This window comes from Panthera uncia, chromosome B4 (assembly GCF_023721935.1).
Source record: "Panthera uncia isolate 11264 chromosome B4, Puncia_PCG_1.0, whole genome shotgun sequence".
In the NCBI taxonomy this organism is placed as follows: domain Eukaryota; kingdom Metazoa; phylum Chordata; class Mammalia; order Carnivora; family Felidae; genus Panthera; species Panthera uncia.
In genome coordinates this window covers 76700278-76840825 of record NC_064809.1, presented here as the reverse complement: position 1 = coordinate 76840825, position 140548 = coordinate 76700278, and the positions used below count along the sequence as shown (strand labels likewise).

The 140548-nt window shown below is 49.4% G+C and overlaps 5 protein-coding genes and 1 pseudogene across 5 annotated transcripts; all 6 read left to right on the top strand.

Moving 5' to 3' along the window:
• The first annotated feature begins 5766 nt into the window (after window positions 1–5766).
• On the top strand, window positions 5767–21198 carry LOC125919094 (keratin, type II cytoskeletal 3-like; annotated as a pseudogene).
• A 9223-nt stretch (window positions 21199–30421) lies between these two features.
• KRT77 (keratin 77) lies at window positions 30422–41739 on the top strand. The gene is made up of 9 exons (XM_049625543.1): window positions 30422–30982; window positions 34889–35103; window positions 36214–36274; window positions 36799–36894; window positions 37848–38012; window positions 39698–39823; window positions 39939–40159; window positions 40582–40616; window positions 41101–41739. Exons 1-9 carry the CDS (start codon window positions 30422–30424, stop codon window positions 41385–41387), a joined length of 1767 nt encoding a protein of 588 aa, XP_049481500.1. The 3' UTR covers window positions 41388–41739.
• Window positions 41740–50675: 8936 nt separating this feature from the next.
• Window positions 50676–56137, top strand: KRT1 (keratin 1). Its single transcript, XM_049625541.1, has 9 exons — window positions 50676–51284; window positions 52214–52428; window positions 52742–52802; window positions 53208–53303; window positions 53467–53631; window positions 53764–53889; window positions 54457–54677; window positions 55193–55227; window positions 55319–56137. The coding sequence occupies exons 1-9, from the start codon at window positions 50676–50678 to the stop codon at window positions 55657–55659; spliced, it is 1869 nt and encodes a 622-aa protein (XP_049481498.1). The 3' UTR covers window positions 55660–56137.
• A 20101-nt stretch (window positions 56138–76238) lies between these two features.
• On the top strand, window positions 76239–83527 carry KRT2 (keratin 2). Its single transcript, XM_049625542.1, has 9 exons — window positions 76239–77164; window positions 78156–78370; window positions 78717–78777; window positions 79018–79113; window positions 79785–79949; window positions 80250–80375; window positions 81186–81406; window positions 82604–82638; window positions 82733–83527. The coding sequence occupies exons 1-9, from the start codon at window positions 76553–76555 to the stop codon at window positions 83041–83043; spliced, it is 1842 nt and encodes a 613-aa protein (XP_049481499.1). The 5' UTR covers window positions 76239–76552; the 3' UTR covers window positions 83044–83527.
• Window positions 83528–103037: 19510 nt separating this feature from the next.
• Window positions 103038–113559, top strand: LOC125919089 (keratin, type II cytoskeletal 73). Its single transcript, XM_049625540.1, has 9 exons — window positions 103038–103484; window positions 104980–105194; window positions 105990–106050; window positions 106922–107017; window positions 107739–107903; window positions 110380–110505; window positions 110905–111125; window positions 112359–112393; window positions 113169–113559. The coding sequence occupies exons 1-9, from the start codon at window positions 103038–103040 to the stop codon at window positions 113423–113425; spliced, it is 1623 nt and encodes a 540-aa protein (XP_049481497.1). The 3' UTR covers window positions 113426–113559.
• A 6994-nt stretch (window positions 113560–120553) lies between these two features.
• KRT72 (keratin 72) lies at window positions 120554–132388 on the top strand. Its single transcript, XM_049625539.1, has 9 exons — window positions 120554–121012; window positions 122660–122874; window positions 125794–125854; window positions 126204–126299; window positions 126986–127150; window positions 127715–127840; window positions 130212–130432; window positions 131062–131096; window positions 131807–132388. Exons 1-9 carry the CDS (start codon window positions 120554–120556, stop codon window positions 131995–131997), a joined length of 1569 nt encoding a protein of 522 aa, XP_049481496.1. The 3' UTR covers window positions 131998–132388.
• The last annotated feature ends 8160 nt before the right edge of the window (window positions 132389–140548 follow it).

Below are 140548 nucleotides of genomic sequence, written 5' to 3'. Positions count from 1 at the left end.
CTCAGGTCTCTGTTTCCTTTTCTTCATTAAATTATAATATGTGATGGTGTATTTGACTCTATGAGTTTTTCAGAATAATAGGGACCCATGATGTTTGCCGAGTCAGAGAGCAACATACTCAAAATGTGGCCTGCAGGACGTTACATTAGCAGCTATGTATGGAGTGAGAGAAGAAGAGAGGAGGAGGGTGCTGAGGGTGTCTTTGGAGTTAAGCCAACTGGGTCAGACTTTGCTCAGTTGCCATGCTGTGCTTCACTCTTTTTGGATCTATCCCAGGGCAGGACACGCCTTGGGGCTGGCACACTTCTCATACTGGCATCAGTAATCCTTGCCAAGAATTCCAAATGCCTCAGTGACAGCCAACTGAATAACTGCAGTGCCCAGCCTGGGTCACCTCCAGGGGCAGCCTTTCTTTATCTCCTCCCTTGGGGGCTTTAGGCTACAGTGGTAGGAGAATGTGGTCAAACGTTGCCCTTGTGTCCTCATTCCTTATGATTCAATGACAGTTGCCCCTCTTCCCAGTAAGACTCTGTAGCTCTCTGTCTCCCTTTTCCTCCCACATCTTGAGATCTCAAGGCTCTGGAAAATCAATAAATGAAAAAAGGTTTTATTAAGTAATTTTCACCTCCTCAGACATTGTTCGGAGAATTTCACACATAAATAATTTAATCTTCACAATGATCTTATGAGGTAAGTATGATTATCCTCACTTTATAGATGAGAAAAAGGAGCACAGAGACATAAAGATCACACTATGCCAAAGGATGCAGTTAGCAGGTGGTACAGCCTGGGTTTGAACATGAGTAGTTGGACCCTAGAGTCCATGCTTGTAACTTGCATGGTGTACTAATGTCACATGTGTGGTTTTGTTTGTTTCATGATAGATTTGTGGGGTGGAATGTCTTTGGTCTTTGAAGGCAAAGCTGACTATTGACAGCCCTGCTCTGTCTTTCGTTCTGAGATCTGGTCCAGATACCTGGGGGATTCAATCCCTCCAAACCTGACTTCTCAGTCCCACCTTTAGTTCTGACTATTTACATGTGCTCACAGATTTTCCACTTAAGATCAAGTAATGTTAATATTTGTTTCAAAGTTCAACTTTAAAATAGACCCAGGCTTTGTCTGTTTTGTTTTGTTTCTTTTAAAACCAAGAACAACAAACAAGTGTCAGAGTCCTTATAGATAATAAAACTTACCTAATTTAGCATGTTTGCTTTTTTGTCTCAGCTGCTGGGCAGTATTTGTCATTGGATGATTAGCATACTTGCTTCCTTTTTAAAAACATGGATTATTACTTTTATTACTGTTATTATTTTTTGGATTATTATGTTTAATTTAACTCCCTTATTGGGATGAGAGGGAAATGAAAATAAAGAAAATTGAGAAAATAGTCTTCTTCTCTTGATCAGAGCTAGGCTCATGATGAGCAAATTGGAAACTGGACACTCACAGAGGAAGAGAGTAATTTAAAATATTAGCTGTTAGTATTCGCTAATGTGATAATAAAAATAATATCTACCTCTCAGGGATGTTTCAAAAAATACATGAAATAATATACATGAAAGTATTTTATAAAGTGAAAATATTCATACAGATATTATACTACTTGTATACAAATTTTGATTAACAACTAGATTATAGGCTCTTTACTTTTTTTTTAAAAGTTTTTAAAAATGTTTTATTTATTTATTTTTTTTTTTAAATTTTTTTTTTCAACGTTTTTTATTTATTTTTGGGACAGAGAGAGACAGAGCATGAACGGGGGAGGGGCAGAGAGAGAGGGAGACACAGAATCGGAAACAGGCTCCAAGCTCCGAGCCATCAGCCCAGAGCCCGACGCGGGGCTCGAACTCACGGACCGCGAGATCGTGACCTGGCTGAAGTCGGATGCTTAACCGACTGCGTCACCCAGGCGCCCCAAAAATGTTTTATTTATTTTTAAGACAGAGAGAGACAGAGCATGAGCAGGGGAGGGGCAGAGAGAGAGGGAGACACAGATTCTGAAGCAGGCTTCAGGCTCTGAGCTGTCAGCACAGAGCCCAACGTGGGGCTTGAACCCACAAACTGTGAGATCATGACCTGAGCCGAAGTTGGACGCTTAACCACCTGAGCCACCCAGGCACCCCTAGATTATAAGCTCTTTAAAGAGAGGGACTATGCCGTATATTGTTTGTATCTTATATAATATCAGACAGAAAATTTGTACTTGTTGACTGATGTATTGATTAAATTGTACAATGCATGACAGAGGTCAGCTCCTAGAACAAGATAGGTACTCAATATATGGGAGATATTACCACTATTATTTTGAGGGTTACCACTGTTAATTAATTTCTGAGGAGTCAGACTTTCAAGGCTAGAAATGACTTCAGAGGCCCTGAAAAGGAATCCCCATTTGGACACTGAAGTCTTCTCTAAAACACCATTCTATAGTCAGCAGCTTCCTGTGGAAAGTAACTCCTTTCTTTTATAAAGGACACTAAACTGAGTTTTACCTTGTAAATTCTACTCATTGGTCCAAGTTTTTTCCCCTCTGTGGCTATAGGGAAAATCCTAAGTCCTCTTGTGCACAACAGTCTACAAATGTTCGAGGATGTTTTTCCCCTTTATTGGATTCCTTCTCCTTGTGGAATCATTCCATTTCCAACTCTGCTTTGGGTGCCCTTACCATTCTGGGTGCTCTGTCATAGACATAACATCCTCTGGATGTCTGGAACCCAACCCAAACTTCCAAGAGTGGCCTGACTAGCCCAAGGAAAAGAGTGGGCATGGAGCTTCTCACTATGTATCCTCCAACTTTGCAGGTGGCAGTTTGGCAGTTCCTGCCACTGACTCATCCTGAGCTGGAATAGAGGAGAAAGGTGTTATATTTAATTTTAAGGGAAGTAGCTTTTTAAAAACTTTTTTATTATAGAAAATTTCAAATAAATATAAAAATAGACAGAAGAGTAAATGAATGCTTCTTTCTGTACCCATCAACGATCAACTCAACAATCAACTCATTATTCTGTTTCATTTCTATTCTCCCCACTCCTTTTACCCCTCCAGATTATGTTGAAACAAATCCCAGACATCATACTATTTTATTCATACATAGTCCTTAAGTTTCTCTAAAAGATAAGGACTTTTAAAATAATATAACCATATTAAAATTATCACTCTTAACAGGATAAACATTAATTCTTTGATAAAAAATTCAGTCCAGTTTATCAACTATATTCAAATAAAAAAAATCCAGTCTGAGTTCACATTTCCTATAATGTCTTGTGAATGTTTGCATTAAAAGCACTTGTTTAATCAGGATCTAAAAAATGTTCATGCATTGCAATTGGGTCATATCCCTCTTTTTTATTCCTAGTAATTTATTTCTTGAAGAAACCTGGTCATTTGTCTTGTAGATTTAGTGTCCTGCTAATTTAGTGTTCCCCCACCTCCACCCCTCTGCCGTGATATTGTTCAACATGTTCCTTTTTCCTTTGTCTGTATTTTTAATTATCATATGTTAAAATGGACTTTTTTGGGGTGAACTAGTCTATAAATTTTAACAGTTATGCAGTATAGATTCGTGAAGCCACTGCCACAGTTAGGGTCCAGAATAGTTTCATCACCCCCCCAAAACTCCTGAATGTTATTTTTTATAGTGACACACTCCCTCCACCTTTAACCATGGGCAACCACTGACTTGTTCTGTCACTATAGTTTAGTCTCTCAGAGAATCTCATATAAACAAGTCACACAGTAGGTAACCTTTTGAGACTGACTTATTTCCCTCAGCATAACACCTTTGAGATGCCTCCAATTTGTTGTGTGTATCAATAGTTTGCTTCTTTTTATTGCCAAGAGTATTCCATAGAATTGAAGTACTGTGGGTTGTTTATATCCTTACTTCTTTTTTTTCTTTTAAGTTTTTTTTTTTTTAATTATTTTTGAGAGCAAAAGAGAGAGCATGTGAGCTGGGGAGGGGCAGAGAGAGAGGGAGGAAGAGTGGCTCCTACAACATGTCAGGAGATCACACATGGAGGCCACGGTCAAGGAAGCATTTCCCAGGGGATGCCCATGACATTTCTATCACAGGGATGTCAGATAAGGAACTGGGGTCATTCCTGGATCGTACTGTACTCTCATTACAGTACATCATTGGCAAAGGAAGAGGGTTGGGTTCAGATATCGACCAGGGTGGGCTAGGGGCAGACGGTGGTCTTGGGGACTGGGAGCAACAGGTAGGAAGACGTATTGTAGACTGACCAGGGAAGGTCTGGCTCAGGTCTCCTCCACAGGAGTATGTGGGAGCGGGAGGTACTGAACTCCCTGCAGAATTGAAATGGAGGTTGGACATTTGGTTGGTTATTAAAGGGAAGCAAGACCTGGGAGGTTGGAGGACTTTGAGGGTGTCTGCATTGCATTTGAAGCACAAATCTTACCATGTTATTTCCCCATTAAGTCCTACAGTGCTCCCTATTGCCTGAGGACGCAATCTGACATCTTCGTATGACCTATCAGGCCTTCTTGAAGGGGCTCAGCCTGTTTCTCCAACGCGGTCCCAGAACACCACACCCTTTTCTGTATTACCTTTACCAGTGAGCAAAAATGCTTCCATTTTCTTAAACACTCTGAACTATTCCAAGCCTTGGGTCCTTTGCAAATGCTTCCCTTTTGGTGGGCATACTCTCTGAGACCCCATCTTCCTTCAGCTCTGACATCTGCTCTTGAGGAGAGATTTCCATGTCTGCCCCTCAGCTACCAGCAGAGTTACTCACCCCCTCATCGTGTCACCAGCAGGCCCTGAACACACCTGTCTTTCTCAGTACCTTTGTATTGACGTGTCTGCCTTCCTTGCTGTCCCGTGAACTGGCACACTGAGCAGGCAGAGCAGGCAACAGCCATTGTTTGCAGCACCTGGCAGTTCTGGGCCCAGAGCAGATACTGGATGAGTGCATAGTGAATGAGGGTGGGGGATCGAGCATCCTGTCAAGGGGCACTGTCCAGGTCAGAGAATGGGAGTCAGCTGGCCATGGATGTGCTACCGGTGCTATACTTCCTCCAGGTCTTTCTCCATCAGCCTCATGAGCAACCCAGTTGGCATCTTTCTGGGACCCTGTTTCCCTACACCTGTAGTATCCTCTGGCTTACTGGGCAAGTGGCCCCTGTTGAAAATGAGATAAAGCTAGTCTGTCATAATGTGTCTTTAGTAAAGCCCTGTTGGCCCTTCAGGTCTCATGGAGGGCATGTGTGTGTGTGTGCGTGTGTGTGTGTGTGTGTGGTGTGTGTGTGTGTGAATTGCTCCAAATTTATCCTGAGATCAGGTCCTGAGGCTCATGGCCCTGCTGTGGCTTTAGGGTCTCTGTGTCTTTCCATGTGCTGTGTGCACCTCCATTCCCTTTGTCAGCTGGGGAGTTCTCAGTGGAGGAGCCTTCTGTGTCTTCTTCCCCCACCATCCCCCGCTATCCAATCCTGGTGATTGGAGAGGATCTGAGACGGACTCCCTTATTGGATCACGATACAACATAATCTTGTCCTTAGGAAACGCAATGCCATTACTGAGTAGTAGTCTGCACTGCAAAGTCAATGCCAAATCCTGGTAGCCGGTGCAGACTTAGAAGGCAGCAGATAATTGGTTATGCTAAATTCCCTACAACAAAAAAATTGTGCCACTTCTCAAGCATTCTTACCGCATTTCCACCAGAGCTGTAGCACATCTTTGTGAGGCTTTACCACAAAGGACTTCTAGCTGAGGCCCAAGCAGCGGAGTGGAGTGGGGGACAGAGATTCAGCCCACTGTCTATGACAAAATTCTGCACTCCTAGGACTACATCATTTTTGGAGGGGGCACCTTTATCTAACCTGCTGTAATAGCCTTTGTCATGATACAGGATGCCTTTGGCAGCCAGAGCCTATACAGCCTTGGGAGAAGCAAGAAAGTCTTGCTTAGTGTGCCACCCAGGCTGGGGGCTCAGCGTGGGGATGCTGGGGATGTTTGGGCGTCTTTGGAGGGAGACTGTGTAAGGCTGGAGGAAGGGGCAATGGAGATATGGTGGTTTTGGAGGCATTCCTGGTGGATCTGGGGGCCGTGAGGGTTCAGGGGGCTTTCCCCTCAGCATCCAGGAGGTGACCATCAACCAGAGCCTCCTTCAGTCCCTGAACATGGGAATCGACCCTCTAGATCAGAAGGGTGAAGACCAAGAGAAGCAGCAAATCAAGATGTTCAATGACAAGTTTGCTTCCTTCATCGACAAGATGAGGGCCTGTGGTGGGGAGGGGGCTTGGGAACATAAGGCCTGGGTTGGGGCAGTGGGTCTGCTCATGAGCTGGAGGCCAGGCAGGCCATGACCTCTCCTCCTTGATTGACCGCAGGTACAGTTCCTGGAGACCAAGTGGTGCCTCCTGCAGGAGCAGCTGGCCACCTCCAGGGCCAGTGCCCATGACCTGCAGCCCTTCTTTGAGTCCTACACCAGCTGCCTGCAGGCCCACGTGGACAGGTTGCAAAGTGAGGAATAGGGAAGAAGCTTAATGCGTCTCACTGGTAGACCAGCAGTGTAGACTGTGTTTATGAGCACAGACTCTAGATCCACACTGCCCAGGTTTAACCTTGACTATGTGACTTTCTAGCTGCTCAGTCATAGGTCATTTACCTAACTATCCTGTGCCTCAGTTTCCTAATTTGTAAAATAGGGATGATAATTGTATCTACTCAGAGGTTTGTCCTGAGAGTGAATTCATTGAACATATACTGAACATTTCAAAAGTGTCTGGCAAATAGTGATACAATGTTATTATCTTTTTAAAGTTTATTTATTTTGAGAGAGACCGAGAGAGTGGGAGTGGGGGAGGGGCAGATAGAGAGAAGGAGAGAGAGAGAGAGAGAGAGAGAGAGAGAGAGAATCCCAAGCTGGCTTCACGAAGTCAGCGCAGAGCCCGATGCGGGGATGGAATTCATGAAACCGTGAGATGACAACCTAAGCCGAAATCAAGAGTCTGATGTTTACAATGACTGAGCCAGGTGCCCCACATTGTTGTTATTATTAATTCATATTCATTAAGTGTCCAGAAACCAGATTCTTAATAATTATTATTTTATTATTATTACAATTATAGTAACTAAAATGTAAATAATAATAAAGCAAATAGAGTGCCTAGTCTGTGCCTGGCCCTCTGCTAGGCATTGGGGCTCCTGTGACCAAGGAGTTGATTCATGGTCCTTATTCCCAGAGCCCTCTGTCTGGGGACCAGAGCAGCAGAGCTGGGCCTCAGCATGACTGGGCACAGGGATTAGATTAAGAGAGGGGCTGCAGAGACAGAAGCCCGGGGTTGCTCTCTGGGAGTTCCTAGCCCTGTGGTAGACTGCAGGGATATTAACTGCAGTGCTGACTGAGGAACAGAGAGATACTCCCGAGCCATGGGGGGTCCCCAAGCCTCAGAGCGGGAGCGGAGTGGGGGAGCGGAGGAATATGGGAGAAAAGAGGATTGGACCTGAGTAGCAGAGCTGCAGAATGGGAAAGGAGGCCGTGTGCCATCTAGGTCTGTTTGGGCTTGGAGAAGTACTGCCCTTACCCCATTCTATGGTCCATTACCAACATCCTGAACATTTATGCCAGAGCCGGGATGAGCTGAGAGGATACAGGACTCTGTGGGTCCCTATGACCAGGCTGGCTTTCTGTTTGGCTCACCCATGGAATCCCAGGGCTGGAACCTGGAAGCTGGAACATGGGGTGAGCTGGGCCAGCCAGGGAACCTTCCTAGCATGCCTCTGACACAGCTGTGCCCAGCCCAGGCTTCTCTCCTCTTGCAGGTATGGTGGCCAGATGGACAAGTGCACAGCAGCAGAGTGGCTTTGTGCTTCTCAGGAAGGCACATGAAGGTGGGGCTGGGCAAGAAAGAGGAAAGCAGGGAGCTGGGGCCGAAGCCACGTGGGATGGCACTCCTCAGGGGGCAAGCCCAGTTCCCGTTGTGCCCGTTGGACCTCCCAGGACTTTCTCGGAGCTGGAATGGCACACTCTACTTCCCTCGTCTTTCGATCTGTGTCAGAGAGGCGAGGTGAGGGGGTGAGGGCGATGGGAGAGAGCGACCCTCCCCCGCCGTGGAAAGGGCCATGCATGAACCCTTTGCGTCCACCATCACTACTACCTGAACTCTTTGAAAGGCATAAATCCTGCCCTCTTTTGTATCCCCGCCGGAGATTGAGCTATTCCCAGATTATAAGGACTTGATGGTAGACAAACCACATCAGCCCTTTGGAGCATAATGCCACCTTTTAGCTACAGTGAGGGATTGGCATCACGCACAAGAACTGTCTTTAATTCTGGGTCCCATTTTCAAGTCACTCTTATCCTAAGTGGTTTAGTGACCAGAGTAGACATGGTTTCTATTTCCCTTCATAAAAACTGTAATTATTGACAAGTGTGTATTTTGTTTTGTTTATTTTTTTACAATTTGAATATGGTTTATTTATTTATTTTTAATATGAAATGTATTGTCAAATTTGTTTCCATACCACACCCAGTGCTCATCCCAACAAGTGCCTTCCTTAGTGCCCATCACCCACTTTCCCCTCCCTCCCACTCCCCATCAACCCTCAGTTTATTCTCAGTTTTTAAGAGTCTCTTATGGTTTGGCTCCCTCCCTCTCTAACTTTTTTTTCCCCTTCCCCTCCCCCATGGTCTTCTGTTAAGTTTCTCAGGATCCACATAAGAGTGAAGACATATGGTATCTGTCTTTCTCTGTATGACTTCTTTCACTTAGCATAACACTCTCCAGTTCCATCCACGTTGCTACAAAAGGCCATATTTCATTCTTTCTCATTGCCGCATAATATTCCATTGTGTATATAAACCACAATTTCTTTATCTATTCATCAGTTGATGGACATTTAGGCTCTTTCCATAATTTGGCTCTTTTAAAAATTTTTTTAAAATGGTTTTATTTTTGAGGAAGCACCCAAGCAGGGGAGGGACAGGGGGAAAGGGACAGAGGATCCAGAATGGGCTCTGTGCTGAGAGCAGAGTGTTTGATGTGGGGCTTGAACTCACGAACTGTGAGATCATGACCTGAGCTGAAGTCAGACGCTCAATTGAGCCACCCAGATGCCGAGAGAAAGAGAGAGAGAGAAAGAGAGAGAGAGAGAGAGAGAGAGAGAGAGAGAGACTCTTAAGCAGCCTCCATGCTCAGCACAGAACCCAACACTGGGCTTGATCTCAAGACCCTGGGATCATGACCAGGGCTGAAATCAAGTCAGATGCTCAACTGACTGAGCCACCCAAGGCGCCCTTCTTGTCCCCTTTTTAAAATCAATTTCACTGAGGTATAATTTGCATACAATAACAATGCAGTCATTTTCAGAGTACATTTCAGTGAGTTTTGATTCACAGAGAGGTGTATCCCTGTGTAAATACAACCACAATCAAAATATAGGACATCTTCCAAAATTTTCTCCCACACCACTTTGCTGTCAATCATCCTCCAGCCCTCAGGCCCAGGCTGGGGCTTGCTTTCTGTCACTACAGGTTACTTTGCCTTTTCTAGAATTTCATGTAAATGAAATCATACAGAATATATTCTTTCTGTGTCTAGCTTCTTTCTCTCATCATGATGTTTTGGAGACCCATCAGATACATGTTTGCCCTAGGCTGTGGTTCACCTTTTCTTGCCCTTTCTCAGTGATGTGTTTCGAAGCTCCCTGCTGGCTCTCCAGCGCTCTGGTGGTGCTTCTCAGTCATCAGCATTTGCACCTGCCTCTAAAGACTGGCTGCTTGGCCCAGCCTCTTGGTCTAGATAAAAGTCTATACCTGGTCTGAAGACAGGACGGGTGACTCTCTCTTATGGCTCCCCCAGCCCTTCACAAAGATGTGGAAGTTTTCCTCCTATAATAAGGTTGCTTATGTTTTAGGGATTAGTACATCAGAGTTAAAGCAAACTGGAACTTAAAAAAAATACAGGTGCCTGGGCCACATTACCTAAGATTCTGATTCAGGAGATCAAGAGTGAGGCCTGAGGATCTGGATTCTTAAAAGCTGCCCAGTGGTCCTGATGTGCAGTCAGCCCCAAGGCCACTGCCCACAGAGTGAAGCCTTGATTCTGTAGCATAGCACAAAGACACCATCATAATCAGTTTCAACCTTCCATATCACCTGTCCCCCCCTTCCATGTCCTCTATTCTGCAAGAATGTGGGGTCTCTCACTAACCCTCCCCACTCACCTGTATCTGAAACGTTTTCCTCTCTATTGGGGATGCTTTTCTCTTTTTGTCCATCCACCAGGCCCATTCCTACTCATCCCTCAATACCCCACTCAAAATTGCCTCTTCTATGATGCCTTCCATAGCCTTTCTTCCTCTTATGCCTATAGTACCGCTGTCCAAAACACTGATCCCGATGTGATATAAGGAGTTGTTTACATGACTGGCTCCTCCTTCAATACAACTGTGAGTTTCTCCAGACCTTGGACCTTGTCTTGTGCAGAATCATGTTCCTATTGGGTAGCCTGGTGCCTGGTGTAAGTAGGTGCTTGACGAACGACCGCTGAGAGAATGAATGAACGTTTGGAAAGATAATGGTATGGATGGTGGTCCTTGTACCCCTTGCTGGGAATGGAGTCCTGGGGAAAACAAGGATTGGCTACCCCTGCCTGGGCTCTCTGAGCATTGTGCCTGACCCTCACTCCCAGCTCTGGTTTCCATGCCTCTTGGGAGAAAGCAGAGTCAGAGGGTAGGTAGAAGCAGAGTCAGACAGCATTTACCTTCTGACTGTTATCAGTCTTCAAACCTTGTTTGTGCTTAATGCTTTGGTCGTTTTCATTTGGGGTTGCAGGTCGTTTGAGAGCATTTTGTCTGTGAGTCACGGGAGGGTGTGTGTCTCTGTGTGGCATGCTTGCCCATTTGTCTGTCAGTCCTGATAAGTGAAAGGATTTTAAAAAGTTGAAGACACTCCACAAATGTCAGATGCTATTAAGTGTTGGCACGTATGCTTACGAGGCTGTGGCTTGGCACTTTTTGGAAACAAGAATGGCTCAAGTTGTACAAGGCTGGCTGGCTGGGTGCTGAGGGTATAGAGACCGCCCCAAGTATGGTCCTGCCCTCCACGGGCTTTCCCACTGGTTGAGGGGAGGAAAGACATTCTCGTCTGACTTACTTTGGGGCAATGGTGTCCCAGGAGCTGTAAGACAGGACACCACTGGGGCTGGGGTGCTTGCTGGTTTCTAAATTATGGGTCAGTTTGGGTGTAAAGAAAAGGGGAGGAGGGCTTGAAGCCAGAGGATTTTTCATGATCCCTGGTACAGAGGAGGAGCCAGTCAGAAGAGGTCAAGGTAGTACCCAGCACAGAAAGGTGTTCAGGAAGGGGTGGCTGGGGAGCAGATGAGGGGGAGGGTAGAGGAGCCTCACACTAGGGTCTCATTTAGAGGCGGGGCTACTAACTGTGAACCGCTTAGTGTCAGGGTGGTTCATGGCCCTGGCCTGCGGCCCATTGGCTTGCAAAACTGGGACTCTGATACTCACTGGAAAAAGGTAAGATGATATAGCACCCATCAACTACCCCCACTGCTGGGGAACTACTGCCAAGTGCCCTTGCTGGGGGCTTAGACAAGAGTAGGGTCCTGCTTGTACCTTGGCTCCTGGTTCTGCACTCTGTTTTCATCTGCCATTTCCCAAACTTGATCAAATCCGAGTCAGTTGCTCAGAGTCAGGGCCTGTTCCATGAGCTGAGCTCTGGGTAGGAACAGACACAGAGCACTGTGTGGGGTCCCCACAGGAGGCCTTTGCCGGAGGCCCAAGTCTTGCCTGGCTGCTCCACAAACACGGGCTCCAGATTGGGACAGAACGGGATCGGAGGCTATTGGCACTTACTGTCCGTGGGCCCTCAGACAGGCAATTTAACTTCTGAGCCCCAGTTTTCCTCATCTGTGAAATGGAACTACTACGTGCCCTTCCCTACAGGGTTGCTGGGAGGGAGGGTAGAAGGGAAGAGGTCTGTGAATGTCAATCACTGAGCCCGCCCCCTGGCCAGCACGCCATGGCTTGCCTACCTGCCGCTATTATAGTCCCTCACAGACACAGACACAGAAACAGACACAGCGTGTCTGCTGTTTGGTTTATACAACACTGTATAGCACTTACCTCATGTCCCAACTCCCAGCCGCTTCATAGGCGGAGCAGGAGTTTATCAGCTCTATTCTGATTGGCTAAATGGTAGCCCAGAGGGATCCGGAGCCTGGAAGCAGGGCTTCCTGTTTCTGTCCAGGGTGCTTTCCATGGCACTGCTCTGATGGCCTCCTGGGGTGGCAGCGTCTGGGCACTTTGAGGAGGCTGCCCATCTGTCAAGGACCCTGTCCTTTAGGACAGCAGCTGCTGGCCTAAGACCTTTCCTGGGTTCTAGATGCAGCGAGGCTGGTCCCTCCCCAGTATGACTTGGCTCAGAGCTCACCTGGTGTTGAACAGTTCCCTATAGAGCAGGGTTCTCTCCAGTTGCTGACAACAGGATGACAGTTTGTCCTGGACACCAAAACACAGTCCCTCACCTCCCCCACACCCGATCCAAGGCCTCCTGACTCAGTGCCCCCATCCTGACGCAGCCCCACACTCTTCTTTCTCCTCAACTCCTTCCTAGCTCCACTCAACCACCGCTGTCCCCAACCCACATTATCTGCCATCTGCTGTGCTATGTGTTGCCAAGCTGGTCCTTAACCCTGAGCGCCTGAATCTGAGCGCCCTGTTTCCCAGAGAAGCCAGGGCTCCCTGCAGCAGGAGCGATTTCTCCTCTGCCTTCCTAACTCCCCCCAGTGACAGCCCGGCTTCCTCAGAGCAGAGGGGGCCTTGGTCATGGTACCCTTGTGAGAGGCCTAGCCATGGCCATGGAGAGGAGGGGCTACAGGGCCCCGAGTCTCTCAAGGAGCCCCTATGCCCTCCCCTCTGGGAAGGCCCAGCTGTGCTGGTAATAACACGCTCTGCTCCCCTTTCTAAGAGGCATCCGAGGAGAACAGCTGGGTTTATAGTCTGTAGGTGTGGGGGATTAGCAGTGGGCTTTGCCAGGAAGAAGGGATTTGGGATGGGCCCTCATTAGAGCCTCAAACTTCCACCCCAATTTCTTTGGAATTTGTTCTTTATGTTTAAAATGCAACCTGATTTCTCAGCATATTCAAACCGGGCCAGGTTGCTGGCAACCATCAAGGGGTGGAAGCCACTGAATTGTTCCAAAGTGTTTTTCCCTTGATAGCAAGGATTGGAGAAAATGGTAGGCAGGGGGTGGGAAGACAGTGTGGCACATTTCCTCATTTGCTCCCAGGTCTCTTTCAAGGAAGGCAGGGGCCACACTGGAAATGCACTGTTCGGATTTGGGAGTCAAGACCAGCCTCACATGTCTGCGAAAACAGGGTGACTTTATATAAATATTGTTATAATGTCTCCTCCCCACAACTCCCAGCCACAAACCCACCCTCCTTCCACTTTCCCCAGACTGACTCTGTCCTCAGCATCACAGACGTCAGCAGGCCGAGGTGGTGGATGCAATGTGGCGCTAGGACACTGGTGCCCTTTCTCTCATTTCCATACCTCCTTTGAACCCCTGACTTCAGTAGGTCCAATGTGAGCCCCTCTCCCCTCCCCCTGCCCACTCAAGTCTGAAGCCCTGTATGTGCAGAAAAGGAAGCTGAGTACAAGGAGACTCAGGAGGTGGCTGTGTCCAGACAGCACCTGGGCTGTGAACTCTCAGTCTGTGCCCCGATTCAGACTCAATTGCTGTGTCTTGCTTTTTCAGATTAGCGAGAAGCTTTGGGCAAGAATCAGGGCCTTGAGGGCATGGGTCAGGTATGTAGGGGGTGAGGGGGCAAGGAGGGCAGTCCCCGTCTGCGACATAAAGGGCTTCACGGGGAAGAGAGCCCGGGGCAGGGCACTGTGATGAGAGAGCAGGTGTGTGCGTGTGTGTGGTTTTGCGAGTCTATCTGCATGTATATGTTAGTGGGAATGCACGCTCTATGCAGGCTCTTTCCCCCCAGAGGACCTACGGTTTCGCTGCCAGCAGCAGAGGCACCAAGACTGGTCTCTGCTGCTGAAGGGAAGTAGGAGACAAGTGTTACAAAAACGACCTACATTCACACTGCACCCAGGTGACAGAGAACTTTTCTCATACATGATCCTCTCAACAACCTGAGGAAGAGGCATCCTTCGTCTTTCTTTTTCTTTCTTTCTTTCTTTCTTTCTTTCTTTCTTTCTTTCTTCTTTCTTTCTTAACTTTAATGGAAATAACAAAAGGGAAATTGGTAGGTTCAATGGGGCTTCTGTAAAATTTGTGGGTTTTAGGCAGTGCGTCCTGGAAAAGGAATTCAAGATGAGAGACAAGGATGTCGCTGGCTGGTGGGAAATACAGATGACAGTGTCCCAACAACTTGGAACACTGAGTCTGAAGGTATCTGAAACTTTGTTTCTAATATGGAAACAAGAACAATGTAAAGAATTTGAGGACAAAAATCTACTCCTCCAGGATGATGTGTTGGATGTAACTAGCCCTGTAGCATATACATCATGATGATAAATAAAAAGATACTTCGGGGGCGCCTGGGTGGCTCAGTCCATCAGGTGTCCGACTTCAGCTCAGGTCATGATTTCGTGGGTCTGGGAGTCAAGCCCCATGTGGGGCTCTGTGCTGACAGCTCAGAGCCTGGAACCTGCTTCGGATTCTGCGTCTCCCTCTCTCTCTGCCCCTCCCCTGCTCTCTCTCTCTTTCTCTCTCTCTCTCTCAAAAATAAATATTAAATTTTTTTTTTAAAAAGATACTTCAGAAAACTCACGGTGGAAAAGAGCCTTCACTGGCATATGATCTGGCTCAAGTTAAGTAGTCACTGCCCAGCTGCAGAACGGTGGTGATTTTTATAGTTCTCATTCTTCTTAAATTTTCCTGGGGAGGAAACCCAACCTTCCCAGATGGGGAAGGTGGTGTCTCTCATGTGAGCCAGGGGGAGGAGGCCTTGGGAATCCTAATGTGAGCCTGGAAGAGGAAAGTCTGGTGGTCTCTTGGGTCTGGACGAGGTGGTCTACACCTGCTTCCTGGCCGGATTGGCCCTCCTCCAGCTTTCCCTTCCCAACGGGCCCCTCTCCGTGCCTGCTCCCCTCCCTCTCATGAGCCTTGAGGGTCTTGAACCTCTCATGGTCTTGAGGGTCTTGACTGTCCAGCATAAGCCCTGGCAACAAGCTTGGTGCTCTGCAAATGTTTGTTGAATGGCCAATTGATATTTATTCTACATGTGTGTACAGTTGGCCTAGAACTTTTAACCAGTGGTTCAATTTAAATGCAGCTGAGCCCTACATTTAACCAGGTTTGTCAGACGAGGCTGACTCTAGGTGTGTCTGGACCCTGTTCCTGGGACACGGGCTGCCTGAAAGCCAGTTCCCTATGGCTTTTGCCACTTCCCACATTAGTGCAGTGTGCCTGGCCGGTCTTGCAAACCTCTTCCTGGGGACTCTATCTACTCTTGGATGTTGGGATCTCCTGCTATTTGTTGACTACTAAATGACTGAGGAACGAATGACTGAGGAATGAATGAATGATATAGCGGGAAGATCATCAAGCCTAAGTATCAGGAAACATCACTTGTGTTTTGTTACTGACTTGCTGTGTGCCCTTGGTCATCTCTGGGCTTCGGCTTCCTTACCTGTGCAATAGGGCTCTAACTCCCCTGCATTACCCCAATGCTGCTGTCCACACGGGTTTAGGACTAAACTGTTGCAGAGTTACAGAATGCAGCCCTGCAGGAGAGAGGAGGAGACCCCTGGGACTTTGGGGAAGCCATGGGCCGCCATGATTGGAGCTGGCCCTAGACAGCTCCCTGGGGCTCTTCCCATTGGGCTGCAGGTGTGGTTCCTGGAGCAGCAGAACAAGGTCCTCGAGACCAAGTGGACCCTCCTTCAGGAGCAGGGCTCCAGTTCTAATAGCAATGACAACAACCTTGAGCCTTTTTTTGAGAACTACATCAGTAGCCTCAAGGCCTTCCTGGATGGGCTGCACACGGAGAAGGACAAGCTGGAGGGTGAGCTGAGGAGCAGGGAGGAGACGGTGGAAGACTTCAAGAAGAGGTGTGCACTGCCCCGTCCCTGGGTGAGGCGGGTGAGCTGGCAGGTGGCAGGGGTGGGTGGCAGGAGGCCTGGGCTCTGGCTTCGCTCTGTTCCAGCTGGCTGCCAGCTTGTAGAATTTACCCCATCCTCTCTGACTCTCAGTAGCCCAGTCTTTAAAGGAGTGGCTTATGGCTTGCTTGAGGCAGAAGTCCTTCTGAGAATTTAGTGAAAGGGTATACACACAGAATTCTGGGGAGTTCCAAGACACCCCGAAGCTAACAGACTCAGCTAATGTCCTCTGTCCTCCCTGGGCTAGACCGTCTTCAGGTTCTCCTCCGAATCGGAATTTTATTTCCCCTGTCAATAAGCTTCTCAGCAAATAGCAACTTGCTATGCCTTGGCCAAGCCTCATTCTGCCACTTAGGAGCTCTGTGATCAGTCTCCTCACTGTAAAATGGAAAGAGTGGGAGCATTTACCCTATTGGTTGTAACGAGGATTCAATGAGTTAATACAAGCAGAATTCACTGGCACATTCTTAGCGACCCATTCTTGGGTTTTACTGATTTGTTAAGTGTCTACTGGGAGCCCATGGGCCTACTATACTCACTATACACTAGTTGGTACCACCCACCTCCCTCCCAAAAGCACCTGGCAGCTCAGCCATCTCCCTTTGGTCTTAGAAATGGTTTTCAAAAATCCAAAATTTTCCAGGAAGCCTTAGGAGATGAATCAAAATAGGACTCCAAAATAGGAACAGACTTCTACTCCAGTGTCCAGTAATGACCACCGCCATTATTAAGTGGTACCTGGCACATAGCAGAGAGTCTGTTGAACGAATTCTTCCTTGACTTCAGAAGGGCTGTGCATTGCAATGACACCTGTCTTGAGTGAAACTGGCAGAAGTCCTGAGTCCATGTTACTTATGAGAAGGGCTCTGGGGCCATGGGGACGTCCCAGAGAAGGCAGATCAGACAGGGGCTCTTTTCTCACAGGTATGAAGAGGAGATCAACAAGCGCACGGCTGCAGAGAATGACTTCGTGGTCTTGAAGAAGGTGAAGGGTCCCTCCTTACTCCCACCTCCCACTAAGCAGAGTGGCTGGAAGATTGAGGGGAAGCATGAGTTTAGTCCTGCTAAGCTGAGGGTCTCCTTTAGGCTATGTGGGTGAGGGCCGGGGCCCGGGAGGGAGGCTGCTGAGCAGGGTGGGCAGGCAGGGGCAGGTTATAAAGGGCCTGCCAGACTTTGGCGATACCTCTCCCTGATGGGCATGTGGGGCTTATGAATCTCATTAGGTCTTGAGTTTTGATGAGAAAATGGACAAAGGGAGGCAACAGGGTTTTGTGTTTTCAGGAGTACATCCCCGTAATCCATCTAAAGAGAAACTTTGAGGGTTGCACAGTCACAAACCCTCCTCTGCCCTGGGCCCATTGTGGTGGCCCCAGCCCTGCTCTCCTTCCCGACCCCCCCCCCCCAGCCCCTTAGCTCCTTTCCTCCTCTCTGTCGGGTATGCACCAGCCCAGCCTGTCAGACAGTGGTTTAGTCCTGTGAGGACACGCCTGCCTCATTTCCCCTGAGAGGGAGCTCCTGGGCGGGGGGGCGGGGGGGCGGGGGGGGGAGAGTCTCCAGTGGCCCCTTCCTCATGGCCCAGGACTGGGCCAGCCCACAGGCTGGAGGGAACAGTGTTTGAACTGTCCCCCAGGATGTCGATGTTACCTACATGACCAAAGTGGAACTGGAGGCCAAGGTGGAGACTGTGACAGATGAGATCAACTTCCTGAAGGCCCTCTATGATGCTGTGAGTGTGCTTTTCACGTGCAAGCCTCTGCCCCACCTACCTCCCCTTCCTGGAGAGGAAGGCACTCAGAGCTCACCATTAGGCTCTTGAGTCCCGTCTGTGCTTCTGACAAAAGTGATATCTTCCCACCTGGCCCTCAGTCACTCCCGACCCCTCCAGAGCTGGTGGCTCCCCATCTTCTGAGGGGCCCTGGTGTGGATCTGCTCAGGAATGGGCATGTCTGCCTGGCTCCGCAGGAGCTGTCCCAGATGCAGGCAGACACCAGTGACACGTCTGTGGTCCTGTCCATGGACAACAACCGCTGCCTGGACCTGGACAACATCACTGCTGAGGTCCGTGCACAGTATGAGGCGATCGCCCAGAGGAGTAAGGCAGAGGCCGAGGTGCTCTACCAGACCAAGGTGGGTGACACCAGCATGTAACTCTGGAGGATCTTGCTCTCCCATCAAGCTACATGAGCAGGCCATTCAGGAGGGCAGACCTTGCCTCTGAGTCATTCTTTTCTCTATCGCCAGCATAGCAGTCCCCTCACTGCCTCACTGGTCTGATCTCACCCACATACATCTCCCTTCCTAACCGGAAAGCTCTGACTTTGCTCAAACTTGGTGCTTCTCAACAGGAGGGGAAGGCACGATTTTCTCCCAGATGTTTGACAGTGTCTGTAGAGACTTTTGGTTGTCACACCTGGGGTGGCGGTGGGGGTGCTACTGGAGTCTAGCGGGTAGAGGTCAGGGATCCTGCTACACATCCTATAATGCATGACCCTGCCTCCCAACAAGAAATTATGCTGCCCAAAATGTCAGTATGCCCAGGTCAGAAAATCCTTAATTCCTCTGGCTGCATTCCCTTTATTGCTGGAGACACTTCCATCACTCCTCCACCAATCAGGACCTTGTCATTGTGTGCTCTGATTCAATCACACTGAGGGGTTGAAGCCAGCATCTGGAAAGAAGTGGGGAGACACAGAGGGGGGTGGAGCAAAGGGGCTACAGGCACAAGGAGTTCTGTCCCCCTCCTTCTGTTCCAAATCTGAATGGGGCATCAGCTGGCCCATGTACGGCTGACTCTTCTGTCTTTTCTGCCCAAGGAGGGACAGTCTGCTGGTTAAGATGATGGTTCTAGCATCTGCAATGTTGGCATTTAAATTCTGGCACTGTCACTTGATAGCTGGATGAGTTTAGTCATGGGACTTAAGCAGTCTGTGCTCAGTTTTCCCATTCATAACATGGAGGTAACCATGCCTTTCTCAGATGGTTGTTGTGAAGTATGACATCAAGCACAGGGCCTGGTGCAAACTGTCTGCTCCACAAACAGCAGCCGTTGTGCTAGAAGACAGGTCCCTTGATGCAGGGGTGAGAGCACTCAGTTCCACCAACTGGGTGACTCTGCACTAGTCACATGTCTGTGTTTTGGTTTTCTTGTGTGTGATGTGAAGGGTTGGGTTAGGGGATCTGTAAGGCACCTGCTGGCTTTCTGAAAGGGTAACTCTCTCCTGGACACAGTTGGGGGAGCTGCAGACCATGACCGGCAGGCATGGAGATGACCTGAAGAACACCAAGAGCGAGATCTCTGAGCTCAACAGAATGATCCAGAAGCTGCGGGCTGAGATCAAGAGCACCAAGAAGCAGGTGGGAAGAGGAGGAAGAGCATGTGTCTGAGACTATGGGCTTATGCTTGCCCCATAAATCTCAGGGCTCAGCACTTACCGCAGTGAAACCATGTCCTGGACTCATGCATGCCAAGATTGACCAGGTGCAGTTCTGGGCTGGGTGCTGAGCAAATCTTGTCATGTGGATCCAGGTCCTGTACCCCTGGAGTCTGGTTGCTGATGTGCGTCAGAAATACTGAATACAGGCAAGGTTAGGGAGGTCGGGGAAAGAAGCTGATTGGGTGAAGAATGAATTGGGAGAGTAGCTCAGGAAAGTTTCTCTGATAATCCAGGAAGACTTCTTGGAGGCGGGAGGTCTTTGGAAGATGTTCAGTCTCTTACCATGAAAGGCGAGAAAGGCAGAGTCTGACTCCTTGTGAGCCGGGCTAGGTCCTTGAGGCCAGGTGTCACTAACTCCACTCCTTGATGTGCTAGGACCTAGACGAAGGCCCAGGTTTTAACCTCTGTGGGTGGTAGTTTCCTCATTTGCCCAGTGTGAGGTGACCCACATGCAGACACCAAGCATACAGTGCAGGCTCTCAGTGTATGTCACTTGAATCTAAATCGAACTCCTGCCCCCACCCTCCAAGAATGCCAACCTGCAGACAGCCATCGCTGATGCAGAGCAGGGCGGGGAGCTGGCCCTCAGGGACGCCAATGCCAAGCTCCAAGACCTCAAGGCTGCCCTGCAATAGGCCAAGGAGGACCTGGCCAGGCTGCTCTGGGAGTACCAGGAGCTGATGAATGTCAAGCTGGCCATGGACATTGAGATTGCCACCTACCGGACCCTCCTGGAGGGCGAGGAGTGCAGGTTAGTGGGAATCCCTCTGGTTCCCAAAGAGGCAATGACACCCGGTGGCTTTCCTGCCTGAGCCAGCTGCCAGGTATCGGGTACCATCAGTGTGTGCATGTGCGCACTGCTGGAGGTGGTGATGCGCCCTTGGCGGACCCAGCCTGCTCCTCTTCAGGGCTGCAAGATGCTGCCAGACCTCCAGAGAGCTGTGTTTTCTGTACAATAGTGACACCACCAGAACCTTACCTTGGGTAGACTTCCCACCCTTCTTGTCTCATGTCTTAGCTGTAAAACACATGTCTGCAAAGAGGAGTCATAGGCATAAATATTATTTCTAGGCCATTTCTTTATCATTGGCTTAATTGTAGGTCTGAAGAGTCAGTTCCTGTAGCCTGACCCTTGGGTACAGGACCTTGGCCCATATGGATTCAAATAATATTTACTGAATAAAGAGAGGATGGGTAGGCCAGGGGATGTTCCTCTACTGTTACTCTGGGATGTTAGTAGGAAGGGCAATAATTAAAGTCCAACCTTACCCATCCGGAGTCCATCCTATTTCTTATTGCCAACGTCAGTTGCTGTGGACCTAAGCAGGTGCATCTAGCAGAGGGAGTTGCCACACAGGTTGCTAACACTGACCTCTGCTTTTCCCACAGGATGTCTGGCGAGTGCCAGAGTTCTGTTAGCATTGGTGAGTTACCCAGTGCTTTCTCTGGGAAGGGGCTGGACAGCTGAGATTAAGGTTTGTCAAATCGTGGGCCAGCGTTGGTGTGAGATCATCTCACCTGCAGGCTGGGAAGAGCTCTTGGGTGGTGGCCAGGGTAACCCAGGGGCTCTGAGTCCCTACTTCCCCTGCCAGCCACCTGCCCTCATCACCTTGTGTGGAGTTTCAGTGGGTGGGACACCGGGGAAGGGTGGAGGGCAGAGGGGGTGGCCCCAGGGCTGTAGGATGCCCCATAGGCTCCCTGACCTCAAATGCTCTTTGCAGAGATGGTACACAGCAGCGGAGGTGACAGCGGCTGTGCCCAGGGAGGGGCCGCCCTAGAAGGCGGAGCTGGGGCCCACAGGGGCTTGGCTCTGGAGGGGGCTCGGTGGTACGTGGGGGCTTCTCTAGTTCGGGGGGCTCATGTGCCATCAGTGGGGGTGGCAGCAACAGCTCCTGCCAGGTCTTGCAAAGCTCCTCCCAGAGTTGGCGGTCCCACCACAAATTCTGAAGGGGGCGTCCCAGGTGTCTCAAGACCCCAGCCCCCTTCGTCTGCCCGCACACCCCAGTTCTGCGTGCTGTTCCACACCCCCGTGGGACCCTTTACCAATTCACCTTCTGACCTCCGACCTGGAGTCCCACCCTCCCAGACGACTGCATCTTAGCCCAAAATTTGCTGCCAAGGATGATTGGGTTGAAAAACCATCTATCGCCCCAAAGCCAGGCTGAGGGGCATGGCCCAGGAGCCAGGTTTTTCATCATCTCTGCCTCTCAGGTGCCCCCCTTCCAGCCCCACATCCCACTGGCTTGCGGGAAAGCCCCAGGCAGCTGATGCACACACCTATCTGTGCCTTGATTTCCCATGAGTGGTACTTGTCCATTTTTGGCTCCAAGAAAAGACCTCTCTGTCCTGTAGCTTCAATAAACTGAATTGTGGTTTGCACCTGGTGGTGGAATTTTCATTCTGGCTTCCATGGTCCCTGTTTTTTTTTGTTTTTTTTTTTTAATGTTTATTTTTGAGAGAGAGACACACACAGAGTACAAGCAGAAGAGGGGCAGGGAGAGAGGGAGACACTGAGTCCTTAGCAGGCTCCAGGCTCTGAGCTGTCAGCACAGAGGTGGACTCGGGCTAGAACCCATGAACCATGAGATCATGACCTGAGTCGAAGTGGGGGGTCTAACCAACCGAGCCACCCACGCACCCCCCATGGTCCCTGATTCTAGTCTGCACACTCACCCATGGGTCATGGCAGACCCTTTCACACGGAGGCTTCCTCCTGAGCCTGGAGGGAGACAGGAAGCTCTAGTTTCCAGGCAGCAGAGGCCTTTTCAGCCATCAGACACTATGGATGACATGGATCCACGTCCTTAACTGATAAGATTTTCAACCCATAAAAATTTCATTACATTTGAAAAAAGTTATAAGTTAGATTTGCTTGCTTTTCAGTAATTCCAAGTATGTCTGAAATTGTCCACAAATTACAGCTAGTTGTAATTGAATGAGTTGTCGGTAGACAAATATTTTCAAAAGGCAATTATAAAAATTCAAATGTTTCATAGCAAAAGCGAATGTGTTTGATATGATGTGGGGTGAAGCCTTCGGATCTGAAGAGTTATGAGAACTGACAAGAACTTAGAATGGCCTCATGACAGGTCACTGCCCTTCCCCACCTCAGACATCGCACTCGATCAAGGCAGATCCAGGGGTACTTGGGTGGAACACAGGTTCAGTGCAGGGCCAGGGAGGACCCTCACAAACCGGGGACATAGAGGTGGGAGAAGCAAAAACAAAAGATGGACAAAGGTATGAGTCCATGCATGAATACCTTCTTTGTAAATCATGGTCCTCATTAGCATAAAGGACTGCCAAAGGATGTCAGATAAACAGAAAGAGAAGACACACCTTAGAGTGATCACAGAAACTCTTAGCTAAGTAAACACCCACCTGCCAGAGAGCCAAATGCTCACCGGGCTAGAAAAACACAACACACAACTGCAGCTTTGACAAAGAATGTTCTCACTCTAGAGTGAAAAGTTTACCCGGAATAGCCAGAATAGTCTGGAGAGAGGGAAGTCTAGGGACTGTCCTGTTGCAGCCGGTCCCCACAGGGGCTGCAGCCTCACTTCTCAAAAGCAAACCCACTGTTGGCCATACCTGGTGCCCCTCCATCCACCCCCCTCCGCTCCATCCCATCCCTGGTGGTGAATGCCTCGTGGTGGAGAGAGGTGCCTTTAGCTTAATGGCTTGTTTCAAACTTACCAGGAAGTTGCCATATTCTTTAAAGAGGATGATTAAAGAAAAAACTTTCTGAGTCTTTCATATGGTTTACAAAATATCACAGGGCCATGTTTTCTGGCTCACAATGACATTCTGATTTGTTAAGGGAAGCAGGACGGAAAAAACAGTTTGGTTAATAGAAATCTGCACACATTGTGCAGCAATACGATCTTTGTTAAAACCGATGCTGTCTTGTGATTCGCCTGGCACTCTGCTAGCAGCTTTTTTTTTTTTTTTAATGTGTATTTATTTTTGAGAGAGAGAAAGACAGCAAGCAAGGGAGGGGCAGAAAGAGAGGGAGACACAGAATCCGCAGCAGCTCCAGACTCTGAGGTGTCAGCACAGAGCCCGATGCAGGGCTCAAACTCACAGACTGCAAAATCATGACCTGAGCTGAAGTCGGACACTTAACCGACTGAGCCACCCAGGCGCCCCTCTGCTAGCGGCTTTTTATGAACGAGGTCATTTAATCTTCACAGAGGTGGGCAGTGTTATGGCCTCTACTTTACAGATGAGGCAACTGAGGCACAGAGAGATTAAGTGGTGGAGCCAGGATTCAAACTCCAGCAGCTGTTCCGAACCTGCCTCATAAAGCAGAACGTGATCCAGCACAGGCTTTGGCAGCAGGCTTCCCTGGTGTGGTGGGGGCCACTTGCAAGCTGCCAAACCATGGGCAAGCTGCTTGGGGCCCCCCCACCTCTCCCCCGCCCCCCACCCCCCCGCCTGCTCCGTGCTTAATCTCATCAACAAAATGAGGTTGCTCACGTTGAACGATATCGTCTGTTTAACCCCTGGCACATTGTGAGAGCCCAGTAAATGATCATTACTGTCAATGGACGACCTTTCAGGAACCCACCTATTCTTTAAAAGAAGGAATGGTAAGACATTGTTAATTCTTTACGTTTGTGTCTCTCCCACTATGGGCAAGGGGAGACATGATCTGGGAGGTTCCCACAGGTCTCCCATTCCCTGCCCCCACCCCCCGTGGATTTGTGATTCTGGTCCCCAGCGCACCACTTACTAGCCCTGTAACCTTGAGTCGATCCCATTTTTCTGTTTGGCCTGGCGTAGGGAAGTACCCTCTCCAGACAACCCCAGTCCCCTGCCAAGGCCTCGAGGTCTCTCTTGGAATTCAATCCCTGTCTAACCCATAGCCTTATTTTCCTTCGGGCCCACACCTGTCCCACTGCTCCCTTTGCCTTAGAGACCAGAGAGAGGTGCCAGCTTTATAAATGGCTGTATAAATAGTCATGGCTTCCAGCATGTTGGATGGAAGGGTTTGATATGTCTGGAACAATATTATCTCTGGACCTTGGCCATGAGAATGTGCAGGGCTGCTCTGAGACCTTGTGAGGGCTTGTGGCCCCAGAGCACCTGTTGGGTTTTACGAGAAAGAGAGACACTGCCTGATCCTTAGTTTCCAGGTAGGCCCTAGGATTCTAGTCAAAAGGATATCGGAGGTGGGGGTCCTGGTTGGTTTGGGGCCTGAGGAGAAGCTTGAAGGCTTCACTCTTGCTGCAAACACCCACCACAACACAGAAATTAGGAGAGAGATTTCCCAGGGGTGTGCCTCTGTGTGGGGCACCACTTTCTCACCTCTGCAGGCAGGGCCTGTTAGAGATTGGAGGTGGGGGTCCCCCATATCCATTTCCCCTGGGTTGCAGGAACAGAGAGGCTGTGGGAATTCTTCATAGGCTCTGGTTCTTTCTTGGTTGGGAGGGAGGGTACCCAAGCTCTTGCATCACCAATTTTCCCAGTGACCTTGACCAAGGCCTTCCTTTCTTTGTAGCTATTTCTTTCTTGTAAAATATGAAGGCTCTGGGCTGGTGGAGAATAGTGGTCTGAGGGAATGGGAAGCCCAGGCCAGGAGCTTCGATTCAGTCCCAGGACCCTGCTCTCCCTGACCTCTGTCACATCATTGCCTTCCCCTGCTGCCCAGGGGTCCAGAAACTCCTGTCTGAAGGAGATTAAAGGCCTCCATACCTACATCAGGGCCATAGCTGTCCCCTCCTTCCTGAGCAGAGGTGACTGAAATTCTCCCTCCCTCCCTTTCTCTGTCCCCACACCCCTGCCACACTTCTGCGCTGCCCGGCGATATCCACCTCCAGACCTGGGAGGTGCAGGCTGAGATGGGGAGCAGATTTGTGGGGGCTACCCCTGCCTGTCACTCTGGCAACTCCTCTCGAACCCTGCCTCCCACTGCTGCCCGAGACTGTGATCTGGTGGCTGATAAGTGCCCTGGGCCTCACCCTCTTGGCAGCCCTGGGTTTCAGCACCTGGGAGACAAGCAGGGCAAGCTGGAGCCCTCAACGGACTTGCTCCTTCCCTTTAAGGAGAGTGCTGCTGGCAGGTGGGCAGAGCGGGGAGGGGAGGAAGAGGGCACGTCTATCTCCAGAGACCCCACATCTTCTGCGGTACATGTGGGCTCTGGAGTGGGAGTGCTTGGGTTCAGATCTCCACACCACCGTTGTCATCTGTGTATTCTTGAGCAAGTTACTGAGCTCTCTACGTCTCCTTTTCCCCACCTGTAAAATGAGAGTAATTATAAGAATGGCTTCCTTATACGGGTGCCTGGGAGGCTCAGTTGGTTAGGTATCTGGTTCTTGACCTCAGCTCACGTCATGATCTCATGGGTCATGGGATCGAGCCCTGCATCGGGCTCTGTGCTGACAGCAAGGAGCCTTCTTGGGGCTCTTTCTCTCCCTCGCTCCCTGCCCCTCCCCCACTCGCTCTCTTTCCACCTCTCAAAATAAATTTAAAAAGATAGTTTAAAAGAATGGCTTCCTTATAACGGTGCTTCTAGATTGAGACTCTCCATGTTTTAGACCTAGCACCATGCACAGCCCACAGAAAGCACTTGGTAAGAGGTTACCATGATTATGTATTCTTTTGTCCTTGAGCTGAATAGAATCTCAAGATTCAAGATTTCATTGGTTCTGCTGCTTCCTCCATGCCAGTGGTTTCAGAACTTTTCTGCCCATTAAAGCCTTCTGGGACCTTTAAAAAGTTCCAGAGCCCAGATCACAACACACCAGATCAGTGAAATCGCAGTCTGGGGGTGGGGGAGTGCGGGGAGGCCCAGGCACCAGTGGTTGTTGAAGCTTTCCAGAGGATCCCAACATACAGCAAACTTAGAAACCACTGCTTTTGTTGACCAACCAACTGGTCGAGGGGTTTCCTATAGGGGTAGCAGTTTGTTACAGAAACCTCACCCAGCATCTAATACTGACCCGAGGACAAGTATCTTTTTGAGGTCAGGTAAAACTCTCTCATGCTTCACTTTATGCCGAGTTTCTCTTATCTTGAGAGGGAGCAGAGAATAGCTGTCACCCTATACCAAAGGCTCAGGTCTTTCCCCAAGGCCTTCATGGGAGTGACAGCAGCCCACCAGGGGCCATCCAGCTGACCAGAGACAGACTGGGGTGTTGGCATTGGATGCTGGTAGCTGGTCACAGCCAGAGACAAAAAAGCTTTCTAAATTCTGTCTGGGACTTCCTCTTTTATTTTACCATAACTTAATCATTCTCCCTATCCAGCCTGAGGGTAGATATAAACCTGGGTGAGCTTCCTGTTTATTTAGCTGGTACACACGTGGAAGAGTTAACTACATGGCATTCTTCATGACGGGGCTCGAAAATGAGTGTCGCCAGAGAGCACTGTAGCAGGTGAGAGAGGTGAGCTCACATGCTCTGGGGTCTTCAGGGGAGGCTGTGTGAGGGATCCCCCCGCCCCCCACCTTGTATGACTCTTTGGAATTTCCAGTATGCTTTTCCATGTTTGATCTCAGCTACTCATTATAATCACCTTGTGAATCTGGTATTATTATCTTTGTTTTATGGGCCAGGAAAGAGAGGCTCAAGTGCTTGTCCAAGCCCCAGGGCCAGGAAGGGCGGAGCCAGGATTCAAAGCTGAACCCAAGGATCTTTTCCCACACCACGGCTGCTTCCTGTCTGGGATCTACCTCTGTTTTCATATGCTCTCTGTTTTCTCTGCCTCTTCTCTCTGCCTCTACCTGACGCAGAATCCTTGCCTTCAGGTACCTCTCCCACACTGACCCATCCCAACCCCTAGCTCCACTTCCTGTCCTTCCGCTGGCTCTGCTGGTTTTCTCCCCACATCTCCCGTGCCTGGGGCTGAGCCTTGGATTCCCTTCCCTACCAACAGCTCCTCGAGGTGGGGGGGTTAGGGCCAGGACTAAGGCTGTGCAGACCTAGTTCTGAGATGCCAGAACTAGGGTGGCAACTGTCCTGACTTACCTGGGACTATCCTGGTTTATGCACTGAAAGCCCAGGCAAAGCGGGGCAGTTGGTCATCTTACCAGGATCTGACAGTAACTATATGCTTCTTTAGTGCATGCTTTTTTCTTTAAAAAAAATATTTTTTAATCTATTTATTTTGAGAGAGAGACAGAGTGTGAACAGGGGAGGAGCAGAGAGAGAGGGAGACACAGACTCAGAAGCAGGCTCCAGGCCCTGAGCTGTCAGCACAAAGCCCGACACAGGGCTCGAACTCACGCACTGCTAGATCATGACCTGAGCCAAAGTCAGACGCTCAACCGACTGAGCTACCCAGGCATCCCGATGCTTTTTTCAATGCCTTAGAGCATTGGAGAAGTTTCCTTGAGAAATAGCTACTGATTCCTTTAAGCATCTGAGGCTCTGGAGTAAGGGACTCGCCTAAGATCACAGGTTAGTAGAAGTAGGGCTGGGAGCTGAAACCAGTTTTTGTGACTGTAAATTTCAGGTTCACTCTCTCGTCTATCCCACAGTATCTCCTGGAGACGGTCCACTAAACAGTTATTAAGTAGAGAAGGTGTGGAGGCCTGAAGCTGCTCATAGCCCCTCCCAGCCTAGGATGCTTTCTCACCGCTGCTCCCAGACACCTCTCTTGTTCTTTCCCACCACCCACCTTTCCCACCTCTGTAGCTGTTGGCAGCTGTCATCTCAGCTCCTGCTTAAAAATTAAAAAAAATTATTTATTTTTGAGAAAGAGAGACAGAGTGCAAGTGGGGGAGAGGCAGAGAGAGAGGGAGACACAGAATCCGAAGTAGGCTCCAGGCTCCGAGCTGTCAACACAGAGCCCGACTCGAGGCTTGAACTCATGAACCTCAAGATCATGACCTGAGCCGAAGTCGCACGCTTAACAGACTGAGCCACCCAGGCGCCCCTCAGCCCCATCTTTTGCAAAAATGTTTACTTTTTGCTTAAATACGGAAGAAAAGGACATTTGAAATAGGAGGGAAAAAAATCCTCCCACAATCCTTAATAAATTGATTCCCTTTTTTTTTTGCTTTTTAAGTCCACCTTCTGTGCATTTTTAATTTCTGTAAGTTCATAGCAGACAGGCTTGTGTATTAGCTTTCTTCACTTAACATCATATCATAAGCTTTCCCAACAATCTGCAACACCATGTCCATGATGATAAGTTACCAGTTAGCCGTTTTTCTGGGTCTGGACACTGAAGGTTATTTCCCCCACATTTATTATTATTATTATTATTATTATTACTAAAGCCACCATCTGTGTCCAGAGGGCAAGTACACATTTTTGGCGGCTGATGCTAATGCTTGTTGTATGAGCTGTACTCCGTGTCGGCTGGTAGTGCTTTACAGAATGTGGGGCCATACACCAGTGCTGGGCCACGGGCACTTTGTTACTGCTTTGAGAAGAGATAAATACAGAATTTGAGAATAACCACTTAGGAACGTACATTCCCCCCCCCCCACTTTTAACAATAGAACAATTTTATGTCTATTGATTCCAAAAATAAAAATTGGGGCTTGTGGCGTGCCTGGGTGGTTTAGTCAGTTGAGCATCCGACTCTTGATTTCAGCTCAGGTCATCATGGTCTTGTCGTTGTGGGACCAAGCCCCTTGATGGGCTCTGGGCGGGGTGAGGAGCCTGCTTGGGATTCTCTCTCTCCCTCTCCTTCTGCCCCTTCCCCCTGCTTGCACACACACACACACACACACACACACACACTCTCTCTCTCTCTCTCTCTTTCTCTCTCTCAAAAAAGAAAAATTGGGCTTGTATTTTGTATATCTTTAAAAAAATCTCCTTTTAAAAAAATGTTTGTGTATTTTGAGTGGGGGAGGGGAGGGAAAGAGAGAAGGAGAGACGGAATCCCAAGCAGGTTCCTCACTGTCAGCACAGAGCCTGACATGGGGCTCCATCTCACGAACCGTGAAATGACCTGAGCTGAAATCAAGAGTCAGATGCTTAACCGACTGAGCCATCCAGGAGCTCCAAAAAAAATCTCTTTTGAGGGGAAATTTATTTTTATTTTATTTTACCAAAGCATTGGTCTGCAATACGTTGGAAATAAAAAAAAGAGAGATTTTGGGATGGTTTGCCTTTTGGTCTAGAAGAGCAGGTTAGGTTCTGGTAGGTGCTGACAGCATCTGCAACCACATATACCTTGAGCACTATAGGAGGAGTGCTCTGTTTTGTGGCGGAGGAGACTGAGACCCATAGAGCAGCACACGACACACCCAGCAAGATGTGAACAGCCTTGGGCAGAGTGCCCCGGCTTTCACTTACACTCAATGACCACAGTACCATGTTTTCATGTGATTAAAATTTGGGGTGTGCACGGTGGTGATAACAGTGGGGAGCAGAAGCAGGGTGAAGGGAGGTCAGAACAACTCTTTCATCCCAACCAGGGTAATGCTATGGGAGCAGGTGTCTCCACCCTTGTCCCCGCTGTGGTTGCAAGGCAGCTAGACAACCCCTTGCTTTGTCCCAGATCTCCTGGTCACACCCTAAGACAAACAGCTCAATGGTGGGAGTTTCTTAGGAAGATATCCATTACTGATTTGGGGGGAAAGTGTATAGGAGTTTCCAGCAACTCGATCCTGAGAGATTATTTTGCACTCTGATCTCAAAATGGCAAGAGATGAGTGATAAATGATCAATTCAGGGAAGTTTATCTACAGTGCAATTTCTGCAACTCATAGGTGTGAGGTTTTAAACAGATGTTGTTGGCAGGCAAACTAAACACAAATATTCCCCTCCCAGGACTCGCAAGGTGCCCAGCCCAGCCAATGCACGTATATATAGGGACTGAGCCAGATGGCTTGTCAAAGGAGGTCATAGCTCCTTCCCTCCCGGGTCTCTGCCTCCTTCCAGCTGGGCCTTCTCTTCTGGCTGCTTCTCTTGATGCTCTAGTAACCATGAGCCGCCAATTTAGCTCTCGGTCAGCATTTAGCTCCAGGAGCAGGCGGTTTTACAACATTAGCTCTTCTGCGGGCTCTGGTGGTGGAAGACGGGCTGTGGGGTCTGTGTGTCAGGCCCGAGGCAGGTGTGGTGGTGGCGGGTATGGGGGCCATGCCAGGGGGTTTGGTTCTAGGAGCCTCTACAATCTGGGAGGCAGCAAAAGCATCTCCATTAGCCTCATGGGGAGAAGTGCCAGTGGTTTCTGCCAGGGTGGGGGAGTGGGAGGGGGACTTGGAGGGGGCAGAAGCTTTGGGGGCGGTGGCTTCGGAGGTGGTGGCTTTGGGGGTGGTGGCTTTGGAGGTGGTGGCTATGGAGGAGGTGCTTTTGGGGGTAGCAATTTTGGGCTTGGGGGCTTTGGTCCTTCCTGTCCCCCAGGGGGCATCCAAGAGGTGACTATTAACCAGAGCCTCCTGCAGCCACTTCACTTGGAGGTGGACCCTGAAATTCAGAAAGTCAAGACCCGGGAGCGGGAACAGATTATGGCCCTCAACAACAAGTTTGCCTCCTTCATCGACAAGGTGAGTACCTCAGGGGCAGGCGGGTCTCTGGTCCCTGATCAAGTAACTGAGAGGGCCTTGTGCCCTGTTGCCTCTTACCACCTTGTGCTGTCTCAGTTCGGTGGTGACAATCACTTCCAGAAGTATATGTGCTGAGACCTTAAGAAAGGAAAGCATTTACCTCACTAGGCCTCAGCTTGACTTATTGAAGCAATTTATTTTTATTTTTTCCTTTTGATGGGAAAGCAGGTAAGAAGTGTGAAAATACCCACAGATAAAATACATGGTGTAGTAACTTCAATGTTGTTCATCATTATTCACTTTCCATCCACCTGCTCATCCGTCCATGCATCCATCCATCCATCCACCCACTCACCGATTCATCCATTCATCCCACAAACATTTACTAAACCTCTACTATATGTCAGATACAGTGCCAGGTGCTACAGGGTGACTAGAACATGGGTCCTGTCCTCAAGGAGCCATTCACAGCCTAGGTGAATGCCCTGGGGAGGGGGTATCACTGGGGATTAAAGTGATAGCATACTAAGTAGGATTCTGTCAGAGTTCCTTGTTTTAGCTCATCTAAGGCCAAGAATGAGCCAGATGGAGCCATTGAAGTTCCTCTCCCTAGTTCCCTAGTTAAACCTCAGAGTAGAGCTAGTCCAGACCCAAAGCAGCAAGCAGAAGCTGGTAGAAGGTCTATGGTGAAGATCTCCCTCCAGCATTTCCTTGTGTCCACAGGTGGAGGCACAGCAGCCACTGGAGGCTCCCTCAGAACGTTCTTTGCTCCTGGGGATGTAGTGGGAAGAACCCTAGGGCACAAAGGCCCCTGGATGCTCAGTGACTTTCCCTTAGTCCCAGAGGAATTCAGTGTTGAGGCCAGAGACTGACCTGTGGTCTGAATGTAGAGTAATCATGGCCAAAGTCTACCATTGTGCTGTATGCCCAGCCTCTGATATCTGGGCAAATGCTGGGGACAGGATGGAGTGTGTGAGCTGGGGGAACTAGGGTAAGAGAGGTGAGGCCCAAAGATGGCCACACAGGAGTTCAACAGAGCAAAGTGCTTCTGGCTACTTCTGATCACCTTGGATGGGAAATTTGACTGCATATCACCACACCTCAGGCATGGGCAGGGACTGGGAGGGCTTGGCTGGAGCAAGGAAGCAACAGGTGAAGGAGACACCACTGGAGATCAAGACCAGGACAAAGGAGGAGCAGGGAGAGAGAGGGCTGGAGGTCAATGAAATGGCCATGGGCTATTGGCAACTGATACCCTAGGACTCATTTGATTGTGGTTCCTGCCACTAAGATGACATTTGTTTCATTTTATGGCATGGGGCTGTGGGCAGAGGCCAAGTTGCAGGAGACCATGGCAACCTGTCCTTCCTTACGGGGATGGCTTGTCATGACCATGAGGAAAGAGCCCTCATCCAGGAGGGCTCTGGCTTGGCTGAAAGGAGAAGGATTCTATTGCAGTGGATTCTGACTCTAGTTTCTGATCTGGTCTTTTTTGCTCTCACCCTTAATCCTATTTGGCCCATTCTCAGAACCACAGGAGAGCCATCTTTTAAAAACATCACATCATGGGTCACCTGGGTGGCTCAGTGGGCTAAGCATCTGACTTCAGCTCAGGTCATGGTCTCATAGTTCATGGGTATGAGCCCCACATCAGGCTGTCTGTTGACAGCATGGAGCCCACTTCAGATCCTCTGTCTCCCTCTGTCTCTGCCCCTCCCCTGCTCGCACTCTGTCTCTCTCTTTCTCAAAGAACAACAAACATTTAAAAAAACCCATCACATCACTTCTCTGTTTGAATCCTCCACTGGATGTTGTCTCATTTGGAATAAAAGCCAAGCTCCTATAAGGCCCTATGTGGCCTGGCCCTCCAACCCACAGCTGCTGCTAACCCCTGGCTTGCATTTGTGAGAATTAGGCAACATTGCCACCACTGGGTGGAACAGGAGTCAAGCTGCAAGTGTTAGTGAACAGAATGAGGGCTGGAGCTTTGCTCCCCAGGGTACACACTCATTGTCTGCAGTGACCCTACGCTCCTTCCCTGCCTCCTTTCCTGTTTCTCTCTTGCTTTCCAGCACACGATTTCATTTTTGCATCCTCCAGCACTGCAAGACTGCCTCAGGGCCTTTGCTCTCACCATTCCTTCTGCTTTGAACTCCTGCTTCCTGAAAGTGGTCTGGCCTCCTCCCTCATCTCTGTCAGGTCTTTTCTCAGATGCCACTATTTTAGCGAGGTTTCCCTGATCCCCCCCCCACCCCCTTTTTTAATGTTAATTTATTTATTTTGAGAGAGAGGGAGAGAGAGAGAACACCAGTGTGAGTGGGGGAGGGGCAGAGAGAGAGAGAGAGAGAGAGAGGGAGAGAGAGAATCTCAAGCAGAGCTGCATTCAGTGTGGGGCTTGATCTCATGACTATGAGATCATGACCTGAACTGAAATCAAGAGTCGGACACCCAACCAACCTAGCCACCTGGGGCCCCTGATCTCCCTTTCTGAAGTAGCCCCTTCATACTAGCATCCTTATCCAACATCCCTGTGTTACTTTTCTCCACTGCGCCTCAGGCCATTTGACACACTATATAGTTCACATGACTCTGAGTATAGACTCTCCACCCTGGCATAGAGGATTCAAGCTCAGATGAACAAAGCCAGGATGGTATTCCCATGGGAAGAGATGGACCTCACTCCTTTCCTTCCCGAGGTCCCCTTTCCTTGTCATTGATTCTACAACAGACTTTATCTCCATTTCCACTCTGGGAGGGCCCAAGCCTGACACCTGAATGGCTGACTTGTATTTCAACCTGTATTTTTTTGAGTAATTATCATGTGCCAGGGACTCTTCTGGGTGTTGGAGATTCAATTATAAACAAAACAGACAAAGTCCCTGCCTTCCAGGAGTTTCCATTCTATTCAGAGAGACAGCTGTCCACACTCAGAAGTAATTCCAAATTCCTTAGCATTTCATTAGTCCATGACACTTATGAGCTGTCTTCCCTGTGTTGGGTACTGTGTATTCATGGGTCTGATTGCCTTGTGTCCACAGGATAATAAGGCGGACATGGGCCTGACTTCCTGAGGCTCCCCCCAGCAGGGGAGGGATGTGCTCAGACAGTACCAGGTGATGACAAATCACGATGGATGCTAAGGGGAAGGAAGGGTGGGCTATGAAGGCGAGACCCCAGGGAGATGCTACCTTCATTGAGTTCAGAAGGGTACATGGGAGTTAGCCAGGCAAAGAGTTGGGGAGAGCTGGGCTGCAGAGGCAGCGAGAGGTCCCTGTGGCTGGAGTGTCACGAACAGGAGGGAGAGGGCCATGACAGGCCAAGGAGTTATGCTTTTTCCAGCAAGTTCAGCTTAGCATGATGCTAAGTTTCATCTGTGCTGATGGGACACAGGCCAGGAGGGTTTGTGTGGCAGGGGGGGGGGGGGGGTACTGGGAAAAAATCACAACAGCTCTCAGTGATTTTTCAAATGATTAAATCCCATTAAAACTGCCTGGTACTCCCTGCAGCCCGTGCAGGTTGGGTGGCACGGTTTCTTTTGCTGGTGTGCTCCCGAGGTACCGTGTGCGTGGGGGGAGAGGATGCTACAGCTCTGTTTGATGGGCAGATTCCTCATGGGCCCATGAGACTGTTTCCTTTCAGTCCCCACAGTACTGAGCACAGGGCTGAGACCCCGTGTCCAACTGATTTCTCCGCCTCTCGGCAGAGCCGCTGTGGAGCAAACTAGGCCAGGCGGCTGGCATTTCCCACGGGGGTGTTTCCAGCTGAGACAACTTGTGTGAGCTCCTTGCCTTTCTCTAGAGGGGCCATCTTGATTCTCCGAGCCCTGGATACGCTGTGCGGTTGCCCATCTTCCTACCCGTGGGGGTGCTTCTACCTGGTGTGAACTTGGACGTCTCTTGCTCTTAGGTGCGATTCCTGGAGCAGCAGAATCAGGTGCTACAAACCAAATGGGAGCTGCTGCAACAGGTGAACACCTCTACTCGGACCAATAACCTGGAGCCCGTCTTGGAGAGCTACATCGGCGAGCTACAGAGGCAGGTGGATTTTCTCAATGCGGAGCAGATGCGCCAGAACACAGAAATCAGGAGTATGCAGGACATCGTGGAGGACTACAAGAGCAAGTGAGACCCCAGGCAGGCCGAGGGGGTCAGGGAGAAGCATGGCAAGGAACTGGTTCAGGGGCAAGACGTTCTTAACACTGGTGTTCATGTGCGAGGGGTGGACTGGGGTCCTCAGGTACAGAGGGCACCATTTTGCTTATGGCAGCTCTGGTAGGATGGTCCTGCCAGGCAGCTCTCAATTGTGTTGGGTGAGGAGGGGCAGACTCTCCTCGTGGTGCTGGACCCAGAGGAGCCAAGTTCCAGTGGGTTTGGCCTTTCTGAGCTGCTTACAAGCCTGTCTTTCTAAGCCTTTAGTTTTCGCCTTTGTAAAGTAGGGATGGTAAGCCCTCTTCCTGTTGGGTTGCTGTGACAGGTGCGTCTGGGCTCTCCGACTCTGGTGTGTGGCAGGCTGGCTGAGGAGGCTGGAATGCGGCGGGGTGTTTGCATTTCTAGTGTGCTCCCACGTGATGCTGGTGCTGGTGGACTGGGGACCACACTTTGAGAACCACTTGTGTAGATGACATTATGCTTAACAAATTCTTAGACTGCGTCTGCACATATAAGCACTAGCTATTATTCATCGCAACAGTGGGGACGGTCTGATTCCAGATCAGCAGCTTCTGTGTCATGCAGACAGCACAGTGTCCTCGCCCTCCCCATGCTCGGGGTGCGGGGTGCTACTCTTGACATCATCCTGAGATGCCGATCAGAGAGTCAAGAGTGTGTGACTCAAAAAGGGAAAGATAAAACTCAGCCTCAAGGTGTGTGTGGGGGTGCAAAATTGTAGGTGATAGTTTTTCTCTTTAAAATAATTTAGTAAACATATTTATGTTCTCAACTGCAAAAAAAATGAGTGAGTGTGACAAATTTACAAAAGAGAAACGGAACTTCTGGGAGTGTTCTGCGTGGCTCTGCAGTTTCCACGTTGGGTTGTTGCTCCTTTCGTTGACCTGGAAGGCCAGGAGCTGGCTCTGGCTGCTTGTCAGTGAGAGTGGCAGGCCCCGGAGGGGCTAGCCCAAGTCCAGGACAGTAAAAGTTTGGGAAATTCCAAGCCTCCTGCGGTGAGGAGAAATCTCAAGGAGTCAAGGTCAGCCTCTGCAGCCTGTCTATGGTTCTTACCTCCCCCCACAGATATGAGGAAGAAATCAACCGGAGGACCAGCACTGAGAATGACTTTGTCGTCTTGAAGAAGGTGAGGGATGGGAGTGGTCCAAGTAGGGGTTGTGGGCCCCGGGGGCTGAGCAGAGTGAAGAAATCTTGTGGGATGCTGTGTGACCAAGGGGTGGACAGGGTGACCACTGCAGACAGCTCGTTGAGGGTGTGGCCTGAATGCCAAGCCTTTGCACTAAAGCCTTAAGTCTGCAAAGTGATGTTGGTAGGAATCTTGAGGCCTCTTTGAGTGTTTATCTGTCCACAGTCCTGAAAGTGAGGTTCAATCAACTGACCCCTTTTGAGTGCCAGTTACGTGCAGCCTTGGGACCTGAGGAGGGCCTGGGGTGCTGTGTGTGACTGACTAGGATGAGGGCCTTGGTGGCACATTTCCTTCTGGTCAGGAAAGCCAGGGTTTTTGCAGATCCCTCACTGGAGCGAGGTGTGGAAATTTGCAGGCAAGGAAATAAACCCAGAGACGCTTTGCTACTTGTCCGGGTCACCCAGTGAGCTGGTGGCAGGCAACACCTGGGCAATAAAGTCAGACTATCTTTGCTTGCTGTTCAGGACGTGGATGCTGCTTACATGGGCAAGGTGGACCTACAGTCCAAGGCGGATGCTCTGTTTGGGGAGGTCAATTTCCTGAAATATTTATTTGAGATGGTGAGTTCAGTCCTCACGAGAAAGCCTTTTCTTTCCTCACATCTCACAAGGGGTGTGGGCTGTTAGAGGGGAAGGCCTGAAATCCAACATGACCCACTTAGGGATTCCTCTCCCCTGTCACCTCAACTCTGTGCAATGGGAGTTAGCCTCCCAAGCCCCAGCGCTTAGATTCCTGGGTGGGGGTGCTGGACGTGGGAGGCAGGGAGAGTCCCGAGAGAGAAATGGAGCAGCCCTTGATTCTACCCGGAAATGAGGTTAATACCTGGGACGTACAGGGGCAAAGTCGGCCAGAAAGCATCAGTGCTGGGTAGCCAACAGGGCTACTGGGAATTCTGTAGGAGAGGACAGTGTGGATCCTAAAAGGAACAAAGACGACACCTGCAGGGGTGAGGGATAATATGCTCCTGCCACCTCTGGCCCAGTGGTGGCTCATGTCTAAGTTGTGGGCGCCTGCCCTGTCTTGGGTCTCTCCATTCGGCAGATGAGAGAGCTGAGGGGCCAAGAGACTCAATCTCTAGCTCAGTGACTCAGCTGTTCGCTGGTAGAGCCCAGGCTCTCAAGTGAGTGAGCGGGTTACACAAGTGGAGTCCTTTCTACTGCCTCTGAGAGCTCATGTAGTTTTTAGGGAGCAAGTCTGCCCGTCAGAGGGCCCAATCCAAGTTGGCAGCCAAGCCAAGTTAGGTGGGAGAGAGGGCACAGGAGAGGGAGGATGGGCAGGCGGTGCCTACAGGGGCTCTGAGTTTAGGCTCCTTTCTTTTCCCCAGGGCTAGGTCTGGGGACCATTACCTTTAGTTAAGTCACCTCTCAGTGCACAACCATTCACAGAGCTTCCCCAAGACTCCCATCTGGCCCAGGCTTCTGGCTTCCCCAGAGAGGCTTGAGGGGACAGTAGAGGGAAACTGAGGCCCTGGGAGGAGAGTGAAAAGAGTCAGCCTGTGGTCCATGCCTCGCAGGAGCTGTCCCAGATGCAGACACACATCAGTGACACCAATGTCATCTTGTCTATGGACAATAACCGCTCCCTGGATCTGGACAGCATCATTGACGCAGTGCGGGCCCAGTATGAGTTGATCGCACAGAAGAGCAAGGACGAGGCCGAGGCGCTGTACCAGACCAAGGTGAGCATGCTGCTCCCCTCCCCCCAGACTTGGAACTCAAACCAAACATATCCCCCTGAACTTGTATCGTCTTTCTCTTCGGAGGTAATAGATGCATATGTATATGTATCTATATACATTTTATACACATATATACAATTTCATTTACTCCTTACAACAACCCTGTGAGGTAAGGATTTGATTATCCCTAGTTTGAAGATGATAGAGTCTGAGATCTCCTACTTTCCCTTGGGTCTGATGGGTGGTAAGTGGCGAAGGCAGAGTGTAAATGTAGGTGTCCTGTCTACAAACCCATGCCCTAAAGCACTGTAATGTTTTTATTCTTATTTTTTCATAATGATATCTTCAAAAAGATTTTCTTTAACATTTACTTATTTTTGAGAGAGAGAGAGAGAGAGAGAGCGTGCACAAGTGGGGGAGGGGCAGAGAGAGAGGGAGACACAGAATCCAAAGCAGGCTCCAGGCTCAGGGCTGTCAACACAGAGCCTGACGAGGGGCTTGAACTCACAAACCATAAGATCGTGACTTGAGCTGAAGTTGGACGCTTAACCGACTGAGCCACCCAGGTGCCTCTTTTTTTTTTTTTTTTTGAGAGTAAAGGAGAGAGAATCTTAAGCAGGCTCCCAGGCTCAGCACAGAGCCCGATGCAGGACTCAATCTCATGATCATGAGCCAAAATCAAGAGTTGGACGCTTAACCAACTGAGCCACTCAGGTGCCCCCATAATGACATCTTCTAACCTATAGTTTTGCACTTTTCTCTTTCACTTATTATTTATGAATTCCGTTCTGTGTCATTAAATATTCTACATCATTTTTAATAGCAGCGTGGTATTCCATGGTAAGAATATGCCCTCATCAAATAAACATCTTTGTGGCCACGTCTTTGGGCACATCTTTGATCACTTCTTTAATACAGACCTTTTTGGAGGATGAAGATTGTAGTTAAGGGTCAAAGGCTACTCGCTACATTTTAAACTCCTGGCACTTGAGATCTGCCTTCTTGACTCCAATCCTGGTGGGCCTGTGACCCACTGTCCTGCAGACAAGTAGTTCTGAGTGGCACGCATGTCAGCACCAGACTGGGGAGGGAGATGGTCAACAGTGACAGCATCGGAATTCAGAGAGTCCCCTGTGCCTACCCTCCCCCTTGCTTCCTCCAGAGCCCTGACTGTGGGTTCCTACTGATGGGGCCACGGAGACACAGAAATGAGATAGGGAGGAGAATGGGAATAAACAAGGAACATGCTGAGGGCCTCTGAGGAAATGGGGTCCTGGCTGCTAGGGAAATCATCCTGGAAAAGGGTAGGAGGAATATGATGTGTTGGCAAAAGTGAAGGGGTCCCAGTGTGGGGAAAGGCCAATGGTAAGTCTTAGGTGAGGGAAAAGGGGGTGAAAAAGTGTATCCGGGAGCAGATTTATCTGTGCGGGATGTGAGTCTGGCCCAGAGACTGGTGAGAAGGAGGGCGGCTTGAACAAGATTGTGTGTGTGTGTGTGTGTGTGTGTGTGTGAGACGTCACAGCTCAGATGAGGGAGCTATAGCACAGGAGTGGGTGTATGGGGGTATCACCCCTCTGGTGGCAGGCGGGGGTGGGGGCGTACTCTGGGAACTGTCCTGGGGAGAGTAGTTTGGGGCAGGGTCTGAGGGCCTCCTGGCTGACTATGACGCTGCCCCTGACCCTCAGTACCAGGAGCTCCAGATCTCCGCGGGCAGGCACGGAGACGAGCTGAAGAGCAGCAAGATGGAGATTGCTGAGCTGAACCGAACCATCCAGCGGCTGCAAGCAGAGATCAGCAACATCAAGAAGCAGGTGAGAAGGAGGCTCAGGGCGGGCTGAGCGGACGTGCCTGCTGCCTCCTACAAGGCCCTGGCAGAAGGGGCTCCTGAAACTTCAACCCCTGCCCTGGTGACCGTCTCCTGAGCAGATCGACCAGATGCACGCGGCCATTTCGGATGCCGAGGAGAGAGGAGAGCAGGCCCTTCAGGATGCGCAGCAGAAGCTCCAAGGCATGGAGGCCGCCCTGCAGCAGGCCAAGGAGGAGCTGGCCCGGCTGCTACGGGACTACCAGGCGCTGCTGGGGGCCAAGCTGTCCCTGGACGTGGAGATCGCCACCTACCGGAAGCTGCTGGAGGGCGAGGAGAGCAGGTGGGCCATGCTTCTGGGGACAAGTGCGGGCTGCACCCCTGGAGCAGTGGGAGGACGACCCCAGCTTCTCTGGGAAGACCGGAACCCCGGGCCGAGCAGAAACATTCAAGTCAGAAGCAGAGGATGTGTGAGTCGGCAGGGTCATTGCCATCATTCCCCTGCCTCCAAGCAGAATGCCCCTCTACCCCAATCTAAACCATTGCAGCCAATGCGAAATGCCTCCAAGAAACTGCTTAACCCCCCCCCCCCCCACTCTAGCCCCATACTCCCCGACCGCCTGGGCCTGCGCGCCCACCTTTCCCCAAAGCCCGGGGACACCTGTCACTTCGCGCGGGTGTCTCTGCTCCTGATGTCTGCGGGCTGTGACCCGCCTTCCGTCGGGCTTCGGGGGTCTGGCTGATGTTTGTGCTTTGGTTTTGCAGGATGTCAGGGGAGCTGCAAAGCCACGTCAGCATCTGTGAGTAGCAGAGCCCAGGCCCCGGCGGGCGGGGTGGAGCCGGGTCGGGGGAGGGCCCCGGAGGGCTGAGCTGCAGGCACTGGTGAGGTTTCAGCCTTGTGGTTTCGGGTTCTGCGCCGCGGGAGTGAGCAGACAAGCTGCAGGGCCTGGGGAACTTCGCTGAAATAAGCGGTTATGGTTCTAGCCCTTATTCATTTCAATTTTTATGATACAATCATCCGTAGCCGCTGGGAACCCTTTAAGGTATAGCGATGATGAAAATGGGTCCGGACATCACTCTGTCTTGGGAGGGATACTTGAAAAAACGGGAAGCCTTTCATCCGATGTATCGATGTACCGTTTTGCAAGTCAGATGCTGCCAGCAATTACGGATGTCCCAGGGCGGTGCGGGCGGTGCAGGCTGGTGCCCGCAGGTAACCCCCTCCCCCACCCCCAGCCCCAGTCCTTCTGACCCCTGTTCCTTTGGGCTGCCCTCTCCCCACAGCGGTGCAGAGCAGCCAGACTACCGTCAGCGGCGGAGGCGGCGGCGGTGGCCGAGGCTCTGGAGCTTACGGCGGTGGCTACAGTGGCGGCAGCTCCCTCAGAGGCAGCGGCTACAGCGGCGGCTCCCGAGGGGGCGGTGGAGGTGGTTATTCGGGCGGCAGCAGCGGGAGCTATGGAGGAAGCAGCAGGGGCAGCAGCAAGTACGGAGGCAGAGGCGGCGGGGGCTCCTCCCGCGTGCAGATCATCCAAACCTCCACCAACACCTCCCACAAGCGAATCCTGGAGTAGAGGGAAGGCTCACACGCCCCGCAGCGGCAGGGCTCTCTCCTATCCCCTCCCCCCACGCCCTTCCTGAACCCCTCTCACCTTTTTCTTATGAGTCGCAGAAGTTTTGCCAATACATTCGTTCCACTCTAGCTGGGGAAGCAGGTGGATAGTGGATCACCCCCAATAGCAGATCTATCTTCGGAGGGTGCTGGCTGGCAGGCGGCAGAGTCACAGCCAGGCACACTCAACTCAGACTCCACTCAGCTGGCCCTGCTCCTTCCCCTGGGGACACCCAAGGGCCCCAGTTTAGAGATGGAGGAAAAAGAGCCTTGAAGTGTATCTACGAAGTGGATAATAGAGAGTTAATGTCAAGGACCCCAGGTACTTCACTTCCAGGCTCCCTTTCCTGCACCTGGGCTGCTCTGTGAGCAATAATCCATCCCTTAGGGGACCCACAGAATGAGGCCTCTGGGCGAGTAGCTTGGCAAGGGGAACCTCTGTGTCTGGGGCCCGTTACTGCCTGTTGGTCTGTTAGCCTCATACTTTCATTTTCTCCATCCCTGGAGAGTGTGGGTTTGCAGTCCTCATCAGATGCCTGCAAGTGATGTCTGATCTTGATTCTGAATCTCTGTCTTAAGAAGCATTATCTTCTAGGTGAACAGCCCAAGGTGGGAGTATTTCAGAGGGCATTCGTCCTTGTCCCCGGGAAGGACTAATGATCCCTAAATGGAGGAGTCGATGGACAACAACCCAGCTCTGTCCTGTCTTGCCCTTCTGAAAGCTCCATTCTTTGGGAGCCTGGCCCTTCCTCAACTCTGCTCCATAATGGCCCTCCTGAGAATTGTCTAGGAGGCTGTGTCCAGGCCCTGGAGAGTTTGAGAGTCAGACATGGGTCTTGGGAGGGTTCAGTCTGAACCAGTTTGGAAGCTGCCTGTTATTTATAAGGAAGCTTAGTGCCCTCTCCCAGGTCTCAAAGTCCCTTCTGCCTCCTGTTCTCTGTGACTGAGCACTTTGTGAGAATCTGATGCTTGAAATGTGCTGGAGGAGACAGGAAGGGAAAACTATCAGCCACCTAGTGGGCCTTGAGAGGGGGAAGGTGGCTTTACTTCTGGAGTCACCTGCACTTGTTTGTTGAGTGTCCTAATACAACCTCCAAGTCCATGATTCTCTTGGGGCATCTGATGGGCTCAGCGTGGGTCCCTTGGGGAGTGCTCTGACTTTATCATTTCCTGGTTGAAGCTTGTACCTTGAAGGACTTGACATTTTTGGTGTTTCTACAATAAAATTTTTTGTGATCTCAAACTGCTGTTTGGTCAGAGATGAGTTATTTCCTTTCAAATTTCTGTAGGCCTCTGAAATTATTCGTATTTGGGAAGTAAGGTTTATTATTTTTATTCTTTTTTATTGCATGAGTCATACATGACCTAAAAAAACCTTGCGGACATAATCTTATTAGTCCTGAAAGCAGCCAATCATTCCAAAGTCAGTCACACATTTGTTCAGCAAGCATTTATGTAGCTCCTACTGTGTGTGGGCAGTGGTCTAGGCATGGGGAATGCAATGTTGAATGAACACATTTCTGAATCTTAAGGCACTCACAACCCAAATGATAGATTATAGGGGAGGGGAACGTCCAGAGGGAGGAGAATTCAAAGTAGGAGTCCCTGTGGACCTTGTAGCTTGGGGGTGGAAACAAGGCCTATCTTGTGGACACAGGCAGACCCTCCATTGTAGGCACAGTGGTGCCTACAGCAGGTGACAATGCTGGGGAAGGGAAGCGTAGCCCCAAAGCTTGGCCCTCCTAGAGGGCTGGCAAGAGGAACAGGACTGGGGAACAGAATGGAAGTAGATGTGGACTGGAACTCAGACAAGCAAGTAGCCTGCTGGAGATGCAAAGATAAGAGAGAGTGGAGTGAATGTGTGAGTGAGGGGGACAGGAGAAATGAGCTGGGGAGACAAGAGACTGAGCCCATTAACCCTGTAAGGGTCCTGGCAGGGTGTCTTTAGGCGATGCCCCTGGGGGCACACAGATGCAGATATTCAAGAATACAACAAGGTTAGCCATCATCTTATCCTACGTGATATTTCTGAGTCTGTGTAAAGGAGTCACCTAAAAGATGTGACCTACTTTCTCACTCCCTAAGGGAATACAGATGGTAATTGGATATGGGATTCATTCACATATGACTGCAGCCCATATTGATAAGACAGCCTGTTCCCATGCACACGCCTACCTTCTCTCTGAGAAGTTTCTGTCTCACCTTGGCCACTGGGATTGGACTGGGGTGGGGCTGGGAAAGGAAAGGTGGGTAGACGGGCTGCCCAAAGGCAAAGAGAGAGGGTGCACACAGAAACCGTGTCATTCTTGAAGTAAAAAACCGGAGTATGGGACAAGGATGGGAAGACAGAAAATGGCAGTGGGTATAAACATGATTTAGAGTGTTCAGCTGACAGTGACAGCATGTGAGCCAACAGCGGTTGGTGGCCACTGGGGACAGGCATGGGGACCAGGAAGATAGTAGGGTACTGAGTCTGCTTTGGCTCTTCTGTAGCAGACCACTCTGAGGACATTACTAAGTAGGAGTCCGTGCAGAGGACAGTGGCCAGGATGTAGGTGGGGGGCAATCAGAAACCTGACCGTGAGACATCCTGGAAGTGTTTGGATTGGGGGGGGGGGGGATGTGACAGCTAAATGCATAGGTCTGAAGTGCTTCCTTGGCAAAGAAAGGTTGACCCCAGCTGATACCCAGATGGGCAGATGGGAGCCACAGCAGATTCAGGTCAGTATAAGTAGCAGCTTTTGATTGATCCTGAGATGGGAGACACATGAGGCATTGGCACATTTCGAGCAGAGGTTGGTGAACCCCCTGGCAGGAGGTAAAGGGAGGGAGTGTAGGGTGTGTGGGAATATGTGTAGGGCAGTGATTCATCTCTTTGCTGTCTTAAGAGTTCACAGGATGGAGCCTGAGAAAAAAGGAATTTTACTCTCTATTTTATATTTGGAAAAACTAGGGTCAGATGCCAAGGAAGGGTCAAAGTCATGGAGAGGCCGAGGGTCTGAGGGCCAAGGATTGTAAAATGAACCTGAGTTTTCTGACGCCATCAGACCTATTCCAGGGTGTGGATTTGATTATCCCTGGGATCGTGCATATGCATAAGATGTTCTTAGGGAATCCAAGTTGGCTCTGGAGAAAAAAACCACAAGGGCAAGGCCGATCAGAAGTCATCTTACCCATCCTTCCCCTTATGGGCAGGAATCGCGATTGTCCCAGAAAACACCGCCCTGCTTTTTCTCTTCAGAAGCCTTGACCTTCTCAATCATGGAGAACTGGGGAACAGAAGGAGGGAAGCCTGTGCCTAAATCCTAGAATATTGGAACAGAGATTTTGCAGGGCAGGGGCATGAGAAAGGTAGGGAAAGGAGAGTGGAGTTAGCCGAGGAGGATCTCAGACTCCAAGGAGAGGCCTGGATATGATATTCGCGCCTCTGGAAGAGGCTTCCTGGTATAAACAATACTCCTGTTCGAGACAATGAAATCCCATCAGAAGCAAATAAATGCCTGTCACTTTAATTCACCCCAGTGACAACAAAGAGTAATTCTATGACCCTCTACCGTGTACAAAATGCTGCCACATGTGGTATACATGCATACACGTGATTCTCACTGGCCCCGGGGGAGGGTCTGGGGAGAACACCTGTGGTCCTTCCAGCGACCAGGAAGCATTCCACCCCTGCTTGTGGTCAGTGCTATTGCCACAGGGCTGATATTCACAGGGAGAGTCAAACAGGCCCATCCATCAAGCAACAGAGGGGCGGGCGGGAGGTAGCACAGAGGAGGGCTGGAGGCAACTCCCTGGGAGAATTTGCCAGCTGCTCCTCCCTCTGAGAGGCTGGGGCAGGGCAGGGCACTCTGGGAATCTAAATTTAATTCCGGCAGCTTCTCATCTACATCAATTTTCATCTAGGAACACGGTGACAGCAGGAGCAACCTTTGGCTCAGTAAAATCCTAACCGTGTCTGATCTTGGACAAGGTGTACGTTTCTGGGCTAGGAAAGTCCTCGATGTAAGGGAGTCTGTCGAGAAGTTTTCTTCACCGTCAATTACTGGACCTTTGGCCCAGGGTGCTTCTTCAACTTCTGAGCCATGTGCTCCGATAGTCCCTCTTTAAGCTCGTAACTCCCATTCTTGGGTTGGACTTGCTGCCCTGGTTTTATCAGCTTTCTGATCAGTCCAGGAAACAGTGTGTCTTTGGGTTGATCAACACTCTGTTGAAGGCTGAGCTGGGAACTCGGCATGTGGGGAGGTGCTTGAGCATGGGAGGATTGGTTCTGAACATCCCAGTGCTGGGCCTGAAGGGCTTGTGGGGACACCTGTCCCAGTGTGCTAAGCCTTGGGAACTGTCCCCACCCTGCAGAGCAGGTATTCTGCAATGACAGTAGTCCCCAGTCTAGTCTAGCCCCTTCAGCTGCAGGTGCACTCAGCACTCCCTCCTGTATGTGATGGGGCCCTAGCTTCCCTGTTCTAGATTTATGGACTGCACCCACCTCCCCCTCAAGGCTTTTGCCCACAAGATGACCTCATCGCAGGAACTTAGGCTGCCTTTCCAGGTCTTTTCAGTTTCCAATCAAACAGGGGCCTGTTCTTGATCAAGCTTCTCTTGATTGTTATATAATCTTCTAGGTCCTTCCATAGGCAAGGGTGAGACAGAATCCCTCCTGCCCCCTCTAGATAGCATCAACTCCATTTCAGTTTCCCTTTAAGCTAGATGCGGTCCCTGTTTTAGACAAGGAAACTCAGGCTCAGAGAGGGTAAGTGACCTTCCCAGAGTCACACGGCTAGATATCTGCAGTCACGAGCGGGCCTCTGGATGACTCCATGGCTCAGACAACCTCCACCTCCCCTGTCCTCCACACTCATCTTTGGCTTCCTCCTTCCTGGCCTCTACTCTGCTCCAGCACTGCCAGCAAGCTGCTGGGGGCCTCCTTCCCTGCTATTTTCTGACAGACTGTCCCAGTGGGGCACCTCTCCCTCCTGCATAAAAAGCCTTGGCCCCTCCCCTGCTGGCTGCGGACTTTCCACATCTCACCCGCCTCCCCATTGTGGGTGATTCTCTTTTATGCCCCCCAGGCTTCAGCTTTCCCCACTCTCCTTGAATTACCTTCTCTTATGTCCCTGGTGGAGTCTCACAGGCTTGGGTGGCTTGTCTCTGCACGTCTCTCTCCAGCTGTTTTGCTCAGTCCCATCCCGCAAAAAGTTCTCAAAACCTCACCACGCCTGCCCGTGCCCACGGCCTGCCTGTGACAGCTTCACCTCAGTGATCAGTTCCAGTGTGTGTGTGGGGGGGTCATCGGGACTGGAGGTGTTCTGGCGCTCTGCTATCCAGCATTGATGGGGGTACCCCTCAGGTGCAGGGGACTGTGTGAGAGGCTGTGGAAAGTAGGGGTACTAGGAGAGCACCCAAAGACACAGAGGACTTAGTTTTGCTTTCAAAGGGCTTACAGAGCAATTGAGGGACTGGAAAACACACACACACACACACACACACACACACACTCACACACATGTGAATATGCACTTGAATCTGGCAGCAACTGAGGTTGCTCGAGGCCTGAGGGACCAAATCCAGATTCAGGTCCAAATGCGCAGGGATTGAGATCTTGGGTGCCCCAGAGCTTGATGAGGAGTAGAAGTTTGAAGTGAGTCACCAAGGCAACTAGAAGGCCTGTCAGGGAGAGAAGAGTATGAGTGGGCTGGGAAGATGGAAAGGAATACAGGAAAAGGGAAGGGGGTTGAATAGTTAGGGCAAAGCATGAGAGCAGAAAGGTCAAGGTGTCAGGCTTGATGAGTGGGTGGCAAAAAAGCTGTAGGCGACAGGGGCAGTGCCTTGACAAGAGGAGGCCTTTGGGGTGAAGGCAGGCACATTCTTGCAGTTTGAGAGGCTTGGCTTGCCAGTTACCAGCTGGAGGCACATCTTTTAACAGAAATAGACCTCACCACCGTGTGGACTTCGGGAGATGTTTGGATGAGAGATGGCTCCTGGCACGTAGTCGGTGCCTGGGGATGTTAGCGCCTCTCTCTTTCATGATGCCTTTACAAATGCAGGACATGCGAGGAAGCCAGGAAGAAGGGTGTGTGGCTCATGCCTGTGTCCCCCACCCCGCATCCTCACCACAGTCCTGGGGCCCTCACAGGGAAGTATGAGTTCGGATGGCTGGCCCCACTGGGATCCCTCAAAAGTGAGCAGGGGGCACAGAATAGGAGTTTGATTCAGAAACTGGAAGATTCTTGGACACATTTTTTTTTTTTTTTTGACTTCTCTGCGTCTGTCTTCTCACTGGTTCGGTCGGCAGGTTAGACGGTGCGGTCTTTGAGTCCCTGCAGATGGGAATATTCTGTGATTCTCTGCACGCTCATGTACTGGAACCAGTTCCACTTGCCTGTCCTTGATCCACCTCTCCAGTTTACAAAATACTTGAACTGAAACCATATGTGTATTTCAGATGTGTGTTTTCCTAGCTGGAAGGTCTAAGCAAGTCACCTAATCTCCCTGGGCCTCAGTTTTCCATTTTGTAAAACGGGTTGAACAGTTTGATTCCTTAGTTCTCAGGGGTCCTGCGTGGGGAGTGTCGTGTAGGCTCTCGGTCAGGCCAAGTGTGTACATGTCAGCCGAAGGTGATTTTTATGCTTCCTTGTTTCTTCTTTTCCGGGTGACCCTCCCTCCTCATGGTAGCAGCTATAGTAAGTTTTGCAGCTCTGTAAATGGTCCACCAACTGTCCGACTGTCCACCTCTTTGCTTTTTCTGTCAGTTTCTCAGTTTGGGGATAGAAGCCTGCGTCCCTGAGAGAGCTGTTGTTGGCTGGCAGAGGTGAGATAATAAACACACATGTACACACACATGTGTGCGTACCCATATGCACACCCCTCCAAACTGCTAGAAGGAATCAATTGTGCAGAGCAACAGGTCTCACAAGGGAGTATGCTGAACTAAAAGCATTTGATTGCCTGTCAGAAGATGATTAGGCAACAGTCATTACCATGCCAAGACTGTCCCAGGTCCCATTATTCGTTGCTAGGAACAAGATCTGAATTACTCATCCCCCAAGAGATGGCTGGCTTAGCAGCCCAAAGATGTTAGTGTTAGGACAGGGTCCTGGACAACTGTGTTACGAAGGCGAGGGGGTGAGAGGGGGATCAGTGGAGGGGTGAGGGGTACTTCTGGAGGAGGGCGTGTACAAAAACCCTGGGAGAAGAGGAGGGGCGGGGCTCAGCGGTGAGGCCTGAACCAGGGAGGGCTGACCAGGGCTATGATGCTTCAGGAGCACAGGGCGACAGGGTGGGATGATCGTCACTGGCCGCCCTTCTCTCGTGTGCCTTGTATCCCCCAGTGGAGACCCCCACACATAAGCGAGCTGCTCAGAGCCAGCTGTTAGCATTGGTTTCCCACGGACTCTTCAGTTCTGCGTTCATGTACAGGTGTGGGGAGCAGGCCCGGCTTCTAAGAAGTCTCAGCAGGAAAGTCTATGTGGGGTTCAGGTCTTTCTGGATCTCAGTGCCACTTCTGTCCATTAATATCTATCAAGTGGTACTCTCCAGAAGGGCCCCTGGTGCTTCCCGGCCAGTCGCCATGCAATTTAGACACTATTACGCCCGATGGAAGCAAAATCTGCCCCCTGAACTCCGTGCCTGCCATCTCCCCTTCTCAGAGTGAGTTGAAGAAACCTTTTCCAGGCAACTGCGCATGTCTGGGACCAAGGATTCAAAGGGATACAATTCAAAGCTTCCTGCCTTTGGACCTCTCTGCGGCACCTGGCTGCTTACGTCGTCTGGCTTTACACACCGTGGGCAGCACACCCCACATTCAGTGCTGTGCTCTCATGCAGGTCGCTGGTTAGGACCTCACACGTTATAACTCAGCATCCTCTGTTCAAATCCCAGCCATGCCACTCACCATCCCTGTAAACTCGAGCTTTGTTGCCTCAGTTTTCTTGTTTTAAAAAGGGGTAGCCTAACAGCCTCTATCTCAGATTTGTGAAAACGAAGTAGGTTACTACATATAAAATATGTAGAACAGCGTCTGGTACATGTCAGGTTTCGATACATCTTAGCTATTATTATTATTATTGTTGCTATTACCACCAGTATTGTCCAGAAACCGTTTTATCTTCTCGGGTCAGGCTTTTCAGACTTGCATCCTGTCTTCCCTGCCAAATCTATATTCATCTGTCCATACCATCTGCTGTGAGGCTCGAAGCCCCTGTGAAGCCTCATGTTCACCCTTTTGCTTTGCAAAATGTACAAAGTAGGTTGGACCTCTTACCCCCCTGCTCTGTAGGCCTTTCCCGCTGGCATTTGCATACCCTAGAAAGCTGAGTTAGCCCCATTTCTATTGTATTCACTGATCCTATGTAAGTCCCAATTCAGCTCAAGAGCTGAATAAAAAAATACTTCAAGGTGATATCACATTACCCACACTTATGTGGACCACAGACCTCTTTGTCCAGAGAGTGTAGTCATGCCCTCCATTTCCACCAGTTTTCTTTTGCTGGTGTCTCTGTCTCCTGTCTTGGCCTGTCTTTGAGGAAAAGGAACAACTGGTAAACTTAGAAGAACCTGTCTTTCCCTCTGGTCCTTCCAGAACACCTACCCATCCATCCTGTTCTCTGCCAGTGTCTCTTCCTTTAATATTAACACACACGTTTGTAAAGCTTCCATTTAATGAAAACACGTTCTTTTACTTTTTCACTTATTAAAGCTTTTGTTCTGTGCCAGGAGATACCACTTGCTGAGCCCTGGGCTCTAGAGAGCAAGCTCAGAAGCAGGCCAGAGAATTCTTCCTCCGATTCAAGAGTGGGGCATTGCACCTGCCGGGCCTGAGGGGACAGTGTGCTTAGCAGCTTATATGGGCAAGGCGAGAATGGGAACATACATATCTTTGTGACAGGAGGTGATGAAATCCTCCCAAGAAACACCAGGAGGCAGATGCAGGGTCCTATTTTCCCAAAGTCACAAGCACTTGAAGAGAGATTTGGTCTGATAAAATGATTGCCACACAGGCGATCTTGCACTCACAGCAATTTTGAGAGCCATCCTGGGAGCTAGGTGTGTATTGTTTATAGCATTGTTGAGGCTCGTAAAAATCTTGTATGGCTGCAGGCAAGCCAAACCCTTGCATGGCTCTGCATCCCGCTGACTTGAGGACCAAGCCCAAATGTGCTCTCTGTATAAAAGGGACAGTCTCTGTGCTTGGGGTAGAGGAGTGTGGGCTCCTTTCCTCTCCTGACTTGGCTCCAACTCTCTCCTAGTCAACATGAGTCGACAGTTTAGCTCTAGGTCTGGGTTCCGGAGTGGAGGGGGCTTTAGCTCTGGCTCTGCTGGAGTGGTCAGCTTCCGGCGCAGGATGACTAGCAGCTCCGTCCGCCATGGTGGGGGAGGTGGTGGGAGATTTTCAGGGGGAAGATGTGGCGGTGGCGGTGGGGGTGCTGGTGGCGGTGGTTTTGGAAGTCGAAGCCTTGTTAACCTTGGTGGCAGTAAAAGCATCTCCATAAGCGTGGCCGGAGGAGGACGTGGTGGTTTTGGTGGTGGTGGCTTTGGGGGTGGTTTTGGCAGTGGAGGTGGTTTCGGTGGAGGTGGTTTTGGTGGCAGTGGTTTCGGTGGAGGTGGTTTTGGTGGCAGTGGTTTCGGTGGAGGTGGTTTCGGTGGAGGTGGTTTTGGTGGAGGTGGTTTCGGTGGAGGTGGTTTTGGTGGAGGGAGTTTTGGGCCTGTCTGCCCCCCCGGTGGCATCCAGGAAGTCACCATCAACCAGAGTCTTCTGCAGCCCCTCAATGTGGAGATTGACCCTGAGATTCAAAAAGTAAAGTCTCGAGAAAGGGAGCAAATCAAGACACTCAACAACCAATTTGCCTCCTTCATTGACAAGGTGAGTTTATCTGCTCAGTGCACTGGGAGAGTTGCTCTTGGTCCATTTGAGATTGGCCTTCTGCCTCAAGTGGCTGTTTGGGTATTTTGTGGACTTGTCTCCTAGGAGATAGGTTATAAGTATTTTTGTGGATGGTTCAAATGACTGTACTCTCTCTTGGACCAAGAGGTCGGTGGTCTACATAGATGTGAGTCAATGTGACACCACCTTGAAATGGTTTTTTATTCAGTCCTTGATCTAAGTTGAGACTTACATATGGTGGACAAAGACAATAGAAATGGGGCTAACTCAGCTTTCCAGGGTGCAAATGAGAATTCTGGAAAGGTCTTCCTAACCTTAAAAAGGGAGTTGAGGGTGAACAGAGTGCACTGTGATGTTGTAGCAGAGAGGATGTAATAAGCCAGTCTCAAACATCTTTTGCTGTCAGAAGGGGAGCTTTGCCTTCTGAAAAATTTACAATGGTACCAGATCAGGGTAGAGGTTTTTTTTTTTTAATTCTTATATTCCAAGTATCCGCTCTGGAAAAACATGTAAACCATGTCTAATTACTGCTTAATCATCAATAATGTCAACTCAAAGTTTCCACAAGAGATTTCAAATTCAAGTTTGGGTTTCTCCACCATCCTTTGGAACATGTGTGTGCTCAGGGACTGCATACCAATGTTTATGGTAATCTACCTTAAAAAAATTGGAAGGTGGACCTTTTAAGTATAATGTATCTATTTCAAAGTGTAGTTGCAGTAATTTTGCATGGGCTTTGCTGTTTGGTATTTGGTCTCCCTCATGGCCAGGAAAACAGAAAGAACAAGTTTTATTTTTCTTTTTTTTTTTTCCAAATGAGGCACAGGTCTTATTGTGTGGTAGTCCATGGCACCCAGGGGCCAGGGGACTCCCTTTCTGCACCAGTGGGTCATGGGGTGTGTTCTTAGGTGAGGTTCCTGGAGCAACAGAACCAGGTGCTGCAAACAAAATGGGAGCTGCTGCAGCAGGTTGATACCTCCACGCGGACCCACAGCTTAGAGCCCTACTTTGAGTCCTACATCAGCAGTCTTAGAAATAGAGTGGACCAGCTGAAGAATGACCAGTCTCGGATGGATTCGGAATTGAAGAATATGCAAGACCTGGTGGAAGACTACCGAAACAAGTAAGGAACACTGGCCAGGAAATTCATGACTTTCGTTCTAAGATATTTCCAGAAAGTGGCAAGCTACATACATGAACAGTACGTGCTAATATCTTTTCTTAGGTTAGAGGCCAATTAATTTGGCATTTCCAGAATTCATTTTCTCAGAAGCTGGAAATAGTTTAGCAGTTTTATTGCTCAGAAGAAAGGGATGGCCACACCGTCCTAGGCTACTAGTAAGAGGCCATGATGGGCGATGCCAATTTCAATCCAGGAAGCTGAACTTAGGGTGTCACCTGTGCCAAACATCTGAATACCTCTGATTTCCTTGCAGGTATGAGGATGAGATCAACAAGCGGACAAATGCAGAAAATGAATTTGTGACCATCAAGAAGGTGAGCAAAACTGTAGGACCTCACATCTGAAATAAATAGTAGAAGAAGGTCTCCAATTATTAAGCAGAGGGAAGGCATGATGTGGACAGCCAGGTGATAGGCCTGATGAATAGCCTCTCGGCCACATTATCATGGACCTGGGCTTACCCAGGCACACTTTGCTTCTCCAGCTCTCTCACACTTCATGTAGGAGGGTGGGGGAGGGCAAGTTCTCAGCCACTCAGGCAAGCTCTTCTGTGATTGTGATTCTGAGGGGTGGTGCAGTCTAGGGATTGTGATCCGCCTGGGTAGAAAGGTGTGGAGGAGATTCCAAACACTGGTCCTACTTGGAGAAGCCCCTGACAGCCAGTGAGAGGGACTTGCCCTGGAAAGAACATGATTTCATGATGTCCATTGTTCCTCTAGGATGTGGATGCTGCTTATATGACCAAGGTGGACCTTCAGGCCAAAGTTGACAACTTGCAGCAGGAGATTGATTTCTACAGAGCACTCTATGAAGCAGTAAGTCCTGCTTTCAACATTTACCCAGATGGAGAACTTGGAGCCTGAGCCCATCACTAACCAGGAGAACAAAGATACACCTTCCATCTCCTGACTCCTCCCTCTGTCTAAACTGTTTTCTGTGTTAACACTGTAAGAGCCATTGAACTATTATATCTTGCAGGAGTTGGCCCAGATGCAGACTCATATCAGCGAAACCAATGTCATCCTGTCCATGGACAACAACAGGAACCTGGACCTGGACAGCATCATCTCTGAGGTCAAGGCTCAGTATGAGGAGATTGCCCAGAAGAGCAAGGCCGAGGCTGAGGCGCTCTACCAGACCAAGGTGAATAAACTGAATGTCTAGCCAGTTGTCCTGAAATGTCTTGTCTTCCTGTCCTGTGTTTTCTCTTATGTGTGTATGCGTGAACCACGGTATGCTCTGCCACATCTAATTGACTTGTTCCACCATCTTTAGTATGAAGAGCTCCAGATCACTGCTGGCAAACACGGGGACAGCCTGAAAAGTACAAAGATGGAGATTTCTGAACTGAATCGGATGGTCCAGAGACTGAGATCTGAGATCGATAGTGTCAAGAAGCAGGTACATGCTCCTTCCTTCTACTTACTGTTCAGCTATATGGAATTGGTGTGGGGTGAGGGTCTCGGGTAACTGGAGGGCACGTTCCTGGTTTTGAATCTTGCAATCCACTCCAAGGTTATATTACTGTCCCTAGTTCCTCTGGTGATTATTCTGGTTTCCACAATGCAGCTACCATGCTGGGTTCTCTTTAGGGAAACTTGTGACAACGACCTAGTAGAGAAATGGATGTGATGGTCGTGAGTGACCTAGCCCCTGATGCACAGACGTGGTGAGTGAGAGGAAAGGCAGTCAGGAGGTTTCAGTGTAGAGAATGTCAGGTCTGTAAGGGGCGGAGAAGCCTCAGCTCAGGGCCAAGAGAGGCTCCTGCATCCCCTTTAAGGGCTTTCAAGGAAGTCAACACGGTGACGTGCTATCCGGAAGCAGTGATGGGTTATCCAGAGCTTGCTGTCATTCTCTTGGACCCAGAGTACCAGCCTCATGGAGATGGACAGTTGGATGTGAGATAAGAAGGCCAGGGTGGGATTAGGTGACAGCAGAGTGTGTAATGTGTGAGCTTTTCTTTCTCAGATCTCTGCGCTGCAGCAATCCATCAGCGATGCCGAGCAGCGTGGTGAGAACGCCCTCAAAGATGCCCAGAACAAGCTGGCTGAGCTGGAGGATGCCCTGCAACAGGCCAAGGAGGACATGGCCCGGCTGCTGCGTGACTACCAGGAACTGCTGAATGTCAAGCTGGCCCTGGATATGGAGATCGCCACCTACAGAACCCTTCTGGAAGGAGAGGAAAGCAGGTGAGGACAGAACCCTGGGTGGCTTGGCCACTTCTTTTGGTGCTTCCTCCCTGGTAGGCTGATTGCTGTTGGACACGCAGCCATGTGACTGCAGCTGGTCCTGGGTATGGGGAAGGGGGAACGCTACAGGGTGCAGGAGGAAAGGCTTGGCTTTGCTTTGGGACCCAGGGTGCCCAACTTCTTTCAGAAGGTTGTGGTATCTCTATGAAGTGCTTTGAGATGGCACAGTTTATTCTCCATCTGGGCTGGCTCAGGTGTCATCTGGCCTAGAAGTCAATGGCACTGTTAACGTTAACCTGCGTTCACGGCAAGACTCTTGTCTACTTTATACGGACATGTCTCCCTGTTTGTGTTTATGCTGGGAAAATGGCAGAGGTTTGGGAGGCCAAGGGGACTGGATCAGGTTTCAGATCAGGTGGATAGGAGGAGCCCCAAATGGGGAGAATCTTGAAGATGGCTGAGAGGGTTTGTGCGGCCGGAGGGTCCTGAGGGATGTTCTTTTCTTTCTCCTACAGGATGTCTGGAGAGTGTTCCCCGAATGTGAGCGTGTGTAAGTACAAGCTGCTTTCTTAGGGGCGCGTGCAGGTTTTGCCCGGTTGGAAAAGGAGTTGGGGTGGTGATAACCGCGTGTCCCTTTGCAGCGGTGAACACCAGCCACACCACCATCAGTGGAGGTGGTGGCCGAGGAGGCGGGGGTTTCGGCTCCGGCGGCGGAGGCGGCGGCTATGGCTCCGGAGGTGGCAGTTACGGCTCTGGAGGTGGCGGCTATGGATCTGGAGGTGGCGGCGGCTTCGGTTCCGGTAGCAGCAGTGGAGGCCACCGAGGCGGCTCTGGAGGGGGCGGCCGGGGTTCCGGCGGGAGCTCTGGAGGCAGTTTCAGTTCGTCTGGAGGCCGGGGATCCAGCTCTGGGGGTACTAAGACCTCTGGTGGCAGTTCCAGCGTGAAGTTTGTTTCCTCCAGCTATTCCAGAGTGATCAGATAAAGAGGTGTCCTCTGTCCTGTTAGTGCTCCCTCTCCATCACTACCAAACACGCTTGGCAAGACCAAGGTCTGTTGCCCCCAGCCTTACTGGAGAAAAGAGCTATCATGAGTTACACTGATTCACCCTAGTTCCCAGGCTCTTTCCTTTCTTCTCTGCTTCCCAAAGAAGTTTTTAGACCAGTGGCAATCTCAGTCCCCCTGGCTATGACCCTGCTGTGTGCTTTGCCTGAGAAACAGTTCAGCAATCACCACTGCACACATTACATTTCAAAGCACCTCCTTAAGTCGGCCAGAGGAGGGCTGGTTAGAACCACGGCTTCTTTGCTGTGCATGGAGCACACGCTCTGGACACTTCCTTAGTATCCTATTTCTTGGAGCAAGCTCTGTGCTGCTTTGGTTTTGTATATAAGGTGTGAGCAAGTTGATTGTCTTTTGTGGAGAGGCCTTAAACTCCCCGCTTCCCTGTATTGCTGCAATAAACCGCATTTGAAATTCTCTCTGAGTCTCAATCTCCTTTGTTCATGGCACTGTCTGTCCTGGATGGGTGCTTTGTGGGAGGGAAAGAAGACCTTAGAGCCACATGGTCTATGGGGGACTTGGGACACATGCAAATGATGGGCAAGATGCAGAGGCCTGTCAGGCACCATTTAACTTTAAGCATTTGACATTTAAACACAATGCGCTCTTTCCCAGAGTGTACATATGTTGTGGAGAAATGGAAGCTTCTGTTCATTTGAGAAGTCTTTCATGGAAAGGGCAGGGAGCAAGCAGTTTGGGAAAGAGGAGTCTGGCATAGAGAAGAGAGGAAAGTATTGCGTGGAAAAGTAATTGTTCATGTGGAACAGTGATGAGGGCGGTGTGGGTAACACAGGGTCAGCAGCTACTATAGCCAGAATGCAGACTTTGGCTAGGTAGCTCAAGAACCAAGAGTGGTGATGGAGAGCCAGATATCCATTTTTCCTCTGTCAGGCCACTGAATCTAAGAGCTCTTTAATCTAAGTTCATTCGTGCACATATAGCTTGTACTCGTAAAGTTGTACAATGGGATAGAATAGTGATCAGAAGCATGGGCATTTGGACTCAGATATGCTTGGAGCTAGATATTACCACCACCATTTACTAGCTCTGTGATAATGTGCAAGTTACAGGTCTCTCTGTACCTCAGTTTTATTATCTCTAAAAAGGAGATAACAATGCCTTCCTTGTGGGAATCATGTAAGGATTGAATGAGATAATGAATGAACATGGTTTAGCACATGGTAAGAACTTGGTGGATGCCATTTTTGATAATAATGCTGCTGTTGTTGATGATCTGGCTATTATAGCATTGCTTGTTGGTCTCTAGATAGCTCAGTAGATGCTTACTCTAAAGACCAATGAACATCAGATTCCCAGGGGTTCTATGACCATGAAAAAGTCAGCCAACTTTCCTGAAGTTCAATTTTCTTAGCTTTCAATTAGGAAAAGTCGTCCTAGCTCCAGTCTCAAGCAGAACTGAGGGGAATAGAGGATAAAAGTCAACAAGAGTCCTATGTAAATACAACTTGATGAGCTCTATCTCTCCTCCCTAATCACTCCTTCACTACAGGTGCTTCCTGTCTGGACTGATGTGAAAGAGAAGCCTTATGGTGGATAAAAATAAGGGCGTTTAAGGGGCAGGCTAAGGAAAATAACCACAGCCTACTGCATGTGTGGATCCTTGGACAAATCACTTGGCCATTCGGAGCTTCAGTTGTCTTATAGGTGAAATGGGGATGAGAATATTTGCTTGGGGACATCAAGAGGATAAAATAAATAGTGTGAAATGCTTTGTGAACTGTGGATATGTTATCCAGAGGTAGTTAAATGAAATTAGAAGGGAGTGACTCAGAAGTAGAAGAAGATAGCAGGCAGTCAAAGCCACCAAGGAGGGAAGTACCTTGGCATGGTCATGGTGGCCCAGTGACAGCTCTGTAGTGACATAGAATTGATTTTGTTAATGTATCCAATTTGAATCTGCTCCTAAGGACTAATATTTGTGAACCAAACACGTAAGTCATGGATGCATGAGCCATAACGTCCATGTATTTGCTTGTTACATTTTCAGAGACTGAAATACCAGAGCCTCCCCATCCTGTTACCAAGATACCTGGGAAATTGAGTTAATCATAATAAGTGGCTTGGTGCTTGTTGATTTAGAGAAATAGGAGTTGAGTGGCTTTGAGATGGTTTACTTTCCTCCAAAGGAAAGAAGACTTCTGGGGCCACCAGATGCAGCACCTGGGAGACCACTGAGTGAATGAACCAGTGAGAGTGTTCTAGTACTCTGGCACACATTTTCTAATTCCTTTATTACATTACAACTTTCTTTAGTTACATTTTACATTGGTAACACCCTTGTTCATCTTGTTTGGACTTGAGTTTTCTTGGCAAGGTCAGACATGAAACAGAGACCCTACAACTTACGGTGAAACTTATCAAAACTTGTAAGATCACCGGACTAAATGAAACCCATGTGTAGGTCAGTATGTAATGGGGAAATAAATTGTATAGTATGAAGTGCCAACGTTCATTAGTACTAGAGAGACAGCAGAGGAAAAATATGGATTCCATTCGGTTCAACAAACAGTTCCTGCACACGTAGTATGTGTCAGGGACAAGGCCAAACACTGGGGAGGCTCTGATGAGTGAGACACGGTTCTTGCTGTCATAGAGCTTAGAGACTTGGGTGATGGGATGTATGCAAATGTGCCATTACAATGCACACAGCCCATGTGCATTGTAATATAAAAGGTATAGAAAGGGTACATATGGGAGTGGTGCATGGCAGGGTTTTAGAGGACAAACAGGAGTTTGTCAGGCAGACAAGACAGACAAAGACATTTAAGGCAGAGAAGGACACTCCAGAGAGAAGAGATAATATGGGTTAAGTGTGGAAGAATGAAATTACATGAAGTATTTGATCATCTGAAGGAACTTGAAGTTGGTGACGAGAAAGGAAGGTGACAAGTTCATCAGATTCACTCAGAAAGGACCGTCCTTGTAGGCATTCAAAGGAATCTGGACTCTAGTTTGTAAGTCAGAAGTTCTCAGGTGGAGTTTTGGACCTATTGACTTATTACAGCCTACTATGTACAGGGACAATGGGAGACAAAGGGGTTGTTTTACTGCTGGCGGAATAAGAATTGAGCATGAGCCACAGTTTGTCTTGTACTTGAACATCCTGTAAGAAATCTGCTCTGCTTGTGAGAGGCCTGCTCATGGAAATGCCATTTTTCCCCCCAGGTATTTGGAGGCTGACACTGCTATGATAGGTGAGAAGGAGCCAGTGAAGGGATTTAATAGGAGACTGGCATGGTCAGATGGGTATTTTAAAGGAATAACTCAGGCCAGATTGGAGGGGACCATACTGGAATAGGAAGACTTGATAGGGAATGATGGCAAAGGTGCAGACAAAAATTCTTACACCTTAAGTTCAGGTCCTTAGAGGTGGGTGGGTGGCCAGAAATAAGGGTGAAGATCTGAATTCCACAGGTAGTTGGGATTCAAATCATCAGGACTTGGTGATGGATTGGTATGTGGGTTGGGGATGGGTGACGCAAAGGGAAGAGTTGAGGATGGCTCCATGGTTCTGGCTTGGGTAATAACAGATAATGTAGCAAGAGGGCTAGTGTGGAGAAATGATGACTTAGGTCTTTTGAGGAGCCTCTACTCTCTCCATGTAATTACTGGGGCTGGAGGTATAAACTGAACTTCATCAAAATTTGAAAGAGTAATCTATGAGAGAACTCAGGAAGAAGGGATAGAGGGAGAATTGTTGAGAACACACAGTAGGAAAGAAAGTAAAAAATATACAGGAGGGGCGCCTGGGTGGCTCAGTCAGTTAAGCGTCTGACTTCGGCTCAGGTCATGATCTCACAGTTGGTGAGTTCAAGCCCCGCATCGGGCTCTGTGCTGACAGCTCAGAGCCTGGAGCCTGCTTCGGATTCTGTGTCTCCCTCTGTCTTTGCTCCTCCCCCGCTCATGCTCTGTCTCTCTCTCTCTACTTTAAAAATAAATTAAAAAAACATTAATATATATATATGTATACATACACACATATATATACATACATATATGTGTGTGTATGTATACATATATTATATATATATGTATGTATGTATATATATATACAGGAGAAGCTTGCTCAAAAGGAGAAAATGTAAAGTCCACGAGAGCAGACATAATTCTTCAGGAGCTGTCTAACCAAGACAGCGAGGTCTCCCAGATCTAGTGATGCCCTCTCAAAATCTTAGACTCCCACATTTCATCCTTGGGTAGGCCCAGTGCTAATTTGATGCTTGGTGCTTATGCAATTAATAATACTCAGAAAGATGGAAATCTATAAGAACAACCATATGATAAAAATTCTCCCATCCCCCACCACTGAGTTCCTTTTCTCTGTGGTAACCATAGTTGCTTAGGCATCTTTCCAAAGGTATGTATGCACACGCAAGCAAAAATATGCATATATATTCATTCTTCTTTCTCAGAGGTCCTGCCACCCCGGCCTCCCTTCAAACACCCAGTAGACTTGATTGTCTCCATTGGGATTTGAACTGCATGTTCTTCAGCATATAAGCCTTCTGGAGGCTGGCTGTGACTTCTGCCTATATACCACAGCATATGAGCCAATTTCAGCATTTTGCCCTTATGTTAAGTTGCCTGCATGCAACTACTCTCCCTGGGTCTAGATTCATATGTCTCACCCCTAGTGTCTCAGCTGGAGGGACAGAATTCTTTCCTTCACTCTTGGGGCTCCCTTTAGGCAATTTTCCTTCCTAGTATGGTCACAGTGTTGTAGAAGTCATTTCAGTGGCCAGTCTTCCTTCCATAACTGGCCAGTTTCTTTCCATAACTGTGTGGCTTGAACATAGCCAAGTCCCTAATAGAGTTCTGAGATTCATCTAACTCTGAAGAAGAATGGCCTTCCCACCGTCTCCCATCCCCACACACTAAGTGCCTCTTCTCCTACAATTCCAGTCCTCAGACAACCATCTAGTGCCCCTGGGGAAACAGCAGAACCCAGTAATTCTGCCTGCAACCTCTCAGGTCCTCACTGAGCTTAGCTCAAGTCTGCCATCTTTACTCCCTTCCCTGGGGAGGGTCTTCACTAGCCTCAGGGGCTGTGCACACGCCTTTGGGAAAGAAAATTCAAAAGATGATCTTGAGCTAGAGCCTATGGCTTTGTATGGAATTTTGGGAACCATAACCTCCCAGACAGTCTTCATTGGAATGGGGACCTTCTGTTGGTCCCTTGGAGGGACTATGAGGAAGTCTCATAACTACTCTGTTCTATCAAAAATGTGTGTGGAAACTTTGACAGGTGCTTTATGGACACTGATAAAAGTTTATTTTGAAAAAGAATATTCTTTCTTTAGGTCAGTTGTTGTAAAGATATCAGTCTCCCCCTTTGTTTTATAACAAAAATTAAAATAATACCCTTTTGCCATAGGCAAAAGGAAAGCATAGATGGTAAACCTTGCAATCACATATAATGAAAACAAATCAACACAGTGACTTGACTGCAATACAAAGGAAACACAAAAAGGAAAAAAGAACTGGTAGCAATATCATCTGTATTTCACTTTGTAACTTCTCAGGCAGGACTGTATTAGAAAACACAAAGATGCATCAGATGTTTGCACTGACAGGTGGAATTGCCAAGTGTTGAACCAGCTACAAATGCAGGTCAAATGCAGGTCTGCTGTACTGGTAATCTAAAGACTATGAGCAGCTTTGCCATATGACCAACACAGTTTTCCTAAAAGGTGAAAATTCCTGTAAGCTTTCTAATGAAAAGAAAATATAGTCTTCTCTTTACACAGCTGTTGCATTCCTCAACTACTCAGTTGTTGAGAACAGAAAACTGAGGAAAACCACTTGGCATGTGTGTGTGATATGGAGTTGGGTTCTGGGCTGAGCCACATAAATGGTGGGGCATTCAAAAGTTGTTCAAGAGGTCTAGCATAATCTGGATTGTGCTCAGGAAATGTCAGTGACAGCCCCCCAAACCACAGTGACAAGCAAAAAATGACTCCACAGATTTCCAAAGGATTTCTAGGGCAGTACTCTTGCTTTAGGATACTTTTTGGCTGGAATATTTTTAGAGCATCCAGGAGAGAATAGGAGGCATGGATATTCAAGTGAACTGTGTGTGTGTGTGTGTGTGTGTGTGTAAGAGTGCATGCATGGGTGCACATGTTGCAGGAGAGGAGTTGTGGAAAATCTCTATCTCCATCTCAGAGATGGACCCCCTGAATTGTGTAACTGTTTCCATTAGTTTCTGTTTAATTTGCAATTAAAGAAACGTACTCCCTTAAAAAAAAGGAGAGAAAGGGGAGAACCAAGAACAGACCCACTAGACTATTCTTCCTAAGGACCAGACAAAGAAAATCAGTAGAGTGTACTGGAGCCGGATGGGAGCGTGATGTCATGGAAATCAAGTCCCTCTTGGAGCACATTTCAAAAAACAGCCAGGAATAGAAGTTAAGAGTGAGCAGAAGATTCCTGGAGGAGCTGCAAGTTGAGAAGAGCCTAGAAATATGGTCAGGATTTGGTCAGGTGAAAGGGGTGAAGCGGGCACTACCAGCCCCTTCTCTTGTGAAGAGGATGCAGCTAATAGGCTGGTGATGGTGGGAGGTCAGAGAAGTGTCTACAAAGTTGCCTCCTGGAGCCACAATGTGCTGGCGTCTTGTGTCAGATGAAAGACAGGGTAAAGATGCCCACAAGACATTTGGGTGGCTCCACCAATTTTTGGTGTTTGTTGGAAGGATGGATACCCAAGCTGCCCTGGGATGCTCTGTGTCACTGTGTTGCCCCTCCCATATCTGCTGGAGGGAATGTGGCACTCCCTGTCATCCATTATCAGAAAAATAGAACAGTCTTAGTCAACTTATGACCTTCCCAGGTGCACCTTGGGTTATTCCCACCCCTCCCTCATGCCCACGCCCAGTTTCCAATCTGTCAATAGGTTCTGTTCTAAGCAGTACAGAGTGTCCTCTGCTGGTACAAAGGCTCCTTTACACATGACGGTGGGACCTGTATTGGTCACCTCAAGGCAATTGTTCCCGGGGACAGTGAGGGTGAAGCTCATGTAATTTGAGTATTATCAGAAAGTTCTTGAGAATGATAAAAAGACTTTTTTTGTTTTTTTGGTTCTGTTCTGTTAGTTGTAAAGACATAAGGAAGCAGCTAAATCCTTCTTGGTACAGAGAGTCTCTGGAAGTGGGAAAAGTTCTCCCTCCCTGCGTGTTGAGCTCAATCCTGAACATTTGGAAAGTCTGAATGACCCCCTGAAAACCTAGTGTGAACTTGAGGGCAAGAACTGGGGCAAAATTAGGACTTAAGAAGGGATCAAGGATGACCAAGGGTGGGCATGATGGTCACTTCCACTGAAGATGGACCGCATCATTGTTGTAAGGAAGAGGGTGAGGCCTGTTCTTGCTTGGCAGTGACAGGGGTCTCTCTGAAGATCTTTCACCCCCATCCAGTTGTCTGATGAAATGTAAAGTTAATCTCCACCAGACGCATATGAGTAGACTGGCCTTTCCTGAGGCTGTGGTACTGCAGGAGAGAGTCAACTGTGAATGGACGCACTTCCATCCTTGAGACCTCCTACCTCCTTCTCCCATAATCTTCCCAAATCTCCCATATTCTTCTTCCTCTCTTTTCCTTCCCCAAGTCTCAGAATCAACTTCCAGATATTTTGACTCATTATTTTAAAAAGTATAAAAGTGTCATCTTGGTTTGAACTGATCAGATAGGTGAGGTGGAGAACATTTTTGTTTGTTCAGTTGAGAAAATGCCGAAATTCGATCCTTGTGTGTCGGTGGTTCATGATGGGTGTACATGAGGCAAGGACTGAGGTGAAACCATCTTTCCCCTCCTCTAGCTACATATAAGTCCTTAATTAATTTCAGTTATTTGGAAGATGAGAAGGGGTGTGGGGAGGGGCAGGCCTCTGGCTTAGGTTTCTGGATCCAGCAACCTACACATTTCTACTCTCCTCATTCCTACTCTATATGCAACAGGGTAGTTGACTAGTCCCTTTTATGACCAGCCTTAAGTTTCACCTGTTGTGAGCACAGTTGATTCCCTTTTGTCCTATGACTGGTGGAGGTGGAAGAACATTCTGGGCAAGTGGAAAACAGAATGTGTTACCTCTGTGCCCCTGAAGAAAGCTTGAGATGTTCCTGCAGTTGAAACCATTCTTAATCAACCTTCTTTACAGGTTGACATTTGAATGTCTTCACTCACACTGTGCTCACTGCTAGGGTGAGCTTGGGATGGAAGAAACTCCCCTAGGCTCCAGGGGATGCTCCCCAGTTTTGGCTGCCTTCTCCTCAATAATCTTCTCTCTTGGTTTGACAATGCATAAACAAGGTTTCCATGGTGAAGACATCAACCTTTGAGGTAAGGCAGTATGGTAGGAGTCTCATGCCACCTCACTGGTACTTGTGACCTGCTACATGTCACCATGGAGAGGTGTGTACCTGGCAGGACCAGGGCAAGAAATGCAGTCCATCCCATTGCAGGACAATCACCAATCTGTGGTGATTGAAGGTCTGATGGAGAGAGCATTGGATGATACTGCCCATGGACCCAACCTATTAGCCTCTGCCCTGGCCATCCACAGAGGTGTGATAGGAAGGAGCAATCAGTCTGGTGCCTTAACAGCCTGGGGGAAGTGTTGCAATGAAAGATGTAACAGCCTGGAAAGGACACAACTCCTGTTTACTTCCTGTGTTCCATAATTGTGGTAATTGAGCGTTGATTGTGGTATTTATTAAGCCCTTGCAGTTGGTTTACCTTTTCTGGCTTGAAATTCCATGCTGTCAGGAGGCAGAGCTGCTGGGCTGGGCTCGTTCCTCCTCTGTCACGCGACCTTGACGAGCCACGGAACTCTGTGTCTTCTTACAAATAGCAGTTGGGGTGGTCTCTAACATGTTTCTGAGTTGCCAATCCAGATATTAGAATGCAGGGGAGAGAATTTCAGAGAGGCAGAGCACCCCTCTCAAATATGCGTGGGGAGCAGACACTAGGCAGAAGAAGGTGGAGTGAGCAGAAGTGGGGCTCACAGAGGGAGGTCTGCCACATTACTCACCTGGTGATCTCAGGCAATTCTCCTACTACCTTATAGGCTCATGTGCTCATGTGTGAAATGGGCATAATAATACCTGCCCGACCTCCTTCAGAAGGAGGCTGTGAAAATGAAATGCCCTCTATGAGGGTGATCTGAAGTGTTACACAAAAGGCACATCATTACCACTGTCCTTCCTGGAGAACGTGCTTGAAGGCGGAGTGGGGCCAGTGCGTAGCCACATAGCTGGGGGTTCCTGGGAAAGGCTCCTCCCTTGGGGAACAAGGCGCAGTCCTGTCCCTCATTCCTCCCCATGGCTTCATTCTTGTGGGTCTTGGAGCATTCAAGAGTCTTCCTTTTAAAAAGTGTGTTATGCTAAGTGAAATAAGCCAGTCAGAGAAAGACCGATACCATATGATTCACACATGTGTAATTTAAGAAACAGAACAGATGAACATAGGAAAAGGGAAAGAAAAAGAAAATAAGATAAAAACAGACAGGGAGGCAAACCAGAGTAGAATCAATGATAGACAATAAACTGAGGGTCGATGGAGGGATGTGCATGGGGAATGGGCTAGGTGGGTGATGGGTATTAAGGAGGGCACTTGTTGGGATGAGCATGGGGTGTCATATATAAATGATGACTCAGCGAATTCTACTCTTGAACCGAATACTACACTATATGTTAACTAACTAGGATTTAAGTAAAATCTTGGAAAGAAAAAGAATGAAATATTCAGGGGGGAAGTTTCATATCCTAGCACCGTTACCTCTAGCTCTGAGAGGCTGGTTCATAACTGAGCAGGGCTGAGCTGACTGCTGCGGGGACCCTACTGGGCAAGGGACAGGAGCTCCAGGGAGCAGGGGGACAGGGAGGTGGGCTTGAGAGCCTCAGGCAGGGGTGCGATGTCGGGTGACAACATGCAGCCTAGGAGGTGATGTTGTTTCTATGTTATTACCACCATGTTGACATTTCCAGACATTGTCTGCAACTTCTGCAGACAATGGAAAAATAGAAACATTTGCTTTCTTCTGGAAATCGTGCCAAGTGCTACGCATATTGTTGCATTTATTTTATTTCAATTATTTCATTTATTTTTGTATCAACTCTCTGAAGTAAATACAGTCATTATGCTTCCTTTACAGATGAGGGACTAGAGGCCATGAAAAGGTAGGTAACACTTTTAAAGTCATGAAACTAGCGGATGGTGGGGCTGGGATTCAACCCAGGCTTGTGACACAAATCCATGTCCTTAACCAGCATGCCACGTGGCCTTTGTGTATTCCAAGGCACAGTGTGAGGGCCATTTATTGTCATAGCTTTTCTCCCACTAAACACAGAATCCCTCAGAATCTTTTCTGTTGGGAGACTGTGGTCACTTTTTCCACTGAGATACTGGAAAAGAGGGCAAGGAGAAGACCAAGGGGGACAGGAAGAGTCCCCAAAGGCCCAGTTCTGGAAGCCTGTGTTTCTGCCACCCAGTGAGAGCAGGGCAGCTCAGCCATGGACCGGGTCTCAGAAGCTCCCTCTCGTACTGCTTCCCCACCAGGAGCCTCACAAAGGTTGATGAGGAGCTGTGCCCTCCCAGTCCTTTGAAGGGGGCCTGGTCTGCCCGAGGAATGGGGGAGGCTGCTTGAGACCCGGGTTCTACTGCTAAAGCCCAGTGAGTTCACCTCCTCTGGCCACTCCCAGCCTCCTCCGTAGCATAGCCGAAATCCCTCCCCTTCGCTGCCTGGGATTGCTCATTGTCCGGCTCCCAAGAGAAGCTGGTGGAGACTGCGCCCCCCTCGCAGGTGGTTGTCTGAGTTTAGGGCAAAGGGAAAGCTTGCTTTTCCACGACCATCAAAGCAGCCCAGATTGCTGGACTACGATATCCTCCAGGTTGCTGCCCGGAAAGCAGTTGCCCTTAGGAGAGCCAGGACACCAGGCCCACACCAAGGTCCGTGGGGGGACAGGGGTTGTAGGAACATTCTGCAAGGGCAAGGGTTAGGAAGGAGCAGGGTAATCCTGGGGGTCAAGCTAAACCCAATCTCCCAGCTGCTGCTCTCGGGAAGAAGGGAAGTGGAAAATACCGGAGAGGGGGTGGTTGGTGAGTAAGAGATAAACCCCAAGGGTGTGGGAGCTATTAAATACTGTGTAGACAGACAGCCTGGCACTTCTTTCAACAGCACTGAGATTAGCAGCGGGACGGGCTCCTCACTCCCTGCTCTCTTGAGGCTCCGCTCTACTCCTCTCAGGGGGGGATTTACCCACTGAGTCACATCCACCCCAGCGGCTGCCCCTGCCGGCCCTCCAGCACCCCAGGACACTCTGTAGCTCCCTGCCTCCCTACAAGTGCTAAGATCCAGTCCCCCAGGGTGGTTGACGACCCCTGTACAGGGCAGGCGGCAACTTCCCCAGATGCGAGCTTGATTTACTCCTCATTCCCTGCCGTCCCTGGAGCAGTGCACAGGGAGTGCTGCTGTGTGACATCTCTGTGCCCAAAGAGAGCAGCTGGAGGGCGTCTGAAACTTGTTCTCAGCGACACCCCTGGTCCTTCCCTGCTGTCTCCTGCAATAACATACCACAGGGGCTGTGAGCTGAATTCACACTCTGGGAAGGGAGGAGAAGGACGCTGAGACTTGTCCTGTCCTTTCTAGCTTGTGACATACCCATTTTCTGGGACACGGGAGGAGGGATGAGACCAGGCCTCTTTCTCACACTCTGTCTGATAATCTATCATGCTCCCTCTCCCCGCAACACCCCTCAGCCCACATCCACACTCCCTCCTCCTCGTTCCTGTCCACCATCTCCACCATCTTGAATGTGAACAGAAACCCTGACCATCTTGACCTGGCAAAGGCCTCTTCCCTGGACCCCCGTGTGCAGCTGGGAAGCAGTGGCCCAACAGAGACGAGCCAGTCGGCACACTTGAGGCAACATCGTGTGCCAAAGCCAGTTCTGGGAGTCAAGGCCCGGGGCAGGCAACAGGAGACACAAAGGCGGGAGATCAATTCAGGACAGCGGTGTGTCAACATATTTGGGTCACGGGCCCCCGGGGGAGACTCTGGGAGAGCTTTACTCCATCTCTTCAGTGAAACTGCACAGCCCCATACGAAGATTTTGTAAGAACACGGTTTTGCAAGAACTGCCCAGAGCCCAGCTATGGTCTCTTTATGGACAGCTCCACAGACTCATGTTTCAGAACCTGGCTCGGGAGTTGTGGGCTGAGACGGGCAACATGGCTTGACCACTTGAGGAAGGGGTGCTACTTATTGCACAGATGTGAGGGTGCACAGGTGCTGAGGGGGAGCAGGCACCCCTGGGGTCAATCAGAAAAAGCTTTCTAGCAGAGGGGGATTCGGAGCAGGGTCTCCTTGGGGGAGGGGAATGTGTGGAGAGGAGCCGGGTGGGTGGCCCTTCCAGACTCTTGGCCCCTTGGTGTCTGGAAAGACTCTGGGAATCCTTGTGGTGAGCAGACAACATGTGTCCTGGGCGCCGGTTCTGTGTCACTATAGCAAACCCTTCCATGCCTCGGTTTCCTCATCTCATACCATACCCTTGGGGAACAGGATGAGGAACAGGAAACACACACACAGGAAAGGACAGACAAGGGAAATATTTAAGGTCCTGCCCAGGAGGCCAAACAAGGTAGACACCTTACTCCTGTGCCCTCCATGGGTCAGTGCCTCCAGCCGCTGTGTCCCCTGCGGAAGCCCTGCTTGGTGACTGCTGCCCTCCTTTCTGCCATCTCTGGGTAGGGTGGCTTGTGCCTGGCTAGCATCCGCATGGCACAGGACAACAGAAAGTGTCACGGGTTTGCTTAGACAACCCTACCACAGCATCCCCATCATAAAATCCTATCATTCCCATCTCTCCTTACCAGAGAAGTGGTATTTCTGCTTAATAGTGAACGGCGTGGAGCTAAGCCTACCGAGAGAAGCATGGACATCATCCTGGTCTTCTGGGGACTTCCACTCTATGGACAGGGAGCCAACTCCATGGATATAGTAAAGGGTCTCCAGAGGACTGGCCTTGAGCAGAGGGCATGGCTGCCTGGGATCCTCCCTGAAAGATGCCCGGGAAACTCTCAGCATATGACCCTCTGGTGTCTACGGGCTGAAATGCTGACTTGGAGAACTGGTGGGGAGGGCGGAGCCCATACAGACTCTCCATCTTCACCTCCTCCTGCAAGGAATTTCACTGAGAAGCCCCATGACATTTCCGTCTCTGGATCTTGCTCTGTGTGGGAGAGATACAGCACAAAAACATGCAAACCCAAGCCAATCCGGGTTTAGACAAATGCCAGAAACAGCAAAGTTATTTCCACCCTAGGGAGGGGAGAGAGTCTGGAGACTTCACATCCCAGGGGCTCCAAATCCTGGCCAGATAGGCGTTACTTAAAATGTTTCTGACTGGCTAATGTGGAGCCCCAGAAGCAAGAGGCAAAGTTCTCTGTTGCTCCCAGTGGTGCTAGTGAACTGTGAGGCCCAAGAGTGGAGATGAATGGAGAAGCAGCAGACCTGGGTTTTAGCTGCTGTGGTCAGCGTCTGGAGAAATGCTATTTCAAAGAGACAATTATTGGGGCTCCTGGGTGGCTCAAGGTGTTGAGCGTCCGACTCTTGATTTCGGCGCAGGTCATGATCCCAGGGTTTGTGAGTTTGAGCCCCGCCATGGGCTCCCCACTGACAGTGCGGAGCCTGCTTGGGATTCTCTCTCTCTCCCTCTCTCTCTCTGCCCCTCCCCTGCTCGTTCTCTCTTTTTCTCAAAAATAAATAAACCTAAAAGATAACAAAGTTCTAGGAGACAACTATTTATTATCAACTCTATTTCTAGGCATCTTTGAAAAACAGAGATACAAGCTTTGGAGGAGCTTATGGCTGGGTACCCAAGATGTAATGAAATCGTGCCTCTCAGATCCTAGCTGCCCAAGCCTGCAGGGGCATCTCAGTTCCTGCCCACTGGCCAAGCTCTCCCTCAGCTGAAACCACACTTGTCTGACCTTCTCCTTCCTCTACGGTTTCCCTCTGTCTGCCTTGCTGCTGCCATTTCCCCCCCTTCCCTCCTGACATTTCTTTATTTTCAGGGAGAAAATAAACAAAATCGGGGTCTGGGTCTGCACGTTTTGCTCTCCAGGTTCTTCCAGGGTCTGCTTCCTCTCCCAGGGCATTACTTCTTCATGTCCGCTCAAAGCACAAGCTGACTTCTGAACTGAAGTGATTCTTCTGGGACTGGTTTTCAATGCCTCCATTTTGCAGATGAGAAAACCAAGGCTCAGAAAGGTGGAGGGCTGCCCCTAGGTTCTAGAGTCAGTCGGTCACAGGGCTGCAAAGAGGATGTAGATCCTCTGACTCCACTTCCAATATTCTTCCCATTTCTGTTGGTTTCCAAGCATCTTAGTCCACAGGAAAGGTAAGCCTGACAAGAGGGGTGACAAGCCAAGGTCACACAGTTACTTACTGGCAGGGGGACTCGACCTTTACAACTAACCATGCTTTTCTCAGTTTATCACAAAGCTTCCTTTATAAAAGTACTGCTAAATAGAAACAAATACACTGACTTTGGATATCTGACACGCTATGGAGAGTGCCTCTAGCTCATAAAATTATAATTCATATCATGAATGTAATGCATCCAGAATGATGGCACTAGTCCTATTAAACATTCACTGTTTAATTAGCAGTGATTTCATTTGCTTTTTTTTTTAAAGTTTAAAAGTTTTTTTTTTTTTTTAGGCTTCACACCTAGTGCAGAGTCTAATGAGGACCCCGAACTCAAGACCCTGAGACTGAGTCAGAAGCTCAACTGACTGAACCACCCAGGCACCCCAAGGTTTAAAAGGTTTTTAAAGAAGAGTTTGAGGGACACCTGGGTGGCTCAGTCGGTTAAGCGTCTGACTTTGGCTCAGGTCATGATCTCCTGGTTCATGGGTTTGAGTCCCGTAGCTCAGAGTCTGGAGCCTGCTTTGCATTCTGTGTCTCCCTCTCTCTCTGTCCCTACCCAACTTGCACATGTGCGCGTGCGCTCTCTCTCTCTCTCTCTCTCAGAAATAAATAAAACATTAAAAAAAATAAAGAAGAGTTTGAAAGGCCCATGATTTTTGACGTGGGAAAAAAAAAAGCTGGCCTGAAAATTTTGAACAATTATCCTTTTTTCTTAATAAAAATTCCTGTGGCTAGCATGTTATCCAGAATCAAGCCCTTTGGCTATTCCTCCCAACTGAGGCATCCCTGAGCCACAGGTCTGAAGGCATCTTAAAGAGCTTTGTTGCTACAACAAGGAGTGGGAATCTCTTGAAATGAGAGGAGATTTGTTTGGTCTTCTACGATTCCATTTGTTTTCATGCTTTTCTCTCTCTCCTTAAAAAAATTTTTTTAAACCCTTATTCGTTTTTTTGAGAGACAGAGAGCGTGAATGGGGGAGGGGCAGAGAGAGAGAGGGAGACACAGAATCCAAAGCAGGCTCCAAGCTCTGAACTGATAGCACAGAGCCCGATGTGGGGCGCGAACCCACGGACTGTGAGATCGTGACCTGAGCTGAAGTCAGATGCTTAACCAACTGAGCCACCAAGGCACTCCTGTCTCTCTCCTTTTTTTGGGGGGCATGTTTCTTCACCTGCCTCCTCTTACCATTATCCCCAGGCAGCCCAACACAGGAAGCCTTGAAAGAAATAAAAGAGGTCACATGGGGGGCAGATTTAAATGATGGGGAAGGGTGGGGGGGGGTGCTGAGGGTGGAAGGAAAGGTGTGGGCTGAAAACTTGGCACAGAGGCACTGCTGAAGAAATGGCAAGTGCCCGGGTAGAGGCACTGAGGGTGACTGATAGCTGTGAATGATAGCAGTGTAATACAGAATTAGCCAGAAGACACCCCAAGAGTGAGGGGTAGGGGAAGAAAGAGGCAGCATTAAATCTGGGGAAGCCTGGAGGCATCTTTGATCTGTGAGGAAGGCTTGAGTGGTATAATTATGACACCCCCATTTTTCTGAAATCACTACCAAGATGGGATGAATATCTGTGATGGCTGTCTTGTCTTTCTATGTTGGGGTGGCTTTATGGTCAATGGGCAAGGGTTAGAATATTGGTGCCAGTATGAGAGGAAAACTTGGTCTGGGAAACAGACTGGAATGAGGAAGGGATGAGGCTGGGAAGGGCAAGAACTTTCCACAAAGACCCATTTTCAGCTCTCTCTGTGTGAGTGAAGGCGTGTTGCAGGTGAGAACATGGAGGCAGAAATGTCGGAGTGATATCGTTAACTAGACCACATGGAAACACTCAGGTCCCTGCCCCAGTGGGTTGTAGGAGCCATGACAGACCGAGTTCATTCAGCTGTGGACCGACCCCATGGAGAACAGAGCAGGGATGTGTAGCTTCCCACTGCCGCAGATCTACTGGAATTAGAAAATTCCCAGGGTGCCTGGGTGGCTCAGTCGGCTGAGCGTCCAACTTTGGCTCAGGTTATGATCTCACGGTTCATGACTTTGAGTCCCGCATCCGGCTCTGTGCTGACAGCTCAGAGCCTGGAGCCTGCTTCTGTGTCTCCCTCTCTCTCTGCCCCTCCTCTGCTTGCGCACTCTCTCTAAAAAATAAATAAACATTAAAAAAATTTAAAAAAAGAAAAGAAAATTCCCACTTAGGAAATTAGAACTCCATGTGACATCTGTGGCTGCAGCAGTGAGAAAGGAAGTGACTTGTTGAGTGTCTGCTGTGTGTCAGGCACGGTGTTGGAGGCTTCATTGCTTGATTGCTGGATTGCTTCGTTGGTTCAACCAACATGTGTCGAGGCCCTGCTGTGTCCTGGGCAGTGTTCCTGCCCTTGTCCCTCTTCTGTTTCTGGGGTCTGTGCTGTTTCTGAGCGGTGGGCACACCCCGATCTCCTGATACGCCGGTTACATAGTATGTTCCAGAGACTCCACATTCCAAATGGAGTCCACACAGCAGAGTGTTGTGAATGCCTGGATGGTCACCAGCCCTGCTTCTCAATTACAACCAGTTTGGCCAGGACACCTTAAAATCAATAGCTGTAGGGTTCTCAGTGAAAAAAAAAAAAAAAAAAAGGAGTCAAAAAACAAAAAACAAGACACATCAGGTAAGAAAGGTGGGCTCCTGGGCTGCAATGGACGACCCTGGGACTAGAGACTGAGTGAGGAGTGTTAAGATAATCATTGACAATGAAGTGCCCCAGGGGAGATACTGAGCAGGTGGCTCCTGTTGGGAGCCTGGAAGTCTCCTGTCCCACCTTCCCTTGGCCCCGGGAGCCACCAGAGAGCTCTCTGGAGCAGCGTCTAGGCACTCTGATGGAGTGTGCCTGGCTTAGCAGCCAGTAAGGGGACCAGGATGAGGCATCCGCTCCTCTTAGAGGTCTCGGCTGCAGGCTGGCCTGTAGATGGCTTGTTTCCGGCCTGTGGGGTTCCTGAACTTTTCGATGTTATTGGTCTCTGTACGGCTGTTAGCCCCTAGAGCACCCTGAACTCAGCAGCAGGGGCTGGAAGAGGAGGGTTTGATGTTTGTTTGTTTTGTTTTTGTTTTTGAAATCCAAACACTTGGTTTCAGCAGCTTGGTTCAGGGATGCTTTGAGTCCTTGGAAGGGGAGACTAACCTGTCTGGCCTCTGGAGGGAAGCCCCTCCCTGATGGAGTCAGAAACCTGAGACAAGGTCCAGGTGGGATCTTTAGGGAACAGGTGCATGGGAGGCAGTGAAGGCTCAAACACTGCGAGCATCACATTCCCATGTCAGGGAAGACTGGCAGTTCCATATCCCAAACCCTAAAATGATTTTTGGGTCCTAGGCTTGTTCTCTGAGTGAGGGGTTGGGGGTATGGGGTAAAGATGAATGTGAGCCTGGCTCTGCCCTGCAGGAGTCCAGGGACATGGCTCATTACAACACAAGAGGACCGCAATAGGCTGTGAGGGAGGTACACAGGCTGCCAAGGGAGTATGGGGCTGGGGGATTCATTTCTACCAGGAGAATCTGACGTCAGCATCCATATGTATGTCTCGCTGGCTGAACAGTTCACATAACACTGGGGTTTGCTTTTCTTCTCCACTGGCCAGCCTAGAGGCTTTTGAAACCTGATGAGGAAAAGCATTTAGGGGTCTGGGCTTGCCAGCAGCTTGTTGAAAGAAGGATTTTGTCCTATAGGATCCCTGTTCTGTTATCAGAGACTCATGACACCAACAGGTTAATATCCTTATGGGACAGTGGGGATCCAGGGTAAATGTTCCCATTTTATTTTTTTAATGTTTATTTATTTATTTATTTATTTAGAGAGAGAAAGCACTCATGTGTGTACAAGCAGGGGAAGGGGAGAGAGAGAGAGAGAAAGAGAGAGAGAGAGAGAGAGAGAGAGAGAGAGAGAATCCCAAGCAGGTATGACTCACTGACAGTGTGGAGCCCATCACGGAGTTCAAACTCATGAACCATGAGATCATGACCTGAGCCAAAATCAGGAGTCAGATGCTTAACTGACAAGCCACCTAAGTGCCCCAATGTTCCCGTTTTATAGGTGAAGAAATTGAAGACCACAGTGGAGGTCAGCAGCAAAATCACAGCCAGAACTAGTCTGAAGTCCCATTTCATTCCCTTAAAAAATGCAGAACATGTTGTCTGGATGAGCATGTTGAGGTAAAGTTTAAAAATATGGAAATAAAATGTTACATAATATTTAAGCACATGGAGATTATGTAAAAGGTAAAGATATGGAAATAAAATGTTATATAACATCTAAGTTGCATTAATTCTACCCTCCCCATCTCAAGAAAAGAGGATGACTCTCCTTCTTCGACTTGCCTTTCAGAAACTGGCAAAATGAGTCTAGAAAGGGAAGGGGCCCAGTGGAGAGAATCGGAAGGGAGATTCGGTGTGAAAGCAGAACCAAAGAGAGGTGAATCATGCAGATTGTGTGCCCGGCACCAGCCTGGGGCATAGCAGATGCTCCATAAATGTTCATCCCTTTCCTTCACAGACGGACCAAGCTGCTCCTGAAGCTGGCGTGGCCTGGGCACGGTCATGGTGGAGTAATGGCCAACTAGGGCGTTGCTCAGATACCCATAGATAATGACACATTTGACTTTGGATTGGGGCTCTCTCCAAAGCTTTTAGCTTTATGATTTATTTGCATGATTATGATTATATAAACCAGATTGGGGGGAAAAAATCAAGGAGACACATGGGTTTGCTTCCTTCAGCGTTCTTTTACTGCACATCAAGTATCATGAAGAGCTGGTTCCCTGTTCCTCACTGTCATTTCCCACTGTGGCCGTGTAGTGAAGACACAGAATTAGAGATTTGGGTGGAGGGGATGTGAGAAAGGAAATAACATTTCTGGAGTTTCTGCTATTAACTAGGAACTGTGTTTAGCACATGTGTATGTGACCTGTTCTGTTTTTACAACGGACAAATAGTTCTCTTTATAAATGAGGAAACTGAGGCTTGAGGATTATGAATCATCCAGCGTTACTTAACTAAAATACAATGAAACTGAGACTTAAACTCAAAACTTATGTTGGGACCTGGGAAATCCTAGTTCTGTGACTCATGGGGCTTATGTGGAATGCATCGTCTTAGCACAAGATAAGAGGAGATACCTTTGCTTCATACAAAACAATAGTGAATACCTAACCTTTGTGTCCTGTCATAATCTTCAAAACACTTGGGGTGAATTCTCCATTTTCTAGCTAAGAGTACAGAGCCTCAACATTTAATTCAAAGTCACAGAGCCAGGAAATCACAAACTGGGACTCAAACCCAGATGGACGTTCGATTCCAGTACTCACAGTACCCGGCCACACACGCCAAGGAAGGACTATGATTGAGTTTTGGAGTGGATGCTCTGTGCATTTGGTGGCTCGATGGGTTTTCTGATATTCATCCGTCCCTGGTGCTCATTGTGGAGTTGGACTTCCTGACTGGTTAGCAGAATCACCTGACGATATGTGATCACTGACTGGTTAAATCAAAATACACTTGGACCTTGGAGTTATGTAAGGCTTTTGATTGCAACCTTTTGTTGGGTGCCCAGAGTCAGACCCAGGAAAAGAGACACTTTCCATAAGCCCCTCAACTTCTGGGTTTTCATGTCTAAAGATGACAGAGTTGATGCCCATGAAGACTTCTGGTTACAGGAAAGAAAATTGTCCTCTCCTCAATGGCTGGCTATTGTGCATTCCTGGTATGGCATGGGAAAGAGTCAAAACAACAACTCTTTTGACACACCCTTGGCTGACTTCTTTCTATGAGAGTATGTATACTTCTTCGTGTTACATTTGTACTCTACAAAAGCACTGGTTGAAACTCTTCCTGGAGCAGAGGGAAAAGCGAGGACTCGAAGGCTGCTATTGAGGGGCCCCTTCAGTCTCTAAATCTGTCACCTCTTTCATCAGCCTCACTGGGTGGCAAGCCTGCACAGGCCCAGTGGCAGTTGCCCTCCCTTGGGTTGGTCCAGAGCAGGGAACAGCATTCTGCAGAAGGTCTCTTTTCAGATTGAGAAACCCACATCCTGATCTCCTCTTTTGATGATTTCACAAAAATCGAATTGCATGACAGATGCCCAGATAAACAGGAGAAGTTTGCAGTCGAAGCAAGTTTTGGGATGGAGCTGATTAGTAGATTTTTAATGGCTATTAGCTTGATAATCAGTAACCAGGCGTAGCTTCCAGGCAGACCAAACCCGTGCATCAGTCTGCCCACGCCCATGCACATCAATACCTCATTGGCAGGTATAAAAGGGGGCCCTGACAGTCTCCCAGTAGCAGAGCGGAGTCTCTAGCCTTAACTCGTCTGGGAACCTTCACTTTCCCTCACTGGGCTAAGGCATCATGAGTTGTCAGATCTCGTGCAAATCTCGAAGAGGAGGAGGAGGTGGAGGAAGATTCCGGGGCTTCAGCAGTGGCTCAGCCGTGGTCTCCGGTGGGAGCCGGAGATCGGCCACTAGCTTCTCCTGCTTGAGCCGCCATGGCGGTGGCGGAGGGGGCTTCGGTGGAGGCGGCTTTGGCAGTCGGAGCCTTGTTGGTCTTGGAGGCACCAAGAGCATCTCCATTAGTGTGGCTGGAGGAGGTGGAAGCTTCGGCTCCGGTGGTGGATTTGGTGGCAGAGGAGGTGGCTTTGGAGGCGGCAGCGGCTTTGGAGGTGGCAGTGGCTTTGGTGGAGGCAGCAGCTTTGGAGGCGGCGGCTTTGGAGGCGGCGGTTTCGGTGGAGGCGGCTTCGGCGGCGGCCGCTTTGGAGGTGGCGGTGGCTTTGGAGGTTTTGGGGGTCCTGGTGGCATGGGGCCTGGAGGATTCCCTGGTGGAGGCATCCACGAAGTCTCTGTCAACCAGAGCCTCCTGCAGCCTCTCAACGTGAAAGTTGACCCAGAGATCCAGAATGTGAAGTCTCGGGAGCGGGAGCAGATCAAAACTCTCAACAACAAATTTGCCTCTTTCATTGACAAGGTGAGTCATGAGAAGCTGGCTCTCTCTTGATGCTCAGGATGCCCTACTTCCACTTCTACCTGACGAGCCAATGGCACAGATTCATTTCTCCCAGGAGCCATTGGTGTAGTCAAACTAGCCTGGTGTATTTCCCAAATGGGCGACGTGCTGGCTTCATGGGCCACATCTTCTGAGACAGTCTGCAGTTAGGAATTATTTACATCTTTGGCTTTATGGCTTCAGCCCAAATAAGTAATATTTATGGAAAATTCTGAAAATCGTGGAAACACTGATAGAGGCAAGTAAAATGGACTGAGAAGTTCAGGCCACGTGCCAGCCGATTTTGGAAGGAATTGGTAAGACGTCTTCTGAGATAGTCTTTCCTTCCCGAAAAGCTATTAGTCCATTATGTTCTGGGAAGCTGCACCCGAAACATCTGTTTGGGGATGAAAGAGATTCCTGCGTTTAAGAGAAGCATTCTCAGTTTTGTGACCCAGAAAGTCTTTATTGGTGTCACTTTTGAGCATTACAGGGTTTTGCCCTATTTCAAGGCAGATGAACTTGCCTAAGAAATTTATGAGGCTTGTAAAAATCAGAGCGAGGAGCCCTGCCCTCCGGTGCTCTCACACTCAGCACCTTTAGGATCAGTGCCAGGGGATGCCTATTTTTGGTTTGCCCAGGACCTTATGGGACTTTTGCCAGAAATTCAACTAGGATGGGAGAGGGAAATGGCCTGGAGTCTTGGGAGCAGCCACAAACAAAACAGTGGGCGGTGAAGTAGGAAAAAGAGTTTTCTGCATGGAAAGTGCCAGCTATAACATTAGGAGTCTGTAGAACCTTCCAAGTGTGGAGGCAGGGAGCTCAAGCCGGATCCAGCATCCGGCTAGTGAGCACAAAGCTGTGGAAACTTCTCTAAGTCCCGAAGCAGGATCAGAACGGACTCCGGCAAGTGTGGCCCGCTGGGGGGGAAGGGTGATCCAGAGCTCATGTGCTCTCCTTCTGGTCACTCTAGGTGCGGTTCCTGGAGCAGCAGAACCAGGTACTGCAGACCAAATGGGAGCTGCTACAGCAAATAGACGTCAGCACCCGCACCACCAACCTGGAGCCCATCTTTCAAATGTACATTGCCAAACTGAAGAAATATGTGGATACGCTGTCTGCAGAGAGAACATCACAAGATTCAGAGCTGAACAACATGCAGGATCTTGTTGAGGATTTTAAGAAGAAGTAGGTGGCAAACACCGAATGGAGATCAATATTGATCATAGCTGTCCAGTCATCCCCCAGGAGGCCATGCCTCTCCCCACTGCATTTGTGGGGTCGATTCACGTGTCGATCATTTGTGAGGAAGACGTGTAGGGCTTTAGAGATCGTGGCTTTTCCCCCATGTTTGCAAGTTAATTTGTAGAAGAGCACCCTTATTTGGGACATCATAGTTACAATTTAGATCTTTAAAAGAGTGTTTAATATTCTCAGAGAATGGAGAATTCAGGGTGGGTCCAGTCGGAAAAGAGAAAGAAAAAAGTAAACAAGCTGGAACTAATCTAACAGCTGTGTCCCCGGGTCCCCACAGGTACGAGGATGAAATCAACAAGCGCACAGCTGCTGAGAATGATTTTGTGACACTTAAAAAGGTGAGCCAGAGCATGTCATGGCTGGGTGGGAATGAGGGGGCTTCGGAAGCCCGCTGGGTCCAAGCAGACAGGCTGGAGAACAAATGAGCTCCCGTGGAGACAAGACTCACCTGAGGTGCCTGGGGATGTGGGAGAACAGTTAGCAGGGACTGGGTAGAAGAGAGGGTCAGAGAGAGGGAGTGGGGCCTGCACACTGAGCAGTGCATGAGTCTCACCAGAGGCTCCTCACATTTTCTGCAGGACGTGGACAATGTCTACATGACCAAGGTGGAGCTGCAGGCCAAGACAGATGTGCTGAATCAGGAGCTTGAGTTCATGAAATTCCTTTTTGATGCGGTAAGGAGGCTGCTCCTGGAGACACCCTGGCTTCCCACCCTTCCCACCAAGGAAGCCCTTCCCAATTTGTGAAAAGGTGGGATGAGTGGGGTCTGTGGACTGGCTGACTTCAACCTGCCATCATTGCAAGCCACTAAGGAGGTTTCGGTGATGTAGGCCTCGGAAGAGAGGAGCTTTCTCCTCTGATGTCACAAGAAGTAAGGCTCAGGAAACAGAGAACAACTTCCCTCACTCCATTCCTCAAGTGTCCAGCTCCCCTTAGGAAGAGATCTATCCTGTCCCCATCCCTACGTCTAATGTACTTCAGAGATCAAAATGCAGCAGACCTTCCCTCCCTGCCCAGGTGCACACATATCTTCTGAAACAGGAAGTAAAATTTAAGACATTTATCATCCACAGGCTTCCTTCTGGGGGCATCAAACTTATCAAAATTGCGTAAGTGATGAAAGCTATAAACTAGGAGGCTCACAAATGCCGACTCCCATAATTCTCTGGACACCCTCGGCAGAAGCCTGGGATTGGTGTTTATGTTTGCTTTAATCCCACCCAGTGTATCCCACCCAGCTTAGTCTGAGAACCCATATGTCCTCAACACCGGGGAGGGGAATGTCTCCTCACTGACTTTGGCTATGGGCAGGGAAGCCATGGCCAGACCTCCCCGTGTGTTGCAGGAGCTGTCCCAGATGCAGCAGAGTATCACCGACACCAGCGTTGTCTTGTCCATGGACAACAACCGCAGCCTGGACCTGGACAGCATCATCTCCGAGGTCCGTGCCCAGTATGAGGAGATCGCCCAGAAGAGCAAGGCAGAGGCCGAGGCCCTATACCACAGCAAGGCAAGTGCAAGGAGAGCACAGAGAGCCTCAGCTCTGTCTAACAAGCTGGGCTTCACCCCGGCTGGAACGTGTCCCGTGAGATTACTGGTGCTTTTGTCTAATGGAAGTTGGGCATCATTCCCAAGCAAGTGTCCATAGTGCCTCAACTGCCCTCAACTGACAATGGCACCAAGTCCTTGAGGGGACGTGAGACGGTCCCCCACCTCCCACAAATGCAGCTTGGTTGACCCAGCCTGCATCAGACTTACCTTGGCTTGGGCCAAGCTTCCTCCACGCTGCCACTGCCCTCTTCCCGTACAGTACGAGGAGCTCCAGATTACTGCAGGGAAACACGGAGACAGCCTGAAGGAGGTCAAGATGGAGATCAGTGAGCTGAACCGCATGATCCAGAGGCTGCAAGGGGAGATCGCCCATGTGAAGAAGCAGGTGGGCGTGGCCCCCAAGGCTGTGCGGCTCTGGGGGTCAAGTGAGGCTCGGGTGGGTGGGAGGTTGTGTATGGGTGAGTATGTGCAACTGCGTGTGTGTGAGAGAGAGGAGAAACTGAGGAATTCGAATCTAGCATATGTCGATCCCAACCACCTTGAGTGTGACAAAATTTAAGGCTTATCACAATTTTTACGGTGGTATAAGAGACATTCCAAAGTGAGGATTAGTGCAGGGAAAGAATTGTGCTACCTTTTGGATTGCTTCCATGAGTGGAAGGGAGTGATAATAAATAAGGCAAGAAGTCATCTGGCTGGTGGCAGGGGGGTGGGGGTGGCAGACAGAGCCTGCCCTCCATGCTTGGCACTGTCCTGAAACACCAGTGGCAGTGCGGTGGTGGGGCAGCAGCCGCGGCAGGGAGCTGGCCGGGGGATGGACGGTGGCTTGGGAGAGATAATGTGGGGCAGAGAATGGACTCCAGAGGCAGCAGGGGTTCTGTGAAGTTGTCCACATGGGATGTTTTCATTTGCGACTATAGACCGGGACAGTGCCTCTGGCCCTGTGCTGTGAGGTAAGGGTCATTATGGGCAACGCATCAGGGTCCAGTCAGAGGCAGCTGGAAGGCGATGCCCCAGAGATGGCAGCAAGTCTCAGCATCCTTGTTTGTGACTTGCATCAACTCCAGGGGGACCCAACACTTCCGGGGCCAGTGAGTCTGGCTTCTCACACCCTAAACACATCTGCTCCCCTCCCCCTCTGCCAGTCAGACTCAGCTCTCCAGACTAACAGAAACCTTTTCTCCTTCTCTCCCAGTGTAAGAGTGTGCAAGAAGCCATTGCGGATGCGGAGCAGAAAGGAGAGCATGCCCTCAAAGATGCTCAGGGCAAGCTCTCTGACCTTGAGGATGCCCTGCAGCAGGCCAAGGAGGACCTGGCCCGGCTGCTGAAGGACTACCAGGAGCTGATGAACGTGAAGCTGGCCCTGGACGTGGAGATCGCCACCTACCGCAAGCTGCTGGAGGGCGAGGAGTGCAGGTGGGGACACTTGGGAAGCAGGAGGGTCACATGGTCCACCCTCCCCTCTCTCCTAGAACCGGGGCTGGAGGCAAAGGCAGGGAAAGCAGGGGTGGAGCAGGACCTCTGACAGGTGAGAGCTGATGTCACCACATTCCCCAAGCAGCCATTCAGGACCCAAAGCATTAACGTACAGTTGTAGATTTATCAATATGGCATGACTAACAAGTCAGATTAAATTACACCCAGTTAAGTGAAATTAAATCAAAGTAGATTAAGCAGTACATTAATCTTGGTCTTTTCTGAAAGAGAAACTAAAATGCTGTGAAATCACATTGGTCCTAGAGAGTACGAGACATTGGTTTATGGGTCTGCTGGGTGGATGGCCTTGTCTGCCTCCACCTTGCGACCCAGAACAGGGGGATCACGTGTTGGACCATGCTGACTGGCTGACAGCTCCCCTGCAGCAGGTGCCAGACCCGGTTCTTTGCAGATTTCTGGAGTGACAGACTGAACCCTTTGCTAACCCGCCAAAGGGAACTTTTCTTCCTCTGTTTGACGACGCTGTCTGAGCCCTCTGTCAGTGTCACCAGCATCCCCAGTGGTTTTATTTGGCTGAAGCAGCTGGAAGGGGACAAGCTACCCCAGGCCAGCAGCAAGCCAGTATGATGGGGAAGGAGCCGCTTTGCTCAGGGTGTTGCTCTGGACTCGTCTTTGAGGCCATGCCCTGCAAGAAGAAGTGGGACAGATTTCAGACAAAGCAGAGGAGGGCGGGGCAGGAGGGGAGAATAGGGAGGCTGTACAGGGTTACAGTTCTTTCCCAGTTGAATGTTCACAGTGTAGCCTTGTTTCAAAATTTCTAGCGTGGTTGGGATTCTGAATAGCAGACTACCTCAGATGGATTTAAATACAAACACGGGTTGCAAATCAGAAGGGAATTTGCTTTCTTTAAAAAAATTCTTTTTTAATATTTGTTTATTTTTGAGACACACACACACACACACACACACACAGCGTGAGTGAGGGAGAGGCAGAGAGAGACGGAGACACAGAATCAGAAGCGGGCTCCAGTCTCCGAGCTGTTAGCACAGAGCCCGACACGGGGCTCGAACTCACGAACCATGAGATCATGACCTGAGCCGAAGTCGGACGCTTCACGGACTGAGCCACCCAGAACCCAAGGGCTCTGCCATAAGCTATTTTCTCTCTTTCTGACAGGATGTCTGGAGACCTCAGTAGCAACGTGACTGTGTGTAAGTAGTGGGGGTGTTCCTGCCCTGTGGGTGGTGTGTCGGGAGGATGCCGAGGCATTCAGACTCTCCACGGGGATGCCATCTCTCCCCACAGCTGTGACAAGCAGCACCGTGTCTTCGAGCATGACATCTAAGGCCGGCTTTGGCTCTGGAGGCAGAGGATCCGGTTCTAGAGGAGGAGGATACAGCTCTGGAAGTGGCAGTTACAGCTCTGGAGGCAGAGGATCAAGCTCCCGAGGGGGCAGTGGAGGGGGCTATGGCTCTGGAGGGGGCTCCAGAGGCGGATCCAGCTCTGGAGGGGGCTATGGCTCTGGAGGCAGCTCCAGAGGGGGCTCCGGCTCTGAAAAGGGTGGTTCTGGCTCAGGTGAAGGTTACAGTTCCAGCGTGACCTTCTCTTTTAGATAAAGATGGAGTCCTACTGTCGATTCTGCCGCTTTAGAATGTAGAAGCCTGTCTCTGTACATCCCATTGGCAGCAAATCAAACCTTGTCCTCCACCCCTGATGACATTTTGGAGGAAAGGGTTGCTCACATAGGTTTTTGAAATATCTTCTCTCCGAACCAGTTGATTGGAGCCAGTGACACCCTCTGCCCCCCCCCCCCCCCCCCCCCCGGAAGAAGCTGCATCGCCCAGGCTTGTACTTCCAGCCATGCCCCCTTGCCTGGCCCCTCCTTGCATTGCCCCTTTGGTGGTCCTCCTCCTGAGGACTATTCTGTTGAGGGCTCCATCTCAAAGCCTGCATCTTTCTCGTGGGCCTGCCCCCCAGGGAAACATGTTTCTGTGTATATAGCCTGCCTTGTTGGCTTTGCATCTAAAGTGCTGTGGTCTTGGTGTCTGCACAATAAACTTCGTCTGCAATTTATAACATGTGATGTGCATTTAATGTCAAGCCTTGGCAGAAATGGGCAGTCAGGAGCTGTAATTACTCATTGCTGTCTAATTTAAGACACCAGAAAAGGGAGAGATTGGGAAATATATAAAAGCGAAGCTTCCTGGGGCAGGGACATATGGCCCTGAGGCAGTGTGGCTGGGAGAAGCCAAGGGCAGTGTATTTTCTTTTTTTTCTGGAAGTCTTGAAGAACAGAGACTGGAGGGGCTAGCCCTGGAGTCAGGGTGTGGATGTGATGTTCTTAGAAAAGTATCTGTGAGATCTGGGGACTGGGATATTGCCAGGAGGGTGACAGGGGGATTTGTGGAAAATTCTCTTCCCCAGCAAAAGCCACTCTTCTTAAAAGCATTTTCCCACAGATGCCACCCCACCCCCACCTTCTGACAAGAGTTCTGAGCTGATGTCCCTGCTCCTCAGGACAAATCAGCTGGCCCCCCTGAGTTCCAGCCAGGCTGTCTGCAGCTCTAAGCTTCCAAGGCGGAATTAGTATTTTCTTAGCTCAACCTAGGTCACTGGGTGCTCTACGTACCCAGTACCCAGACCTAAGTACCCAGTGGGAGTTCTCAACAAAGGCTGAAGGAGAGGACCTGGGGAAGTCTCTGGAGGACTATAAAGTGATCTCCAAAACAAAAAACTGCTTTTTTTCACAGAAAATTTCTCCACTACCACCAGAGAAGTTCTCCAACACATTCAGCAGATAATGGGCCCTTTTGTCCCCGCTTCCCCCCTGCCCCCAACCATGCAATAGCCCTCTGGGAGCCCCTCCCTCTGGACACCCCAATCAGGGCAGCCTTCTCCTGTGGTCATGGAGATGATTTCAGCCTCTTCCCCACAAAGGCCTTGTCATCTGACTGCAGCTTCCTGGTAACTCAGGAAGGGCTGGGCTCTTGGGGTTGGTAATAGACTAGTCAGAGTTGCCAAAATGGGAGTTGGTGTCTTTGATTGGGTCAGGTCGAGATATATGTGTGGGTATTCAGATGTAGCCGATGTGTCTTAAAATAACTCAAATAAAAAAAAATCCTGGGGGGATTCTTTTCTCTCTCATTTTACTTTAGTTCCAAAACCTTGGTGAGGCCTTGGTTGAGTCTGTGAGACTCTTCCACATCCCTAGAGGCTGTCGAGATGGCTTTGAACAATGTAGGGGAGGCATTAATAGAGAATAGATGTTTTTTACTGATCCCAGACCAGCTGGCCCCAGGTTTGAGGGTACGAGACAGGAAGAGGTCTGAAGGCTGAAGGGGGCAAGGTGATAATACACGAGGATGGCCAGTCAGGGCTGATGTGCTGCTCAGAGATGGACCCTGAGAGCTCCCAGAGCTTAGTTAGGTGGGAGAGGTCTGTGGAGGTGAGGGTGCCTACTAGGAAGGAGAAATGTGGGGGCCTGGCTGTTTTAGGGTATATTTACTATGCAGGCATGAACAAGGCCCTAAACAGGGTCTAGTGTCCCACACATTTAGGGCTGTGATTCTGAATCCTCAGTTTAGGGAAGGAAACCGATAAAGTCCAGGGCGGGCATAGAAACTTGGCCTCTGCTTCCCAGTTCATGTATTGTTTCAAGGCTTTGGGAATGGTGAGCTGTTCTGATAACTTTCTGAGGGGAAAGAAGGTGAAGCAGGTAAGGTGACAGCTTTTATTCCCAGCTACCTTAATTGCTCAGATTATCGGTGCTGTGAGTTTCCAGCCCCTTCTATGGTTCACTCTCCTTGCTTCTACTCTACCTGAGACGTAGCCCTTCTTTTCAGATCCACGCAAACACAGGTTACTTTCATGTTGGACTCTAATGGCAAAATGAGCTGTGTAGATGAGCTCAGGGGGGCACAGGCCTGAAGCCTGAACGAAGTCTGGCTCTAAGCAGGTAATGGAATGAGTGATCAGCTTTGGGGAACAGATTCTCCTTTCCTCCTAAGTGTCACAGGAGGAGAGAATCTAGGAGAGTTTAGTATCTAGGAGAGTCTAAAATCTGGGTCACACCCCTCCTACCAGGGCCTCTGCCCGTCTTCCACCGGGTCTGGTAGCTGACTTACCAGGTCCTGGGCTACAAAAGGGAGATGGGCACAGGCAGAAGGGTTTTACAACCTCTATTTCCATAGGGAACTGGGCTAAATATTTACATCCTGATGATGTGGCAGACAATTTAGGACACCTTCCCGCCTGTGGTTCCCTCCTTTTCTCTACCTGTGAGTCCTCGTATGAATTCAGATGAACTTCTTTCCTCCTTTTACCCCTTTACCACACTCCTTCTTCCCTGTCCATTCAAATGACAGTGCTTGGACAGCTCAACACCTCCAGAAAACCCACCTGAGCGGGACATTCATGCTCCTACTTGCTGTGAGGAGGGGAAGGCCTTTGACTAGAAGTTGGGAGACTTTAATGCTGACCTTCACCTTGGGGGGAATTGCTATGCTGTATCAGACTGGTCATTTCTCCTTCCAAGGAGATAGAATGAGATGATCTCTGCATATCTCTCCAGCTCAGTATAAAAGAGCCCCATCTGTGCTGTTGAGTTGGCCTCCCACTAGGCTGGGAGGAAATAAGACTGGAGCTTGGAAGGCAAAGGGCTATTATACTCCCAGGTCAGAGGCAGGGTCACTGCAGACCACATAGGGTCACAGGGGAAGTCACCAATGTCAGTCAGGAAGCAGAAAGGAGGGCAAAATCAAGGCCATGGGATTGCAGTTTCCATGGGCAAGGCAAGGCAGGGCAGGGCAGATGAAACCGTTTAGGACTGGCTAATTTGAATGACTCTGTGGGCTTTGGGGCATAGTGGTGGTCTCTAGCTCCCTGGTATCTGGCCCTGGGATGATTTAGGGCAAAGGAAATGTTGGCTCTGGGGTGGGAGAGACTGATAAGGATGTAGTAGAGGCTAAGGACTCAGGATTGGTTGGTTTGCATATGAAAGACTTGTTCTGGGCCAAGCCCAGGAAAACAGGCTCTCCTCAGCCTGAAGATGTTGAAACATAATACAACACAGAAAATAAAACACATGATTAATACATCTTCTTCAATTTTCATCAGCAACGATTTGTAGTTTTCAGGGTATGGGTCTTATACATATTGTGTTACATTTATCCCCAAGTATTTCATGTTTTTATGCTGTTGCAGATGATATTTAAACTTTTAAATTTATTATTTGTTGCTAGTATACAGAAATACAATAAAAAATATATTGACCCTGACTTTGCTAAATTCATATATTAGTTCTAGTGGCTTTTTCGTAGATTCCTTAAGATTTTACATGTACACTGTTACGTTGTCTATGAATAAAGATTTTGTCTCCTCTTTTTCAGACTGTTTGGTATTATTTCTTTTTCTTGCTTCATTGAGATGGCTGGAACCTTTGGTACAACAGTATAATGTTGAATAGAGTAGCAAAGTGGACATTTTTACCTTGTTCCCGATCTTATAGGGAAGCATTTGTGTGTTCACCATTATCTATAATATTAAATGTGGGTTTTTTTTTTAAATCTTGAATGAGAGTTGAATTTTGTCTAGTGCTTTTTTGAAATTTTTCAAATGATCATATAATTTTTCTTCCTTTTTCTTCATACAGTGAATTATACTGCTTGATTTTCAGATTTTTCTTTTTTAATTTTTTAGAGGTTTTTTTTTAAATGTTTATTTATTTTTGAGAGTGTGAGCAGGGGAGGAACAGAGAGAGGGAGACAGAACCTGAAGCAGGCTCCAGGCTCTGAGCTGTCAGCACAGAGCCCGACGCAGGGCTGGAACCCACAGACCATGAGATCAGACCTGAGCTGAAGTTGGATGCTTAACCTACTGAGCCATCCAGGTGCCTGATTTTCAGATGTTAAACCAATCTTGTGTTCCTGGAATTAACTCCCCTTGGTTATGCTATGTTAGCCTTTTTTATATACTACTGGATTCTGTTTGCCGGATTACTGAGTATTTTTGCACCCATGTGGCAGGAGGGATGTCTAATTTTCATAGTATGCTCTAAGGGCTAGTAGTGACCCTGTGACAGGACAGAGTGAAAGGGTGTAAAGAGGGTTAACTTTTACTCTGTACTTTATACTTTATCCCATTGTTTGAGTTTTTGCTCAAAGCATACATTTCTTTCATAATTAAAAAAAAGCCAAGAAGATCTACTTTTTCTCCAAATATCCATCGCAGTAGAGCATGAGGAACATGCAGGATTCTGTGCAGGGTCTGAAGGGAGACGAAGCCAGTAGCCGCAGGGAAAGGGCTGGACCAGGGATGGGATTTCAGCCTGGGAGGTCCAGAGGAGGGCGCTTTAAGGTGCATGGGGAGAGGCTGGGAGAAGAAGAGAGTTTGGGCACCCACTGCAGTTGACTCTTTCTTTGACTATTTTGACTAGAAACTTCCTGAGGGCTGGAAGGGCACTTTCTCCAGCTCATGACCTTCCACAGAGATCTATCCAGGGTCAAATGGACCTGGAGTGCTCAAGAACTTCCTTTAGAATCCCAGCCTTGTCTATGAAGGAAGAGGACAAAACAGAAGGCGTTGCACAATCATGTTCTGCCTCTGCCTGGGAAACCCGGTCCCTCCACTGCAGACCCCCTCGTTTCCAGTTCTCACGTCCAGTGGGCCTGGGCTGGGCTGGTGGTCAAAATGCACCACCTCCCAGCAGGGATCCCAATCCTCGCCTCCTCACGTTTTATGGGTTCAATATCTGAATCAGTTTGACATGTACATATTTAGTTCTGGAATCAGTCAGCCTTGGTCAAATCCTGCCTTTGCCTCTTAAATAGTTGTATTATTTGGCAAGCCCCTTAATCTTTTGAACCTTAGTTTCTATTTGTAAAAATTGAAGATAATGGTACTATCTACCATAGAGCTCTGCTGTGAAGCTTAAATGAAATTATCTTTGTAAAGCGCTTACCACCCTCTGGAGCACAATAATCAGGCAGTAAGTGTTGGGGTGCTGCTATTATTGCTGCTGGAGAAACACGTGGGCGTAACATTTATCTTAACAATTTTTTTAATGTTTATTCATTTTTGAGAAACAGAGAGAGAGTGCGAGCAGGGGAGGAGCAGAGAGAGGGAGACAGAATCTGAAGCAGGCTCCAGGCTCTGAGCTGCCAGCACAGAGCCCAACGTGAGGCTCGAACACATGAGCCATGAGATCATGACCTGACAACCAACTGAGCCACCCTGGTGCCCCATCCATTCTCTTGAATGGGTTATGTAACACCTTAGTTAAATAGCAAGGACAGATGTTATTATCACCCCATTTGGGCAGGTGACAAAACAGAAGCTGAAAAGCCCACAGATAGGACGCTGGGAAGTAATGGGAGTGGAATAAAGAACTGGAGGTATAGATCTTACATCCCACGTCACTTCCATTATACCTCACTCTGTTTTCCTCCTTTGCCTGGATCTCCTCCCGGTGATCAGATTAGGGTTGTTTGTACAATGGGTGGGGCCTGGCCGAGCAGGGAGGGTACAGGGTTAGAGGGTGGGGGAGACATCTCAGCTTCTCAGTCTGGGTCTGGAGAGGAAGCCAACTGGGAGAGATCGCTGAGCCCTACCTGTGCATGTGTGAATGCTCACGTGTGCTAGGTGCCTGCTGTCCCACCTGCAGATTCAGGGGGGAGAGGGGAATTAAGGGCCTGAGATGGGGCCGCTGGTCAGTGTGGTAACCTGCATTTTCCTGGCCTGGGTGACAGGTAGTAAGAGGAGCCTGAGTCCACAATATGCCCTTGGGTGGCTGCCCTCATAATTACAGGGTGACCAAAAGAAGAGACCAGTGTCCTTGGCCTGCCTGAGCATTTGCTAAAGGAAGGGCTGTTTCATTTCCCGGCAGAGGGGTTTGGAACATCACGGCACTTGATACTTTGTATTACAAAAATAACACCTGCTCATTATTTCAAACTTAGAAATGTAAAAGGTGAAAGAAATTTTAAACCAGCCATTACATGAAATAACTATTGTTGAGACTTTGAAATATAGGTATAATATTTTGAACATATTTTTCTAAAGTATTTAGCTTTAGGGGTGCCTGGGTGGCTCAATTGGTTAAGCGTCTGTCTGACTTTGGCTCAGGTCATGATCTCACGGTTCATGGGTTCGAGTCCCGTGTCAGGCTCTGTGCTGATGGCTCGGAGCCTGGGGCCTGCTTTGGATTCTGTGTATCTCTGTCTGTCTCTCCTCTACTCACACACACTCTCTCTCAAAAATAAATGAAGAAACATTAAAAAAATAATAAATGTATTTAGCTTTAGTTAGTTAAAAAAAAATATATATATATATATAGCTGCTCTCAGACTCTATCTCCAATCTTATTCCAGGTCTAATTCCAAGATTATTCAATCTTGATTGCCCCTTTTCTCAGTTAACAATAAAACAGAAAAAAAAATATTCTTTTGCATAAAACTTGTAACCATCATTTAAATTATCTAAATAATATTCCATTTATGGATGCAGTTTATTTAACTACTTTCTATTCTGTTTTGGACACATCTGTTTTGGGAACACACACACACACACACACACACACACACACACACACACATCTGGCCGGGTGGGTGGAGAAGCAGAAGTGATTCCCACCAATTATCGAAAACTCCATCGAATAGGTCTCTCTGAATCACCATTCTTTCCAGATCAGTTTCTAATTCAGTGTCACTGTCTAAAGCCTCTAGAAGATGTACCTTGAGCTTCAATACCACTCTTCTAAAAACTAAAAAGGTTGAAACACAATGGTCTAAGAAAACACCTTATCTGAGAGCTTTTTGGATGTAATCATACACCCCTTGTATTGCATAGGTCAACAGATAGCTGATACATAAATAATAAGAAACCCCTGCTCACTAAGCGATAATTATCTGACATACTGTCCCCAAGTAGAGGGTATCGGTTTTTTTCTTGTCACTTTCACCTTCAGGGGAACCAAATCGAAGAACTTTTCCTTGGCCAGCTGGCAACTCGAGGAGATATATGAGGGGATCCCTCTGCACCCTAGTGGAGAAACATTGAGGCAGCCTCTTCCCGCCTCTTCAGCACCACTCACGTCCCTTGCGTCACCATGAGCTGGCAGGTCTATGCCTTGAAGTGTCAGAGCAGGAGCTTTGGCAGAGGCTTGGCCATCCTGCCAGGATGGTGCTAGAGAGGGACAGAAAGCTCACTGTCCATCTGTAAGAGTGGTGGCTGTTGCCAAGGCCATGCCAGTCTGCAAGGTTACAGTAGCCGGAATCTCGTTAGCTTTGGTGGGAGCAAGAGCATCTCCAGCAGTAAAGCTGGAGGTCTGGGCCATGGCTGCAGTCTGGGGAGCTATGGGGATAGGCGTTATGGGATGGGCAGCCTCGGTGTTGTTGGGTTTGGCTTTGGTGGTGGTTTTGAGGGGCTGAGGTTTGTATGTCCAACAGTCTGCCCTGGGAGCATCTAAGAAGTTGTAATGAATCACTGGATGTGCAGATTGCCCCTGAGGCCCAGGAGGTGAGCAGCTGGAGAGGGGGCAGATCAAGGAAGTCAATGACAAGTTCACTACCTTCACTGACAAGGTGAGTGCTCATGCCTGGGGGGTCAGACAACCAGCCCTTGATAGCTTCAGGGATCTGCACAAAGATCTTTCTCCTAGGACAGAAATGGGCTAGTGACTACCATATTGGACTGTGCTGGTCTAGATTATCTGAGGTCAGATAGCCCAGTTTCTGTCTCTTTTAATTGGCCCTGGAGGAAGGTGTTTACTTTATTCTTCATGTTCTCCAAGCCTCCCTAAGAGGTTGGATCTGACCTTCAGCTACTTGTCACCACCCCATCAAACTAGGGCCTTATGGTGTTACCCTGAAATAAAGCAAATCTGTTCTGCATGTATACTGAATCAGAACAGGCTGACAGGTTCAGTTTTAAAGAAGTCAAAATAGTCAATGGATATCTTGTAAGTGGACACATTGACTTTGGCAAATGGTTTCTTCCCCATAAGTTGCCATGTGATTCTGGGTCTTGGAGTTTCTTTCTCTGCAGACCGGCATTTCCACTCTGAAAGCCAGTGAGTGGGAGACCACAAAAAATCAGATGTTGTCCAGTTAATGGGCTCTTGGAAAAGGAGCATGGGGCCATTGCAAATGATTTGACCAGGTGTTTTTCAAATTCTGTTGGCCAGGCTGTAAGTGGTGAACTATATTCGTAGCCCAGAGGAATCCTGACCTTCAGATCTCATCTCGTCTTAGCACCAAAAGGAAGTCAGACTTCTTATACTAACTGCACCAAACAGTGCGCTCCTAGAGCAACCTTGGATTGAGGTTTATTGTGAATAGCCCTGGGAAAGATGAGGCAGGCAGGGAGGTTGCATCTTGGGTTTGTGCCAATGGGACGCTCAGGATTGTCTGGGAAGAATGCTGTGGTTCTGCCTGGCCCCACCCTTCTCTGGGTGCTCTTTCTTAGGGAGGAACAACTATGGATTAGCACTACTGCATAGACTGGGAGCTGGGAAAACATAAGAAGAAGCCAGTAAGAAGAAAAGTAGAACTGGTGAATGTGCCCAGAGCTCTGGATTTAAGGCTGCTTTACCAGCGTAGATGGTGCAGTAAGGAGCTATGTTCTATCCTGATGATTGTAGTTGGTAACACTGTGTCTGTCGTGTAATTGAAATTTGCTAAGAAGGTGAAACTTAAGTCTCTCTCTCTCTCATTCTCTCTCTCTCTCTCTCTCTCTCTCTCACACACACACACACACACACACACACAAAGAAAACATGTGAGGTGAAGGATGTGTTCATTAACTCAAATGTGGGAAATCCTCTCACAATGTATACATAAATCAAATCATCATGTTGTACACTTTAAATATATTACCATTTATTATATCTCAATTATACCTCTGTGAAGTTGAAAAAAAAGGTGATAAGTTGTATGGGGCTCCTGCTTGATTAAAGCTCCGTCTTGGAAAACATTAAACTAAACTATGTTCTTCCTTCATTGCTTGATAAGGGCTGCTGGGGTGAGAGGTAGGGGCAGAAACTGAGGGATGAATAGGGGAGGAGGTTTGCTGCAGGGTGACAGTGTCTCGTGAGCTTTACCAAGATGGTGCTCAAATTCAAGATACTGATTATCAATGAAATTTTTCTCTTTTGCTACTTATTGTGGCTGTCACTTGCAATGTCAAGAATACAGAGAGAATCATGGGAAAAAGGAAATATTTTGTCCACATCAAGTAACTCTGGCTATTTGGTAAAAGAATATTCCCGAAAGTGAGTTATTTTGCTGGCTCATTGATGAGTCTTTTCCTGACATCTCTTACAAATGATGCAGGCCAGTGGTTCTCAAACTTTGGTGCAAACAAGAATCAACTAGGGAACTTGGTAAACATCCAAAGGCTCAGTCCTTATCCTACATCAGGAAACCTGGGCCTCTATGTAAACATACCAGAAATCTCTACAAATAATGGGGTGAACTAATCTCTAGCATAGCATGTTGGGATTAACACCAAACTGGAGTCACTTGTCACTCTCACCAAGCCCAAGCCCACTGTGGCTGTCCTGTGGAGCTGAGCCCTTGGACTTACTGTTTTCAGGTGCGGTTCCTTGAGCAGTGAAACCAAGATTCTGGAGACCAGGTGGGTGCTGCTACAGCACCTCCAGCCTGGAGCCCAACTTTGAGGGCTAAGTCAAGGTGGACAAGTTCTCAGCAGAGAAGATGAGGCAGGAAGCAGAGCTGAAGGTCACCCAGGGTTCCATGGAAGAATATGAGAAGTGAGTGGTGGGGGGAAGGTGGGACACTTGGTGTTGGGCCAAAATGTGTGTGGATCCCAGGTCTGGTGTGAGAGCAGTGCTAGGGCATAGAATTGGTCTTTCCTTCCAGGAACTTGTGAATCTGTTTGTGGATGTGTGTTCAGAGTGTAGGAAAGCAGAGAAAAGGGAATGTCTTGAGACTGATAGTCTCCTCTTCTATAGACTCCTGCCAGATGTGAAGCAGAGGTCAACAGCAGGACAAAGGCTGAGAGTGACTCCATGGTGCTGAAGAAGGTGAGAGGCAGCTGGCTTTGTCCCTCAGGTCTTGAGGGACAGGGCTCTTGCAACATTATGCTCTCCAACCTTCTCTGTACTGGTCTCACTTTCCTCAGCTGTGAAGCATCCCTGGCCAATGCAAATGACCTCCAAGTCAGCACTGGGCTTCAGGCAAGACTGTCAGAAGTATTAAGAATGAAGGCAACCCTGATTTCTGGCTCCAAAGTCTTGTTTTTCAATTTCATAGGATATCAAATCCACCTGGCATTGTCTCCACTTCATTAATCTCCCCCAGTGCCTGCCCTCTCAATGTCACTTTCCCTCTGGCATCTTGAGGCCACTGGACCCATTGCTTCCTTTCTTTCAGGATGTGGACAGTGGCTGCTTGGTCAGAGTGGACCTCAATGCCAAAGTGGACATCCTGCAGCAGGAAACTGAATTCCTCCAAGTCTTCTATGCTGCAATGAGTTTGGGGTCTGAGCTCCCTGGGAGGCCCCTGGGATGGTTGGAAAACTTAGAAAGAGAGAAAAGTTCCCCTGGTCTTCCCCTGAGGACATGGCTGCTGGTGAGGGCACTCAGGGAACCTCTTAATGTGGGTACTGAGATTTTCCAGAGGACTGATCCCTGTTCTGCTGGACAAGAACTGGCCCAGGAACAGCAGACAGTCTAATGGTGCCAATGTGGTGACAATAACCAGCACCTGGACCTGGACAGCATCCTCTCTGATGTCAAGGCCAAGGCACTGTACCAGACCAAGATGCCCACCTGGAGAACTGTCCTGTGCTGGGTTATGCCCAGAGAGCATGTAGGATCCTCATCCCTGACAATAGAGATTGACCTGCTCCATTGGCCTGGTGGTTGGTAGGGCCACTTGCCTTCATATGTCTTGTCCTGGAGATTAGTGGGGAAGGAGCCCATGAAATCTCTGGCTCAGCCATCACTGGAAATTTCTAGGCTTCCTGGGGTCTTACCATTCCTATGTTGGGGGAGCTGACCCAACACCGCAGACCCAGATTCCTTTAGAGACACCAAGGCTTTCAAACCTGCACAGCCAGCTCTTCAATCCATGCATCGTTGTAGCTCGTGTCTCACCCAGGCTGGTTTCTTTCTACCAGCACATGCTCCCACTGCCTTTCCTGCCACACATCTGTGGGAGCACATCTTCAGGGAGCCTGATCTTCCAACTACCTCCCTGAGTGGAACATAGTTGAAGGCAGTTCCTTAACATCAATAATAATTCCAGGTCCACAACATGAAATAGTTGCTGCCTTCTTCCTATTGTGGGTTGCCTGTTGCAACTCCCCTATCAGAGTCTGGCTGGGAAGGACAGACCAGAGATGTGTTCCTGTCCAGGATTTGGCTCTGTGATCTTTGGCAATTGCATATCTATGGTGGTAGGAATGTTCTTTCCTCAGCTAGACCCTGCATTACCAGCAGACAGGAACATGTCTCCTCTATGGGTTGGTTTCGTCCACAATGACCAGACGGAGCAGGGCACAGGAGTCCTGGATGAGTGAAGCTTTGAGGTCTGGGGTGAATTGCCCTGGGTTTGGCTCTCCCTGTGCTACCTTTCACTCCTGCCTTTTCCTGGTTTTAGGGTCAGGAGCTCCAGGCAGCTGCCGGGAGGAAGGGTGATGACCTCAAAGTGATTAAGGTAGAGGTCAACCCAGCCATCCAGAGACTTCAAGCAGAAATCACCAACCTCAAGAAACAGGTGGGACACCAGCATGGCAGTGGTAGCTTTTGAGGGGGTCGGGTTAAGATAGATTGTTTTATTTCTTTATTTTTCTATATTTGCACATCTTCCATAATAAATTATGAAAGTGGACAAAAGAGAAGCCCAGCAAGGAGGTAGGTATCTGGTCTTCCGTGTCCCACTTACTGTCTGCTGATGGGTCCTGGCAGAGTGCTGCCCTGCAAACAACTTCCTGGGGGCAGAACAAAAGGGTGAGGCGGCCCTCAAACATACCCAGGACAAGCTGGCCGAGGTGGAGGCCACCCTGCAGCAGGTCAAGGAGGACCTGGCCCGGCTGCTGTGTGACTACCAGGCTGCTGGGGGCCAAGCTGGCCTTGGATGTGGAGCTCTCCAGCTACCACAAGCTGTTGGAGGGCGAGGAGGGTAGGTGGGTGACTCAGAGGAGAGAAAATGAGTGAGCGTCCATCAGCAGTGACCCGTGTCAACCTTACCATCTGGATGCTGGGCAATTATTTAACTCACTTCTTCCTGAAACACAACCTGAGCTTTGTCAGTGGTGGGGAAGGGGGGTGTCTGGTTAGAGTGTTTCACCAGAGTGCATGTGATAGTACAGGCCCCAGCCCTGTATGCTGGAGTCCCTACCTCCTCCGAACTTTCCCTCTGGACCTCTGGACCAAAGGGCAAAGTGGGGAGGTTGCCCTACCATTGAGAAAGACAGAGAAAAAAAGGACTAGTTTTCCTTAGCTTTGCCCAGTCCAGGCACGGCTGCCCTGAGCCCAGGCTGGGGAAGGGTCAGAGAGGGACGCTCGGTTACCTCTGCTGACGGAAGCATGTGTTATTTCTATTTAGCTTTGGAAGGTGGGCAAAAATGACTCTTCCTTCCCCTCCTCTTTGAAGAAGCCCAGCTTCTGTTTTTAAAACAATTAACTTCAGGTCCCCGAGCCTTGCTTGCCAGCCAAGCAGGTGTCATTATTGCCCAATTAAGGAATAATAGTATTATTATCGTTATTGTTATAAGAATTATTATCAGGTAACGGCCAGCAGGTGTAGAGTGGGAAGTCGCAGCCTGGGGGCTCAGGTCACAAGGGCACTCTGCCACCAGAATGTCGTTCCCAGCACAGCACGCGTGGAGTCCAGTGGAATGGGATCAGGAGGACAGTCTCATCAATTCCCTGTCATGAGGTCTGTTGGGAGCGCTGAGAGGAGGGAACATGGCCAGGCAGGGGATGGGCATAGCTCCTTGTTTGAGCAGGCCCTAGGTGTCTAGAGAGGCAGCATTCATTCATTCATTCATTCGACAGTCATTTATTGAGCACCTACTATGTGCTACATCCTGTCCTTGATACTGATGCAAAAAGAGGACCAGGACCTATGTATGGGGAAGGCAGGCAAGAGAATGTGCAGAGTCAGGGATATAAGTGTTATCTAGGGGAAGTCCCTATCAGGAGCAAGGGGCCAGACTAGCAGGATGGGGGGAACTTCCTTGATGAAGAGTCCTCAAGCTGAACCCTCAAACCTAAATGTTAAGGAGGAATTAAGGGAGTGTTTTAGACAGAAGTGTTATCTTCCGGTGATGGGAGCAGTACCTGGCACATAGTAGGTGGTCAATAAATATTGGTCGAAGGATTGAAGGAGTTTGACAAGAGCTTGGCCCTTCAGTCTCTTTCCCAGAAGTGCAATCTGGGGCAGCTGGGAGGAGGTGTGGCAGGAGAGGCTGATGAGGACCTTTCTGGGTAGAGTGACCAACTTGCTCTGTTTTCCTGGGATATTCTGGTTTTAAAACTGAGCATCCCATGTCCTAAGAACCCACTATGTCCCAGGCAAACTGGGATGGTGGCTCATCCTGCCACTTTGTTAGCTCCAGCAATTTGGACTCCATCCCGCAGCATAAAACAGTAGACCGATAAAGGGGCAAGAGTGTTTATCTAGCAGACAGAACGTGCCTGAGCCTGCCAGTTGTCCCCTACTACCCTCTCCCCTCTTCTCCTACAGAAATAGAAACTACAGATGAGTACATGGCCATACATACAGACTACATTTTCAAGCCTCCTTTGCAGAAAACTGTAGCTATGAAGGAAACTTCTGCACAACGGAATCCATATCATGCTGTGCCCTTAAAAGGTGGGGACCTTGAGTGTGGATTCAGTCTCTGAAGAAAAGAAAGTATGAAGGAGCTTAAGAAACTCTATAAGCTCAGGCTCTACCCCAAGCCTTTTGAATAAAAATCGCAGGGTTGAGTTGTTTTAAAAAGATTTCAGGCAATAGTAGGTAAGAGTGTGGGCTCTACAGTGAGCTGCCTGGCTTCCATTCCCAGTTTCCAGCTGTGTGGTCTTGTCCAAGTAACTTAACCTCTCTGTGTCTCAGTTTCCTTATGTATGTTGATCTTGCAGCATTTATCCAGCACTTAATATGTGCCAGGTGTTGTTTTGAGACTATTAATGTGGAGAGAATATTCTGCATTTGTTGGGTAGAGTATTCTATAAATGCCAATTAGATCCTATTGGTTGATAGTGTTGGCGAGTTCTTTTATATCCTTGATGATTTTTTCTCTCGTGGTTCTATCAAGTGTTGAGAGAGGAATACTGACATCTCTAACTTTAACTGTGGATTTGTCTATTTCTTCTTTTGGTTCTATCATTTTTTCTTCACATATTCTGTAGCTCTTCCATTTTGTGCATACACATTAGCATTGCTGTGTCTTCTTGCAGGATTGGCCCTTTTACATTATATAATGCCTCTTTATGTTCCACAATTGTTTTTTGCTCTAAAGATGACTTAATCTGATGTTAATATAGCCACTTCTATTTTCCTTTGATTAATATTTGCATGATGTATATTTCTCCATCCTTTTACTTTTAACTTGGATATATTATTATATTTGAGGTAAGGTTTTTTTTTTTTGTAGATAGCATATAGTTGGCTAATGTTTTTTAATAAGCCCTGACAATCTCTGTCTTTTAACTGGTGTATTTAGATTATATTTAATGTAATTATTAATCTGTTAAGGCATAGGTCTGTCATTTTATTTTTTTGTTCTCTGTGCTTCTCACTTCTGTTTTCCTGCCTTCCTGTGGCTGCTTGAACATTTTTTAAGAGCCCATTTTGATATATGTATAGTGTTTTAGAGTATATGTCTTTGTATACCTTTTTTAGTGGTTGCTCTAGGTATGATATATACGTAACTTATAACAGTCCGCTGCTGTCATCATTTGACTGGTTCAAGTGAAGACACCTTAGCTCTTTATATCCCTTTTCTCTCCCTCCTTCATAATATGGTTTCTTAAATATTTCCTCTAAATACATTTAGAACCACATGAGTGTTATAATTTTTGCTTCAATGATCAAACATAATTTAGAAAATTCAAGAGGAGAAAGAAAGTCTATTGTATTTCCTCATATTTTTTATTACCATGTTCTTTCTCCTCTTTCCTGATGTTCCAAGATTTCTATTATTATACTTTACTTTCTACTTAGAGAACTTCCATTAGCCATGCTTTTGAATTAGGTCTGCTGGTAACAAAGCCTTTTGGTTTTCAATCATCTAAGAATGTTATGATTTCCCTTTCATTCCTGAAGGGTATTTTTGCTGGGTATAGGAAACTGTGCTGACAGTTTTTTGCTTTCAAGCACTTGAAAAAAAATTGTGCCAGTCTCTTCTAGCTTCCGTGGTTTCTGACAAGGCATCAGCTGCCCTTTGAAATTGTTTCCTTTATAGGTAAAGTGTTGTTTCTCTTTTCCTGCTTTCATAATTTTAATTCATCCTCAGTTTCCAGAATTCTGACTATGATATATCTTGGTGTATATTTTTTTGATGTATTCTGTTTGGATTTGTCACCTTCTTGAATATTTAGATTTATATCCTTTGCTAAATTGGGGGAATTTTTAGTTCTTATTTGAGTACTTTTTAGCCAGTCCTTTTTCGTCTCTCACAAAACTCCAATAACATGAATGTAAGATCTTTTGTTACAGTTCCTCAGGTCCCTGATGCCCATTTCCTTCCTTCCTCCCTCGCTTCCCTCTTCCTTCCTTCCTTCCTTCCTTCCTTCCTCCCTCCCTCCCTCCAGCTTTCTTTCTTTCTTTCTTTCTTTCTTTCTTTCTTTCTCCTTCTTTCCTTTCTCTCTCTCTCTGTCTCTCTCTCCTCTCTGTTTTTCAGGTTGGGTAATTTCTGTTATTATATCTTATAGTTCACAGTCTTCTCTAGTCCCTATATCCTGCTGTTAATCTTGTCCTTTGAGTTTTTTTACTTTGGTTATTGTATTTATCAATTCTAAACCTTCCACTTGGTTCTTCTTGATATGTATTTCTTTTTTGAGATTTCTATTTTTTTCATCTGCTTAGCATGTTCTTAATTGCTCTTGAAGCATTTTTATCATGGCTGCTTTAAAATATTCATCAGATAATTCTAACATCTTTGTCACTTTAGGTTGACATCTCTTAATTGTCTTTATTCATTCAGCTTGAGATCTTCCTTATTCTTGGTCTGCTAAGTGATTTTTTATCAAAACCTGGACATTTTGTGTATTAGGTTATGTTATGATCTTGTTTAAGTCTTCTGTTTTAGCTGTCCTCCTCTGACATTGCCCTAGCAGGGGAAAGGATTGGGTGCCACTATATTATTGCCAGGTGGGGGTGGGAGTCAGGGATCCCCATGTGGTATCCACTGATGTTGGATGGACCTGGGACAATTTTCTATTTGTGGGGATGAAAGTCCCAGCTTCTGCTTTGGCCTTCCCTGGCATCACCCAGTTGCCAGAGGAAGGGGGCAGTTGAGGTGCCTCATTATAGGCTGGTGAATCTAGGCTTCCTGCTCAGCTTTTGTTGGAGTAGGTGGGGGTGGGACCTCAGTGTTCTTTGTAATGTTTGGCTAGAATAGAGTGGTTTCTGTTTCTGAGTTTTGTCTTTCTAGGCTGCCCTATTCTTGAATATTTCTCTCCAGAGAGTTAGACTTCTGCAGGGTTTTTGAAAAAATTTGTGCCCTTCCAGGCTGTTGCCTTCTTCTGCCCCAAGTCTGGGATGTATGAAACAAATAGGAACCCCAGAGAATTCACCACCATGCCGTTCCTTGGCTCCCAAGATCCCTATCCAGTATAACTTTTTTTCTCCACCTTTCAGAGTCTTCTCATGTCATATATATATATATATATATATATATATATATATATATATAGTATTCAGGTTTTTAGTTATAGTTAGTGGAAGAAGAGTGTTTACACTATTTCTTCTGCTCTAGCAGCATCAAAAGAAAGGAAAAGTATGTCTATTCCATCTTTCTGAATTACAGATCCTACATATTCTTCTATAACATGATTTTACTGACTCTGTGGGTGATGGGAGGTTGATTTCCTGCTTCTTGTGTGCTGCACCCATCAGAGATGCCTGCCTAGAGGTGAGCAAAGGCTAATGGCAGCACTGACCTCTGTGGGAAGTGGGTGAAGGTTAGGTAAGTGTTCAGCTGGCATCAAGTTTCCCCTGGCAAGACCAGTAGCAGGATGTGAAGCAGAAGTGGCCCACTTAAGAGAGTTTTAAAGACAGATGCCAAGGATCCTGTCCTTAGGAGGAATGATTTCAAGGGGGCATTCCTCTCTCTCAGGAGAGAGTCCCTCACTCCTGTGGTCCTGGGATGGAAACAGGGAGGATAGGGTGTGGGTCTCATCCTTAGGAACGTTTCTGGCTATTGATGGAGATTGGTACAGTTTGGGGACACATGTGGAAAAATAGATACAGTCTGGGAGACCGACCAGAGAGGCGAGTTGAATTGAGATGTGACAAGAGAAGTTTTGCCGGGGTATCCATATGGCAGGTTCATGGGGAGGAAAGACTGTGGTGGGAGAGGCGAAGTGAAGGCCATGCAGAGTGGAGGCTGGCTGCCCGTTAGCACTCACACACCACCACGCAGAGCTGATGCTCACAGCGTAGCCACTGGCTGTCAGCCCTGAGGGAGGGATCTCAAAGCTTGTGACAGCAGTCTGTAGTTTTGCCATGGGTCTGAATCATGTCTACTCTGCCACTGGTGTGCTGAAAGGAGCCAATTAGGGAGGGATTCTGGCTGGGACACTGTATCCTCATCACAATACAGCTTTGTTGGTGTTCACTCATCATGCCTTATAAAGAATTCGCAAAGGGATAAAACCTTTGTGCCTAAGTGAAGAAAGTGGAAAAGATGGAAAGATGGAAAAGAAAGCCAAGTGCTATTACTGGTGTGAAATTGACATCATCGAAGAAAAAGATTATTCTTCTTTTTTCAAATGTTTATTTTTTGAGATAGAGATAGAGATAGAGATAGAGATAGAGATAGAAAGAGACAATGAGTAGGGAAGGGGCAGAGAAAGAGGGAGGCACAGAATCTGAGGCAGGCTCCAGGCTCTGAGCTGTCAGCACAGAGCCTGACATGGGGGCTTGAACCCACGAAGTACAAGATCATGACCTGAGCTGAAGTCAGAGGCTTAACTGACAGAGCCACCCAGGTTCCCTAGAAAATGATTATTCTTAACTAAAAATAGTTGTTTTGTATAAAAAGAGAAGGGGAGGTTGAATTTGGCAATTGCCTGGTTCTACAGTAGAGACATAACACAGGCGTATTATAATATATAATTCAGAAGAGGGCTAGAGTATCTGGACAGAAGTAGAAAAGAGGGATTGGTAAACTGTTCATTCAAGCACTCTGGCTGCTGAAATGACTGCATTTTTATGGAGGATATTATATACTGTGAATATACTTGGGATTTGGGAACAATGAAACATTTGGGTCACATACTTTGGTGTTGTCAAGGCTCTAATGAAATGTGAGTGTCTGTCCTCACCCCTAGAATTGTGAGCTAGGCTTCTGTCTTACAAATTTATGACCCCAGAACCTAACACAGTAACTGGGACAGAGTCAGCCCTTAACAGAGGGCTGTTATGGGATGGATGGATGAATGAATGGGTAAGTCAGTGGGCAGGTGGACAGACAGATGGACAAATATGGCCTTCATAGCTCTGTATGTAGGGTCAGAAGACCAGACCAGGGACTCTCAAAGTGAAGGCTTTCATTTTGTTGGGTGTTTGCATCCTCTGGGATTCTACAAAGAAAGGGCTCATGAAATGTTTGCAATCCTCAGTTCTCTGAGCCTCAGTTTTCCCATTTGTGAAATGTGGGTTATCATATTCCTCCCCAAGCTGACTGGGTGAACTCAGTGAGATTCAGTGTGCAAGGAGCTCTTTTAATGCTGTAAAGTGCTTTACTAGTGTTGGCTATTGTGAATGGTAGCAATGCCATTATTTCAAGGTCAAGGGTGGGATGGCGGGAACGCACAGCAACAAAGAAGCCTGACTGCACAGGGGAGTGTAAGACCTGCCTGGGAGGGCACAGCAGAGGCCCTGGATTCCTAGTGGGTCAGCCTTGAGAACTGTCTCCAGGAGCCCTGGGAAGCCAGGCCACAAAGCCTTTTCTTAACCACATAAAAGCAGCTCAGCCAGGGTCCCTGATCTGATGCCGGTAGAGCTGTGAGATCTCTCACAGATGACTCTGTCAATTAAAGGTCTTCCTCTGCACCCCTGCAATCCAGCCTCCCCACTCCCTGGGAAAGGGCAACCGAGGCTGTGACAAATCTCCCAGCCAAGATCTTTCTAGGGATAATTTGGTTAGGCTAATTATCCCATGTTAATTAGATAAGACTCAAATTACATGAGCAAGACATGCAAACCCAGCACTTTGGGGATTTTCAAGTTATTTACCTGGTGTCTCTGATTTTGCTAGGAGAAAATGATTTTTTGCTCCCAGGCAAACTAAACCCTCAAATTAGGGCAGTGGTTCCCTCCTGAGCCTTATAAAGGGGGAGCCTGAGACTGTAGGCTCATGAATTGCATCTCAGCTAAGGGTTAGCGTATTATTCCATCTCTCTGGCCTCCCCAGCATGAACCGCCAGTTCACCTACAAGTCGGGGGCTGCTGCCAAGGGGGGCTTCAGTGGCTGCTCGGCAGTGCTCTCAGGGGGCAGCTCGTCCTCCTATCGGGCAGGTGGCAAAGGGCTCAGCGGGGGCTTTGGAAGCCGGAGCCTCTACAACCTGGGGGGCGCTCGGAGCATCTCACTCAACATGGCCAGCGGCAGTGGGCGGGCAGGGGGCTATGGGTTTGGTCGAAACTGGGCCAGTGGCTTTGCTGGCAGCATGTTTGGCAGTGTGGCCCTTGGGCCTGTGTGTCCAACTGTGTGCCCTCCAGGGGGCATCCACCAGGTCACTGTCAACAAGAACCTCCTGGCCCCCCTCAACGTGGAGCTGGACCCTGAGATCCAGAAAGTGCGCAGCCAAGAGCGGGAGCAGATCAAGGCTCTGAACAACAAGTTTGCCTCCTTCATCGACAAGGTGGGTCTCTTTGGAGCAAGCCAAGCATAGACCCCCTTCCTTCTTCTACTTCTGCTGCCCTCAGGTGGCTTTCTATCTGAGACAGGCGCCTCCCCAAGATGCAGACACAGCAAGAACTGAGTAGGGAGGAACTGGACCAACCTGGACGTCAGGGCTGAGGGTGGGGGTGGACAGAGGGGCAGGAAGAGCCAGGGAGCTTAATTTGGGAATGTTCCCAAGAAGCAGGGCAAGTGGCCTCAGAGTTGAGAAGTAGGAGAATGACAGTTTATGAAACTAGGAAGCCAGACAAAGGAGAGGCCTGTGGCAGCCAAGGATTTCTATAAAGCCATGAGACCCAATCTCTCCTCTCATGGGACCCAGAGCAGCTCAGATCCTGGTTGAAAGATGGACTCATAAACTATAATACACCCAATCTATGGGGGAAGGCAGATGGGGAGGAGCAATGTACTAGAGCAGTGGTCCTCAAAAGTTTTCCCTGAACCAGCAGCATCAGCATCATCTGGGCACCTGTAGAAATGAACATTCTCAGGCTCCAACTCATACCTACTGAATTGCAAGCTCTGGCAGTAGGGCCCAGGAGCCCCCAGGTGATGTTGATGGCCACTTGTGTTTGAGAACCCCTGAGGAAAAAAGGGGTAGCAGGGCCTTGAGAAATAGAGACTTCCTGAGCTCAGGGGAGCAGGGGAAGCTCACCAAGGGTGGCAGTGAGTAGGGTGGCAAAGTGTGAATAGGAGTTCACTGGATGGAGGTGGGGAAAAGAAACCTAGAGAGAGGGAGAAGTCCCGTGTAGCATGGTAGGACTTGTTTGAAGAACGGGGAGAACTTGCCTTTGTGTGAGTATTGGGTGAGTGGTGGAGGAGGGGGAGGAGGGGTGGGCACATGGTGAAGAGCACAAGGAGGAATTTGGACTGGACTCTGCAGGTGATGTGGAACCACCAGACCATTTTGAATAAGGGAATGGTATGGTATTTGTAAGCTACAGCTTGAGAATGCTGGTTCTTCCCCCAGATTAATGCTCTGAGACCAGAGAGTTGGACATGAAAGCAACATGGGAGGGCCCAAGATCCCCAGTCAACTGAGTGCTTGCCTCTGGCTGGGCTGGGAGATGCCATGATGGAGGAGACAGAGAGCAGGCAGAGCACAGGCCAGGCTACCTGGCCCTGAGCAGAGGTACCCAAGAGTGTGAAGGCCAGTACAAGGCCAGCTTACATATCTAGGGACTTGGCTGCCCATGGACACAGGTCCCTGCAGATTTAGACATTTACTAGTGGTAAATAAAGATGATGAGCCCCTGCCCAATATCAGAGGCTGTCCCCACAAAGAGAACCTCAGTCAGACAAAGGGCCCTGGATGGGGAAGGGTGTGAGGGACATTTTCTAAGTCCGGAGGGCTACGCTTTAAGCTAATATAGTGTAGGACAACACAACCACAGCCCAGGAAAGGAAACCCCACAAGCCCTCCCTATTGACAGAGTGCCTGTTGATTTGGGTCCCAGGTGCGGTTCCTGGAACAGCAGAACCAGGTGCTGGAGACCAAGTGGGAGCTGCTACAGCAGCTGGACCTGAACAACTGCAAGAACAACCTAGAGCCCATCCTCGAGGGCTACATTAGCAACCTGCGGAAGCAGCTGGAGACGCTGTCCGGGGACAGGGTGCGGCTGGACTCGGAGCTGCGCAGCATGCGGGATGTGGTGGAGGACTACAAGAAGAGGTGAGCAGGACCCCATGCCTGGGCTGACTGGTCTGCCAGAGCTGGGCTTTCCCAGCAGGCACTGGGACACTTGCTCAGGGGCACTGAGCTTGGGTGACAGTGGCCCGTCCTGAGTTCCCCTGCCTTGGCAAGATGAGGGCCCTCTCTGGGTGACTGGGCAGTCTGGACAGTGGATAGTCAGCCTCTCAGGCAGTGGTAGGGCTGTTCTTGCAAGTGGCCACCTCCTTGGCACACTCCCTTCTGCTTCCCACTTGAGAAAGCCTCTCAGCTCCTAAGCTCGCTCAGAGGTCCCCCAAATTTCCAGGAACCACCCCTTCCCCAAACCAGCAAGTCAGGGAGTTGGAGTTTCTCTCATTGTCTTCAGGTCCTGGACATTTGGGCCATGCTCCTTCTTCCTGTCCGGGGACAGTTCTAGGTTCCTTTAGATTCACACTTTGGGATGGGGTGAGTTTACTAGCAAGGTATCAGGAAGCTGGAGTGATGCAAGAATCATGGCTACAAGGGATAGCAGCATGTTCCTGTGATTTGGACACTGAATGGGAGGAGGAAGAACCTAGTTACTCCCCAGGCATCAGGGGGAATCCAGACCCAAAATCATCTGGTCCCCTGACCTGGGAGGGAGTTACTTTCAAACCCTGTCTACAGCACTGGCCACATAGTCCTAGTGAGTGGGACAGATTTGCAAAGATGTAGAATAATAGCTGCTAAAAGATACATAGAGTGGACACCTCTTTTCTGCTTTTGTGATGAGAATACACACACACATACCTTGCTCATGTGATGCTTTTCCTATAGGTATGAGGAGGAAATTAACAAGCGCACAACTGCCGAGAATGAATTTGTGGTGCTTAAGAAGGTGAGGAGGAGGTGCATATATATGCCCGTCACCTGGTGGTGGGGCATGGAGGGTGGGGGAGGTAACAGAGAGGAAACTGGGGTCTGTGCTCCTTGTAGAATGACCAGGATCTGAAGTGCCAGAAGAAGATGGAAGGATGTGTTGCTTGGGATATCTTGGGACACCTAGATGTTTACCTAGAATACATTACCTTGTCAGCTTTTAAAAAAAATGTTTTTTTAACGTTTATTTATTATTGAGAGACAGAAAGAGAGCATGAGCAGGGGAGGGACAGAGAGAGGAGGAAACACAGAATCCAAGGCAGGATCCAGGCTCTGAGCTGTCAGCACAGAGCCCAATGCGGGGCTCGAACCCACCAACTGTGGGATCATGACCTCAGCCAAAGTCGGACGCCCAACCAACTGAGCCACCCAGGCACCCCTACCTTGTCAGCTTTTTATATTTGGCGTCGATGGGTGGGAGCCCAGATGTGGATAGCCAATGTCCAGGGTATGTCCACTTTGGCTTGGGGAACAGGACGTGCTTTTGGGAGGGCTGCACGCTTACCTTCCAGCTCTGCCTGTCTCTGGCAAAGTGCTGTGGCTGCCTTGGGCTCTGACTGCCAAATGACCCCCTATAGGAGATAGCTCTCCCTCCCGTAGCCTCTCTTTGAGAAATAGGGGGAAGAACAGGATTCCATCTTGGATGGGGGCAGATGAGTTCCAGAGGCTTGCAGTGAGTCTTGGGTGGAAGTTATGTTCCTGCCCTCTGAGGCCTCACTCCATTCCCGGGGGCAGCTCATCTCAGTGTTGGTGCTTGGGTGTCAGTTCCTGGGAGAGTACTTTCTGGGCTTGAAGAAGGGCGATATCAGGGGGTCTCTGGATTCCTTTAGGATGTGGATGCGGCTTACATGAGCAAGGTGGAACTGCAGGCCAAGGTGGATGCTCTGGATGGAGAGATCAAATTCTTCAAATGTCTGTATGAAGGGGTAAGTCTTCATCCCCCAGCCCCATCCCTAACTCTGTCTTCTGGAAGACAGCCATGTGAATGAGTGGCTATTTGTTCCTTGTAACTTTAAGAGCCCAGGGGATCTCCAGCATTTGGATGCTGGGGGGCATGTAGATCAAAGGAAAGCATGACATCTATCCTGTTGCCTTCAAATTATGTGGACCATCAGTCCCAGCCTGGGACTCCCAGTCACAGTCTCACATCTTTGAGGAAGCCATGGGTCCTCGATACACTGATGTTCAGCTAAGGATATTCTCATTTCTGCCTGTCTTCTGTCTGCCACTTGGGGTGTCTCCCTGGGTCTTGAACAGGAATCTCTAGGGATAAATGTGGGGGAGTCCTCACACCCTTTCTACTACCTCTGATCATCTGGCTTAAAGCCTGATCCCGTTGGCCAAGCATATGTGGGCTCCTGTGTCCTTAGTGTCTCTTGTGTGGTGGCCAGGCTGTTTCTCCTCTATATTTTCGACTCCTGACCTGTTTCAAGTGACAGATAGATGGGCTGTTTTCTTCTTGGACTGCTTCCAACTCATTCAGCAGTTTTCAGATGTGATACTGAAACATCTGGGCTGGGGGGCTTTGGAGAATACAGCTTGTCTCTACTTGGGAGGGTCTAGGGGATCTCTATGAAAGGGTCATCACCTTGGCCTTCCTCCATCCACAAATGGCATTTCATGTTTCCTTCCTTCCTTCTCATGTAGGAGATTGCTCAGATCCAGTCCCATATCAGTGACACATCTGTCATCCTGTCCATGGACAACAACCGGAACCTGGACCTGGACAGCATCATCACTGAGGTCCGCGCCCAGTATGAGGAAATAGCCCTGAAGAGCAAGGCCGAGGCTGAGGCCCTGTACCAGACCAAGGTGGGCTGAACACCTCCTCAGAGTCCATGGCCCACCATGGTCCACACATTTGTCGGGAGCATGGCACTGTCCTGGGTTCTGGGGTACTCCCAAAGGGAGGAGAAGATGAAGCTCTTGGACTGATCCACAAAGACTGGGGCAGCCATTGGCAGACACCCATGGCTGATTGCAAATGAATGTGGCATAAACAGAGTCCTGGATGCTGGGGAGACAGAGGTTAGGGGGCCAAGTGGGACAGGTCAGTACTGACTTCCTGAAGGCTGAGGGGTTTGAACTGAGTCTGAGAGGGAGGAAAACATGGGTAGTTAGCATCTCAACTCTTCCATTAATTACAATAAATTAGGGGGTCTCTTGAATGTCATCTGAGATCAGGTAATTCCTACCTTTCATTCAAGTCCAATTACAAGGATAAAGGGGGAGTATGATCTTAACTCCTTTAATGGGTCATGGGTGGGGAAATGATTCTTTAGATAATTTAGTTTCTCAGATCAGATGGCAACTTTCTAATTGTTTCATGCTATTTATCCGGTTCCTTCCCAGGGGAAATTCACACACTTGAGACCTTATCTTATCTCTCCCCCTGCCTCCTTGATACCATAGGGACAGAAAGATGTGGTCAGCAGGGTTGGGAGGAAGAGAGGGAGGTCCAGGCAACAGCACAGGCCAGGGCTCCTTGATAAGTGTTCAAACCCAAGTTTCCAGTTCCCAAGTCCCTCCACGTGACTGTTGCAAGCCAGTTTCAGGGACGGCCATGTGGATTGTCAGTGGCCAGTGCTTAACCCCAAACTCCTTCCAGAAGAAGTATGGGGTTATCCATACCGGCAAGTCTCCAGTTGGAGCTAAGCCCTTACTGACCAGAGTTTCATTAGTGTAGTTCTAGCAACAGAATTAGAAGGGCTGCTTCTTCTTCTTCTTCCCCTTTCAAAGATGAAGAAGGCAGGGATCAGGGCATTTAAGTAATTTGCCAAGGTCACTTAGCTGGGAATAAATGGAGCTGGATTTGAATCTAGATGACTGACTACAAATTCCACAGTGTTCAGACAAAAGATCAGGACATGACTCTGTTAAGAAGCATTTATAGTGACGGCTTAGGATGGGCCAGGAATAGAGTGGAGAAGGACACTGGTCTGTTTGCTTCAGAAGGAGCCTGCTTGGTGTCAGAACTTAGGGAATTAGTGCCTCCCTCCCTGTCCGTTTGTAGGGAGGGCCATCCTCCTCACATAGACTTGCAGAGAAGCAGGGAAAGACCACCTGTCCTGCCCCAGTGTTTATCATCCCAAGATTAGTACCAAAGATAAACACAGGAACATAGTGAGAAGCCTCTTTGTCTTCCAGGGGACCTGGCATTTTTAAGAGGAATCCTGACTCTAGGGCCTTGTTAGGGTCAGATATGACAACCCATAAGGCCAAGCACCAGTTACACCGAGAGAAGCAGTGTGCAGTCACCAGAGTTCTGAGTGTCACACTTTTCCAAGTTCCTCATAAGCCAGATTCTGGGGTAGAACTAAAATATTCTCTATTGACTGTTCAATGGATGACATCAAGGCGGGAGTGATCCCAAACTAGTAGATGACCTCAAATTCATGGCTAGTGGTGTTAGACTAGCATAATATACCAACACATACGCGTACGCGCGCGTGCACGCGCGCGCACACACACACACACACACACACACACACAATGTTCCTCCATTCCCAGAAACAGTTCCAGTGGCCCAGGGCCCAGCTGAGCTATGAAGGGCAGGAAGTCACAGAGAATACAGGTCCCTGTCATCCAGTCATGCTAAGTCTGATGAGGAAGACACAGAAAGGTGTGCTTATAGTACAGTGTGGGAAGATCTATGAACTGGAGTGGTAGGAACTATGGAACCAGAAGTACACCCAATCAAGGAAGATCAAGGAAGGCCTTCCGGAGGAAGCTGATCTGCTTTGGCTGAGTTGGAACTAGCTAGGGAAAAAGGGAAAATGGATGAGAAAGGGTTTTCCAGGTGGAGGTAGAGCCTCATGCAAAGTCTCAGAGACTTGAGAGCACAGGGACATTTAGGGAACAGTTCAACAGAAGTGTAGAGGCAGATGGGCAGGGGTAGCGAAAGATGAGTCTGGAGAGACTGGTGGATGCAAATCTCAAAGCACCTTGATGCCATGCTCATGGTTTGAATTTGACCTTGACTTTGAAGGGCTATTAGTAGAGCAGTGTCATAGTTGGAGTTGTATGTTATATGGTTGCAGTATGGAGAGAAGAAGACTTTCAACAGTCCTTATGTCCAAATGTAACCATCAGTGAGAGAACTGTGCTTAAGACAAACAAATAAATCCCATGAACAGATAGATGTTTGAGTGGGGGGCTGTTGACAGGCCTGGTGAAGTTGGGGACCCCTACCCACCTCTGTCACACTCTGAAGGCAAAGGCATGGTCTGCCAGGCTGAGCTCCACCAGGCCTGAGTCAAGGTCTCTGATTTGCCCCCTGTCCTTCTAGTTCCAGGAGCTCCAGCTAGTAGCTGGCCGGCATGGGGATGACCTCAAGCACACCAAGAATGAGATCTCCGAACTGACTCGGCTTATCCAAAGGCTGCGCTCAGAGATTGAGAGTGTGAAGAAGCAGGTAAAGGGGGCTTTGGAAGTTCCTGGCTCACTCTCCAGGGAGGTGTGAATGGTCTATCACACATACTCCCCCAGACCTCTCTCCTACTCTACATCCTTCATTTCAGAACCCACTTTCTCAGGTGGAGCCCCCGATCTCATCCTCCACACTTATCTCCCATCTGAAATCTGGAACAATTGGAAAGGTCTTTTCAGAAAGCCAAGTGGCTAAGAGTAAGAATCTCCCCTGACCCAGTTGAGGGGACTCTATCTATCACCATGGATGTGGCTTTGCTGTAGGAATTGGGGCCAGACAGAGGAGGGTCCGACCACAGTCAGCACACGGGGGATGAGGGGTGAAGTGGGGCTTGGAGTGGCTGCCCTTAGAACTCAGGGGAAAATGCTACCTCCTGTCCCGCAGTGCTCTAACCTGGAGACGGCCATCGCCGATGCCGAGCAGCGGGGCGACTGCGCCCTGAAGGATGCCCGGGCCAAGCTGGATGAGCTGGAGGCCGCCCTGCACCAGGCCAAGGAGGAGCTGGCTCGGATGCTGCGGGAGTACCAGGAGCTCATGAGCACGAAGCTGGCCCTGGACGTGGAGATCGCCACCTACCGCAAGCTGCTGGAGGGCGAGGAGTGCAGGTGCGGGGGGGGGGGGGGGGGGGGGAGGGTCTTAGAGCTGGAAGAACTTTTGGACTTTTCTGACTCAGTTTCCCAGAGTGTGGGGGAGGTTGCTGGAGTGGCTGGAGATGCTTTTCAGGTCATGACAAACAGCTTTTAAACAGCATCTGGTCAATGAGACAGCAATCTCCTTTATAGTTTTCCTGCCAGTCTCCAGACCACAACAGGGAGAAAGTCTCAGGATGGTTCTGTTGTGTCTTTAACACCGCTCGGACCCTTGCCATTATCCCTATAAGTAAAGAGATACTAGATCCCAGGTTCAGAGCCTCGGGAAGGCAACAATATCTAGCCCTAAAGTTTTAAACTGCTTTATTTTCATTATACTTATTTTTACTGCTACCGTTTTTTTTTAAATCCTTTTTGATCAGGTAGTGTTGGTTTTCTATTTACCCTGGTGAAGGAAAATGTCTTAAAAAAAATTTTTTTTAATTTATTTATTGAGAAAGAGAGAAAGAGAGAGTGAGCGAGCACGTGAGTAGGGGAGGGGCAGAGAAAGAGGGAGAGAGAACCCCAAGCAGGCTCCACACTGTCAGTGCAGAGCCCGATGTGGGGTTTCACCTCACAAAACCATGAGATCACAATCTGAGCCGAAGCCAAGAGTTGGACGCTTAACAGACTGAGCCACCCAGGAGCCCCATAAAACTTCTTGTTAAGAGAAATGCATTTTTTTGGTATAAAAGGCAGAGTCCATGAAAAATACTAAGTATGTAACAGTGTGAGTCGTACAGGTTCATAGCACGTCAGAGTGGGGTACGTGAAACACTGACATGTGAAAAGCTTGTTCTAACTGAGCACCATTGTAGTGCTGAGACCAGCAGAGGAGAAGTTACTGGTCCTAAAATCAGACGGTTATTTCCTTAGGGGCACCTTCTGATGCCAGTATTTCCACATGTGTATTTATTCAGGCAGTAGCCTCCCAGGAATGAAGAAATGGGATAAAGAGGAACCCAGAGGAGGGGCCCTGAGAGGTGCTGTTGTTGGGGGCCCCAAGTTTGCAGGTTGGCACGTGTCTGACGTGGGAAGGGTAGACTGGGGGGCGGGGCAGAGCAGAGACATGCAGGTGCAATGATGACATCTGGCCAGTTGGAGGGGTTCGTGGAGGCTGGGCTCATGTGGCTGATGAGCTCAAGCTGCGGTGTGGGGAACTTGGATTCCAAGCGTTGGAGACTTACCTCCCCTTTTCTCTCTGCACAGGATGTCTGGAGAACACACCAATTCTGTGAGCATTTGTGAGTATTTCATGCCTCTGGGGGAATATTTGTAGCCCATTAATGAACACAGAGGAAATGGGTGCCTGCCTCCGGGCCCCCATGGGCTCTGCCGGGTAGATCACCTGGTCACAACCCCCTTCCTCGCTAAGACCTGTTCCCTCTTCCTCCGTGGAGCCCCCACTGGCAGCTTCCCGTCACATTCTGATATTTCACATGGGCCCCTTCCCCAGAGATCTCACCTATGCTGGGACAAAACTCTCAGCCCACCCTCTTCTGCCTCCCCCGTCCCACGACAGCTCTCCTGCATGATGGAAGCTGTGAGCAGGAAGAGCCCACCTCCTCACTGCAAGCAGAGACCTGTGCTCAGGCACGCTGTGCATGACCAGTGTGAGTGCTGGCTCCACAGCGGTCAGCCTGGTCTCCTAAGACAGGCCAGCAAACCTTCCCGAAATCAAGCAATCCGGAAGTTCTTTGAAAAAAATTAAGAGCATATTCTAAAGTTAAATGAGAGCCCTACTGGCTTATGTGATGCTTCAGGAGACACTCTTGGTACTCCTGTTTGTTCAGAGAAGGAGAACACACCCAATTTGGGGATCCTGTGGGATCTGGGCTAGTTTTTCCAGTGCCTGAGCTGCTCAGGAATTGAGCATATATCCTTAGTGTCCACAGTTGATGTGAAACGTTTGCTTAAGAGGGAGACATTTAAGCTAGTTGCGGGTGGGAGATTGGAGGGGACTTGGTGTCACCCCTGTCCTGGGACATACACTTATCACTCCTCCCTCCACCCCCACAGCAGTCATCAGCAGCACGGTGGCCGGGACCACGGGCACAGGAGCTGGCTTTGGTTTCAGCGGTTCTGGCACCTTTGGTTACCGGCCCAGCTCTGTCTCGGGGGGCTACGGCATGCTGTCCGGGGGCTGTGTCACTGGCAGTGGGAACTGTGGCCCCCGCGGAGAGGCCAAAACCAGGCTGGGCAGTGCAAGCGAATTCAAGGACGCCCAGGGGAAGACCTCAGCTCTGAGCTCCCCCACCAAGAAAACCACAAGATAAAGTGAAAGTGTATTTCCCCACTGTCCACCTCACCCTGGTTTCCTCTGGACTCCCTTCTCCAGGAAACTCCTGCATCACATTTATCATCATCTCCTTCTTGCTTTTCCTTTCCACTGACATTCCCTCTCTTCTACCTCCTGCCTTAGTCTTCCTTCATTCAGAATCTGGATTCTAGCCCATCCTGCTGCCTCCATACTAAGAGACTCCCTAACTCAGGCTCCCCTTCCTGAAGCGTTGCCAGGAAGGCCAGATCTTTCCCTGGCCTGCACAGCCCCTTGCAGAGAAAGGTCTCTCTCAGCAGTTCCCCCCTCCACAGCCTGGCCTTAGGGAGTTATTTGGCTACATGCTGCCTGGGTTCATGAGATTACAGGGCCACCGACAGACCCACAAAGACTGTCTCCTGTTACAGCAACAGCAGCTCAGGCAAAACACTAGGTTACGGGTTCTATCTTGCGTGGCCCCTACACGTTTACAGAGCTGGGAGTAGCCCTGGAGATTGGTCTTATCCATGAAGGGATTTGTGCCTTCAATATGTGAGTTCCTGTCCTTGTTCAGGTCTTACCTCTCTAATTCCCGCATCTCACCAATAAACTTAATAAAACTCATGCAGGACCAGGCTGCTTCTCTCTTCTAGGGGAATCCTCATCTCAGACCACCTATTTTCTTCTTCTTCTTTTTTTTAATGTTTATTTATTTTTGAGAGAGAGAAAGAGAGAGAGAGAGAGAGCAGGGGAGGCACAGAGAGAGAGAGAGAGAGAGAGAGAGAATGAGGAAGCAGGGTCCAGGCCCTGAGCTGTCGGCACAGAGCCCGACATGGGGCTCGAACCCATGAACCATGAGATCATGACCCAAGCTGAAGTTGGACGCTTAACCCACTGAGCCACCCAGAAGCCCCTCAGACCACATATTTTCTATCTGTGGAGGTAAATGACCTGAAACCTGGGGCATGGAGGTCTGGTGTGTTCCACAGCACCCCAGAGTATCTTTTAATCTGAGAGAAAGATCCTTGCATGGACTGCAGGATCCCACTGGATTTTGTGATACCCCGGATTTTGTGATACCCTGGAGTCATTTCTTACCCCATCCCCAGTAGCTGCGCCTTCAAGTCATGTTTTTCTCAAGCCAGTGCTCCAGTGAACAGGCAATCTTGAAGAACGTGCTGCTTATCAGCAGGGGGAGGGAGGCAGCATTTATCTTGTGGCAGGATTTAAAATTGATCAAGAGACAGAAGGAAGCCAGTTCTGGAAAGCCTGGGGCTCGAGTTATGGCTGCTCCCTGATCTCTGGAAAAATGCTGAAGTAGATGGTCTTCAAAAAATTGTTTTTCAATGTCTGTTTGTTTTTGAGAGACAAAGACAGAGTGCAGGTGGGGGAGAGGCAGAGAGCAAGGGAGACACAGAATTGGAAGCAGGCTCCAGGCTCTGAGCTGTCAGCACAGAGCCAGACACGGGGCTCGAACCCACGAACTGTGAGATCATGACCTGAGCCAAAGCGGACGCTCAACCGACTGAGCCACCCAGGCGCCCCCAATTGGTTTAATTCTTTTAAAAAAATTTTTTTTTCTTAACATTTATTTATTTTTGAGAAGAGAGAGACAAGGGCATGAACAGGGGAGGGTCAGAGAGAGAGGGAGACACAGAATCCGAAACAGGCTCCAGGCTCTGAGCTGTCAGCACAGAGCCTGACACGGGGCTCGAACTCAGGAACCATGAGATCATGACTTGAACAGAAGTTGGACGCTTAACTGACTGAGCCACCCAGGTGCCCCTACAGTAGATTCTCTTTAAAACAATGAGCCGTGTTCCATCAGTCTTTGGTGAAGTGAATGCATTTGTGTATGAGTTGTGTTGAAGCATGTGCCATCTCTGTTATATACACTGTTCAGCTTCCAAAACACTCCTGTGCTGAGAGACTTCTGCCAGGTTCCCAGGCCGTGATGATACTGTCAGGATGCAAAGAGCCAGTGAGAGGCTGGCATTCATTCAGGCTGTGACTCACAGGTGCATTTGAACAGGGTCACTGTGGGTCCAGAGAATCTTAGAGTTCAAGTCAATGGTTTTGAATTCAGATTCAGACTCTGCAACTGACTTGGGATTGTAAGCAAAGCTCTCAAGGCTTTTGAGCCTCATTTATTTAGCTATAAAATAGGCAGCCAATCACCCCTGGATGATTATTATGCCCAAATGAGGCAATGTAAGCATGTCTTATGTAACTTCTGGTACAAAGTTCATACTTAATAAATGTCAGTGGAAACAGGATCTTGTCCTCAATTTTCTTGGCTCAAACACTTGACTAAATCTGCTCACTGAAAAGAGGTGTTTAGTGGTGGCAAAGCAATTTGCAAGTTCCAAACTTTAAAGAGACCACCTCAGGGTGCCTGAGGGTGGCTCAGTCGGTTAAGCAAGCGTCCGACTTTGGCTCAGGTCATGATCTCACGGTTCATGAGTTTGAGCCTTGCGTTGGGCTGTGTGCTGACAGCTCAGAGCCTGGAACCTGCTTCAGATTCTGTGTCTCCCTCTCTCTCAGTCCCTCCCTAGCTTGCACTCTGTCTTTCTCTCTCAAAAAATAAATAAATAAACATTAAAAAAATTTAAAGAGACCATCTCATAAACTATATGCCAATTTATTTATTGCCCAAAGGAGAATCGGCTGGCAGAATAGCTAGTCTCAGAGAATACATTCTTGGGGCCAGTAAAGAACTTATAATCAGTCCAATGAGTATTTGTTGAGTATCTAGCATGTGCCTGGCACACAGTTATTGTTGGGGATATAGTGGTAGGCAAACCTGGTCCATGCCCTTGATGGTGACATGATGGTAATAAACGTAACTGTAACACAGTGAGATACTGGTAACAAAAGGAGATACAGAGACAGCACAGAGGAGAGTGAGGAGCTCCAAGGAGGTCAGAGGAGGCTGCTGGAGGGATTACAGCAGGTGGAGAGGGAGGGTGCAATGGTGCTGGGGGACTGGGGAGGGCGGCAGCAGCCACATCAGAGAGGCCCTCTCAATTGGCTACAGAGCTGGGATTTTACACCGTAGTGCTCACAGGAGAAGCCAACACCTTCGGCATCAGACAGACCCAGGTTTCAGTCCCCCTCCGCCACTTACAATGTGACTTAAGCAAAACACTTTTGCTCCATGAATCTCAGTTTCTTCATTGGTATAAAGAAGTTACTATTAGAAGTTCCTGCATAAAGTTGTCATGAGAATTAAGTTTAGCTGAAGAATGCATGAGAATTATTATTTTGTTCAATATCTGGCACATAGTGTGTGCTCAATAAATAGTTGCTATTATATCATTGTTACTACTGTCACTCTTAGCATTATTAGGATAGACTAGTCTTTCAAAAAGGCTGAGATGTGAAGTGCAGAAGGTCTGATAGCAATCAGATTATTTGATGAAAATGTGAAAATGAACTAAAGAGAAAACGCATTGGCTATTAAGAGATATTTCTACCATCGTATGCTTAGATCAGAATATGAACACTGACTGACTCAATGGACAAACTCTGAAGTCTCAGTGTCTCAACACAATAGAAGTTCATTTCTCACTCATAGTCCGAGACCGATTTGGGCAGTAATCCCACATGATCTCCCAGTGGGTGTCCCACAGAACTACGCGCTTCTGTCTTGAGCCTGGCCACATGGGACATGTGGCCTCAAGGTTACTTACTGGAAAAGGGGAAATGAGAGGTGAAAGAGACACATGGACTGTTAACTGCCTCATCCTAGATACCACTCACATTTAACTGGCCAATAGGGTCCCAAGCCCCAACCAAACCCCAAAGGAGGCTGGGAAATGAGGACAAGAAGGAGGATACTTGATAAGCACTAGAAGTCTCTGGCACAACCTTTTTGGTTGGTGCCAACCAATCAGGTGACCAGCTCAAGAATTCTTTTCCCCATGAGCAGTGCTGAGATGGCACCAGCACATGTGCCCTCGTCCAAGCAAATAACTTCCCTTTGACTTTGACAATGTCATGTTAGGCACAGTGCTATAGACCAGATGAGGCTGCACGCTATGATAATTATATTTAGTTCTCCTTCATGTTTTTAAGGAGATATTGGAAGACTGTTTGGATTTGGGAAATGTGAAATAGAGATAACTTGTTTAGTGTGTCTTAAAGCACATTCCTTGAAATGCTGGTTCCTATAAAATATTTGGCCAAAAAGAGGTCTTTATGGTCAAGCAAAAGCTTGGGAAACACACACACACACACACACACACACACACACACACATGCACGCACACATTTTTTTTTTTTTTTGGACAAAAACAGTGCTTTATTTCTGATACTGGAATCGGCCTACCTCCCTTTCTTCTCTAGTTTTTTTTTTTCCAATAACTCATCTATAAAAACATGATATGCTCACATGAGAAAATTTAGAAATGTTAAAAAATAGAAAAAAAACACTTCCCAGTCACCATCTTTGGAAAACACTGAGTTTCGCAGCATCCTTTGGTGTAGCTTTCCTAAGCATAGTGATGGATCTAAAAAGTCCCACAGTATGATGCCTGCTTAACCTTTTTTTTTTTTTTTAACCCAACAAAGAATCCATCCCCATGCTTTTTTTCTACACGGTAGCTATTAATCTCCTAAGAACTGCGGTTCCCGGGCAAACGAGAGCCAGTTTAATTTCAGTATGTTTGCAAAGCCTTGCTTCAAGGATCCATCCATCCGTCCATCCTTTGTTGTTGAGCTCTTGTTTCAAAGGGTGATGCTTCTGGCTTAGTCTACCATCCCAGGTCTTGCTCCCACCTGGAACTAATGGCAGAGGTAGTCACTGGAGCCCAAATGACAGTAGGCTGCTGTCAGAGGCACCTCCAATGTGAAGCCCTCCTCCCAGACCTCAGCCACCTTTTGACCTGCCCACATCCCCACACATCCCATGCCTTCCAAACCTGGTTGTATCACTTCTGTCTCTCCATAATCTGTAAGGAAGGTAAGCCTGGGGCTTCAAAGGAATTCCTGATTCATCTGGCCGGTCAACCCCTCAAGGGAAGATGAGAAAAGGTCATCTTGCCTGTTCCCTGACCTTGGGCAGAAGTGGCTTGGTTCCAGATGCCTGGGTGTCTCAACTTCTTAGAAAGTGTCCAGAAAAAAAAGGAGACTTCAAAGGCTCCCTTTGAAACCCAATCCTATGTAAGTTTCTTCTGTTTCAATAAATACTTTTCCTCTCTTCTATTCTCAATGGTCAGAGTTAATAAACTCTCTCTTGTGCTTGTGGGGGACAAAAAACTGGCTACATTTATGGGGCATAAGAAACAATCTCATGAAATAATGGAAAGCCTAACCTTGAATTTCTCAAAGGGCTTGCTGGTCACCCAGCTTCATATTGACATGGCCCCTCTCCATGAGAGGGAATAGACTGTAGTGTCTCCCCTGAGGCAGCATAGAGAGCCCATTCTCTTTTCCACCCACGACCTTCTAGACTCCTCTATCTGTTTATCTGTGGCTGGCGCCATCTGTATCACTCACCAGTGTCCCCACAGCCTTGTTCCCTGTGGGGTAAACACCTTGGGTGTTATTATGCTCTGATTGGTTCACTGGAGCCTGTGTCACTCAACTACGCCCGGGTACCATCTGGCCATTCCACGAGGGTTCCAAGGGGGAGTCCAGGCTCCAGGGTATAACTGAGGGCACAGCAATGAGCCTTGTCCTAAGCACCAGTCTGTTTCACACTCATCCTGAATGTCCCTGGTGCCAAGGCTGGGACTGAACACCGGTGAGCAGGGGAGGGAAGGGTTAATCCAGAAGGACCTGCTAATCTGATGGTGGAAATGGGACACATACTCAGGACTCAGACAGACTGAGCAATAAGAGTGATGAAGCAGAAGCCCATCAGGGTGTCAGAAGGGCATTATGGGAAGGGAGTGAGAGTGGGGGAGGGGCAGAGACAGACTCCCAAGCCCACTCAGGCTGTCAATGCAGAGCCAGATACTGGGCTTGAACTCACCAACTGGGAGATCATGACCTGAGCCAAACCCGAGCTGCAGTCAGCCGCTTAACCAACTGACACACCCGGGTGCCCCTGAGAGGGGCCGATTCTAACAGAAGAGAAGAATTAGAGGCAACTTAAGTTGGAAAAAGGAAATTGGGTTCGACTGGAAAAGATACTCTTGAACTTATTTGGAATGAAGTTCTAGAATCTAGTTCTTAGTTTTTCAGATTGGAGGAGTCTTCCTCAGCCCTTCTCGACTTGTTCTTAATCATCAGTCACATTTTGATCCAGAATCAGAAATGCCAAGGCAGCAAATGTCCCGATCAGGGGTTCCTTGCATGGGACGAATGATCATCTTCTGCTATCAAAGTAAAAGAAAACACACAAATCCCACGAAAGGCCATCTTCCTAAAGCTTTCTTGTTCCATCTCCTCTAGCATCTCCCTCACTTTTATTCCAGAAATGTTTTTGGAGAACCCTTTTAGCTCTGGCCCAAAGTCCTCACCCTCCACCTCTTGTGACCAGAGCTCCCACTGGCCTTAATTTTGTCACTGTGTCTGATCTGCCTCAACAGACATAGAATTCCTTGTAGACAGACCAGAAATCTCCACCCTCTGGGACTTCCTTCCAGTACTCAGGTCAGAGCCGTCTTTATCCAGAAGCCTTGGGAAAGCAGCAGCCCACAAGCTAAGGATGATTCTCTGGAATATTCTTGACCCTGTTCATGTCCTTTGGAAGCAGAACCCGCCTGGCCATCTGCTCCATTGTACCACACCCCTCCACCTCTAAAGGGTGTCTCCCCCCAACCCCAGCCAGACCCACTGGAAGCTTCCACCACAGATCTTGACAGTGATAACCCCAGTAATTGGAGGACAGCAAGTGAAGATAAGGTAGCCAAATTATTATAATGCAGGAGGTGAGCAAACCAAATGCGGGGTTCCGAGCCATTTTATAGGGGATTCATGGGGAGTTCACGGTTGGAGGGGGGGAGACAAATCTCAGGGAGGGGTGGTAATCTCCTATACGGAGAGGCCCCAGGTGGCTAATAGGTGTTCCCGACCTACAAATTAGGCTGCCTCCAGCCGCCTATTTAAGGGGCCGGGGGGCGAGCCAGGCCTACCAGCGCAGCCGCCCTCCGCGCCCCTATCCCGCGTTCCGCACGCGCCCGCACCCGGTCCCCACAGCATGAGCCGCCAGCTGCACCAGCGCCCCGCCGGCGAGCGCCCCAGCTTCAGCGGCTGCTCGGCCGTCATCGCGGGCCGGGTCAGCGGCAGCTCCGCCTCGTTCCGGGCCGGCGTCAAGAGCACGGCGGCCTTCGGCAGCCGGAGCCTCTTCAGCCTGGAGGGCGGCCGGCGCCTGGCTCTGTGCGCCGCGGCCGGCCGGGGCGGCGCCTACGCGCTGGGCCACTGCTCCGGCACCGGCGGCCGGCTGGGCGGCTTCGTGGGCACCGTCTTCGGCAGCGCCGGGCTGGGGCCCGCGTGCCCGTCCGTGTGCCCGCCCGGCGGCATCCCTCAGGTCACCGTCAACAAGAGCCTCCTGGCCCCCCTCCACGTGGAGCTGGACCCCGAGATCCAGAAGGTGCGCGCCCAGGAGCGGGAGCAGATCAAGGCGCTGAACAATAAGTTCGCCTCCTTCATCGACAAGGTGGGTCCTCAGGCATCTGTGCGCCTTGCGTTGGTGACCAGTGTGCGCCGGGGTGCTGGCTCTGCCACTGACAGCTATGTGAAAACTTGGGCCAGCCGGTTATCTTTTCTGGGCTTCCCTTGGCTCCTCTGTAAAATGGGCACACTGTGGCTCTTACCCCACATGAGGATGTGAGGGTGAATTGGATGTTTCTAAAGTGCTTGGAACAGTGCTAGGCACCCCCACCCCCAACCCACGACCCATGGTAAACAGAAGCTTCATTTTATCCTTGTGGACAAGACCCGGGGTCGGAACGGGGTGCGCCACAGGCAGGAGACTTGTGAAATGGCCCTCTGAGAGCTCTCAATTATCACACAAGGAGATGGGTACATATATCCAGGACAGGAGCACAAGAGGGACACTGATGAGGGAGTATCACAGGACGTGATGCTTGGTGAAGGGAAAGGACTTAACAAAGTAGGAGGTAGGATGGGGATATAAGCCAGGAAGGTGTCTAGAGGAGATGAAAGAAAAGGACCAGAAGACTGAAAGCTGGGGCTGGGTGGTGGGGGGGGGTGGGGAGAGGGGAGATTGAGAAGGAGGGCATGTCGAGTTACAGGTGTGCATTCTCTATGTGTCTGTGGGGATGGGAGCATGCGGAGGTTAAAAGGGAAGCTGTCTCTGGTGACTCAGAGGCAGTGACCCCAAAGAACGAAGAGGAGAGAAGGAATATGCTTCTGTATCCAACCTGGGGCAGAAGGTCTAGGCCATGAGTCACAGGGGACATAATACTGACAAGAGCTGATGTTACTCAGTGCCTGGTGCTGTCCCAAGGGGTTCCCATATATCAACACACAACCCATGATTGTGTTATCATTCTGCCTTGCGGATGAGGAAACCAACATGGCAGGAGGCCAGTAAACGTGCCCAGGCTGATAGAATAGCAACAGAGGACTGTGTCCCTCACCGCTGTGCTCAGGAAGAGGAAGGGAGTGGTTGGAAGGGAGAGGGAAGGACTGGAAGAAACAGAGCTACTGTCCCAGAGGACAGGGCTCATTTTCCTGTTCAAAGTCTGTTCTTCCCCCTCATGTTTCCTTCTCTCCCTCAAGCTAGAGGTAGGGAAGAAGAGGAAGGCTAGCGAGTAGCAGAGGCTTGAAGTTATTGAGCCCAAATATGTAAGACTTTTGGTCAAGTATGAAGGAACCTTCTAAAGATGTGAGAACCCGCTTTGAAATGAAAACCGAAGAAACCAACCAACCAAGAGCAACTTAGGTTGCAGATAAGAGAGAACGTGTTAATGGCCAGAGTGGCCTTCCAATGCCATTCCCCACCCCTGCACTGTTCCTCCCTTGCTTCCCCTCTTCCTTCACTCTGAAAACACCAGCATTTACAGCAAAAGAAGCTACTTCCATCACATGATAACTCACGGTGGCAGTTATAGCACTGCGTAAGCCTACTTCCCGATTTCTTTTAGACTCAATCTGATTTCTCGTCTTGGAGACCCAGAAAGGCACGTCCCCCTGGCTGAATCCATTCTCTGATGAGTCTTGCTCTTTCCTCCCTCCCATCCAAGACCGACTGTATCTGATTTCTGGGGCCCTCTCTCCCCACTGTGGAGAGGCAAGAACAGAAGGGGGATTCTGTGCTATGACCGCCTTTGGGTTCCAGGTACGGTTCCTGGAACAGCAGAACCAGGTGCTGGAGACCAAGTGGAACCTGCTGCAGCAGTTAGACCTGAACAACTGCAGGAAGAACCTGGAGTCCATTTATGAGGGCTACATCAGCAACCTCCGGAAGCAGCTGGAGACACAGACAGGCGACAGGGTGCGGCTGGACTCGGAGCTGAGAAGCATGCAGGATTTGGTGGAGGACTACAAGAAGAGGTGAGTGGAGAGGCAGAGAATCCACCACTGGAGGGTCTTGAGGACAGATTGAGGTTTCGATCTGCAGCCAGCATTTTTGCCTTCTTAGGTCCTTTGCTGATACCATGTGCGATTTCCTTTCCCCTGGGGAGGGAGGGAGATCCAGACAGGTTGAGACATAGGAAGAGAAAGGATCTCTACCCAAAGTGGTGCCCTGAATCGCCTAGGAAATGGTGTGCCCATTCTCACATTGGAAATGGAGACATGGGGACAAGAGGGCTGTCTCAAAACCAGATGGACAGCCCAGATGGCATTGTAGCTCCTCCTGTGCGAGGGGCATTCCATGGGAGTACCTAGGATGTGAGCCAGCACGCCAATCCCAGAACAAAACCTAAAGCTGAGCAAACAAGGGTTTTAAAAACTTTTTTCATGCTGCAGCATATCTGTGCTGCTGAATCCCATTAATTTCCCCCAGGCTTGAGCCATCCCGGCTCAGTGTGATCTGGTATTTTGGAAGCTGGCTTTCAGGCGCCAGGATCTCTAGGGAAAGATGACTTCTTCCACAATTCAAGGGGATGGAGATGGTCAGAGCCAAGTGATTTCTCTTGCTCCATGTTCAATCTGCCTGTCCACCCCTGTTCTGAAGTAGCCCCAAGCAGAACTCTGCCCTGAGACCTGCGAAGAGTCCTGAGGGAGGAGGTGACATAGTCTATAGTCCTGAAAGCACACAGATTATGGGGACAGGCTTAAAGAACACGCTCAGAGAGCCCCCCAGGCAGTGGAAATGAATACAGTGTGAACCGAGACTGAGTGGCATTAAGATGGAAATGCCACCCCATTGGATATTTGGGTAGAATTCTGGAGGAAAAGAGGGGATTTCCAGGCAGAGCCCAGATGTCCAGGTCAGAGGCATCCAAAGATCATGCTGCCTCTGGGCTTTTCAGACCAGGGAAGCCAGGTGTTCTGGAGTCACCACCATGACCATGAGTCACTGAGTCCTCTGAGAACTTCAGCTTTAATATTTATAAAATTCAGATACTGCTGCCTGCCTCGCCACGTGCACGAGCTGTTGAGAGAGGGTAATGCCAGAAAGTAATGTATTAACAGCTCTTAAAAGAACCAAAGTGCTAGGCAACACTAAGGCCTGGTGTCCTGATGTCACTGAGATCCTAGCTTTACTATTAACTAGCTTTATGACTTTGCCTCATGTATAAAATTGGGAGATGATAATAATAGAAGCTATTTCGCAGGATTACCGTGGGGATGAAATGAAATAATGAAATGAATTGGGAACTATTGTAAAATCCACTTGGCAAGAAATGGAAGTCTACATCTTGTACAGTAGGTTATTGGAAGCATTCAAGATTAAAGTGATAGAGATTTAATATAATTAATATATCTGTGTTCTGAAACAAAAAATCAATATGCATTTGGCTGTAGCTTAACTTTTATGTATGCATTATAATGTATTTTGTAAATTATAAGTTAGTTCCAAAGTCAATAGTGCTATGAAATGCGTTCTTTTTCTTTATAAAAGTGTGTAGATGTGTATGTTCTGCTGTTTGGTTTCTAGAAGTACCTAATTAAAAATTATGGCCAAATGAATGTGATTAATTTTGATAGCCATCATGATCAAACTTTTTCTATGTATTTTATGGAATAGAAAGATAGGCTAAAAACTAATTGGTCTGCAACTAGGGTATACTCTTATTTGTTAACGGGAGGAAGAAAGATTGAATATTTTATAAGATAATGTGAGATAATGATAAATTGTAATAGAAACAACTATTTGATAAAAAGAAGTATTCAATTGTCTTTTAAGTAACCCACACAGAATCTGAGATAAATCATATCAACTGTTTTTTATGTATTTTATCCAGTGTGACTGACAAAATCCGGCAGGTTCAGAAAATGTTCCAGTCACATTTTATTTTTTTTTTTAATTTTTTTTTCAACCTTTTTTATTTTATTTTTGCGACAGAGAGAGACAGAGCATGAACGGGGGAGGGGCAGAGAGAGAGGGAGACACAGAATCGGAAACAGGCTCCAGGCTCCGAGCCATCAGCCCAGAGCCTGACGCGGGGCTCGAACTCACGGACCGCGAGATCGTGACCTGGCTGAAGTCGGACGCTTAACCGACTGCGCCACCCAGGCGCCCCTCCAGTCACATTTTAAAATAACCCACTTCACTAACCTGTACTACTTGAGTCATTCAGCAGGCCTTTTTCCCCCTTGGCAGCCAGCGGCATGCCTTAGGAAGAAGGAAAAAGCTGAAATGGATTGCTCGTGTTAAATCATATGGAAACAAGCCATTTTCTAGCATTAATTAAGATTCATTATTCAACATTCTTTGACAACAGTAAGAGGTGACATAGGTCTTTGAGTCATCTATACTCTTGTCTCCCCAATCTATAATATATCTGCATGAATAACATCCCAGCCCTATCCAAGCATCCTGTTTCTAAGACCTTGCTTCATCTGGAACAGAAATATGTATATATATTTAAAAAACCCAGTAGAAACAACTCGAAGGTGGGGATAGTGTTTTGTTTGGTGCCTGGGACGTTTTGCACCATGGGCTAATGCACTGTGCTAAGGGGCCGGATGGCAGAAGGGGTGCGTCTTTCTGCTGTCAGGAGGGTGGGGGTAGTTGTGAAACAGAGGAGGGACAGTGAAGCCCCCCACAGGTGCATTCTAGGGCAGCTGCACGGCAGGATAGGTCACATGTGAACGAAGGAGCTGGATGTGAATTCCTTTAAACCTGTTCCTGTCACGTCCCCTTTAGAAGGCTGTGCATGCCCCAAGGGTACGTGAACCCCAGTTTGTAGGCCACTGCCACGCAGCTCTGGGCATGGAGGTGATCACCAACTGCTCAGGGAGCATTTGCAGAACTGAATTATCCCAATGGCAACGCCACCTCCGTTCTCTTGCCGCACACAGGTATGAGGTGGAGATTAACCGACGCACAGCTGCTGAGAATGAGTTTGTGGTGCTCAAGAAGGTGAGAGGGGAGCAGGAAGGGCTGGAGGAGGCCTAGGGAAGCTCCCTGAACACCTGACACAGTGATGTCGGTAGGCTGAGGAAAGGGTGACCGGGGTTCTAATTTCCCTGCTCTCCTAAGTCCCCTTGCCTGGGATGCATGCTCCCAGAACCTGCCAGCTTCCAGTCCACACATTTCGCCACACTTCTGGCACGGCCATCGCCCTGCACATTGGTTGGTTTGCTGTCAGCAGCCGGGCCTCCCTGTGAAGGCCAGGGAGAGGGGAGTAGAGCCCGTAGGGAACCTGAGGCTCATTGTGGCAGGGAGGGAGGGCAGGGGAAGGCAGCTGGCTCCTCTCTGTGTCCCCCAGGATGTGGATGCCGCCTACATGAACAAGGTTGAGCTCCAAGCCAAGGTGGACTCCCTGACGGATGAGATCAAATTCTTCAAGTGCCTCTATGAAGGGGTAAGGATATCGCTGAGCTCTCCTGTGTGGTCTGTGCCACTCACAAGTGGCTTCTGGCCTTCAGCCTACATGGATGTGTCGACCAAAGGTTGGCAGCTCAGTGCAGCTGATGTTTGCTGAGCAATGAGGTGGGCTTGAGGAGGGCCTGATGGAGAATAAATGATCCCTGTCTTCCAGGAAGTCGCAGTCCGATAGGGAAAACAACCTGCAGATGAGCTCTAGAGGGGAGCAGAGGAAGGTATAGGGAGTTCTGCCTGAGCCGCCAGGGAAGGTTCCCAGAGAAGGATGAGGAAAATCTCAGGGGGTGCTGAGAAGGTCACGGGGGTCTTGCCTGAGGAGCTGGATGCGTGGCCTGAGTTGTACTAAACCGTGAGGGGCCTGGGGAAAAGGAAGGTGGTCGGTGATCCTAGAGAAGCTCTGTGTGCCACGCTCAGATCTAATATTCCGGATGAAGTCATAGAGTGTGGAATAAGGGTAGGTGCAGGCCTGAGTGCATGATGGAGAGGGCAGTCCCACCTTGGGACTGAAAGCCCAACGCGCTCCCCTCGTGCCTGGCACACACCGGCACTGGTAGGCTCTGCGGAAGGCTGAGGGAGGGCAGTGAGGGATTGGCCAGGGAGGGTTGGGAGATGTGCTCTCTTCATGGGGATCCTCTAACTGGCTCCACTTCCCTAACTGTTGTCCAGGAGATTGCTCAGATGCAGTCCCACATCAGCGACACATCTGTCATCCTGTCCATGGACAATAACCGGGACCTGAACTTGGACAGCATCATCGATGAAGTCCGTGCCCAGTATGAGGAGATCGCCCTGAAGAGCAAGACCGAGGCTGAGGCCCTGTACCAGACCAAGGTGGGCTGTGTGCCGGGTGTGCAAGGCCCAGTGACTACAGCTGCCACTCTCTCCTCGTGTGTTCATGTGCATGTGTGTGTGTATTGGGCTGGGTTGAGACCTCTTTTGTCTTGGAGTTGAGCCTTGTGGAAATGCCCCCCTGTGGTCCAGGGAGGGCAACCACAGCTTTGGCATGTGTTAGGGGCATATATGGGCTTGGCTGTTGGCCCTAGCTGACAGCAGAGGTCACATGAGCCACAACCCAGGGAAGACTCTGTCAGTTTCTGTGGGTAATCCATCCATCTTGGCTTTTCTTTGTGTTCCCAACTTCGTAGAACTCCACCAAGGCTCTCACCCTTGTGGACCTGAGGACCCTGTTGAGCTGGAGCAGGGCCTTCCTGTCTGAAAGGAAAGGGTGGGCTTTCTCTTCCATTTTCCGTCCCTTCCCCCCCATCTCTCCTCCCAGTACCTTTGCTGCTTGGGCAGTGAGAACAGCATGTGGTCCCCCTCCCCCTCTCCATGCTCAGGACCCTTGGGAGGTGAATTCCCAATGGTCCTCTGCTCCTCCTTCTCGCCCCACGTCAGATCCAAGAACTGCAGGTCACAGCGGGCCAGCAAGGGGACGACCTCAAACTCACCAAGGCTGAGATCTCAGAGCTCAACCGCCTGATCCAGAGGATCCGCTCAGAGATAGGGAATGTGAAGAAGCAGGTGGGTTCCATGAAATGAGTCAGCTGACGGGCTGTCTTGGGCACCAAGTGTATGAGACTAAATACGGAACAAAGATAAGACATGGTCCCTCCTGAGGGCATTTACAGTCCAGGAGGAGAGAATAGTCTGAACCCGTATAGAAGGATGAAGCATTCCACCCACTGTGAAACATGCTTCCTAAGGGCTGTAGGGGTCCGGAGTGGCCAGAGCGGAATGAAGACCCCAGGGAGGCTTCCTACAGGAGGTGGGAGGGGATGGGCAGAAAGGAGAGGGAAGGGGTCCTGGTGAGGGAGCCGGCATGAGCAATGGATCCAAGGTGGGCGCTGCATGGCATGTGTGCAGGGGTGAGAGGCACCTAGCTCAAGCACAAGTTCTATGATGGGTGGGGTACGAGGGGGCGGGACCCCACCGGGTAGCACGGGGCAGATTATGGGCACCTGTGAAGCTGGGCAGTGGAGTTTAGACCCGACACAGTAGGTGAAAAGGAGGTTTCATGTGATGATGAATCGGTGCCAGAGGAAGGAGAGCCCAGCAGTGGAATTTAGGAGAATGGGAGAGAAAGAGCTTTCCAAATAGACTTGGCCCAGGGCTCTGCTCTGTGTTTTCGTCCTGCTGTGGCAGTGCTGTGTGTGGTGGCCTGGCACTGAGTGACCCCATGACCCCAGGTGCATCATTTGGGTTATCTGAGTCTGTAGGAAGCAAACCCAGGAAATTCCCAGAGTTGGTGGAGGCTGGCACAAAGGCTTCCTGGACAAGTCAAGTGGCCCTGTCCCCTTGTCCTCTTCTTTAGAGGCCCCTCCCTTCCCTACACACACACACACACACACACACACACACACACACACACTCCTGTGCACCAGGCTCCTGGCAGCTGAAAGAAAAAAGACCACATTACACAAGAACTCATGGTGTTTTTCATTTAATCAAGTTCTGCATACACGAAAGAAAAACAACAAGGTGTTTGAAGCTGCCCTCAAGTATCAGATTATAATGTGTAGCTGGCAAAATGCCGTGTGTTCACGGTTGGGTGAGCTTATTACCAGAAAGTGACGTCTGCAATCAGAACACCACCTAGGAGGTCAGGGAAGATGTCCTCCGTGGGGGAGCCCATGGGGGTCACTCTCGATGCTTGGTCCCCTTGAAGCTCCTCCAGAGGGCCCTCAGTCAGGGTGCTTTCTGGCCCTCTGGCCTTCCCACCAAAGAAGCACATAGTTTCACCTGCAGACTGTCTTGACATTTGCTGACCCCAGGATCCATGGGATGATTGTTGTCAAGGATGCCCAAATTTCATGCCCTCTCCCCTCACGTCACATTCACGAGACCCAGAAGCCTCCTGGGCTCACCGTGCGGGACTTCAGTCAGTGAAAAGGAGCAGAGGCCAGTTTGGCAGAATTTGGCACACTTTCCTTTCAGACAGGAAGGCCCTGCCCCAGCCCAACAGAGTGTATTGCCATGCCCTGACTGATTAGACCTCCACAGTCCTGAGGATGGGACGTGGTCTTCTGTGGTCGGGTGGCTGGGTCCTGAGGCTGTGAGCCACTCACCTGAAACACTGTGGGTGTTTGCACAGCTGGGGGCCTGCCCGGCACAGGGGTGGCGCCGGCTGGACTGCAATCTAGAATTCCGTCTGGCCTTAGCATCAGCTGCTTTCCTTGGGGTGAAGCAAATTTGACTGCAGAGGAAGGGGACACACCAGAAAAGAGAAGCCAGAGTTTTAGATCCCACCAAAACCTTGGCCTAGTGATGGAACACACACCAAGACTAAGAGGTCCAAAAGCCCACAGCAGCCATCCCGTGGCCGCAGCCCAGAGCCTCATCTGCAGTTTTGTATTGCACGTTAGCCTTCCACCTGACAGCAGCTGCCTGCCCGCTTGGGAAACCTGGTAACAAGAGTATCTTTTGAGGCTATTACTCCCCTAGTGTGATGCTCTGTGGAATTTTGGAGACCAGACTCAGTGTGGCAGGTTTACTGAACAGAAATTTCATCAGTAAGGAACTTTATTAATCCCTTTTTTTTTTTTTTTTTTTTGGTTTTTGTCTTGGGTTGGCATTAGAATCTTGCAGCCAGTGTTACAGACCAGGAGGGGGAGGGCAGGGGCCACAGGCCCAGGGAGCTCGCCTTCTCAGTGCCCTTCCTCCTCTCTCCCAAGGTAGGGAAGCTCCAGCTTCACATGCCAACGCATGAGCGGAGGTGAGCCATGCTGGAGTTAGGAGAAAGGACAGATTGATCTGTAGCAATGTCCAAAGGGGGGGGACACTGGGAGGACCTCAGAGCATTTACTATCGGTCAGGACCAGATGAGGGGAGGGTGTCTGAGCAGGATCTCAGAACTGCGTTCTGGCTCAAAGCGCTGGATGCACTTGCTCTGCAGTGCTCTAACCTGGAGACGGCCATCGCCGATGCCGAGCAGCGGGGCGACTGCGCCCTGAAGGATGCCCGGGCCAAGCTGGATGAGCTGGAGGCCGCCCTGCACCAGGCCAAGGAGGAGCTGGCCCGGATGCTGCGGGAGTACCAGGAGCTCATGAGCACGAAGCTGGCCCTGGACGTGGAGATCGCCACCTACCGCAAGCTGCTGGAGGGCGAAGAGTGCAGGTGGGGGGCCAGATATCTCTAATCTGGAACAGTTCCCTGTCTGCGTGAGTAGGAAGATTCAGGGCAAACAGTTTGGGTCGGTTCAGGTCCTACTGAGGCAATGGGTTTGACATGGTGCAGTAGAAAAGACCAAAGTTAGACTCTAGGAAGGACTGAGTTGTAAAAATCCCAGAGAGGTAGTGAGAGAGGAAATATTAACATCTGTAGTGGTTGCAAAACAGAGTGTCCCTGGCCCTTTGTGCTGTGCGCTTGAGGGTGAGTCGGGGAAGGGGGCGGGCAGGATGGCTTCCAAGAGTCATCTGAGTGCGAGGTAACTCTGGCAAAGCCTGAGGCCCTGCGAGGATGTGAGCTCGTTCCGCTTGACTGTGTGAGACCACTGGCATAATAGAGGGGAGCAGGGACATGATCACTCCAGCCACCAGACCACTCCAGAGCTGCTCTGATGGAGAAGGGAGCCTTCACAGCAGATTTTTTTGTCTCTGTTCCTTTCCGGAGAGGTCCCACTGTGGTGTGTGGGAAGAAGGGATGGATGGGCAGTGTGCATTCTGAGCGGCATCCCTGTGACCCCCTGGATAGATGCAGTGCTGCTTTACAGAGGGTTATCTGCCTTCCCCACTTTCTCTCTCCAGGATGTCCGGGGAACACCCCAGTTCCGTGAGCATCTGTAAGTACCAGGACCAGGTTCTGCCCTTGGTCACCTACCAGAAGTCTGAGCCTCCAATTCCATGACACCAGAGAGAAGTCAGGACAGCAGGGAGGGTTCAGGACAGATGTAGGGGTGTGAAGAGGCTTTAGTAGCCAATGAGCCAATCCATGGAACGATCAAATGATGCCCAGTAGTGTATAATCCAAACGCCTCTTGTAAGCATGAGGCTTCCTGGAGACATTCTATTGATCTTGAGACCAGCGCACAATCAAGGCTCTAGCTTGCAGTCGGTGGGGCGGGGGGAGGGGGGGGTGGGTAGTGGTGCTGGGGGTGGAGGGGGATGGGGGGAGCCTGAGGGCAGGACAGTGGAAGGAGCTGAAACAGGCTGGAAAGCTAGAGACAGTGCAGGGGAGTTACTGTGGTGGTGGTGGGGGGTACTCCAGCAGCCCCTTCCTTGGGGGCTGCACCGAAGGGTCTTTGTTCCTGTGGGGGAAGGTCCCTGCCAGAGCTCGCTGGAGCTCTAAGTCTGTCGCTGGTGGATGGACGCAGACCGATAGGACAGGGTCTAATACGTGCGGCCAAATACTTAAAAAATGATCAGTGCTGGTGAAAACCTCTTTGTAAACTAAAAGCACACTGCAGAGAGAATCTGTCCCCACGGGGAGGGAATTGAAGGAGTGGCCGGGATGCCACAGGCCGGGGGGTCTTCTCTCCCCGCCCCCTTCCAGCTGTGATCAGCAGCACTGGTGCTGGGGCAGGAGGGGCTGGCTTCAGCATGGGCTTCGGCGCCTCGAGCGGTTACAGCTTCAAACCTGCGGCCGTGGACGTCAAAACCAAAGGCAACTGCGGCAGCGAGTTCAAGGATCCCCTGCCCAAGACCTCAGGCAGCAGCTGTGCAACCAAAAAGGCCTCGAGATGAAGGGCTGTGTGCAGAAAGCTGCAGAACCCGTCTGCTCCACCCCCACTCCCTGCCCACCCCCAGCCTGTCCCAGCCCTGAAGTGCTTCCTCTGGAGCCCCAGTCCCTGAGCCGTCCCCTGTCCCTGTGGTCCGGGTGGTGCACGCTCTTTTGTGGGAAGTCCGGTCACGAGTGCTCTCGGTGACCTCCTTCTTGGCCATTTATCATTGGGTCGCTGCCCCCAGTGCAGAGATAACGCATCTACGTAGGATGTTTCCCCCCTTGGGCAGGTGTGAGCCCCTCTGTCCCCATGCCTTTCTTGGGCCTTTGCGGCCCAGGGGGTCTCTCTGTCCTCTGCTTCGGGTCATGTCCGGTTCTCCGCTTCTCCTGCAATAAATGATCAGTGCCATTTGATTCCCGTGTTGAATCTGTTGCCCAGGAAGTTGACGTTGGCAGCGCCCCTTCTAAAGTTCCTCAGTCTAATTCTGGGGTGCCAGGCCGGACGTGGGTCTCTGCCAAGTAGGTACTGCTGAGGGCGGCTCCTGGTCAGCAGCTGGGGTTTGTTTCTGACATGCCTCTGGACAGGCTCTGCTTCCGGGGCACTGGGGCACCTGTGCACACAGTGTGAGGTGGGCATTATCACCCCTGTTGCAGACAGGCTCACATCGCGGTCACGCCAGGACGCTCAGGCACGCGAGCTTTGGCGTGGCTTCTCGCCCGGGTTGTCAAAGGCACCCACACTAAGTGCCTCTTATTTTCTTCTTTTTCCTTATGTCCTCACTCTCCTGCCAACCCACCTTAACTCCGCTGCCCCACAGAGGGCCTTTTTCTGTTTTTCCAGCCAATTCTTTTCCACCCCAAAGTTTGAGGCTTGCCTGTGTGTATGTTTCTGGATGCGTCGGATCTGTTGGGTGCAGAAAGTAGCCGCTCACCAAACCAGTCTTCAGGTACTGGGAATACTGGAGTAAACAAACAGGCACAGATTGTGTTCTCACAGAGCTTACAGCCTATGGGAAGAGTGAAACCACGCAACTAACAGAGACATCCATAACACACGGCAAGCAGTGATTATTGCCATGAGTGGAAATTAAGTGAAGGAAGAAGGGTGCTCTCTGAGGCATGCGCGTGTCTCTGCAGGGGTGTTGTTTTCTCGGAATCAGTTCCCACCGTTGGTTCCAGCAAGGTGCTAACAGTGAGACCACCTTCCAGGGATGAGCCTCGTTTGAGGGGGGCATTCGAGGTACCCAATGATGCCTTCTCCTCCCACATCATCCCTAGCTTTAACCTTGGTTTTTCTTTCCAGCGGGCCAGGACTTTTCATACCCAAGGATCTTTGCAAATACAATTTTTTCACTTGCAGGTGCCCGTGCCCCATTTAGGGAAAGCCCGCGCTCATCCTTTGTGGCCTGGCTGAAATGCCACCTCCCACGTTCATGCTTTTTCTGGTCCCTCCTGGCAGACTCCATCAAAGTCATTGAACATTAAATGAGAGGGAACATTAGAGCTGGTGGCCAGACAGTTCTCCCTGTCCCCTTACTTTAAAAAAAATGTTTATTTACTCATTTTGAGAGAGAGAGAGCACAAATGTGAGTAGGGGAGACACGTAGAGAGGAGAGAGAATCCCAAGCAGCCTCCATATTGTCAGCATGGTGCCCGGTATGGGGCTCGACATGGGCTTGATTCCACGAAAGGTGAGATCATGACCTGTGCTGAAATCAAGAGTCGGATGCTTAACTGACTGAGCCACCCAGGCATCTCTCCTTGTCTCCTCACTTTATAGGCCAGCAAATGGAGGCCTGGATTGTTCTGTGCTCTGCCCTGGTTCACAGCCCCACACATCCACAGCACCATTCCAGAATCTGCATTATAGTTGGTGCTTTATTTTCCTGGTGTCCTGGTAGTTGCACACACGTGTGTCACCTCACCCCACTCCCTCTCAGCCCCGTGTTTCAGGGTCCCCAGTCTGCGTCACAGTTGGGACTCAATACACGTTTGCTGTAAGAATGCATGGCTTAGTCTAGTCCACCTTCGCTGGGGAGAAGGGGCTTGGGGTATACACAGGTGCCCTGATGACTTGGTTTGTGAGTAATGAAACATACTTGTGTTAATAAATTTGAGTTTTATAGACATCCATGTATATGAAGTTTATATAACTTATCAACCAATCTGGAACCCTTTGGATCTGGACATTTGCTAAACTGGATGGTCAGATGACAGGCATAAGCCAGCCTGTCTCAGGCAAACGGTCCCCCTGCTAGCATACCAGTCGAGTGTCGTAAGCTTGGCTTCCCATCCTGGCTCCTCTAATGGCTAGTTGTGGCCCTCGTGCAAGATCTTGCCCTTGCAAGATAGGATCGACACAAGCTGGCCATCACTGAGCCTTTCCTATGACAGGCACTGTTCTCGACCCCAACTCTCCTGAGCACTTTACGTCCGGCAACTCAGTTAATTCTTCCAACAATCTGATATAGGTGTTATTGCTACAAGATGCAATGATCATAATGCACATCTTACTAATGAGAATACTGAGGCTCAGAGGAGTGAAAGAAACCATCCAATGTCACATAGTTAAGAAATGGCAGCGTTGGGAACCGAACGCCAGCCCAGCTGCAGAGCCCATACTTCCAGACAGGACACTTCGTTACTGACAAGGTTCTCATTGTAGAGGAATAAATGAAAAAGGATCATGGAAGAACTACAGTTTGCCTGGAATATAGTTTGCAGCCAACAGATGTTGGTTGTTACAATATTATTGCCCGTGCAGGGGCCTTCTATGCCGGCTCTGCACTGGTTCACGACCCATCAGTCCACCGCAGGACTGTGCCCAAGGACCTGGCTGAGAGGGGTTAAGTGCAGGACAGGGGGCACTGGGTCTTCTCATTGAAACACATTCCCATGCGGTCACGAACTGCTGATTTCTAAGCAGGAGAGAGAACTCCTTGGAGCCTGGATTTTGTGCACACACACTGCCCTCTGCCAGCAGCCCCAGGTACTGCACCTTCCTTTTCCACGGCTCCAGAGGAGACTTCCCTTTAGTGCAGAGGGTGTGGAACGATCTGGAACAAGGCTCTGTGCCCGCCACAGGGTGCCAGCTGGAGGAGATGCTGTTTCACTCCCTGGCGTGCCCAGGCTGGCTCCAGCCTCCATGTTGCCCAGACCCTGGCTCCTGCCCCCTCCCTCTCCTCTCTGACCTCTCACTCACATAGGGTGAGGGGCACTGGCTGCGAAGCCTGAACCTCCTCATCTCTACTCAGAGATCTTGGGGCTTCCAGCCAGCTGTTCCTCAATGAGTGCCTGAGAATCGTGGTGCTGATCTGGAGGTCCTGGGGGTGAAACCCTCATCCCTCAGCAATACGCTCCCCAGCCCCATCTGCACTGTGTGAAAATCCCTGCCTTGATGCAGGGTGGCCCCCTCTGAGATCTCTCTCTTTCTCTGTCTCTCTGTCTCTGTCTCTCTCAGTAGATGATATAGGCATGGAGGTGCTGGCAAGGCACAGCCAAGGGGTAACAGAGGAAGGAAGAGATCAGAGCTAAACACAGACATTCTGGGAAGGCTTCCTGGAGGAGGTGGAAAGGGCATCTTAAAGACCTTTTATGTCACATTTGGCAGCTGCTCTGAGATTTCCAGCTGCCCTTTGCTAGCTGTGTCCAATCTTTCTTCCAGGGCCTCCACCACTTTTATCACCTTCAGGATGACAACTGCTTGTAGGACAATCACTTTATTTGGCAAGTGCTGCCAGAACCGCCAGAGACAGTGAGAGTCTCTTCTCTCCTGTGAACCACTTTCCATGGCCTCGCGCATCGCTGCCCTCTGGTAAACGTCCACACCACACCCCTGTGTAGATGTGGTCCCTCTTAGAGGCTTGTTGCTTGAATCCTTCCTTCTTGCTTCCAATCCATCCATCCATCCATCCATCTTCCCCAGGAGGGCTCTCAGGGGGTCCAAACACTCCAGATGCAGCACCAAGTTCCAGATTAAAGCTGCTCCCAACAAGTGACCTGAACCATAGCACAGTGGACCCAGGCTAGAGGGGACCTGTGTGCAGGAAGTCGCCCTGTGTGGAAGGGCACAGTCTGCAGTTGGCCAGTTGAGTATTTCTTTTGCCACTTATAAAACTGTGACTTCGGCAACCCCGTCTGCCTGCTCCTTTGTTTTCTCATTTGTAAAGTGGGAAAAATAAGAGTATTTACCTACAGGACTGATGTGAGGATGAAATGCATCAAAATGCACCCAGCAAGCCCTCAACAAGCGAGCACTCGGTGTCTACACCTGAGCACAGCTGTTTCACTGTGTGGATTCCAATCCCTGCTGGATTCCCTGCTGGATTCCAATCCCAGGCCAGCAGCTCTTCCCCTTCTTATTCCCTTCAGCCCTTCCAGCTCACATCGGTTTCTAGAAGGTTCTCTCCCACAGCCGCTGGTCCTTCTCAGCCCTCTCCTTGGCTCTCAGTTATGACATGCGGCCCCCACCCTTGTTCCATGCTGCCCAGCTGTTCCTCTTCCCTAATGGGAACCAGTGTGCCCCCGTCTCTTGTGCTCACTGGCTCCCACTTCCAGACCGTTCCTGTCCTGGTGTGCGGCCCCGTCCCCCACTCTCCGATCTGCAGTCTCTTTTCACAACCAGCCTCCTGAACCCACAGCTGTGTGTTGCACCTAGAACCCTGGCCATAAAGTTTCACCTGCCTCAGTGGGAGCCCACAACACTGAGGAGAGGGGGACTTGGGGTCTCCAGTCCTGTTGCTCTGGAAGGGAGGGTTGACAGAATCTTATAAAGACGCTTCACTCAGGTCTCAGCTCTGAATGGAGCTCTGACCCCAGCCTCAGGTGCCAACGTGGGGCGTCACCGAAGCCCCACCTGCCTGAGGTTCTAGGTCCATGCCATAGGCTGGCGTTCCAGACAGTGGTACTTAGGACCTCCCAGCACAGTAGCCTGCAGGTAACTGTCCCCTTCCACCTGGGCTGGGGCTGGATGGAAATGCCTTTCTTGGAACAGCTCAGTTCAAGCCTCTGCCTCCAGGGACTCTTCCTGTACCCTCTCTATATGCCTTAGCCCCTCCCCCCAGGACCAACCCATTCCCTCCGCCCCCACTGACCCAGTCTTTTCCAGCTTCCTTTTCCTAAAACAACAGCTTCTTATTTCTTGTATTTCTTTCCAGATGTCCCGTTTTTATATTTTTTCCTCCCACTTCCTACCTTGCCTATGGTCACCCCAGACCCTTTAGTGCTTCGGTCCTGCCTGGATGCCTCTTCCTTTCTCCGGTCCCCTTCCCAACGCCCTTCCCCAGGACCCCCCAGGCTCAGGTATGATTAGGGCACAGGGAAGGGGGATGGCCATTCCCCCCACACCTGAAGCAGGTGCCCATCCCCCCCCAGGCCCAGCTCACTACTCACTCCTGTTTCTCCCTAGGAACCGGATGGGGGTGGGGAGGGGTTTCCCCTCCTATTTGGGCAGGGCTGCACCATGCTCCGATGGGAGATAGAGAGCATGTCATTAGTGATGAGTGGCTTAATTACAGCCCACTGCACAGCCCAGCCTGTTTGCTTTGGAAATGGGCAAAGGAAGAGGCAGATCAAGCACCCAAGTTCACAGTCAAGATGGAAAGATTAAGACATTTCATTTCCTCCAGCCTCTCCATTGTCTTTCAAAAAAAGAATCGAGCAATAAAGGGGACCAGGAAATACCTTGCAAACTTCTTCCAGAAGCGGCTGGGGTGGAGGGGTCTGAGGTAAGGAGACAGATGAAGTAATACAGGAATGGGGGCCCAGTGGTATTTTCAAACAAGCAAATGGAAGAAAATGTGTCCTCTTCCAGAGCAAGACTGCGCTTGTCTGCACATACCTCTGTGCACTTGAGCTGAGAGGAAAGTGCCCTGTGATGACTAGGTGGGTGGTGGGGTGGAGTTGTAGAGAGTTTAGAGAGCTTTTCTTTTTAAAAAGAGGGGGGGGGGGGATAAAGAGCTACCGAGTTCTTGATCGACACTAAAGGACTGGGGGTCTGTCCAGCCATTAAAGGCTTAGGAGCCAGGGAGTAGGAAGAGAGAGAAGGAAACAAGAATGGAGGAGTTTAGTGAGACACAGACCGGGATATGCTGAAGGCAAAAGGGTACTCAGGCTGCGAAAATCGAAAACCAGACTGCAGAACCAGTCAGAGGGAAGGAGGGAAGGACAGAGCTCCCTGTGGATAGAGCCCAGAGTGGACAGGGGTGGGAACTGGGGGACCACCGCCCTCTCCCAGGGGCTCAGTGAGGAAGAGACCCAGGGGACTGGATGACAGAGCCCAGCCAGCCCTGGAGAAGCAGGGGGGAACTCACAGGGAAGCCAGGACACTCTGGCGACCCTCCTGTTGGGAGGAGGGAGACTTGGCCAGAGGCTCCAACTCACCGTACATCATGAGCCCATCCTTGGGACTCAGGCAAGCCACCCAAGGCTGCCCTGAGGGCCATGAGGGTTGTGCCCAGCACCGAGACCTGGTGAGGGGGCGAGTGGGGCTGAAATCCAGTGGTGCACCCAGGGGACGGGACTGCCCTGCCGCTTTTCTCCTGAGGAGGGAAGGAGGAGTCACGCCCCTCCTGAGCTGGACTATGCCAGCAAGAAGGAAAGAGATGCGGGTGCGGAGGAGGGGACGTGGGGAAGGCCCTCGACTCAGAGAAGGGTGTTTGTGGAGAGATGCCGAGGCGTGCCTGTAGAAAGTTCTATGAGAACTAGCAGGGAGAAGTTTCAAGTCACTAAACATCCTCTGTTAAGTTGTAGTCAGTAGAGGCATCCTGTACAGCGTCTTCTATGCTAACGTGGCACCAAGAAATGGCAGTGGGGACCATGGTGATGGCCCATCTGGGATTTCGCTCAGCACAGCACCTTATAATAGGGCAAGCATTTAAGTGAGTGAGTGTGGAATAAAGTTAAATTGATGTCATCTAGCTACCTGTCTTCTCAATAATCTGGGGTAGGGGGAATTCATGCTAACACTTGGGTAGGGGGCTGTTGGGGGGATTAGCAGAGAGAGAGAGAGAGACCAGAGAATTGCTTGGGTATTGATATTTTACAGACTGGGGGAGATGCAACTTTAGTGACCCCTACAAACTGCTGGAGAATTTGTTAGTCTGTATAGTGTGATATGGAGGGTGCTAGAGTGATCAACCGTCCGGGTGTTTCAGAACTGCCCAGGGGCAGCACTGAAGGACGCATGTATTGGAAAACCCCCCCGTCCCAGGCAAACCGGGATCTTTGGTCACCCTACAAAATGGTCTTCAGCTACTTCTCCCAGCCGTCCTATCTGGGGTGCTCTCCCTTATATCCTGTGCCCCTTCTTCCTAACGCAGAACTTTCTGTCTCACTCCCTCCACATCGTCTGCCCCTCTGCCTCTCATCCTGCATCTGGAGCCCCAGATTGCCGCAGTGGGCTGGGCCCCACCTTGCAGGTGCATGTTCTATCTGCTGTCTGATGGGATCCTCCAGGATGCAGAGCATTTCATGTCAGGGAGGGGAAGGGTGCTGGGAGGGGGTGTGGTGAGGATGGCAGAAAAGCACATGAACTCTATTGTTGGGGCTGGCTAAATTTGGACAAGGATGGAAAAACAGCCTCCTTTCAAACTGGTTCAGACAGGTCAGGAGTCTTAGGTTTCTGCACTGAGCTCACTTTTAAAGGGAAATCAGGGAATTCAGTTTCAAGTGCTTTTGCCATTTCTAAGGTGCTGTGGTGTGTCCCCAAGTCTTGCAGCCCCAAAGTTCGTTCAAGGATCCTTCAGGTTTCTTCTTCCCTCCATTAATGGCCTTTAACTACAGAACACTGCTTCCCTAGACTGTGTTGAGGGGTAGTCCAAAGGCCAATGGACTAGAGGAAAATGGCCTTCAATATCCATTCTCAAGCCAGGCAGACGGGACTTTGGTTATGTCCATTTGAGATTATTCAAGGCCCTGCTTTTGATTTACCTCCAGTGTGGTGTGCCCTGCAGAGTGGGCCTCTTACCCTCCGGAAGTATCCTTAACCAAGATGGCAGGAGACGGTGGTGTCTACAGGCTCAGCTCCCTGGGGGCTCCCTGGGATACCTGTCTCCCGACAGTTCTCATGCAACACAGAGACTGCTCATTAACCTAAAGCGTGACGTCTCTTCCCCTCTTTACCCTCACACGATGCCGCATTGTCCGCAGGGAGAAGGCAGGTGTCCCGGCCACTCCACCGTCTTTCCCTTTTTGTCCCTTTTGCCCCTGTGCAGCCTGGCCCACCTCTCACTTCCCGACCCCCACCTCAGAAAGCCCCATGTATATTTTTTATTATTTATTTATTTTGAGAGAGAGAGAGAGAGAGAGAGAGAGAAAGTGGGGAAGAGGCAGAGAGGGAGAGAGAGAGAATCCCAAGCAGGCTCCTTGCTGTTAGCTTGGAGCCCAACGCGGGGCTCAGACTCACAAACCGCGAGATCATGACCCGAGCCGAAGTCAGGTGCCTAATCGACTGAACCCCCCCGGGAGCCCCAAGCCCCACGTATTTTATTCTGATTTTTTTTTAATCGGAATTTCAGTAACTGCTTGTTGGAGTCACACGTAATCCAGTGCAGGCATGTGGCATTAAAACTGCAA

Coding starts and splice junctions, on each gene's coding strand:
- KRT77 (XM_049625543.1), top strand. CDS start 30,422: ATGAGCCGCCAATTTAGCTCTCGGTCAGCATTTAGCTCCAGGAGCAGG. Junction 30,983..34,888: donor TTGCCTCCTTCATCGACAAG/GTGAGTACCTCA, acceptor TCTTGCTCTTAG/GTGCGATTCCTGGAGCAGCA. Junction 39,824..39,938: donor TCAGCAACATCAAGAAGCAG/GTGAGAAGGAGG, acceptor TCTCCTGAGCAG/ATCGACCAGATGCACGCGGC.
- KRT1 (XM_049625541.1), top strand. CDS start 50,676: ATGAGTCGACAGTTTAGCTCTAGGTCTGGGTTCCGGAGTGGAGGGGGC. Junction 51,285..52,213: donor TTGCCTCCTTCATTGACAAG/GTGAGTTTATCT, acceptor GTGTGTTCTTAG/GTGAGGTTCCTGGAGCAACA. Junction 54,678..55,192: donor CTGGAAGGAGAGGAAAGCAG/GTGAGGACAGAA, acceptor TTTCTCCTACAG/GATGTCTGGAGAGTGTTCCC.
- KRT2 (XM_049625542.1), top strand. CDS start 76,553: ATGAGTTGTCAGATCTCGTGCAAATCTCGAAGAGGAGGAGGAGGTGGA. Junction 77,165..78,155: donor TTGCCTCTTTCATTGACAAG/GTGAGTCATGAG, acceptor TGGTCACTCTAG/GTGCGGTTCCTGGAGCAGCA. Junction 80,376..81,185: donor TCGCCCATGTGAAGAAGCAG/GTGGGCGTGGCC, acceptor CTTCTCTCCCAG/TGTAAGAGTGTGCAAGAAGC.
- LOC125919089 (XM_049625540.1), top strand. CDS start 103,038: ATGAACCGCCAGTTCACCTACAAGTCGGGGGCTGCTGCCAAGGGGGGC. Junction 103,485..104,979: donor TTGCCTCCTTCATCGACAAG/GTGGGTCTCTTT, acceptor TTTGGGTCCCAG/GTGCGGTTCCTGGAACAGCA. Junction 110,506..110,904: donor TTGAGAGTGTGAAGAAGCAG/GTAAAGGGGGCT, acceptor CCTGTCCCGCAG/TGCTCTAACCTGGAGACGGC.
- KRT72 (XM_049625539.1), top strand. CDS start 120,554: ATGAGCCGCCAGCTGCACCAGCGCCCCGCCGGCGAGCGCCCCAGCTTC. Junction 121,013..122,659: donor TCGCCTCCTTCATCGACAAG/GTGGGTCCTCAG, acceptor TTTGGGTTCCAG/GTACGGTTCCTGGAACAGCA. Junction 131,097..131,806: donor CCCCAGTTCCGTGAGCATCT/GTAAGTACCAGG, acceptor GCCCCCTTCCAG/CTGTGATCAGCAGCACTGGT.